The sequence below is a fragment of the Larimichthys crocea genome, chromosome X (assembly GCF_000972845.2).
Source record: "Larimichthys crocea isolate SSNF chromosome X, L_crocea_2.0, whole genome shotgun sequence".
Lineage (NCBI taxonomy): Eukaryota > Metazoa > Chordata > Actinopteri > Sciaenidae > Larimichthys > Larimichthys crocea.
The window spans coordinates 14,750,630-14,885,887 of NC_040020.1; the positions used below are offsets into that span (position 1 = coordinate 14,750,630).

A 135,258-nucleotide genomic window follows, 5' to 3' on the forward strand; every position below is an offset into this window, starting at 1 on the left:
TGACACTCTCATCGCGTCTGCAGGTATTTGGTCATAAACCATACATTTTCAAAGTGTGTTTCATTTCAAAGTGTGTACACCAAATTTAATGGCAAGTCATCCTATATATAATTCAAACACAATGTCAACGTCACGATGGCACAAGAGAAAAAGTCAGGGGATCACCAAAGTCATTAGGATTCATCCTCTGTGGACCATGCACGCTATATTTGTACCAACTTCCATCCAAGGCATTCCATCCAATAATTGTTAAGATATTTTCATCTGGACTAAAATGATGGATGACTTACATTGCTATTCCTAGAGCCATGCCGTTAGCAAAGTTAAAGACCAACATAGTCTTGGTAAGGTTTTGAGCCACAACTGCTTCTTTGTTGTAGATTCTCTGGAACTTATTTGGAGGAATGAATACCTCTCTTCACACAGATATTCCTTCATTTGGTGTTTTGATTGGTTTAGAGTGCTATCTTGCAGTTGTGTTCAATTGTAGATCTGGTGACTGTAAAGGTCAATGCATATGATTCATAATAGTACTACACCCATCAAACCATCAAATGACCCTGTGTGCCCTCTGCGGAAGCATCTGCCTCATTTATGCTTATTCAGGTGTTTGTTGTAAATCAATCGAGCGTTTTCTTATGATTTCTGCTTTCCCTGAAAACCTGGATTGATTTTTTTAATGCTACAGATGTATGCAAATCCATACTGTGGCCGAGGATAGAAAGTGGTTGTACTGAATATAGCCTGGAGCCAGTCACAACTTCTGAACCAGTAAATCAGTTCAGCTGGAGGCCACCGTGTCTAAAATGAAACACAATTAGTTTAGCCTTGTGTTGCTCAATTCATGTCTCTGTACTTCCCATCACTTCTGTGTGCTTGGCTGTCTCTCCTCATCTGTCATGCTACATCTTTCCCTTTTAGCCATTTTCCTTTACTTCTGCTCTTCACTCCTCATTCAGTTGCTGCTGTACTAATACAACCAAGAAAAACATAAATACTATGATGCTCTGTCATCAGCTTCTGTGTTATAATGTGTGAAGTTAAATTTAGTAAGGCTTGAAGCAGGTTTCTAATTTGTTATTTCCCCTCAAATCCATTATTCCCACTCTAATCGTGTTCATCTGAAGCCTGTATTCAGCACAGACTGTTCATAGTTAGTGATGACTCTTTGTTCAAAACACAAACTGAGCTGCCTCGCTGACCTTCTTGCTTTGCTTGTAAAGCACGCTTTATCAGCCACCCCCGAAGAAGAAATTTGGACAGGGATGTTGAGCTTGAGCGAGAAACTGCATGAAGGGGACAGATGGATGAAGGGATGAACAAACGTTTGTTCATTTGTTGGTCCATCTGTCCCTCACACACATTATCGCAGACACAGTTGATCAGGTTTTGACAAAAGTGGAAGTAATGATGCATCCCAGCACCGCACTCTGGAATTTCCAGTGTACGTAGATAATGTCACAACTAATACAATTAAAGCTTATCTGTGGAGCTAAGAGGAAATGCCAGATAGTTTTCATTCAAAGTACTCTTCTCAGGTGACTGACTGTTTTGAGGCACTTGTACTTAAGTGTTTTCATTTTATGCTTTATACTTCACTATATATCAGAGGGAAATGTTTTATTCATAACATTTAATTAATTGCTATAGTTAGTAGTTACTTTTAAGAATAATGTGTAACTTGTCTACCATAAAATAACAAATAATAAAATCATTTTAAACTGGTTTGATGCAACACTGACGTGTAATTTGGTGAATGGTGTCTCTGTCATTTCCTCTCTCACCCTGTACCTCTTTTTGCACTTTTAAAACTTTGTGCTCCAGGTACAATCAACTGCTAGTGAGTCACACCACCAACTATTTCTTTGATTCTGATGAAAATGGATCATATTTGATGGAGAAAATCTTTTCTGGTTTTCTCACCAGCTGCTCCGCCTCAACTCTTTCTGATTTGATGGACAATAAGTAAACTGATGTGAACTATGGCTGCTGTTAGTTCGTGTTAGTTCAGTTTGTTAGCCAGGCTCCCCTCAGAGCACCAGGGGAGTGTTAGTGTTTGTACCACAGGCGGACCACCAGGAAGTGGAGGTTTCCAGGGGCATGGGGGAATGCAGGCAATGTAACTAGGCTAAGCAGCCTCTATAGATATGACAGGGGCGAAGATGATGTTGATAGAGAAAACTAAGAAGGAGAGAGTGACAAAATAGAGGCCAACAGACTCAGACTAAATCTGGGACCGACTTTCAGTTTTTGGCCAGAGCTTCGTGAAACAATAGTCTGAAAGACAGACACCGAGCTGGGCTTCTTGTTGTTGGACTAACAAGTAAAATTATCTGGCTGCTATGCCTTTAGTTGTTGCACTTGCTTTATGTTTGGCTGTTAACAAAGTAGTCAACTTGCTAGGTTTTGATCATAAGTGATATAATCATGACAAATCCACATGTATAACTGTTTGTATTTATGGTAGTTGCACTGTGAAACTGGTGCGCTAAATTGCAAAAATGCCGATTTCTATCTAATGTCGCTTTAAACTATGAACTCCATGAAGTATGACATTAGTTCCTCCACTAGTTCCAGCAGTTGGACAGTGAATAATATAGTTTCTGAATTCAGATTTTTAGTTGCCCTAACTTCACTATGGCTTAACAAAGGCTTAACAAATTGTGTCAAAGTAAAAATCAGGTAATGTATGTGAGTCTAGACTTTCTAAATGCCTACATGTCTCAGGAGGCATCTCCCAGGGTGTTTTAAAGAACCTTTAGTTTAATCCGTCTTCCAAGTGATGTGGTTTGTTTTGTTCGGCATGGTCCGGTGGGATCAGTAGAGACTAAGTGAATTGATCCATGAAACCATCCATAACACCCTTAAAATTCAAAGGTAGACTCATGTTTGTGCATTCAGGGTTGAAGGATCAAGGCAAATTCTGCTGAGACACTGATGTAAAATCAATTATTTAGGAAATATTCCCAAATGTCAGTGCGTAGGAGGCCGAGTCATCTCTTTAACAGAGAATAAATAGCTTGTTTACTTACAGGGATAATTGGATTGTTTACTTGCGGTGCTCACTCTGGTCTGCTCTTTACCAAACCATTGCACTTTTTCCTCTGTACAACTCATATGTGTGTGTTGTTTATCCCTGCGGAAACAAACGGGCTCTCTTCTTCTGTCTGTGTGATGTGTGTGTCTGTGCCACATGCCCTCCAAGGTGAGTTGTCTTATCTGTGTCATGATGCATTCGTCGACTTGCTGATGTCACAGAGCGTTGCTTAAGTCTCTTGGGAGAAAGAGAGGTAGAGCTGGACCATTTAGCCTGAATCATCAGGCTTGTCAGTCACAGGAAGAACCTGATGAGCTCAGGAATTGCAGGTAATTCGGGACCCCGGGAGCGTCAACCATTATAAACATGAATAAAACATGGCATATGGTTGATTATCAAAATTAGTTTTTTTTACGTTTTGCGAAACTCTAGTCACTCCGAGTGTCTCTCTCAATTGCTGATTTTGTCTACCTTGTTCTTCCAGTTGTTGATAATTCTCGTCACCTCTAGATACCCTTTTGTCGATTACTTCTTCACTTTCTCATCATCTCTGCGCTGCTCCTGTCTCACCTCATTTGTAATTTCTCATATTGTTTCTTGCATTCTCTCCTCTCGACCCCGATATCACCTTCAGCGAATCTATTCTTTCATCTGGCCTTTCCCACTTCATCTACAATCCTATTTCATAGAATTGCCTTCATTTGTTTTTTTGGAATCCTTCTGCACCATCTTCCCTTTCCCCCCCATCTGCTCAACTATCCTCTCTAATCTCTAAATCTGTCTTTCAACCCAGGGATATCTTGTCTCCCCTGTTAGAGCCTCGCCTCTACCATGCCTGCCATAGTCAACCTCCTTTTCAACGTGGTCTCCACAAACACCACCATCGCCTTCACTGCAGTGCTGCCAATGGTCAGCCTGGTCTCTCTTGTGGTTGGGGTTGGAGGTCACCTCCTGCTGTGGTTGGTGCTGGTGAGGAATCCTCGCAGTCGCTCCAAGCCGAGCTCCATCCTGCTCCTCAACCTCAGCCTGGCTGATCTGGGCGCCCTGCTCACCTTGCCCTGTGTCCTTCTGGGTGCGACCTTCCAGAACTGGCAGCTCGGTGGTGGGATCTGCGTCCTCCTCGGGTTCATGACTTCACTGACAGTGGGAGTGGAAATCTTCAGCTTGGCAGCATTGTCGGTGCTGAGGTATCGTATTGTTGCACCGCGGATCAGTCCGCCTGCTAGCCTGACACAAGTGTAAGTATTATTTACTACACAAGTAAGGTTAAGAACGTCCAAAAAGTAATGCGGGCAATATTATTATTCTATAATTCCTTAAAAACCCTGAAAGAAACAATGAATTCACTCGCCAAGTGTAAGTAACAAGTGTTTACAGTGCTCAGCTGTTTTAGTCTTTTTCAAAATAAACACTATATTTTTGTGACACATTTTTAAAGTTTGGCGACAGCTTTGCACTTTAAAAGAGTATTTCACTGATTTAGCATTGTGCGCAGTTAAAAAAGAAAAAAGTATTGATGCAGCAGAATCAGAGGTCTTTTTTAGTCCCTGCCTTGTCAGAATCTAGCCTCAAGCCTGTAGCCTCTAGCGGAGATGACAAGCTATCTTCTTTCTAACTTCACAACCTCAGATTTCTTTTCATTTTCAGGTCTGACTAGTCTTAATCCTTAACCGTTCAAGTTGAATATCAGATTTCTCGCAGCTCTACTAGAAGATTAGGGAGACTGTGATGTTGAAAATTGTTCCCTTTTAAAACAACTGAATATTTCAATGGATGTAATTACTATGTATGAAGTGAAAGGGGCAGATCATGGTGATGAAGTGTCACTCGACTGCACTTTGCTTCAGCTCTGGAATTTTTTTTATCATCTTTCTGCTGATTGTTATATTTTTACTTCCCACAGCTTCACTTTTTTGGTTGAGTCTCACAGTCCTACAGGAGAATTTAGCAGCTTAAGAATCAAATGAATGCTAATATTTTTCCATGTCACCTGCTGGTTATGTAAAAAGGCAACTGTTGACATAACATGGTTTACCATTGTTGTGTTCATACTGCCTCAGGGTGGTGCCTAAAATCAATCAATGCCAGTTTTAAACTTTTTTCCACTACACTTCATTGCTTTAAAGATTTTACAGATGGAAATACGATTGCGACTCCACAAACAAGACAGCTATCTCAAAGATCTTCCTTCTCTTGTCTAATCTGATGGTGCCATGCACGTGAATAATGTCGGTCAATTTCTCAAGCTACAATCTAGAGGCTGTAAAGGTTAAATAAAATATGCCAATAAAAAGCGCCTCACACAGCGGAAAACTCCGGGGAAGCATTAGCATTCTCATATATCACTCGTCGATGCAGACATTATAGATTAATGTTTGAATTGTTGGGTAATAGCATCAAATCAAACTGTCACCATCAATCCCATCACATCCAGATCTGTATATTCTTGCAGGTGATCTACTTTCATTAGCAGAGATGTGATCCTCCTGCAATGCACTGTCCTCCCCTTCCACAGGTTATGTATTGTTGCAGCCATTTGGCTGGTCTCGGTAACCATGGCATTACCCAAGGTCACCTACATCGACTTTGACGGGAGTTGCACGTGGTCGGTGGGCCGAGACGAGTGGCTGCTCTTCCTGGTTCCTGCTTTCCTGGTGTATTACGTGGGTCCCCTCCTCTGTATTGCCGTCAACTGTGGCCTCATCATCTCTCACCTCCACGGCTGCAGGGGCACCCTGGCTGCAGACAGGCGCAACAAGAAGGCGACCGCCTTGCTGATTGGTTCGACGCTGGTTTTTGCCATTAGCTGGTTGCCGTACTACGCACTTGAGTTTGTCAATGTTATGTCCCCTCATGTTAGCTCAGCAGCTTCTCCCATTAACAGATTTAGTTTCATGTCTTCAACTTTGTCTCCATCGTCTGGGCCGAGTGAGGAGACAGAGACAAGGGTGTCTTTGCTGTGGGAGGTGGCGTCCCTGATGGCCATTTTGTTGGTGTGTCTGGCTCCATGCTGGAACCCGCCACTGTACTTCCTGTTATCACGTCCGGCCGTGCGTCAGCTCCGTGCTCTGCTGCCTTCCTTCCTCAATAAGCACTTGGGAAAAAAACGTGTGCAACGCTGGCGTATTGCTCCTGCTCCTCCTCCTCGCCTGCCACTCCCTCAACCGTCTGAACACCCAGTTACTCACCAAACTCTGGCGCGCACACTGACACAGTAGAGTTCACACACACACACATATGTGCTCACTCACATATCACCATGACAATTCATATTTACCATCCCAAGAAACACTGTTCAAATACACGAGTCATAAATGCGCATGTTATTTGTTTAGATGCTTATGTGGTCAAGGCTACATCCGCTTTGTCTTTGTAACATTACAGCAGAGGCATAAAAAAGCTCCAGGCAACAGTGAATGAGCCTCTCGGATAAATGACAGTGTATTATTATATTATATTACAGAACGCATTACGTGTCATAAAAACGCAATTCCACGTTCACTAAGCAACTCACTGTCCTGGCAGCTAGCAGAGGAGGAGAGCCTCCAAATCCAACATGATTTAAGAGAAGAATTTCTTTTTCTTTTCATCAAAGTTCACATCACAGTTTACAAATCCAGGTCACTGAACATAGAGAGACATCTTTAGTGCTCCCACATGGGACCTGAATAAATCTTAACAGGCTTTTTCAGAGACTGAAGGACGTCTGCCGTGCCCACAATGACTGACATGAACCATCCAAGCAAACATCAACCAAATTCCCCGTGGAGCTTTTCATCAACCATCCCTGCAACTGCAATAATAATAAAAAAAAAATAAAAAAAATGACATGTGCACAGTATGAAAAGAGCATTGCTCGTTTCAAGAAGCCTCCATAGGATGTCATTACATTGCATCCAATAGATTACGACAAGCAATACAATCTTGTAACCTTATTACTAAGCCGTCTGACAGAGCAAAAACACTGGGGACACAGTGCGCTATGCCTGCCTCTCTGTGGAGCTCTTGTTTGCAGCATTATCTAAATTCAATGTCATTTTAACCTGGTGAAAAGAGACATCTTTGACATACGAGTTGCAGTAATAAAAGCTTGTTTTGTTCTGGGTTTGAATGCAGGGAAGTGCTTATTAAATAGGGATTTGACACATCAGAAGATGACTGCATGGGAAAATTACTTTTTAACAAGTGGAACTCATCTGCATCCGAAGTGGTTTAATATCACAATGTAAAGGGTATGTCATGTACTCTCTGGTCAGGGGCATTGTTTGACAAATTGGCTGTGGATAAGTAATTGGATTTTTTGATGCGAGACTATTTAGAGAGATGTACCGCAGATTTTTCGGGAAGTTGGAATCACTTGAGCCTCAGTGAAATATTATACTATGGCTTTGTTTTGCAGCTAAAATGGAAATTGTTCACATTTTTTAATGTGAAGCACACACAAATACATTTAAAGTGATAGCTCCACATCTTGGGAAATACACGTATTCTCTATTCTTGCTGAGGGTTAGATAAAAAGATTAATATCACTGTCAAATCTGAACAGTAGATATGAAGCTATAGTATTCGCTAAGTATAACCACAGGGAAATAGGAAGCCTGGCTCTGTCTGAAGGTAACCAACCAGCACCTCTTCTATCCATCCATCCATCTATCCAGCCATTTTCCATAACTGCTTATCAGGGTCACGGGGGGGTTGGAGCCTATCTGAGCTGACACTGAGAGGTACATCCAATGTTGTCAGGCTATTCATACATGTTTAACCTATAATCCTGCATGTCTTTGGATTGTGGGGAGAACATGCAAACTCCACAGAAGGTCCCAGCTGAGGGGTTTCATGCTGTGATGCAACAGTGCTAACCACTGCACCACCTTGCCACCAGCCATCAGCGTCAATCAACACATTGTATCAGGTGAACAAAATTTAAAAAGGGTAAAAATGACTGTTTACGTGAATTTACGTGGGTTATGTGACACACTATTTCTGTGGCACAGAGGCACATAAACAAAATCTAACATTTCTGTTGGTTGCCTGCCTACAGGTGGATTTTGTTATTTTGTTATCATGCTTACATAAACTGGCTTCATATTTAAGTTAGTCTAATCTATCAATATAACACCCACTGTATGCAAATATCAGTTGTCCAATACAATAACATAATCCTAATCAATACACCAAAGTTTCATTTCACTGGATGGAAAAAAATGAATTACCATCCAGCTGCGTCACTATCGTGTGGTTGGATGGACGATAGTGGATGATGATAACTACATAAAGTAATCTCTGACCTTGGTGGTGTCATCCATAAATCCTACCTCTTGACCTTGTGACATCTCCCAGACTGCACTGCTGCACATTCTAACGACAGAGCGGAGTGTTTCCATTTGCAGGGGGCAGGCGGCTTTTTTGTCGATACCGTCTTGGTGGCTAATGAGAGCACTTATCTCTGTCATGTGTCTGCGCGGTGATCCTCTCACACAGTGCGAGGCACTAGCGAGCTCTGATGTCCTGATGAGACTTAATTAAGTCTTCAGATTAGTGAAAGCTTTAAATATAAGTCCTGCTCAGCAGGCCCATTGAGAGGGTCCTTCCCGTTTCCATTCAGTGTGTTTACTGAGCCCCTGAAGTGTCTAGAGGACTGTTATAGTTTTTGAAAACACTGTGAGCAAAATGGGCTTCAAAGTGAGATTAATATCCAAGGGGATTCAGGAGATGGTTATTATAACAGAAGGGACTTCTCATCGTCTGGATGGGCGTTTGGAGAGGTATTGATTCTCTGAGTGTGACACTTAATATTCTTTAAAGGGTGTCAGGTCATTCATTGTCATTGAACACTTTTTTAAATCCCACAGGGATGATCAGTTTAATACAAAGAGCAATAGACAAGTAGTGAGTCAAAATGAAGCTACCAGCTGAGCCAGCATGTTCACACAGCATGATTGACTCTCAGCAATAGGCCTGTATTAAATAGACAGGAGGAACACTGTTTGTTTATCTGCTACCTGTCCTAGATTTCTTAGAATGTTTAATTTGCATGAATGCATCTTTCATCTGACGACAATTTCTGTTTTTTACTTCAAAGAAAAAGAATAATTGTCATTGTATGTCTTCTTTTATTTTCTGCTTTTCAATTATGATTTGAATGTTGTTTGGTTAAAATTGGTCAAAACACATAATTAGGACTCATCTGTTTCCAACCTTGAGGCACAATGAACCATTCTTTATTTGTAAAAAACAACTCAATCAAAGATAAAATATATCTCCAATTCATTTCTCACCATTGACTTTTATTCAAACTCGACTACAGATCCAGAATTCATTTTTGACGTGTTGTAATTCTTTGTCAGTATATTCAGCTGCTGAATGCTGAATGCTGCACTATGTCGCTAGTTGATAACTTTGTCTTCCTGGTGTCCAATTTAGGGGCCTCTGTTGACACAATATGGCAGCATTAATATTATATAATATACATATCATATATTTTTATATGTGTATGTCATTTAAGATATCTACATTGTTGCATTTCCCATATACAGTATCTGATATATCATGAAATCATTATGGGTATGTTACCTACAAATGTTCATTTTGGATATGTTCGACCCTTAAGGTATTTACAATGATATTTTGACTCTTGGTATCTAAAATTCAATTCTGACTAAGTATAAACTGGTTACTGGTACTAATTTAGATATCTGAAATGTCCATTGTGCACAGTGACACTGTGGATATCTTGTTATCACCAGAAAACAAGCTTTGTTATCTCGAGAATAATTAACTCGTGATAACCTGAGATAATGGAATTAAAAATATAATTGCAAGCACCGCTGCATAGTAATGCAGCTCTAGATATCTGAAATTACATTCTTACATGTTACAATTCCAAGCTGATATTTTAATAGTTTTATTTTTGACTAGTCAGAAGTGAATTTTAAGCTTGTGACTGGAATGTTTAACATGGTAATGGACTAATTATCGATGAAGGATGGTCTTTTATTATGCCGGTGATTCAGAGCATCTCTCCCTCATGAGACCACATAGGGCACCTTTTGTCTCAGAACAGTGAGTAAATAAAACTGTGAAATATGACACACAGTAGTTACAGGTTCACTAAAAGTAGTTCTGAATTAATCTAACTCTTAATTTAATTAATTGATATATTGATTCATTGTACTGGCTATAAAACCCATTGCCCTGAAAAGACATTAAATATTCACTGCAACTCATTGAAAGTCGTCATAAATAACAAGTCTGAGCCAGAGAAATGAGCTCCTTAGCATTACTGACAAGTAGCATTTCACTGCCGCTGGCCTGTTGGTTCCAATCTTTTTCTAACTGTCAGGTGGAAGAAGTAGAGCAGGCTCATTCATGCTGGATTCATTTCATATTAAAGATGGTAGATATGAGCGTTCGACTTGCAAACATCAGTCAGGTCAGCTTGCAGGTGGTACTGTGATTGGACATCAAAGTCTATGAAATATTGTCCCTTTAACACAGCAGGTCAGTAAGTTATAACAGAGTTTGTAATGTGCATGGGAAGAGGCTAAGCCCTCTTAATGGGAGGAGAGCTGTTTGCAGAAGGCAACAGAAAACCTTAAAAATGGGATGTTAAATGGTAGTGTGTGCATAACTCTGGCTTCAAACCATATCTCCACTGACAAGGACATCACTAAAAGCAACAGTAGCAAACGTAAGAAAATGTTTCTTTTAATGCGTCTGAGAACCTTTTGCTTAAGTGCCAGACAGTCTATAATATACAGCATACAGCTGATTTCCAGAGTCAAGTCACGCAGTAAACTAAGAGTGAAACATGACCAAAGAAGGTTTAAACTCTGAGACAGAACGTGCTGGACGGACTTCATGTGTTATGGGAAGCTAATTTTACTTCTCACATTTTGACAGAAATGATCCAAGACTGAGATGTTGTCAGTGCGAGAGGGTTTTTGAAAATAAATTGAACCAATGAATTTTCCAGTGAGAGTGCCAGTTAGCTAATGCACACAGTCACAGAGGGGTTAGTATTCTGGTCTCTCAAAAACACAAAGTGCCTTCGTGATTTTTAGGAGAGACATTTTGCTAGATTACTGTGTAGATTTATGGAGAGAGAGATGGATAGATATGTCATGGAACAAAGTCCCCCGAGTAGAATCAAACTAGTGACACTCAGGTCGTGTACATTATAACCAAGCCTGAAAATGAACAAAAGAGATACCATACGCTAACTCTGAATAGAAGCACTGCTTAGTGTTTCATTTTAGTTTAACATTGCAATGCTGGAAGTATTCATCCGACACAAACTTAAATCTACAGAAAAACTTTCTGACTCATTTGATAACTTCTTGGAACATACCCAGCTCCAAGACAAGTAAATATCTTGTTCAGAAGATTGATTACTCTCTTTTGATGTGAATACACCATCAGCTGCATTATTATCCAGGTATACACAGACATTATTATGACAGAGAGAGACTGGAAGGAAATATTTAAAGGGCATGTTCTCTTCTGAGAGATGATCTTATTTCTTCTGATGTGTATTTATATAAACCTTCCATAAAAGATACTAGAGTAGGCTGCAACCCATTTGAAACTGATTATTTACTGAAATTAGTAGCACTCCAACAATTTGGCATTGCACCTGTTTTAAGTTGAGGGACTCACAAGAGACAGAATTTAAGAAGGAACTGTCAAAATTGCAACAACAGGGACTGAGATATCCTGGATCAAGTTACAAAAAAAATAATAGAAAAATGGATGGATGGATCCTATAATTACCATAATGCAACCCTATAGTGTCCTTTGTCAGTTTGGTAAACACTTAGGTCTTTCACAGTCCATGGCTCAGATTTGTAACACAGGGTTCTGTAAAAAATGTTCACACTGAAGCCCATTGCAATAAAACCTGAAATAATGGAAGCCCATCAAGAGCCACATAAAACAAATCAATTTTATTTCTATAGCGCCAAATCATAACAGATGTTATCTCACAAGAGCAGGTCTAGACTGTACTCTTTATAATATTATCTACAGACACTCAATAATTCCCACCATGAGCGAGCACTTGGTGACAGTGGCAAGGAAAAAAAGTAAGATACCTCATGGTGGGCGGCAATCTGCTGAGACGGGTTGAGTTAGACTTAATTAATTGTGTAGCTAATTGCAACTCCTTCCTAGTGTGAAGGAGAAACTACAGTGGCTGTGAAACATGCGAAAAACCCCAAAGAGCCAGAGCTAGAGTTTAGTATGTCCATTTAGGGCTATTGTAGAAACATTGTTGTGGCATGGTTCCACTCTGTGGAAGAGGACCCACAGTGTCTGTGGCTATAAAATGCATAAGGGATACATAAAGATTTTTACATTTTACATTTTATTTTAAATCAAAGTGCACATAATATTATTTTTTGCTATACTTTTTAAATAGAGCCGTACACACTGGACCTTTAAATCATTCTGAAAACCAGTTCAAATCAGTTATTCTATTCCATTATGAATGCTGTTTTATTTGTTTGTGGGTCAAAAATCACATCTTATTCGGGTTATCTGAGGTTGTTTGAGGAGTAAAACCTCATTCCTCTGTACAAACATCCATAACAGAATCATCTCCAAGAGATATCTCACTGCTTCCCTCTGGTGGCACCTTCACCTCACAGCCATAGAAAAAAAACAAAAAAAACAAAACAAAAGAAAAAAATTCTATGAAACCTGAAAGAAATTGACCTGGAAAAGCCCAAACAGATGTTTGACAGACACATATCAGAAAGAACCTGTGCTTCTGAGCTGATTTTTCAATCTGGAGGAAGGAAATGAGGGGCACTCACCCACAATCAATCACCATCCCTCCCTCCAACTACAAGCCAGCCCATATAGGAGGATCACTCCACACTCAGTGAAGGACGAGAGAGAGAGAGAGAGAGAGAGAGAGAGAGATGCAGGTATTAACTGGAGGTGGGAAGGGAAGCGCAATCGTTGTTGGCCGTCGGGACGCTAAACGGACAGGAGGGGATGCCAGCTGATGGCTTTCTTTCTTCTTCCTATGAGAACTCGCCTCTTCCTCATCACGGAGACGCAGGTGTAGCCTCTTTATCCTCCCTCCAGCTTACTCCTACCCGTTCCAAATTTCCATGCGCCGCGCCTCTCCTTTCAAGTCACCAAAAAAGGAAGGGTTTTACGCGCCGGAGTGGGAAGAATAACATCATGTTAAATGAAATGTGGCGGGTCTCTATTGTGCGCCGCCCGTTACCGCCGTTGTAAATGTGATGCCGGTGGTCTGCAGCCAGCACAGATGACTTGAACCGGGCGGCAGAGAAGAGGCGGTTGCAACTACAGCACTTGTTTCCATAAAGAGAAGACTTACAGATAACCATGGCTGACCAGGTAAGGCGACATATTCCATCACCGTGAAAGACACCTCGTGCGCTCTGCACAATAACCTACACACACGCACACACACACACACACACACACACACACAGCAGGTAGACTACACACACCCTCTGTGTTGGAGAATGGCACGAGATCTAATCATTGTTTTCATGCAGCAGACTTTGGTCTCTTCCTGCCACTCCATCTGTGTGTGCGTGAATCCAGTTCAGAATTTGGAGCCTTTTTACGCTCAGGATATGATTATTGAATATAATTACAGAGACTTCCAGTGTGTGTGTGTGTGTGCTACTCACTACTGTAGTGACTTTATAGTAAGCTTTGTGTTCCTTATAGTATTTCACGCCCTCTATATTAGTATAATCTGTCATGATCGTATGGATCAGTGATGTGCTGTGGTGTTCGGGCAGTATTTTGGTCATGTATTACTCAGGGCTGCAGTTCGTAACAGGGGTCGATCCATCGATCTGTCGGACCTTTTCATTCCTCATAGATCATTTCATAGATAGTCCAGATTGAGTCATAATGAGCCGCGCAGTGAGTGTGGTTTGGAAGAATCCAAAGTGCACTAGACATTACTGTGGTGCAGCTGGTAAAGGAGCAGCAGTCAGTGTAATTGGGGTGCAGCGACGGAAGAGTAAAAGCGTTGCCTGTAGTATTAATTTTGTATCGTGCTCTGTTGTTTGCCCCAGTTTCTGCACAGCCTGGCGAGAGAAGGAGATTAACCCCTGACACGCTGGCACAGCCCGCGGTCACACTCCTCTGTCTGCACGTATACTGTAACTCCCCTGAGTGCCGCTGACAATAAAGTCCATGCTTAATTGATTAGCTCGTTCAATTAGCCTAATTGAGCTACCTGAGTGAGCCTGTGCGGGGTGTGTGGGTGTGTGCGTGCCACAGGGAGCGTGTGCAAGCACATAACTGTCTACAGGAGCCACACCTCAGCTGCACGTCTGAAAACAATTATAATACTGTGCTGTACTATGTATAAAGTCCCACACTATACCACATTATACTATATACTATACTATACTATACTATACTATACTATACTATACTATACTATATGTTATTACACTGTAATAAACGCTACTCCTTCAACAACATATTACATAACACTGTTCTATACTGTTATACTATCTATACTATACTATACTATACTATACTATGTTTTATTTATTACACTGTAATAAATGGTACTGCTTCAACAATATATTACTGTTCTTATGCATTATATCTATACTTACTTTATTTATTACACTGTAAACGCTACTACTTAAACTATATATATATATATATATATATATATATACACACACACACACACACACACACACTACTACTACTACTACTATCACACTACTACTATCCCACTATCCCAGTATATCACACTTATTTACTGAACAATACTGTGCTGTGCAGAACATCACATTATGTAACATAATACTATGTGTTACGTTACTATACCTTACGTTTCTATACACATCATGGTACGTTACGTTACGTTACTATACACATCATGGTACGTTACGTTACGTTACGTTACTATACACATCATGGTACGTTACGTTATGTTACGTTACGTTATGTTACGTTGCGTTACTATACACATCATGGTACGTTACGTTATGTTACGTTACGTTATGTTACGTTGCGTTACTATACACATCATGGTACGTTACGTTACATTACGTTACTATACACATCATGGTACGTTACGTTACGTTACTATACCGTAAGTTACTATAGGTCACATCATTGTACGTTACATTACTATACGTTATATATCTATATGTTACTATACTATACTTTACGTTACGCTGCGTTACTAAGTGTACTATACTGGTCTGTAAGAAACAATGGTGTCTGCTGAAGATGTCTGTGCTTCAGCAGACCCCACTTGCCCAGGGATGTGGCTGGAGATAGATTAATTGCTGTATTAATATTGATGAGGGTTGTCTATGGTTGACCTGCTGTGTCTGCAAACACACAGACATACACACACACACTGGCACATGCAGACACTATTATGCAAATTCACACACTTTTCTCAGCCAAACTACTGTTCTGGAGAAAACCCCTGACAGCTTTTTCTTTTTTAAATAACAAGTGATGGAGTTAAAGACTTTATAAATCTGACCTATTTTTGTGTGAATTCATGCTGAAGTCACTATGCGCACACTGTACAGTGTAGAGCCACCTGACCACACTTATGCCCTTATTACGCACAGCTGCAGCCTATTTTCCTCTGTCCCTCCCTTGTGTTTCTCTCTCTATAAACCTCTTTCTCTTGTGTTCTTGTCTCACTTTGTGTCCTTATCATCCTGTTGTCTTTCAACCCTCTTATCTTCTGTCGTTTTTTTTTTTTTTCAGCAGCCCCACCTGACGGGGCTGCCCCCACCCTCCCCCTTAGGCCTCCCTCTGCCCTTTGCTCTGCATCTTCATCAGCATCTTTCCTTCACACTGCCACTTATCTGTCTCACCTCCACTGTTATCACCTCCTTTTCTCTTTATATACATAGGCACACACACAGTGGAAACACCCCTCCCCCACTCCTGACTCCTGTGATAACATTTACCAGAATAGACAGTGACACAGGTAGATATGCAGCCAGACCTCTTGGACTATTCTAAAGTATTGTAGACTACAACATGTGTTGCCCAGTGGATCTTTCCTAGACTTAGACATATGTCTCCTTCTTATATTTCTCAATTTCATTTCAGTACAGTATGTTTCTCACCACGGCGGCCCCCCTCCGACGTGGAAGCACACCCCTGCCTGTCAAACACCAGCTGCGGAGGGAAGAGGCAGTATCCGAGGACTGCGATTGGATCCCAGGCTTGGAGGAGCCTGCTACATTGCCTATCAGTGACACAGCGGTGCCTCGGGATGAGTCCTTCAGCCAATCGGCAGCTGCCCAGTCAGTTTACCACAGCCACGGCGGGGCACTGAGAATAGTGCTATTGGGACAGAATGGCGTGGGCAAGTCGTCGCTAGCCTTATCTCTGGCTGGGCAGTCGGACAGATCGCTCTCTATAGACTCTGAGACACAAGCATGTGGTAAAGACCTGGATGGAGATTGGTGGAGTGTGTTTTCAAGTGTACACCTGTGTTAGGACTGGAAAAACTTCTTTTTTTAAAAATCAGTCAAGAGTCCACTTTACAAAAGATTTATTGAGACATTGGTTAATAGCATAGTTAGATAAGAACACTAGCTCTAGTGAGCAACCAATTAGTTTAAGACTGGAAACAGCTAACCAACGTTAACTCAATCTACCTACCAGCACCTATTATTTTAATATTTAACACTTTATGTCTTGTTTGTCTAAAAAGTTGGAAACTTGGCTGTGGACAATGGTATCGATCTTCTCCTCTAACTCTCAGCAACAAAGCGAAAAAACGGTTTCCTCATTTCGGTATATTCACTTTTCTTTGGCACCTGTCACTCAGTAGTCCTGTCTGTCAAACAGCTCACTGCAACACTGAGGACAGATCAGTTCTGGTCTTCAACCGCCCAACCAGCCAATCGATAACTCACTGTCACTAAGAGGCGACTGCTCTCCTTCACTGACTTTCCCCTGACCATACAGTATTCATTACTGCCCACGTAGTACAGTTGGATTCATGCATCATAAATGGACAGAAAAAGCACTTCCATCCATAGAGCTTATACATGTTTCCATCATGACGCTCTTATCCTCATCGGCAATAAATTATTCCATGAGCTCCACGTTAAAATTGCAAAGTGTAAAAATACACTAATCAACACCTGTTTCTCTGATAGTTTTGAACAGATGTTCTAGAACCATAGTAGCTCTATAAGAGGGATCACGCCTCATTAATCAATATGTGTCCGCTAGAAGTTATTACCAGTAAGAGCTGACAAACACCAGGAGATCTGGTGTGCTCGTGCCTTAAGATAGATGTGTTATTCATCACTGTGGGTTTTCCCAACCTACTTCACACTGTTTTGGGTTGATGTGAATTTTAAAAGCTGCCATGCAGTTCTAGGGCTGTATTGATACGGTCAGCTCACAGTTTGGTACAACACACAATATAGGATTCATGGGCAACCATTTTATATTTTCCTAAAATAATAGGTCTGGTGGTATTCTATATTATTTTATTATTGTCAGTAAATCCAATGGAAAGAATTATGAATTATTAATACTTACAATTGGCAAGTATCTTGCGTATAGTCAGAGCCGAACGATATATAAATATATATGTATTATATATATATATATATATATATATATATATATATATGATATAATAATATATATATATATAATAATATATATATATATATATATATATATATATAATATATTTAAATTCCTCTCTGCTATAGAAAATCTTATAGAAAACATATAAGCACCAGGTTCATTTATTGCTATTTTACAACATAGGGCTGTACTGTATGGTGAAATGTAAGTTGTAGCCCCTTCATGAGGCACACATGGACATACAGTATATATAATATTATATTAAATATTTATATTAGAATAACATAAAATAAAATAATAAATTTTTTTATGCCTAACACATATTCACCAGAAAATATTTATATACTGGGTGTTCAGTATCATTATGAAGTTACATGTCATTTATTCATGGTGACATGCAGGGGATGGCAGTGTGCACTGGTTGACATTTTCCTTTATTATGACAAGCATTGGTATGTGGATTATTCTGCGTCAATCCTACATACACCGTATTTCTGACTACTGACTTAAAATGACTTGATATTACAGCAAGTATATATATTATTATATGTATATTAATCTGCCGCGTAAATGTCTCCAACAAATATAATATTTAATCTTTTTGAGTATCCTTTGCAGTGCCGCGGATTCAGTAAGTGATTGAGTATTACACATATTTATTATATTTTCCATCTTTAGCGGGAACAAACACCGTCTTTGCACCGAGTACCAAATATAAAGTAGAAATGTCAGTTTGTTGGTTTTGGTTTTCTTTTCTTGGCATTTGTTAATAATTAGAAAAAATAAAATTAAGAATAGAATATAAGAAAAATTAAGAATATCAGCAGACTCAGCCTTCAAACATGAGACTAAAAACAGATGAGAATATTCTCAAATAGATAAGGATGTCAGAAATTGGTTACATTGACTGATTGCGTGGTTATTTGCTTGCAGGTGAAGGCTATGAGTGCACAGTGACAGTCGACGACGAGGACAGCAAAGTCATAATTTTCGACAACTGGAAACAGGTGAGTTATTGTCTGTCAATTTCACAGCTCCGTTCTGTAGATTTCATACTCAGACCCACTTCCTGTCTTATTGACCTCTTCCTCTCTAAGCCATCTTTAACTTCTTTCGGTTTGGACACACTTTATTTCTGTGTTTATTCTGTGTATTCAAGTGTAAACAGTGTGTTCATACTTGTGCTTTTTATGTGTGTCTGTGTGCCACACCGTACAGGGAGTCCTGCAGGAGCAGCTGTGCTCACTGTACTTTATCTTTTTGAAGTTCTCTCATTGAGAAAAAGTGGAAATCACTCTCTTGTTAACCTGACTTGTTTCAATCCAAATCACAGTTAACAAGAACGAGGGCTAAAATTGCTGCGGTTATGCATCATCAACCTTTTGAGTTGAGCAGTGTGAATGAATTAATATGAGCCTGTGGCAATGATTATTGAGCTGGAAAAAACTTGAGCTGAAGCAGCAGAGAGCAGTAACAGTTTGTCAAAAAGCTCCTTGTGACATTATGCGAAATCAAAAAGCATGCAGCCATTAGTGGTCCACATGCAGCTACACAGTCTGACTCTTTCTGTGAGCTTCTTCCTGAAGCTGTCATCATCTCCAAATCTGCCTGTCTGCTCACTGTCTTTGTTGCTTTTTTTTTGCCTCTCTCCACTGGACCTTTTCTGACGTGGTTAAATCTCACTGAGAGTTAATTACATTTGTTATTCTGTGCATGTTAATAAAAGGCAGGGCATTAAGGCTGAAGCAACAGACGCAGGCCAGTGGGAAGCTTGGAATAAGTCCAGCGCCGTCAGCAGTGGGGGGAGGCAGAGAGGACTGGACATCATCCAAAATCAGCCGCCAATTTATGCTCATGTTTTTGTGCTTTTTTTGTGTTATTACCCATAGTCAAAAGATAACTAAACTTACACATAGAGCGTCAGGTGCAGAAGCTGTGGCCCTGAACAAAGTTAACGTTAACCTCCAGTCCCAAGAGGCAGGGCTTCTGGCCTTGTAGCAAGCTGCGAGTGTTCTCCATGGGGCACCCCAACCTACACCCAAGTTACCATAGCAACATGCAAAGACACACACACACACACACACACACACATGCACTCTCATGTATGCACATGCTGACTTAATCACTCACTCACGCATAAGATCGTGCTAGAACAGTCAGCATCCGATGATGTTTGCCGGTGCTCTCTAGGCCAGCACCTCATCATTCGTTTGCAATATCAGCTGCCAGAAAATATGAAAAACTGTTACAGTCACATTCTGTGATTGTTCCTTCAAGGGCTTTCTTGGCTTGATTCGCAGCAGATTGACACAAAGGCCTAGCTGGAACTGTCATTTTCTCAACTGTGCAGTGCAGGGTAAACAGCAAACCGCAGGTAGAGCTTACTGTAAATGCAGGAACGCGTAAATATGTATCGACTGTGCCGACAGACGCCAGTATGTGTACGTGCACGCGCTGCATCGGCGTGGTGAAATGTGTAAAACACACCGGCGTACACAGGCGCAGAAGGCTGAGAGTCTGCTCTGCCAGACGCTTCGACGTTGTAAGTGTTGTTAAAGTCATGAGGTTGGATGGTTTAAATAAGTCATCAATGTGCTCAAAATAGAAACACTGGCACACTTGGCCTTGACCTAGCCAGCCCATGCTGTCCTTCTCCTATAGACTGACAGTGGTTGCGTAATACATCACTTAGACAGTAAACTGGGTTCTGTATGTAGGAAACCAAGCTGGATATTGAGGTCATGAATACCGGAGGGCCCTCTCACCCTTTTCTTCAATGTGTGTTTATCCGTCTTTGTGTCTGTGTGTCCATGCGTGTTATTCCAGTACTGTGTCCATTACTATTTGATAGTTTGAAATTTAAATATTAAAGACAACCAAAAGGTGCAGACTAAGGCCTGGAAAAATGTAGGCCAGTTCTGTGTGTATTTATTGCCGTGCAGTGAGGAGAATTTGCCACTGCCCAGGAAGACAGGATCATTTATTATCGTAAACTAAATTAGAGTTAAAGTCCAGGATGTGATTTGGAAGAGGATAATTGCTGCTTGACCACATTCTTTGGCTCGATTAGGAGGGAAGAAAAACATCATTCCACCATCCAGTTTTTGGAACAGAGACAGACCTGGACATTTTCCACTTTCCTGTTTTGCTTATCTGCAGCCTCCTAAGCGTCGTTCTGGACCACAGATTCTCATTTGTGACCCTAATCATAAAGGCTATTATACCATAACACTATGTTTGCTTTAGTCTCCGCTGGGAGTTACCACTCAATTTGCTTGTGTAAAGTAGTCTGGGTGAACCAAAACGAAGACAATGAAATATTAACTGCTACTTTGTATTTAAGGGATAAATATGTACTATGAAAATCATATTATCATTTTAAATGTTGTTTTCTAATGGATTGCAGAGTCTAACACACAAACTGAGTGAACACAGTAGCCAGCATCACATCACTAAAATATATTGTGATGCTAACTCTGGTAGCTTTGTTTTTGCTTTAATTGACATTATCATAATATGCATAAAGTGCTATTTAAACAGACTTGGCAAATAAATCATGACATAAGTGTGACTTAAATGTTCACTGAAGCCTCCGCGCCACTGATCTGTTCATCAGCTGAATACATGAAACACACATGACATATGGCACATATGTCCATAGTTTTTGACATCGTTTTTGAAGTTTGACAATGGATGTATTATAGAAGATACTAACACTAAGACTGTGCCTCTTCAATCCAGTGAAGGAGCTCGTCTGGCACATACACAGACCATGGACATAAGTGCTCTGCCTAGTTCCCACTCAGCCCATAAACTTTACATTGTCATGACGTTATGGATCTTTAAATCTCTTTCATGAGCTGAAGGGAATTTTTACTGATATAAGACCTCAACCTACACTCAAGGCATTTCACCGGCAGTTTTACAGATGTCTCTTTTATATTAGTTATTATTCTTTTTGAGCTACTTGTGCAAAAAGCCACTGGATGAAATTGGAAGCAAGGCTGAGCAGTGGTCATATCCAGGTCTTATTATACATCAGTGAGTTTGATTAGCAGTCGTTTAATTCAGTCATCTTATTACACTCTCCTCCTCTACCATGGCATTACTTCACCCGACTGGAGAATTGGTACCACCCACTCCTTATCGTGATACATTTGAATGAGACCCTAGCTACTGTCATTAAGAATGGCTTCAATATACTTACACATTTTTGTGGCTTTAAAACATCTGATCGTACACTTTTTCATCATTGATGATGATATTGACATTGATCTTCCGACGTACATTTCAAAGCACTGACTGACCAAGTTAGAGAATAACTTTTTTTCAGATTATAAGGCCATCAATGCAAAAAGCTAAAAATAAAGTAAACCTACACAAAATGTTAAAAACTTCTCAAAGTACAAAAATACAACTTTATAATTAAGGTCATGAAATGTTTTTTTTTTTTACTAATGATGCAATATTTATGTCCTGGAGGGAAATCCTCATTTATCTTCCCCCCATAGAGAGGTCAGAGGTCAAGTACAGAACAGCATCCCTGAAACTGGTAGGGATTCAGGGATTTGCTAATGGACTTCAGCAGGGTGGAAGCTCCGCATGCTTGAATCTGGGTCATGCAAGGATACTCACTGCACCACCCTCCTGTGTGTGTGTGTGTGTGTGTGTGTGTGTGTGTGTGTGTGTGTATCTGAGGTTGTTGGTGGTCACTGCATACAATAGTCCGCTGCATTCGGTGATGATTCAATGGTCATTTGTGGTCATTGGTGCTCAGTTTACGCAGGTCTTACGTATGCGTGTGTGTGTTTGTGTGACTGAGCCACTGCAGGCCAGATGGCCTCCGTAATATATTTCCTTGGGGAAGTGTTGTCTTTGTGCAGTACGAACTAAATGAGAGAAAAAGAGCAAACCTACCAACTCAGCATTTCATCTGTACTAAGCTTTGTCATCCTATTATCAGATTTTGTCTTAGCTCCCAGAGCAAGAGGCTCTTCTGTCTCCTCTTCTTGTTCTGCTCCTTTCTCCTCTTCCTTCCTTTTTCCATCCTTCTTTCATCCTCTTCATCTGTCACCCCTGCATCTTTATTGATTGGCCTGCTCTTTTCATTTTGCCCTGACAGGCAGTCTGACAGAGAGGACGTAAGCCAAAGAATCCGATGTGTGTGCAAAGGACACGTGTTTGCTTCTGATAAAGCAAAATGGTAGCATGAGCGTCTATTTATCTCTGCATGTGTATGCACTCCTGATGGAGATGTGTTTGACCATTTTTTTCCTACTAAGTAAAGTCTGTAATCTGCTTTGCTCATAGCTAATAAATCTCAATAGTCCAGGTTCTTTGTTCAAGACAGTCGGGAGCACTTTGTATAATGAGGGATGCACAGAAGCACACACACATGCTTTCACACTCAAATGCTGTGTTTTAATAGGAATAATAGTTTGAGTGCTCGCAGATCCACAACATGTTATGCAAATTATGTCTGATAAGTGATCTGATCCTCACTGTTACCGGTTGCTGCAGCATAAGAGCACTAATACCTGTCTCTATCAAGTTGGTGTGTGAGTGCACGTTAATGTACATGTGTATCATGTCTGTGCATATACTAAGCTTGTGAGACAAGCCCCAGGTCAGTGATATGCTTTTCATTCACAACTCAGCTGCAGCTTCTCTCTGGACGCTGGGCCAGAACAGACTATGATAGATCACCTCTGCACAAAGAACTGTCATGTGTGTATGTTGCACTGATAAAAAAAAAAAAAAAAAACGGGGTTGGAAACCGTGCTTCCTGTCATATTTTATTGGATGTGCTTTTCTTATCTACATCGGCACCAGAAACAGGAAGTTGTGGAAACAATGAATTTCTCAAAAGCGTGGTTTGTGACCCTTTTTTATTGGAAGCAATATTTATCATACTGTTTGAAGGGCTGAATGATTGCCCCATTGGACTTGGTGTTTAAACAGTGTGAGAAGCTGCAGCAGAGTGTTATATCTGCATTTCATATTCTTTATATTATGTGTTTATGTTTATGGCCTCAGCACAAGATAGATAGTAATACATAGTCATAAATAATCAATTGGCAGAACCATTGCAGGATATAGCCCAAAGCAATAATCTCCCACCAAAAATAAGGCCATTATTTATTCATAATTTCAATATATAGTCAGCATAGTAAGTACAGCTTTGAATACAAATCAGATGTCATTATTACAGCAGTAATCTCGGTGGAAAAATCACATATACTGCAGCATTAGAGCACTAGATGGGCAAATGTATGTTGACACCTGAATACTACCATATGCTGAACATACTATTTCATATCAACAAGCGTTGCTGCTATGACAGCTTCCACTCTTCTGGGATGACTTTCTAACAGAATGTGGTACATCACTGCTGGGATTTTCTCCCATCCAGCCACACGAGTGTTTAGTGAGGTTGGACCCTGATGCTGGATGTCAGTTTGAATTCATTTAAATAGGTGTTGGGGTTGAGGTCAGGGCTCTCTGCAGGCCTGTCATACATTCTTTGTGTTGAAAACAGGCTGTGTGCTCTAGCATTAAGGGCCCTGAAAACATGGTTTCAGATCCAGTTTAGTATTTTTCATCGCCTGCACTCTTTTGCTGCATGACATCCCCTCTCTTTCTACCTCCTGCCAGTACTGTCCATACTATCAGTGCTGTTTTAGTGTGGTTCGATCAGATTTAATCAGTAGAGCTGCTAATATCATCAAACAAGTCTACACTGTCACTACACTTTGATTCAATCATTGCAAAATCTGAATCAGTGTATGGAAGTACATCACATCACAGCTTTTCCATTTCAGTTTCCAGTCCTGCCCATTTAAAACCATGTAAAAAAAATCTCAGGCAAAGCATCACTGAAACTGAAATATCTCATGTGAAATAAGAGAAACTGAACATGATGAAGATCACTTAATTAGATGTGAGGGGTCTAGATTAAACCTGAAAGCAAGCAAGCAAGAGAGCACAGCCGCAGACCAAATAAACACTATTACAGGCTATGTGTGTATAAGGGATTGTGTGTCTACATACTTTTGGCCATGTAGCATATCAAGGGATATTCAATCATGTCAGACCTCACAATCACTGCTTCCATATTTCAGTCAGCTGGATGAGGTCTTTGGTATTAAAGTTATTTTTCCTGAAAGCTCATTGATCTATGTTGAGTATGCGTTTGACCTGAATATTACTTGAACACGGCATGAGGGATTGGCTTTTGTATTTATGTTAGTCCATGTGAATGTGTGTGTGTGTGTGTGTGTGTGTATGGGGGGAGTAGGTATTGACAGATGGCCTGGTCTGTTGACAGAGAGGAGCTGCTTAATCTGGAGAAAGACAGAGAGAGAGAGAGAGAGAGAGAGAGAGAGAGAGAGTTGGCACTGTCCTGTGCCTCAGTTTGATGGAGGTGTATTTAGTTGGTCGCAGTTTTCCCTCTCTATTGCTCCATCAAACTCCTAATTGATGTCCACTCTGTGTTGCTCTCCTATGCTTACAGAAGATTTCTCTCTCTCTCTGTGGTTCTCTCACTCTGTCTTGTTGTTTCCATCGTTCCTCCTCATCCCTAAATCAGACTGTGACAGGTGGCGGAGCCGCCTTCCACGTCAATGCCTCCCCCACCACCTCCTCCTTTCTCTGCTCTCTGTCTTTTCCTGTGCTCCATCAAACAGACACAGTGCCAAGGGGCTCCCCATGAATTTCCTGCTCCGGGGTCTGATCCGATACCACTTGGCCGCTTGAGTTAATGTGAATTTTTCAGGCGTCTAGAACTCTCTGGAGGGCAGGAATTGTACCTTTGGGGCCGTGGATGTAGGGCAAGGCTATCCACATACTCACACATACACACAGACAATATGCAGTTCTGAGCTGGCAGGCAGATTGGGTTATCTGGTGAGAATAACATGTTTTCATATCGATTTAGACACCAGTGTTGGCTTCACAGTCCTATTTCCACTTGAAATACAACTTGATTGTGTTTGCTGTTATTTACGTCAGAAATAATATATTGGGAAGTTTTAGATTAAAGTTTAAACCAAATCTCAAATAAAAATTTTACCAATTCCCTCTTAACATGTTTACAGTTCAGTCAAGTAAAACGCCTTCTGAGCTCAAGACTGTAATCTAAACTTCATTTTCTGGTGTTGGCTCTTAAACACTGAGCAGAAATACTTTATTGACTCAGTCTTAATACTTCAGATTTCATTTGAAGACGGCCATCACAGTCTGTGCTCCACTAAGAAATCCATCTGGATACAAAATGATTATTCTTATATGTCTTCTATACATGGTCTCTGTTTCATCGACATAGAATGGGACTTTGACTGGCATAACACTCTGGAGTCTGGTCTCAGGTTTCTGAAAAAATTGTTTGTATTGATTTTTCTTGTTCAACTTAAGATAAAATGCCTTTTGTTTTAACCTCTTCAGCCCCTCAGGATTGGATTGACATGGTTAAATGCAAAGAACTTGGAAACATAGAGTTTAATAAAGATACCATGGCTTCCAAAAATGTCAAAATTGTTATGGTGGATTACGGAAAGGCAAACGTGACAGTGCACAAAATGTCTTCATTAGAAGAAGAGAAATAAAAATACAATCCCTGCTTTGGCAGGATCACTTAAACTCTGGATCAAGCAGATAAATGTGTGACGTCAACCAGAGTGAAAAAATAATTATGGATCTAAATTTGGAGAGGAGTACAACACAACATATTATCACTTTAGACTTCTTCTAACGAATGTGTTAGCAAATAGCTGCAGTTTAGTCAGTTTATCAGCTTTTCCCCACTGGAAACAGCAGCCTAGTGCAGGTGGATAAATGCTAGATAGATGCTAAAATGCTCCATGGAGCTGAGGTTACTTTAAAGTTGGGTGCTTATTCACAGCGGCTTTGTCATGAGCGACACCTTTACACATTCGAGTCATTTCACAGTGATTTGACCTGTTGTTCTTATCAATATATTAGTGCAGAAAGCACATGGTAAAAGGTTGATGTTTGGCCACATTCTGAGCAAAGACAGTGAATCATCTAAAAAGCTACAATGCTGCGTGACACAAATGGTGCATGCCTAATGTGCATGACCACAGGCTTCGGACTTAAACCCAAAATTGGATTGCATTTTACTCTGCAGTTCATGACCACAGGGAATTCAATTCAATAAACCCTGTACCATATGCCAAAGCCCCTGCATGTAATATCACTCATCAAATTAGCAGACTGATGCAATATTACTTGGGCACTGTGATAAAGGGATTTGGATATGAATTCTCCCTGCATATGATCACTTTAGTTGAGGTTTTCTTCAAGTTACAGCAGGAGAACCGCCATGACCTCCACCTTCAGTCTAATGTAAATGTGAGCGACAGAATCAAGGGGGAGAAAGTGAGAGAGGACAAATATGTTCCCAGGCAGGTCCAAGCTTCTGTTTCTGCTGGAGCCACTCGGGCTAATTGAGCCTCTGTGACAGGAAGCCCCGATGGGATGCTGGTGGTCATTGCTAAAAGGGTCAGGATTCATTCAAAGTGAAGCGTGACAAGCATGCAGTCAAGTTGTTTCCTCTCATGGGACTGTGATAAAGAAGAGTGCCGCCTGCCTGGCATTGGCACTGATGTCCTTTCAATAGCTAAGCTTCAGCCCAACAAAACAAAGACTTAAGGTGCAATTTAAGTTTAAAGATGTTGCCCGAAGACAAATTGTCACTTTGTATGAGGCAGGTAAAGGATCTTGTGTAACATGTCGTACCTCCCTGACATTCCACACCTATTCAGCTGTCATTGGATCTGTCCTATTCAGTATTAACCCGCTCTACTGAGGTGTTGTTTTATTAATGTGTGTGTGTGTGTGTGTGTGTGTGTGTGTGTGTGTGTGTCTCCCTAGGACCTGTCCACTCTGCAGTGTGATGTGTGCATCCTGGTCTTCTCAGTGACTGACAGGCGAAGTTTCCACCGTACCGCCCAACTCCGCCTCCTCCTCAGGGAGTCCCAGCCACAGACACCAATCATCCTTGTGGGCAACAAGAGCGACCTAGTCCGCTCGCGTGAAATCAGCTCAGAGGGTAGGTAGAGGGCTGTTAAACATTAGCTTGTCCGACTAATCTAACCCACTTTTACTTCCAAGGTTAGGGGTAATGCGATATGTGCGGCTAAAGTCATTGTCAGTGATAGCATGGTGTTCACCACATTAGTTAATCCTCTTTTAAATAAACAATAGAGCATATATCAAAACTCTGTCCTGCTAAGCCAAGTATATAAGCTAAGCAGCAGAGTTATATTTGAATCTTTCATTCTTGCCACCCCTGAGACCTAAAAAAATAGGGATTTCAGAACTAAAGAGGAGGTCTGTGGGTCCCCAGAGCACCCATTCTATATTTTATTACAAGCGCCTGCGAGTGCCCTTGACCCAGTATTAAAACATGGAAAATAAAGTCCTGAGCTTTGTATTTTAGTCTCGGTATTTCTTTCTCATAGTCCTATGCATTTCTCTCTCTGCCTCACTCATTGAGGAGGACACCAACTTTCTTTTCCAAGGGTAGCAAAGGAATGACCTGCCTTATTGTGCCTCTGATTGGGCTTGTACTTGTTGCCTTCAGTGCTTGTGTTAGTTAGGTTTAGGCATGGGGAGTGAGTTGGGGTTAGTGTAAGAAGCCAATCAGAGATGGTGTAAGGTGGGGTCATTCCTTCGCTATGTTTAGACACACTCACTAACATCAATGTGAACGTCATTTCACTAACGTTCTCTCATAATTAGTATTTTTTCTTATTTTGTAGTTGAAGATTTGTTGTAGAATCTTTTGCTAGAATCTGCGCTAACTGCGAGCCCTCGACTCGCCTCAACCCAACCTGTGAACATCTGGGCTTATGGGAAATGGTGTTGGCTAGAGGCTGCTATAAAATAGAAATATCAAATCAAGCACACTATTAATTATTACTTTTATAGACGCAAGCCTCACTTCACACTGTTAAGGAATGTTGGCTGGAAGTTCAAGATCAAGTTCAAATGGAAGTTCAATCTTGACTTCAGATCTCTGTGTAAGACTCCTTTAACCTGTTAACCAGTATCATTATAACCTGCATACTGCATGTGCTGTGTGAGAACGGAAAGCACCCAAAGGGAGGTGGACTTAGCAAGCGATTACTGTAGTTTGCAAGCAATGACTAATGCCAGGCTGCTGGGTGAATGATGCAAGACAAGAAACACATGAGAAAGATTTGAGACGGACTCTTATGGACTTCTTTTAAACGCCTTTCAAGCAGCTCTCCAAATGGAAATTGTGAAATGGAAAACCTCTTGTAATTACACTGATCTGGTAGATATTCATGCTTTTTTGAGCTGCTTATAACGGATAAGAGCGCCTAAAATGTTCAAAATGCAAATGTATCAGTTAATTGACACACACACGCGTACACGCACGTGTCTCTCTAGGGAACAGTGTTAGTGTGCTTTGTGCAGTTTCTCACTGATGTCTTCTATTTATCCTCTTTTCTGTCTTTCTGTGTCTTGGCTCGTCTGTCTCTCTATCCTTGTATTTTACCCTGAATCTTCCTCCAAGCCGACATCGTCTCCATTAGAAACATTCTCGGGGGGGATCTATGTTTGATCAGCAAAATCAATTTCTTCACTGTTTACAAAATCACGGGATAAATGGTCTGTTGGTAAAGCCCTTATGGGAAGAGAAGTCGGTCATCTGTTTCTGTTGTTAAAAAGAGTGAAAGAATTCACTGCCTACAAAAGCTGTTTACCTCCACGGCTTTATTTAGTTGTATCATTTTACCACATTGATTCACACCGGGTGTTTTTAGGCTCTTTGACAATGATGTAGAGAAACTCTCTTTAATGTAGGTCTTTAGCTATCGATTCTTTTCGAAGTCAAGTATTCTACCGAATATTTCAGTGATTTATTGAGTAACCTGATTTTTTTTTTTTTGCATTTTTAAACAACAATACTATTGCATAATGTGTGACAGAAGTGACAGGCCTGTTAAAACCGAACAATCTTTTACGGACGGTCTCTTCGCTCTCTTCCATAGCGCCAACTTTTTGACTCTGAGTCGCGTTTACAGTCCGTGGGCCGGAACGCAAGTGACTACTACTAACAAAATAAAAAAATGATTTGAGGATTTTTTGTACTCGAATTACTCAAGTACTCATTGCAGCTCTACTTTATTGTTAGAAAATAAATTAACAAATTGACCAAAATGTAGCACAAATGTAAAACACAAAGTAATTGATGACTCTAGTTTTAGTTCTTTGAGGAGTCATCCACCTATTTTAAAAACAAATAGAAAATAATAACTGTATCCAATTATTTTCTAGTTACCTGTTGCAGTGATGTAGTTAGCTAATTGCACCAAAACAGGACAGTATTTGTTCCCATGCCAGCAGTGGAGCTGCAGGGTCAGTCAGACAGTTGGTCCACCAGTTTGGTTCAGACTGAAATACCTTGATAAATATTGTATGGTGTTTTGCTGAGCGGAATCTTAATTACTGGTGATCTTTGATCCACACCAGTGAGCTGATATAGCATAGTGTACTGTATGGTTTGGAGTGAAATGTCTCAACATACATTGCCTGGATTGCCATGTTCCCCAACAAGATGAACTGCAATCTCTTTGGTGATCCACTGACTTGTGCAATCATCAGATCAAAATGCTAATTGGTCCAAGCATTCACCATAACTAAATAATCACAAAATAATATTCCCATCAGCCTCATGAAAATAAATAAATGTTAACAAGCTATCTCAGTAAACAGTGTGACTTCATTCACTAAAAACAGTCAGACAGTGTCAGCATTAGCATTTAGCTGTTTCAGCTGCAACTTTCTGGATCTAGGGTAACTATGGCAGACATAAAGCATCCATCATATAATAAATTAGCTGAAGTGCGTAATCCAGGTGTGCCAAATAATTTCATGTTACACTAACACTCTATTTTAAAACACTGCAATACTAGCACTACAATCTGCAATAACATGAAATATCTCAACATAAACAAGAGAGTTTGAAAAGTGGGTACAAGATGATCCAGATTCAGTATACTCAAAGCTGCAACTGCTGCCAAAGTTTCCCCAATTAAGTATTGATGAGGATGAATACTTGTGCTTTATATTCATATTTAATCTAAATTTGTGTGCGAGATTTGTCTTTGTGTGAGGTTTGTCTTTTGGTTATGGAAGAAATTCTATATTCCATGAAGAAGAAAATAATAAAACATCAATGGTGGTGAATATTTATAGGCATGTGTAAGTGCTCGCACCAACTCACAATGCAAAATTAATTAATCCTGTGAATCTAAGCACTCAGTGTACTCTGGTACATATTGTTTCCTTACGGACAGTCAGTCTTGGCAAAACTAATTCAGTGAAGTAGAAACACACAGTTCTGCACAATTTAGTGACGCTTGAAAATCCACTGATCTATCCACACAGGCAGTTTATAATTTTGCTGAACTTTATGAGTGATTTTGTTTATGCAGCACTGGCAGTCCATTCCATCAATGTCATCGAAGTTTGAAATGACCGCAGAGTGGCTGTAGTTGAAAGCGAGGAATGACAAGGTCAGCAGCCTGACCTTGATTTGAACTTGCATTCATGGTTTATACGGTACACAAATTCCCAACTTTACTATCACAGCTGCAATTTCACAGTGCTTGCAGTATACATTTAGATTGTAAACGTATTCACTGTCACATGCATCACATATAAAGACATATTTAGACCTTATCCTCCCCTATCTAATCCGTTGGAGGGACTCCATCTCTTTGTATTCCTGCTCCTCTGTTTTTTTGTTTTGTTTTCTTTCCAGATGGCACGTCTCTGTTTGGATTATCTCCCTCTTACAGGACGCCACTGCTCCTACTATCTTTATGTATGTTTGCCATACGTGTACAACTGCCTTTACGTACACACACACACACACACACACACACAGTGAACGCACAAACAAGCCCACGTGCAGCCTCATCTCTCTCCATCTTCTCGCCGCCTGATGTCAGCGAGGCTGTTTCAAAGCGAGGGCTGCGAAAAGAGGGAGAAGAGGAGTGACGGAGGGAAGGGTGAATGCATGAGAATGGTGTGTGTACAAGCGGGAGCCTCAGCAGTGAAGTGTTTGAACGCTTTGTGTGAGTGTGTGAGAGAGAGAGTGATAGAGAGAGAGAGAGAGAGAGAGAGAAAGAGAGAGAGAGAGAGAGAGAGAGAGAGAGAGAGCGAGAGAGAGAGATGCTTGTGTTGTTGTCCTGAAAGCACCACTTTGAGTTTTCAGACCTTCACATTGAGGACATTTTTCAAAAGGAGGCTATGTAGCTCGATGCATTGTTTCTATACATCAGTGAGGTTCTGCTTACCTCTTCTTGGAATATATGTCTCTATACCTTTCCTGTAGGTTTTTTTATGAAAGGTGACTCTGCCCCTTAGTAGCTAGAAAACACCTCAAAATTACTGCTGCTGCTCCTGAGAGGCATAAAAGTAAATAAATTGTCTCATCTATAATCAGTGACCAGAGGTGACCTGCCCTCGGGTACAATAGTAATAGTAATTTGCTAAAACTGTGACTCTGTGCAGATATGAATATAATGTTAGCCTTCACTTGGCTCAGCTTTAATGTTTTAATGTTACCCCTCAGTAAAATGACTCACTCTCTGTCATGTGAAAAGATTGCTAGTCAAGTCAAACTCACTGAGAAACCCTCAATCTATCTTTTACTTTGAGTTATTTGAAACATTTGGCTAAGTGCAGACAGACAGGCTGTGTGAGAGAGACTCACTGCTCTCACTAAACACCCATAAAACCACAGCAATGAAGCAAGGCGAGTTAAGTGTACCAGCATTACCAAACAACAGATGGGAAGTCATCTAGAAATCATCCTGGTATTTTTCTCAGAAGTTGGTGCGGGCTGAAGGAGAACTAAAAGGAACATGATTCAGACATTATAGAAATGCATCACGTGTGTAGTAGTTTTCTAACACATTAGCAATGACAATGTAGAATTAGTGGACAGATGGTCACCTCATGGTATGTGAGGTGAAGCTAACGTGGAATTGTCTATTGCACCTTAACCTCTAACTAAAACATTGTGTTTAATGGCCAGCAGGGGGCAACAGCAATGTCTTGGGTTTATTGACCCTACTTCTCTCCATTATGATGGTCTAAATTGCTAGTTTCAACTCTTTTTCCCTGCAGCATGATGTTCATTTTTTAAATTATGGTCCATTTTACAGTAAAACATATGATAAGTAGGGTATGCTTTAGGGCGTGGCTTATGATCGACAAGTAATTTATCTGTGAGTCAACACACACAAGGCTTACCAAACTCAGATAAAACTGTAAAAGGCAGTGCTGATCAGATATGAATCAAGATTCTGTTACTGCGTCGCTTATTGCTCGCCTCACATCTCCTCAGAAACATATTTCAGTGTACTGTACTCAACTGTAATATAAGAACCTTTGTGACTAAGCTTTTTTCCTGCTTGAAAACTGAGCCAAATCCAAGTGCAGCTCGAGTTGCAATAGGTCACCAACCAGCTCCATGCTGTCCGAATATAGTCTCCAAAAAACAAAGATGACAATGGCCAAAATACTAAACTCAAGTTTTCAGGTTTGTTGTCCACAAACCCATGGGTGACATCATGGTGGGTTTAAACTCACGTTAGCCACAACAACTTATGATACTGAAGCATCAAAGCCTGAAGCATAAAAAACACACACTATAAAAAATACCTAAATCAGGAGTCAGGTAGTAAATTTAGAATTTAGGATTATTATTAGAGTTGTAACAAGATTAAGGTTTCAAGACAGTCGTTGAGGGTGAGTTAGGCCATGCATTTGTGGTTAATTACAGATTGTAATGGTGAGGGCTGAGACTGAGAAAGAATACAGTCAGTGGAAAGTGTCTGTGTTTATCATGTAGAAGTGTAGAAACCAAAGTTCGAGGTCAAATCGTGTTCGGTTTGCTTTGTTTTGCAAGTTAAACAGAGGCAGCAAGTGTAAAATCTGTGCACATCGGCGCCTGCACATTGCTGTCGACTCAAGTTCGGTCGCTGCTTTGGTGTATCCTTAATGACACAAGTGGAGGAGAGGAAGGGGAGGGAGGCAAGGAATGAATAATGAGAGATGCCTATACTCAGCATATTCTGTCTTCATAAAAAAACAGAACAGCGATGTGGTCAGCGATATGGAAATGTCCCGTCTCTGTTCCTGAGGCGCCTGACAAGGATGTTCTTATGTTTTCTTTGGGCAGACCACATGTATTCTTGTTGATATGTGAGCCTGGAGGAGGAAGCCGACTGGCCCTTCTAGCTAACAACCTCCTTAAAGGACCTGGAAACTGAGAGCGCTGAAGTCATAAAGTCTATTTATGGCATGCATGGTGACACTTTTATTCTGCTATCTCTCACCTTCCCCCCTTTGCCACATCGCTCTCCCCATCCTTAACACACACAGTGATACACACACTGTCATACTCGGAACATATTTATCATTTGCTCAATATGGCTGTGGTGTGGCCCTGCTGCTCTGGGCTTTGATTAATATGCACTCTGTCTCAGTTTGTTTCGTTGACATTATTTTGTCCGTCTCCTCCTTCTGTCCGTCTGTCTCTTTCTGTCTCCTTCCTCTCCTCCTGCTTTTTCATTTCATCTGCCATCTCCTTTTCTGTCTTTGTCACTCATGTTTGTTCTTGTCCATGCCTCTCTCACCCTGTCTGTCACTTTCTCCATCACATGTTTCCTTTCTCTTTGTGAGCACACAGGTAGGGTCCTTGATTCCTTTCCTTTCATCTTGTCTCCTCTCCCATTTTCGTCTCAGCTCCTTCCATGTCCTCTCTTGTCCTCTTGTTTCATCTAATCTCGTCTTCTCACTTATTTCCTTGTTTGCTCTCCTTATTTCTCATTATTTTCTCTCCACCCATGTTTCTTTCTCTTCTCATATTCTTTCATTGTTTTCTGTTCTCTCCTGTTTTCCCCTTTCATTTTGCCATCTCATTGTTTCATCTCCTCTTCTCTCATTTTTGTCTCCTCTCCTCTCCTCTCCTCTCCTCTCCTCTCCTCTCCTCTCTCCTTCTTTTTCCTTATCTCTTCTACTCACTGATTTAATTTTCCAAACACTGTTTTAACAGGTCATAAAGACTCAGTTCAATCCAATCAGCTGTCACAGGTCTTAGGATAAGCCCTGTTGATCTGGTTTGGGATTTGTTTTTTTCCTCCCACTCCTACCTCACCCACTATTAGGTGGCACTGCTGTGAGTCAACAGCTGCTGTGCGGCTGGATTATCACAGCCAGATCAAATCTACTTTCTTTTTTTTTATACCTGCGTAACACTGGTGCATTCGGTATATGTTAGATTACATATCAGTGACTATAGTCCAGAATATTAACAAGGTTTTAACAGGATGTAATGAGGCATGAATATTTAGTAAATCATATACAGCTTATGAATGAACTGGGTTTTCTTTCTGTAGCTTTCAAACGTACCACATGGTCTAAAACAGCAGATGGAATTTGCTCAGTCAAAGACGTCAACAGATGTATCTCCATGACAACTGAGCAAACTCAATTGATTAATAAAGAGTGTATGGTTGAAAGCTCCAGTTAGTAAGAAGACCTTGAGTTTTCATATCTAACCATACAGTAAATGTTCTTATCTCCATGAAAATTTCAATTTGACAAGATCACTTTTTTTTCCAGAGCTTTAAACTGAATCACATTCATAGATGAGCTCATTATAACACTGAAGTCAAGTTTAAATGTTGACATATCAGGATGTGCTTGACATTTCTTTATGATAAAGCCAAAGGGCAACTAATCAACTAAATATGCACATACTTGAACTATCCATAGTAATCATGCTATGCATGAAACACAGTAAGGGCAACTGGTGCAAAATGGAACACACATTTACATCTTTACATAAGTTTGGGTAATTATTTGAATCATCTTTGCCTCAAAGAAAGAAAGTCTTTGTTTGGCATTTCTAATTTGCCAGCAGAAATAAGAATTAATGGTGACAGCTGAGTCTCCTCAGCAGGCTCCATTTAAAATCCCATTTTGGGCAGAAGCCAGTTGTTTTTTTTATCGAAGGTTTAAGTGCTCATCTCATTTCATTTGCTTTACTTTTGTTCTGTTTTTATCTTCTTGCACGTAGATGTTTTGAGTGTTCTTATCAGTACTTACAGGGCATTATTGTGCACCTGAAATTATTTTTCTAGATAGTTACATAATCAAGGTCATTGTTAAAAAAAAAAAATCATCTATCATCTATGACAGCGACCTTTTCCTCCTGCCAACACTTTGCAGTCATTTGAATTCATACGGTGGAACTTTGATACAGTTATTATGAATACCAATAATGAACTTTAAAAGCCTCACAGGCTCTTAGACACCAGCTCGGAGCAGTGCAGTGGCAATCAAAAAAGCTGAAGTAGAGTTGAACAAAAAAATGCTATTTGAGCTCACAATGAGGCCCCCTTTTTTACCAGAATGATCTATATCTGTCAGCCTTTCTTATCATCCAGGCTTGTTTGACCAGGAACAAACAGCCGCTTTTAGCTGAGATACCGAGCCCTGTCAATAACACGTTTAGTCACCTGTCCTTATCCAGCAGAGTCACACCATAGAATAGACACCATTTTCCCATTTGAGCCACAGCCAGGAGATTTAAGCTCAAACAACTCAGCTAATGGCAGCATTAACCCCAACCTGCCGACTCTGTCTGTCTTCCTGGCTCGTTTTATCCATTTATCAACTGTTGATGAAACAGATTTGCAAAAGGGAATACGCACATTTTACTTTTAGAAACATTACAATGCAAAAGAAAGGTATTTTTAATGTGATATTAAAAAGCAGATGGAAATTTGTATGAAAACAATCTACAGTGCAAAAATATAAAATGAATATAGTGACTTCTGCAAATGTATATTACCTGAATACCACGTCTGAGCAGTGCTCTTTGTTTGAGGACATCTGAACTACAGTGGCCGGTGTGCTTTTAAATGAAATTAAATCATAGTGGATTAAGTGTCAGTTGTCACAGACATGGATATGTTTGGGTGCAAGCTCAGTTACTATTATTATTTAATGCACAGCACTTTTCTTGAAGTTGTAGTTTGACAAAACAATCCAAACTCAAGATCCACTTACTTACTTTTCCGTCGCTTTCAACTACAAGTGTCGTGATATGAAAGTTTCATACCCTGTTAATAATACACATACAGAGACATCATAATCCAGTGCCTCTTAAGTCATTTCTGTCTTTTTGTTCTTGCTTTGTGGTTCAGTGTAATCATACATTCTACAGACTCTCTCCCTAAAATCATATTTTGAGTGTTATTCATTTGCCAAAAAAATAAAAAAAAAACACAAAAAAAAGTTAAAGATATAATTGTCGTATAGCATTTTTTCCCGTAGGATTTCCTTTTTCCCTTTAGGATATTCTATAGATGCCATGATGATATCGTTATCATGAATTCTTTTGACCATGATTTTTTGACTCTGATATTGTGACAGCGCTACTTTTAACTGTATCACACAGTTCGTATCGGTGGATGGACGCTGCCTGCTCGCATGCAAACAGATCTATCTATGACAACTGGACAAACTCAGTTGAATATGGTTGAAAAAAAGAGTTGGGATTTGTTTTGTACTACTCTAAAAAAATTAAGTTTATTCATGTTATCATAGTAATGAAATTATATATACCATATATATATATATATATAGAGAGAGAGAGCATTTTACTACTATTTCTTACTGCCTCACTGTCCAGCTCCAAACTAAACAGTGGAGTTTTTCCCACAAAGTGAGATGCTGCAGCCTAACTCTATTTGTCACTATTTAGTGCAAGAGAAGTGACAAATTAACACTTAACAGAGTCTCCCAAACAGCAGTGTGGGAGCTGTCGATCCAGAGGTGTTATCTTGAGCAAGTGCTTGCCCGTGGTGAGAATTGTTGGGTCTCTGTAAATTGAATTGAAAATGGGTGATACACATCACACAGCAGCTGGGTCGTAAACAGACTGTGGATAGTGGTTTCATGATCTAATGTCTTAAAGTTTCAAACTGCTGACTCTAATTGCTATTTGCAGCTGCCAGTGTGTGAAGCCTCAATTATTTAAAATATGCACCAATGCAAACATTTTTCTTTCTCTCACCAGAGGCCCAATCCAGCGCCATGATGTTTGACTGCGTCTACATGGAGCTGTCAGCATCCCTGGACCACGGCACCAACGAGCTGTTGGAGGCCGCAGTTCGGACCGCAAGAGGTGACTGCGTGGGCCCAGGCTGGACTGACGGTGACCCCGGGGCGGGCCGCAGGGAGAGCCTGACCAGCCGGGCGAAGCGTTTCCTTGCGGGGCTGGTACCACGCTCATACGGTCGAGATCGGGACCGGGATCGGGGTCGCTACAGGGAGATGAGCCGCCATCGGGGCAGCAAGATCCTCCGCCAGAAGTCCCGTTCCTGCCACGACCTCAGTGCACTGTGACACAAACACAAGCATGCATACACACAGTCAAAGAGACACACTCCGACACATGTACACACACACACACACACACACACACCAGACTGAAGGATATGGGGAAGGGGGAGGTGCAAAGGATGGAGGAGAAGAGAGTAAAATGGAAATAAAAGAAAGAGGAGCAGATGTCTAAATGGAAAAGCAAGTAGAAAGACAATTAATGCGGGTGGAAGGAGAGAAACTTTGCAATGGCGGATAAAGGTCAAGGGAGGAAAAAAGGGAGAGAAAGTGTGTGTGGGGGGTGGGGATCAGCCCGGATCACAGCGCTGAACTTTCATCTTCTCCCTATTAGTGAATCCAATTTTGAGAGAGTTAGAAGCCGTGTTGGAGAGAAGAAAAAAAGAAAACGAGAACGAGATAAGGAGGTGAGCAGCACGGGTGAATCAGCGAGCACTCATTACCTGATGAGAGCAGGAGAGGGAAAATTAGTGACAGTGGGTAGAGTCACATCAAGATGCTAATTGGATGTGTGGTGAAATGAGAGGGTGGAGCGGGGTGGGTGGGGGCGTTCACGAATAAATACACAAGCAAGTAGCACGCACTGATTATGTAGAGACTGATAGCAATCTAATGTATACCTATTGTAAACCCTGTTTTCTAGCATGCCGAGTAGACGATCTAAGACATGACCCTGTAGGTTTTACAGTTATATGATACTGGTTTGACTGTACCTCAGTGGCCAATAGCTACTGCACAATCTAGCAATGCCATCTCAAAGGCAAGACCCTTTATTTATAAAAAAATAAATAAAAATAAACCCTCTGCGCATTTTGTAAATCACACTCTCCACTTCACACTGCACCCACCACCACCACCATCATGTGTGTCCCGTACTGATTTGAAGAAGACACACCACCATACGTTCATCTGTGATTTTTATACAAGGTTAAAACATCAGTGCCCAAGCCATATTTACGCTGAGTGCGTCATGAGCGATCAGCGCAAAGAACCCTTTACCGCAGGATGTGGAGTGAAAGAAAAAAGGTCAAAACGGCTATGAGGACGTTAGCACGGATGACCGGACTGAACTTTTTCTTTCAATAGAATCTGAGTCACAGAACACTGGGATGTTCTCGAAGCACAGGAGGACAAACAAGAGAAAACCTAATCTACCTGTGGCTGTTTGATGTTTTCATTTTTTTCCTCTTTTTACCCGCTGGCATTAATATGTATGTTGAGACTGAATTCTGTGGGGGCTGGCCACACAGGTGACCCAAATATAGAACGTTCTGGAAACGTTGTTCGGATATCTCGTCAAAGCGTGGTGCCGTCACTGACACATGCTCACTCGTTTGTCACATCTACCAAGCACTCTCATCTTTCCACTGATAATAAATTCATTTTCTTTGTTTGACATCCTAAATGAGTGTCTTCTTGTCCTTTTTAATAACACCTTTGTGAAGTCAATGTCTTATTACAGCAGTTACTCGTGAGGGATGGCTTGGCAGGTCGTTGGATGACTCACACATCCTCGAGACTGCGAGACGGGCTCTTAGGACAGTTGTTCCATTTAGGACTAAGCAGTAAAAAGATGCATTGTCAGCACTTTGGGGCTATAACAATACCTCAGGTTGAAAATAGATCGCATCAGGAGGGAATATGAACCAAGACAAAGCAATATATAACTGTCCTGATATATATAGATGTATACAGAACACATGCTTTCTGGAAGATCTGTCAGGTTACCTGCTTAATGACGAGAAAATAAAAAACAAAGTGACTCACTTTAGTGCTCCATGGCAGAAGTTCCCATGCTTTCCTTCCTGGCAAACCTCCCACATCAAGTTTCCATGAACTGACATCCCCGGTCATGTTCCAAAGCGTATATTGTTACAATAATCTTCAAACCACTGTATGTTTAGGTCGGTTTGGTCTAGTTTGACATGTACTTTTTAATAACGCATATCAGTGACGATGTGAAAACAATGGGGCAAGACTGGGGTCGCTTGTAGCGATTAAACACAGAATTATAACCTGGATCTGGAGCTTCCCGGCAGTTTGAGGAGCTTTACAGCAAATCTGAGCTCATTGTTTAGCTGTCCGGCCCACAGCCTCACTGCTTTGTTTCATTGTCGTTGCTCTCATAGCCTGACAACAGAGACAATTAGTTACTTGCTGGCGAACATAGTGGAGCATTTAGCAGCTAAAGAGATAATTCTCTAAGGAGACCAAAATCTGAACTCTAGAGAGAGAGAGAGAATAAATATTGGATTTACATTCATCAGATGGTTAGAAACTTGATTGCAAATGAATGATAATGTTGCTCTGTAACTTCTGGAACTGCTGTTTGCTCACAAGGTGGCCATATCAACTTGAAAGATAATGATAGTCACTGTTCATAACTCATTCCTGCTGCCCATAAGTGGCTCTGTTATTGCAGGTTTAAGCTCTCACACCATCTATCCATTACAATAGCTCTTTATGCTTCTTACCCATTACTATTGTTACTAAGTGTTCATTCAATTTAGCTGATTATTTAGACCAGCTTCATTACCTTAGCATTTCATTTCAAGCATATATTTATTCTTTTTAACTTATTATATCCACACATTCACTCACAGTGGTATTCAGGTGTTAGTTAGTTAGATGTGGATATACTGTATATTTTTTAAAATCATATTTCATATCATCAAATTTCCATTACCATACTTTGCAGCGTCAGCATGGGCTTGAAGCCAACCCCAATGGACAGGTCGCCATTTCATCACATCAATGTTGACACAGACTTATCATTCACACTCATGATGAAAATGATACAAATACACATGGCCAGTCTAGATTCACCAATTAACCTGAAGGTCTTTGGACTGTGTGAGGAAGTTGGAGAACCTGGAGAGAACCTGCATAGATATTGGGAGAACATACAAAACCAACAGTCAATTGGTGGGTTCAAACCCAGAACATTTTTGCTGCACCACTGACCACTAACCACCACAGGCTAACCACTGTACCACTAACTATACTTGTCGTGGATCACTGCTTCGTTGAATATTCCTTTTTCACAACAGATCTTCTGACTTGTCTTTAACAGGTTCTACTAATTATTATTAATTTCAATATTACATGGAAATAAGTGCAGGAATTGTGTTAGTCCCACTTATGTTTTCTTACATTAAGAAATTAAAATGTCTGATAAAAGAACCATATGATGTGCTGCAAGGGTATTTTATATTCAGGTTGTGAAGATTTACTCAGAAATCCACATGGCAGGTAATGTATGAGATGGACAGGCTTGCTCAAAAAAGCAGGTCTCCTATTGTGTCTTTTGTGTGTAAAAATGAGGTTAAAATCCAGTTCCTTTTGTTACTGGTTTCCCCACTATTGTTATCAGTTCAGAAGAAGACATCAATGCATGCATCGGGGAGCAAGAAATGGGAGCATAATAGGAAGAATTTAGGAGTCAATGCTCTGGATAATCCACTGAGGATGATGTGAATAGGTGCCCTTAAATTTAAATGTAATTTCAATTTGTTTACAGCTCCCAGTGATGGAAGCTGTACAACCTTAGCTCAACTGTATTGACGTTTAAAGTGTATCTGAAAACTTCAAACCAAAACTATCTGCAGGGCTTAATATCACTAAGGGTTGGAGAGAAAATAGATATCTTTGCTATTTGAGTGAAATGACCTTATAACATAATCTGTCTAGCACTTTTAAAGGTAAATGGAAGCGAACATGGTCTTAAATGCTGCAATTTTACTCCATACTTGATAAAATTCTCGTATTTTCCAGGCAGTCTGGTCTAAAAAGAAAACACTCTTTTGCAGGTATTATTTTCCCTCCCTCTGGAGTAAGTTAAGAGGGGGCTGTGGGGCTGTCTACAGCTAAAAATAACTCTGCACTGGCTGGTTACCTGAAATAGTTCCAAAAATAAGTTAGCTACATCTGTTACATGGATGATTTGTGAATCGATGGTCCATTAAAAACATTTTGGATGAAGCAGGATTCAAAAACACTAAAGGCTGATTGTTTTGGATACACTTGTCTACTTTTAATTAACATAATATATCATATTTTAGCTTTGAGTACCACAGCTAATGATCTATTAGTGGTTTGATTGCCCATCGCATAACAGCTAGGGTTAGGGTTATTGGTTAGGGATGCCAACACTTGCACACCTAAGGTGCTTTTTTTTGTTCACTGACCGGAGTCTCCCCAAAAAATAATGGCACAAACATCTCTGCCACCCTAGTTTTTTAGCAGGTGTAGGAAAGTTCCTCAGACTAAAAAAAAGCAAGAGTACTGTTCCCTACAGACAGTCGCAATAGATCACATCAGATAGCTTTCAGCTTATGATTCTGGTACAGTAACTATCTGGAGTGGATAAATGGGAGGGCTCTTGAGAGGAAGGCAAACTGGCAAAGAGACAGAGGGGTTGAGGAGAGAGTCGGAGAGAGAGAGATAGAGAGAGAGACGGGGTTGGAGAAATGCTTTGAGGAGTAATGGTTGCTTGGAGACTGTTGTCAAGGAGACGATGAGTCCTAGAGTCCTTTGGCATCTCAAATGTCCTATATTTATGTTGATTTTCAGAAAGAGGAGGTTTTTTGTTTGTTTTGCTTTTTTTTTTCACCCCCAGTAGGTGAATAGGAGACAGGCAGCGATAAGCGCACAGTTAAGATGAACTCCTCACGCAGAGGCAACATGAATTTTATCTAATGTGGGAATGGGAAATGACACATAAAGGATTTTTATCACACTTTAACAGGTCAGATAACTGTTAGATAATAGCATACATTTGACAGCCGCACAGAAGACCGCAGGAAAGAGAAAAATAAAATAAAGATAATATGATTCCGTTTCTTTTTGTGACACCCTATCAGTCTCTCAAATCGTGACAGAAATCCTCCCTCTCTGTCTTTCTGTCTCTGACTCATTCTGTGGGCATTTACTGTGATTTTCGGGCAAAGAATACTTCTCAAGAGCAGGGTAGACAGAGGGAGCTTTAAAGACGAAAAACCACCTACTGTGTGCCAGTGAAAGCCCGTCGAACTTACTCCTCACTTTGCACCAAAGAAAGACTATTTTCAGTGAGCACTGTGCATAACTAATGAGATGCATATTTTCCAGAAGTGTGGGTGTAGGCATGTTAGCTAGGAGTTAATATTGGAAATGGTCTGTGCAGTGTATCTGGGGATAGACCAGGGCACGTGGAGGCAGCAGTGATGGCTAGACACTGGTGGGGACAGACATTGAGTAGCACTGAAGGAATCATTGCTGAAATCCCCGGGGAATGCATGTGATTTGTTTTCAAGGAGCAATGGCTCATTGTACCCCAAAGGTCATTGTTCCTCTTCTTTGTCTCCGGAGTGCATAGAGCTGATTATACATGCACAAAGCTATAATAACCAAACAACAAAAGAGAACAGTAATGAGCCAGACCAGTCTTGCTTCAATATCATGCTCAGAATGAGGCATGTGTAATTAAAACTGGTTTGGTCAAAGCAGGAAGCCCACAGTGAAACGTCAAGCCCAGTGATTGTAATAGAGGGTTGAAGAAGAAGGCACCAATCAACCTCATTATGGGCTGAATGCCTTGTGCAGTGCTCCCCACGTTTTCCAGTAATGGAGATTAATCACAGGTCAAAAGGTGAAAGGAAACCATGTGCTCTGAAAATACAGCAAACTATAACGAGATGCCGTCATGAGACTTGTATTGATCTTGACATGGATGTAATGAGGGATGTGTGGGATGCTGTACAGTGCATCAAGTAAAACTAGTGTCTAACAAATGGAAAAACATGACTGCACCCAGCAGATTCAGATCCTTTAAGTAACAGTACAAATATCATGCTGTAAATCCTCCGTTACAAGTAAAAGTGACTTAGTTTTTATAGCATATCTAATGTATTATTGTATTATTACTCATTATTACACATGAACGATTAAGTAGCATTTTCTGATTTAATTGCTTTAATTATGGATTCATCAACAGTTTATCTTCTTGATCAGTTATTTGTTTCTTTGGTTGTAAAATGTAAGAAAAGAGTCAAAAATCCTCACAATTGTCCAGAGCTCCAAGAGACACTTTTGTCCAGCCAAGCAACCGACAGTCTAAACCTCATCATAACTGTTTACTGTAATTCAAGACAAGCCAAAGCAACTGACATGTGATAACTGACAAATCAACTATTTACCTGATTGTATATAATGAATCATCAGTGAATCACATTTAAAGGTTTATTAAATCTTAACTCAGCTGACTCAGAAGTACAATATTTCTCTTTTAAATGTAGACAGGACTAATCAAGTAAAGCCCTGATAACTTAAAATGTGTGCTTGAGGTCAGTAGCCCCTCAGAGAAATGGACTTGTTACATTCCACGACTGCATTCTTTAAAGGAATAGTTTGACAGCTTGGGAAATGTTTGAAGGAAACACTGAAATTTCACTCCGTTTACTATACAGTATCGTGCACGACATTTACTGTCATTACCCAAATCCCGAGTGTGAAAGTTGTGGACTATAGTAGGTGGTAGCTGTCTCTTTCAGTAGGGCCAGGATAGCTGTTTCACTCTACTGTAAGTCTCAGTGCTAAGCTAAGCTAACTGCCCCCTGGCTCCAGCTTAATCTTTACAAAGATCTATGAGTATATTATCCTAAAATGTCAATTATATAACGACACAACATAGCACATGCAGATTTAAGTGCCAAAGCTTCAATAATAATAGCTAATAAAGTTACAGAACTATTAATTCATGTTTTTTGCCAAATCATATATGACCCGGTAGCAAAAATATTCTGTACACCTATTGAGGTTTAAATAATTAATGCAAAAATGTTTGATAGAATGGACTGATTTAGCATTTTACCAGTAGAGGGGACAACAAATGTATGAATACTGTGTATAGAAGAAGGACCAGTACTCCAGTCAACACAGATTTTGAGCCAAATAGTTTAGATTTTTAATATAAGACCCAACGGTCTTGAGACTGTGAGGTGCAATATCATGTAGTGATGTAAGGTTGCCAACTCATTTAATCCAGGACTGGTATGCAGTGCAATGGTACAGTTAAAGAATATATCATAACTGTGTCAATAGGTGTGTCTTTATGAGCATGAGTATGCTCTGTAATTTTCAATACAATCTGCACCTTGAGCTATACAATATTGTATATCTGGTAGCATTTTATAATAAGCATATAAATCACACTTCACTTAAGTAATGCATAAATTGTGTATCACTCATGATGATTTCGTCCATGACTGAATTAATTATGCATCATGTATCATGAATTAAGAAATGATCATGTCAATGTGAGTTTATGTGATTGGCTCCATGGATCATAAATTAATGATTCACTCACAGTTACTTCATACATTCATTTACATGCCACCAAATTAAAAACAAATCAGCGGGGAACGGACAGATGTTTAAACATACATCAACAGTTTTCACTGTAATTAAGTGAAAAAAACTGTGTACCATAAATCTAATTCATGATCTGCAAACTGTCAGCATTGCTCGAGAAGGTTTCTGTTGACCGTCGAGTCAATAATTGGGTCACTGCATGTTTGCTTGTTACTACTAGTCTAATTACAAAAAGCCTCCAAACAGGCTGATCCCATGCAGGGCTCTGAAACTGGATTCAAACTAGTTTAGTGAAATAATTGTGCATGAATTAATAATCATTATTTAGTGACCCATTAAGCATGAACTAATAAATCAATCAGACTTGATAAATCCTGCATGAAAACACCATGAATCATTCTTTATGCATTCATTACATATGAGATTTGAACCCATATTTTTAATTTAACCAAATATTTTTTAATGACTGACAATTTGGCTTTATATTTTGCAAATGGAAAGACACAGGGGTTACAAGAAAACCCAAAATAATATCATCTACAGGTTATCCTGGGAAAACTTCAGGGTTTCACGACACTTTGATGTTGAGTTTTCAGAGGTAATATTTCTGACTTGCTTTGATCACTGCAAACCAAATTCCATTCAGCTGAATCGTATTTGGGTGTTCAAAGCCTCACTGAACCATCTCCACAGTTCAATAATACTTATAAAGTGGGACAGTGTTGTTATGTTTACAGATCTGAGTAAATGAATCCACGAAGTATTCTGTATAATGACAGATGCTGTTACAAAATTAGTCTCTAGGTTCTGTCATGCTTTTGTGGTGAGCAGACATCAGTGTGCACTCAGTGACCAGAAAGACACTTAATTAATATGATGTAAGCCAATGCAGTGTGGAACCTGCATCAAATAACTTCCTTATTAATTGTTCATATGTTTTGAGCCTATAGCTTGGTGTAAATGTGTGATACTATACTGAAGTTCACATATGTGGAAGAACTTGTAGTATAATACAATAAAACAACTCAAACAAACTCAGCCTTAGGCCTCAAAATGACCATACAGCTGAATCAGCATCTTATTTATGAAGCAACACAGTGCCAGTATTAAAGGAATTGTTTTAAAGAAAAGCAGTTATGCATTATTCTCAGTCAGCCGTGACCACTTTGCCTTAAAAACTGTCTTTGTTAGGCCCCGGAATTAGAGGTTTTCTATAAGATGACCTAGACCTGATATATGGGTTTATATATGTGTCCACTATGGAAATCTGTATGGCCAAATGAAACTGTAAAGGAATTGCCAGAGGATAAAGAGGTATGGTCATCGTTGCTGTTTTCATGCTGATAACACGTGCTGTCTTGCAGCGCGGCTTCTTAGCCCCGTGCTTCTTTCTCTTCTGAGGAGCATCTGTCAAGATAAAGGCTTTCTTCCTTCAATGTGTAATCAATGTTCTCCTCTGTGGCTGCGCTGCGTGTCTCCAACAGGTCTGCGATAAAAAAAAGAGGCTCACTGCTGAGGCACAGAACGATTTCTAACCGAATGACTTTGTTTGTGTCTGTCAGAAAATCACAAGGAAACATGAAATTCACGGGGGAACTAAATATTCAGTTATATCTTTAAAGATTTTCTTGGTATTTTCACATCTACTGCAGTCAGACATTTTCCACCCAAATGTCTAAAATGTACTAAAACCACTTGTACATATTCAATGTATGTACACACTACTTTGTAATCATCAGTGTTTTCATCAGAAACAACCTGAAGAAAAAAGTTAAGAATCAGGTGTAGAGCCAGCTTTGTCTTTTAGGTCATGTTTCTTTTGCAGTTTTCTGAGTGACTTTATGTTCACACATTTGAGCTGGTGTTGCACTCTACACTTTAAGACGTGTACTACTGGGCACACAAGACTCGTGAGATTAAATGTTACACTACCACCACCTAGTGGCCAGGTTTGTCCCTACATCAAACCTAAGTCCAAACCTAATCAGAGTTACTTTAAGATGACTTTTTATCACTTCTGCTTTATTTAGACAGCCACAGCTGCAGAGACAGGAAAGGCTGTAAGGACTCTGTTTTGATATACGGTACACACTGAATGGTAGGCACCCTGGATCTGTACTCTTTTTGATGAGTTAAAAAAAAAAATCCTCAAACAAATAAGTAGAATATTTTGTTCTTTATTTTTGTTTTTTTTTATCCAAACACACTAACAGATTAATTAAATATCTATTTTTATTCAAGGATGTCACTGAAGAGCTTCCTCTTCTTAGACTCGCCGGTCTGGATTTCCTGCCAGTGGGATCTTCTGTGGATGAAGTGGGAGAGAGCAAATTTGGCCCACACGTGGCGCGCAAACTGATCTGACCTCAGCTGACTTTCACTCCCCACTGGAAGGGAAGGGCAGATGGGAGAGGAAGTCATTAACAGGGATGTAAACACTCAGAAATATGTAAAACCAAATACTGGTAAGGGAAAAAAAACTCAGCAAAGCCAAAGTCAGAATTCATGCGATAAAGTTACATTACCTAGCTCCTGTGCGATGCTTTGTCTGTGATTGACCGAAGCACTGTTCCAAATGGCTTCCAGCACTCGACTACCCAACCTGGAGCAGGCCATTTGAACATACTGACCCTGGGAGGACAAAAATAGAGAGAGTGATGACCTAACTAAAAATATGACCTATTTATCCATCCATATATCTGATACACTGATATTGAACTATTGTAGACATATCTTGTCAGCATACTTATCTGATATGCTCCAATATAAAAAAAGAAGAGAAACGTTTTTTAGTACACGGTGTAGAAAAAATGTTTGTGGTAATACATTGGTGTCACAAAAAGTTCATCCAGCAGAGGGAATAGATTTACAACACAAGTAAGACAGAGGAAGCAGCTCTAGACAATGTACATGTAAAGTTATTCAACATTTTAAAGAATATTTAACTTCAGTATTCTTTATTGAAGTAATTTGAGTATCTTTACAGTCATATTGGTGCAAAATCCACATCAAAAGTTCACAAAATCGGTTGCCATACTGGTACATGGAGGTTTCTTCCTGATCTAAAACTGCTATTAGTCTGAAAGTCAGTCTGGTTAAATAGTTAAAACTAAATGTTCACTTACAAATATTTTAGATATTCTTCATATATTTGATGCAATATTGTCTTTGTACTACTTTGAGATGTTAATCACCCTGGTTGTTCATTGAAGGCATAAAAAAAACATAAATATTGAATAAATTATATTAGATTGACAATATTTGTTATTCAAAAAACTAATGTCATTATCTGAAGACATGACAAGAGACACACAACATACTGTTGAGAAATGTTCTGTAACAACAACACTGCACTCTGGGTGCAAAGGGGTGCTGTGACAAGACTACAAACCAGTTTACACAAACTTTGTATCTGGCTTTCTTTTCCCATCTGGAGCCCTGAACCATCCAGGCTTTATATTTGGGACTGTCAAACCAGCCTGCAGGAAACTGGAATACGAATCATGGCAGGTTATTTCACACTCCTGTTCCACTGTCAAACAAGGAAGTAAACTAACCAGTCCTACTTATACTTGTATTACTTTCCCATAACAAACTAAATGACTAACATCAGTTTATTGTTATTTTATAAATAAGAACCAAAAATTAATTGGCTGTTTATTTTATTTTCGGATTGTCGAAAATAAAATAAAGATTGTCTGTGTCATCGTGTTTATTCTCAGTGTTCATGGAAACAATTATGAACACAGCCATAAAGGTATGGAGTTCCTACACAGAAGATAGTCTGTTTACTTTTCTGAAATACATCACTGCATAACTTTGTTCAGACAGGCTTGTTATTTGGTTATGCGTGATGCTCATGTTTTATGCAATTCAAAGATATTGCGGCATTTTCTGTCAAACTAATTTGGTCACAGTGGATTTGGTACAGTCTCAGGCACTCAGGGCAGAGACGTTTTGCTTGCTGCTTTGTCTCCAAGTCTTTCCAACCTCCCCAGCCTGTCTGCCTCTCAACCCCAGGTCAATGAACACACTGTCACTAAAGTTTTTAGTTTTTAAACAGTAATTAGTGCAATTTCTTGAGGATTGTACACGTACCTCCAGCCTCTTAAGGATCTTGCCTCTTCCCTTGTCACTGGATGTGGTGATGAGGGCCTGAAGGACGTGGCTGCCTGCAGGATCTGAAGCCAGCGTCAGGAGGTCGGCAGGGGTCAGGGTCCGCAGGCTGCTGAGGAGGAGCGAGCGCTCTTTGAACTTGGCGAGCGCCTGGACCAGCCGGGAGCCGTTGTAACAGATCGAGGTCAGCGGGACCTAGAAATGATCAAGAGAACCAAACGAGAACTGACCTTGCTGCTTCTGCAACATTTTTTCTCCAACATGGTCAACATGGCGAACAATTGGACTTTCAGTGTTTCAGTGATTTTGTCGTTTACCTCCGTCTGTGTGCCGCCCTCTGCTGTGTCAGAGTGGTAATACACCTCGTAGGTGAGCAGGGACATGAAGAGAGGGAGGCAGTTGACGTGCCGAGAGCCGGGCTCAGCACAGTGAAACGCCTGCGAGGCAACACATAAAAAAGGTTTCATTACCCACAAATCAACCGTTAAGCAGTTTCTTTGTGTTGTTTTGCGCTTCTGATCTTAGTCATAAAGAAGAAGAAATACACAGAAGCAGGGGTAGTGTTCTATTGATTTAAGACCCATGTGGGCCGTTACAACAAACTCTTTGGTGGTTACATTGAGGAGGCACTGCATCAACTCCTCCTGTTTCTCTCCGCTTTCTGCACAGCTCTCTGCCAGTTGGACGATCACGCCCATGTGACCTGAAGCCAGGATGGCCTCCACGCCTTGGATCAGCTCGTCAAACAACCTCTGGAACTACGCAAAGAGAGAAAGAGACAGAGAATGAAGTAATCCAAATCCTGACTTTTACCCTGCACCATGTGACATGGAGACATTATGAACCAACCAGCTTGTATTTGGCCGAGGCTGCAGTTAGCCTCTGTATGGGGAAGTTGGCGATGGGGTGGAGGGCCAAGTCGACCAGCTGACCCTTGAGGTGATTCTTGTAGAGGTCACTAAGAAGGGACTTGTGGGACAGCTGGATGATTGTCTCAATGAGGCGGCTGGAGGCCTGGTCCTTGAGAAAGACCAGCAGCGGACTAAAAAGGCAAACGCAAAAAAAACAAAGGCAGCGGTTATGTAATGTTTCACAGCACAGTGACTCATTCCTGAACAAAAGAGTGAAAAAAAAAAAAAACAGGACAAAAGTTGTCTCTGACCTGACTCCTGGAGCGGCGCTGCGAGTCGTCAAGTATTCCGTGATGCGTTTGAGGAGCTGTTTGCAGAGTTTGGGCCGTTTTCTGTGACACACACTGAGCATGGTCTGGAACACTGCACTGGCAACAGCATCCGTCACACTCACTAGAAAGGAAGGAGACACAATGGGAGTGAAAAATACCTCTGAGAACTTTCTGCCCATTTAGAAGCGACAAACAAAAGTTGGTCAAGAACTTAAACCTGGACCATAAAACCACTCAGTCATTCAAGTTATTTGGACCTGAAGTGAGACATAGATGCACTCAGATACAGAACAGATGATTCTTTTCAGATAATTACTAACCAAAAGCAGAAAACTCTATATTCTATATACAACCATGATTTACCCCCATACTCAAAATGCCTTTAGTCTCTCAGTCGAACAGACTTTACTTCATGATGCTTGTAAAAGTGATATTTAAATGCTCCTGGTGTGCCAGCCTCCATCGCTTCCAAGGCCGTTTGGAAGAGTTGCCACTCCGCTGCATATGTGATCGCTCTCCAGAGTTACTCAGACACTTCTTCTGTTCACTGCTCTGTTTTGTGTGTGATATAACAGAGTTTCCCTTTATTCCCGTGGAGCAGAGCTCTGTTAAAAGCCACTTAGCGTGTGCACTCGCCCCCAAGGTTATTTATTGACTATTTTATTTTGTTTTGATATTAAACCTGCAAGGTTGGATTTATGGTATCAATTTTAAACACAATCTAAGCAGAGCTCTATTCAGAGGAGCTGCCCTTGAGCACTTCCACTAGGACTCTCCAAACAGTCCTCACTTGCATTTAATAAGCTTAATGTTTTTCTGAACCCAAGAAAAATGTCACAGCAGCCCACGGAGCACAAGAAGAAGGAGGCTGCATGGTTGCATACGAACTTGACCCGAGGTTGAATATATGCGATGCACACTTTCAGCTAAAACTAAACAGGAAGGTTTCTAAGAATTAAAACAATAATTAAAATAAATCATGGAATAAATGAAACAGAAATGATAATAAAACTAAATACTTCTTTTTTCTACCAGACTTTGAGCAGTTGTGGTGGTTTTGGTGAACAGAGAATGTATCAGCAAAAGTCCCGTAAGAGATAACGACACTTACAAACTGTTGAGTTATGACTCGTTTAAAACAAAAAGCAGAGTACGTGAGGAGGAAACAGTGCCAGGTGGAAATTAAACTTCACTTTTCATTTTTACATCAGTGCACCGCTTCAGAGAAAGAAAAACAAAATGTTGGAAAGACTGATGATCACAAGAAATCATTTCCAAAGACCAAGACCTTGAGCCAACATCTGCAATGTTCTGTTTGAAAAAAAATCTAAGTCATAAGTCATAACTTTTTAAAACTCCAACAAAAAGTATGGCAATTTATGTAAGACAGAAAGCTTTATTACATGTATACAATACAGGCATTTCTAAGTTAGTATGTGTGATAACTGGTGCAATGATACGTGTGTGTGTGTTTGATGAAAGATGACTCACGATTAACGTTGTCCATCAAGGTCTCGGTGAGGCTTTTGAGCTCGTACCAAAATGATGTGGGAATGTCAAAGTCGGTCAGCTGGGGAACAATGTTACGTTCTTTTGCACCTGGAAAAAAAAAAAAAAAAAGATGACATGAATCAAAGGCTTAAAGCGACAGGCTTTCGTGTGTGTCACAGCCCTGACACACAGTCCTGGATTGGCCTCAAAGAACTCGCACTGGCAGGAAGAAAATGAAGCTTTTGATCTGTTGGCTGTGTTGTAGTGAACAAAAGTGGAGACCGAGGTGAAAAAGCACACGGAATAGCTCACAGCAGACAGCTCTCTCTCTGTCTAAGGCTCGACTAGTGCCAATGTTGCTAAACAGTGCTGCCAGTGTAGCCAATGTTGCCAACAACAACAACAGTAAGGCATGCCTTTAAATTGGGTGGGGGGGCGAAGAAAAATTAAATGGGAGACATGGAGGGAGACCCATGAGGCAAAGATACTGCTTTAGCCTTTTCCCATTCATTTCAATGGAGGTACAGTGTTTTGGGAGTGCGAGAAAAAAACCGAAATGACCAGCAGTGGAGAAGTTTAGGTATATTCAACCATGGACAAAGGTAGGATACTTTCTCTGTTTGATTATTTTAAAGGTCCCAATAAAATAAAAAATCTAATTTTCAAGGGAGTCCTGGCCGAGACAGGCCTGCTGCCTAAGTGAAATAAAACAGGTAAAAAAACAAAACGGTATTAAAACAGTAATAACGTCCCCAAAAATTAAAAGTGCGGTACAAGCCGTGAATCCAACATCAGTTAAAGCAATGACACTCCAACGACTCTGTCTCCAAGTCTTATAAAATAGTCTTTAAAAATGGATTCAAAAGCGTTGAAGGAATTCACATCATGGAGTTTTATCTTTTAACTTTTACTGCATTCCAGTCTGAAGATGAAGAGTATCCAAACGCCCTCTTCCAAATTTGTGTACGAGCATTTAGTACAAACATATAAAAGCCCATTGACTGCAACGAGTACTGAGAAATATGAGCACAAATATAAGAACACAGACAGGAAGAGAGCAACCCGAGAACTGTCTCGTATATGACAAGATGCCAGTGTGTGTGCCTGCAGTTTGCTGGACCTGACCGTCCTACCCGAGCGTCAGGCTCACAGTGGTGGGTCAAAGCTTTACAGTTCGTGATGACTTTAAAAAGAAGCATGGTAAGCTGTGTCAATCATAGTCATAGTCTCCATAAACAAACACCCACACCCACACACACACACTGCTGCAATGCCTGGTTTGGTCAGAATAGATAGCCCTGGGTAAAAGGAAATTAGTTATTATAGTTTGGCTGCTGTTTTAATGCTGAGGCTGCAGCAACTGTGACACACAGATGATGGAGGATAATAAGGTACTTCAGAACTCTTAGTGCCTGATTTCCTCAGTTTGCCCGAAACTCGTGATCCACATATTTTTATATTTGGTGTGACTCAATAAATCCACTCAGAACTTTTGAAGTTCTCTTCATTATCAAAGTGATCCAGTGATAGTTGTCTGTACATCCATATGTGTACAAACTAAAAGCCAATTCATCAGACATTTAATGATGCCAATTTGTTGTTGCCAATATAATAGAGGCTACAAAAAACAGGTTGCAGCCCCCAGCGAGCAAACGACGACAACATGAGACATTCTGTTTACATCCCTCAAAGCGCTGAATTTATTGGACTGGAGTTCCAGGAGTAGGAGTGTGATTAACTACTAAACAGAAGCGAGACAAACAGTATTAATATGAATAATAAATGACAATTTGTTTTATGGTTTTCGTGTGTCACTGTAAATATTTTCTGGCATTACTGAAAGTTCCCATAAACATCGTGGGGGGTTTGTTTGCGTGCGTACCTGGACGGGCCTCAGTGCGTGGGGGTCCAAGACAGCCTGCCAGCACGTGTAAAAGTGTGCGGACCACGTATGAGCCGTGAACATGTTTGATGAACTCTGCGCCGTTGTCTCTCACCACCTGACTTAAAGACAACACCTGGGCCTCCAGCGCGCCACACACCTCCTCTTCTTCTTCTTCTTCTGTGGTAGACGGCTCCTTCTCTGATGACGAAAATGAACAAATACAGCAGAGGCACACAGAACTGAGTGAGTGCTGATGGTTATGTGTGATTTCGCCAGTTTGCTACAAAGCATTTCATACAGCGCTGAGTGTTCGATCGCTCAGAAATCAAACATGTAATCTTACCCGTCAATCTGGAGATCTGTCGGACTGCACTCTCCACTACGTGACCGCCGCACCGGTCACAAGAAACCGCCTTAAACTCAGACCCAGATTCTCCTCCCAGTTCAGCCAGTAGCTCTCCCACCTGGTCAGGACTGGACAGCGGGAGCAGCCGCTGCAGAGTGATGCTTCCTGTCCGGTCCATTGCCACCAGAATCGCTTTACCTTTCACTTCTGTGAGGACGTTTTCAACAAACATCTCTGTGCAAGAAACAGAAAAAAAAGACACAGTAAGAAGTGACACACAGTTACAGACTTTGCATTTCAATTTTAATGGTAATTATTAACAATTAGAAAAACTAGAGATGATTTTACTATAACTATAACTACAATCTAACTGGGCAGATAGAAGCAGCACAACCTGCTTTTTTTATTTCTGAGGTCGAATGATGTAATGATGCTGCAAAAAGCATAATAATGTTAAACACAGTGCACATGCATAAAATGGAAAAAATCAGCATTCCCCAGGAGTCCTTAATTTGCTCAATAAAGAAAGATTCAAGGTGACTTATTTAAATGGGTTTTTAAAGCACTCCTGTCAGTCAGATTGCTTTTTGAAAGCACTGAAGGTTCTGAATCAATGATGACTAAAACTTGCTTATCTTTATTAAACATTTGACCAAACCATGTGTTCAGTAACAAGCAGAGCACTGTGTAGTGTTTCTAATAGAACTGAAACAATTAGTCAGTTTATTTCTTTGTTCTCCCATTTTCTGGTTCCAGATTGTAAAATGTTTTGCTTTGTCGTGATTGGTCGGCTGGTGAAAAGGAGCTGTCCGAAGGCCATACTGACATTTTTAGACAAAATGATTGTTTACATGAAAAAAATAATCAGCCATTGAATATACAATGAAAGTGTTCTAATCGTCAGCTGCAGCTCTGGTTTAAGTTGGAGAGTTTTTGTACAAAAGTGTTGCGTTTCACTTTCTTTCTCTCAACCTTCTCAAAGGTTAAAGTCTGGACAGCAGCTGTGCCTGAATAAAATATATCGGTATGTATTGATAGTTGCCTTGTAATTACATCATAGATTTTTATAAAATATGAATGACTCCTGGTACAGTGTTTGGTTAAATAACTCTAAAAAGCAAATGTGACTACGGAATAATTATCATATTTTTAGAATAACTTTGTACTTAAATGATATATATTTTTTTGTATTACACAATGTTAGAAAATAGTGACCGTCCATCACAGTTAGTCATTTGTCCCATTTCAGAAACAATCACCCTCACCTCTCTCCTCGTTATCTTCAAAGCCTTCACTTAGTCTTTCTCCAACTCGGCGGAAATAGCCCACACTCAGGGCGTCCAGACACTTCCTGCCGCCGTCTCCCTGACCTTTTTCTCCTTCTTCACCTCCCCTCCGCTTCCTCTCTCCTCCATCTCCATCTCCATCTCCACCAAGGTGTCTCCTCTTCTTGCCTCCGCCTTTCTGTGGCTTCCTTTCTTCTGTTTTTGCCAGCATGGCTTGGCCCCTTCAGTGCAGGTTACACGCGAGATGTCTTGTTCTTGTTAGAGAGGAGGCTCAGTTTGATGTTCAGGCTGAAGAAAGGGAACAAACGAGGGGAAACACGAGGTCACCATTAGGAACTGATGAAACAGAATGTAAACAGTGTAAAGCAGGTTTATCAATGGAGCTTTACGCTGTGTTGATGTTACTGAAATGTTGAAACTGACACAGATACAAGTATGTTATGTAATAACACGTTACTGATTGTTGTTTTCGATCTGCCTTCATATTCTTGTGATCAATCATGAGAAGGAAATTCAATGTAAACAACTGATACTGATTTGTTGGCTAACAGCAGTGTATACAGAATCTACCTCTGGTTCCTACTGATTCATATCATGTCATAAATCACGTTGTGTGAGGTCAATGTAGCTGCCATAAGCGGTGAAGAGTTACATGAACATAACATGAACACAAGTCTGGCTACAAGACTTCGGCTAAGAGCTGCCCATGCTAACTCCCTGCACGAGAGCTGCAACACGAAATATTTTAACAAATTATTAAATAATATTAGCTGACACCTTCAGCTTAATCCGCACAAACTACAAAGGGACAGAAGTATATTTTATTAAAAGTTATAACATTCAGTTTAACTCACGTGTGAGACCTGAGAGAGGCGGTGTGTTGTGTGGACGCGCAGTGATGACGTAGGGGGGCGGCGACTTTGGAGTTTTTTTGGAGGCTGAACTGAAAACTGTCTGCTCCTGTCTAACACATGTTTATTAGCTTTTTCCAGAACACATTACAAGAAAGAAAACACAAAACACAGAATGCATACAGAATGAAACAGTAACAGGCAGTTGTACAAAGTGTATTTGCTTGTGATGTGCTATGAGGACAGAGATGTATTCAGGATAATAAATACGAAGAACCAGACTTCAGTGTTAGCAAAGGAACACATGTTGTTTAATTCCAGTGAGATTCTTGTTGTTCTCTCCTGTTACACCAAAACATGTCTATCATAGGATCTGTCTCAATTACCATTTTGAAAACATCCGATCATGTTCCAAAAATAGTTTCGGACAGTTTAGGACAGAGGTCAGGAACCTTTTTGGCTGAGAGAGCCATGAAAGCCACATATTTAAAAATGTATTTCTATGAGAGCCATGTAATATTTCTTTTAAACACTGAATACAAATAAATGTTTGCATTTTTAAGTAAGACCAACAATTTTAGAGCCAAGCGAGCCAAAGGTTGCCAACCCCTGGTTCAAGACAATGCCAAAATGAGTGAGCATAGAGAAGCAGGTGATACTCTGCATCTGTCACAGATAGAGTCTACCCCTGGGAACATTTGAGAGTTTAAGTTTAGAGAAATGAAGGCAGCACCCTGAACTGAATAAGACCATGCCGAGCACAGATTGAGGCTGCACAGACTCCCTCTAAGGCCTTTCTCCATTGCTACGCAGCCACAGCCATCCCCAGATCCCCCTCCCATGCAGAGTCTCCAAAGAAGGATTACAATCCATTCTGTAAACTCTCCTTACCCACGCTCTGTCTGTGCAAATCATTTCTGTTCATCAACATAAAATGTTGCTCAGAGAAAACTTTTATTAACTGGAACCACTGAACTCTGACAGAGCACACTGGAACACATGGTTCTAGCACATTTCAGCTGCTTTTAATTGATAGAGAGTGTTGATGTTGGTGTATGTATCCTGGCCCAAGTGTTGTTTAGTGATCAAAACAAATAGTGTACATGACATTTGCATCATTGCTGGACAGTACAGTAGTACACTATGTTAATGATACTGTTAAAAAGAGCACAAAAGATAGTTATTATAAATTGTAACCACCAGAGGGCAGCATGGTTACTCCAGCAAAGTAAGCTCTGAAATGATTCAATGACCAAAAAAAAACTCTTGATTATGTTGTAATATTCAGATGTGTGGCCCCAACCCAAGAATATGACTCAATCCAAAAAAAGAAAAGAGTGACTCGTGACTTCATCAGTGATTTCAACATGAAAGACCTTCCCGAAACACAAAGCAGATGTACAGTATAAAATCAACATTTTTCTTCCCTTCTGGTTTTTTCTAAACATTTTAATAATGCTTAGAACATTATGGTGGGATTTCAATAAAATAACAGAATAAGGTTATAGGATAAGATTCTGTTTTAGTATGCTAACTGTATGAAATGATTTCATTTCATAGTGAATATACTCAGCATGTAGGCCTACAGGAAGAGTTAAGTTACTGTTCAGTTAAAATAGTTACATGCATTCCATCTTATAAAACCTTTGTCCTGTAGTGTCATTTAACCTATGCCTTACTTTTGACTAATGACACTATGATACCTCTGTGATAATAATGAGAGCATTACATTTCCCCTAAAAAGTGACGTACCCCTGACTACAGTCAGTGGTTGTGTGTGTGTGTGGTTAAATGAATCAGAGGTGAGGCGGGTTGGGATGTTGTCATTTCTGATTCCAGTTGAAATCATTTACCATCATTTATTTTCCATGACCGTTTCAGGGTCATAGGGGAGGACCCAGCTGACATTGGGCAAGAGACTGGCAGGTTGCCAGTTCATCACAGGGCTGACAATGACAAACAACCATTCACACTCTCTGTGAGTCTGTTTGTTGAAGTCTACTAGTGTACTATGTCTACTATGAGGTGTGTCTAGGTAAAAATGACAAGATCTTCATTAATTACAAAGATGGAGATGGAGATAAATGGATGCTTTTGAGATTTGAGATTTTTTTTGCCATGCTTGCTTTAATGGCTCCTGGGTCAGAAATGTCAGTCTGTCAGTCGGTCAGTCCACCATTTTGGTCTAGACTTGACACTGATGGATTTACACTGACTTTGGTATAGATATTCATGTCTCCCTCAGGATGAGCGCCGACTTTGTGGCAGCCTCGTCACTTTGACATCTACCCAGATGTCAGTCTTTCCCCAAGAGGGATTAATAATGTACATCATCAGCAGATCAAAATGTCAGTTTGTCCAGTATTTTGTTTTTTGACTAAATCCTTAAAGCTAATTACATTCCCATCAGCATGAACCGTATTTTGTGTTTAGTACTAAAGAACAAAAAGTAAGCGAGTCATAAAAAGATGGTACTTTGGACAGAGAACGTAGAGTATATGGAGAGAGCAAAAAGATTGGAATAGAAGGTACAGTGGGAAAGGAAAGTGTGGATAGTGAATAAATGAATAGATTTTGGTCTGGTCTTAGTAAATTATTCAATACTTTTCAGGAAAGTGCGTATTTCCTATCTAAAAAAGTGCCGAAAACACATGGCTTTGCCTTTGATAGACAGAGGAGAAACTGCATCTTACATGCTGAAAATGTTTTTGAATAGCGAGGACAGAGAGACAGAGGCAGAGCAACAGATAAATCATTTGTTCAACAGCAGCGCTCCTGTTGGCTTTGTTTGTGTTCGTCTCCAGAGCAACTGCAGCCTATGAATCAGCCCCCGCAGCAAACTGTGAATGAACACTGCGATTGATTAGAACTCTACTTAAGACTCACACAGATTTGTGCAGATGTATTTCATCACACCGTTGCAAAACACACATCTCTTGATGTCACAGGCTGAACCATGTAATGTGTCATACAATTCAGAGAACACCAGTAATAAAATAAATAAACCATTCTTTAGAATTCATTTGTTTCCATTGATACAAACATGGAAGTTGTCTAACTCTTCTCTCTGTCTGTCTCTGATTTGACTGCCTGTGGAGAGGCAATCTTTTTGTTTTTGTGAAACTGAGTGAGAGGTTACATTAGTCATAATAGTAATGGGGAAAAAAAGACACTGCAAATGCTTTTATCTTTGATATTTCAGTTGCTGAACTTTATAACTTACACTTCCAAGTAGATTATAGACTGCAAATTTGGTGTTGGAACTACAATTAAACTTGAGAACCACTCTCAAGTTTGTCCATTAAATATGAATACATATACACAGAGCCAGGAGACTGTTAATTTAAAGCCTGGAAGCAGGGGGATATAGCTAATTAATATTTTGTATCATGTGTGTTTAATTCATATAAAACCTTTTTTTTAAACTTTGGTTTTATGGCAGTTATGTGCTGGACTGTTTTAGGTTGTTTCTAGCTGTTTCCCCCTGCTGCCATGTTGAGCTCGCCAAAGACATAGACTCGCTGTTCATTAAATATAAAGCTAAAGCCCAGGAGACCATTAGCTCACCGTAAAGACAGAAAACCATAAAACAAAAATGCAGTAAAACAAAAAAAAAAGTTGCACAGACTGAACAAACAATGTGTTTATTAGTGAGCTTCAACAGTGCTGATAGGGAGACGTGTTTGTTAGAGCCGGGGCAGCTGTTTCACCCTGCTGCCAGTCCTGCATGTCAAGCTAAGCTAATTGGCTTCTGGCTGTAGCTTCATATTAAGTGTACAGATACGAGTGCTATTGATCCTCTCATCCAACTATTGTCAAGAAAGTGAATAAACACATTTTGCAAAATGTCAAACTATCCCTTTAAAACCATATGGATATGGAGTTTGTGCTATCCATTGCATTCTTTTTTAATATGGCTAATTTGAATGTAAAACAAGTCATTTAGCTGTGTATGTTGTTCTGCGTGCCTTTTTGATTCGCATGAGTAACAGAAAAGGTCAGAGGAATTTAGTTATTATTTAACAGAGACATGTCAATACAGTGCATACCAAAGATATTCTCACTGACACTCCTTGACACAGGGTCAATCCTGCTGTACTGTATGTTTGCAAAAAGATTGGTGCTCCTCTTTTGTCCACATTCAATGAACAACTGTAATTAATTCTTTTGAATTTGTTGTATTCTTCACTTGTCCTGCAGTGAAAGTGTATGTAATAGAAAGAGCACATGTCTCCATAATCCTAATACGTCTCCCAAAGTCAGGAAGTTTCCTTTGGCCTGCTGCGGGCTGTTTGGTTTCCCACGTACACTGTGAGAGCCAGGACCCAGTCCCATCTGTTATGCTCAGATATTCAGTGAACCCAAGTCACCTTTATGTTTCCTCTCACACCCACTGCTCTGCAGAACCCGCAAACGTTGTGTCTGTGTCATTTATCACACTGGTGTCAAGCTAGCTGGATGAACAATGAGACCAGTAAATTGTCTCTATTTTTCAAAATATAAATAGTCACAACAAAAAATGTAACATACGACTCTAAACTATGTAAAAAAAACATTTTTACAAATAATATGGTAGAAAATTCATCAATAAATTCCTTCAGGTTATCTTATTACTCTTCTCTTATAAAGGGGTTCATTTTGTAAAAGGGTTGTAGTCCTTTTAAGTCCCCCAATAAGCCATTTTAGAGAGCCAGCCACACACAATACCCTGGAACTGGCATGTCTGAAAAGAATTTAGCCATTGCTTTTCCTGTCCCACCATGTCAAGGATAGACTGCGGAACCGGGGGGGCCAGGGGGGCCACGGCCCAAGTAACTTTTGTACTCTGAGAAACTATTTTATATGAATTAAAGTTGTATCTGTGTTTTTACGAGCTAAACAACACCACACACCTTCACTGCTGCTGATAAAAAACTCCCACTGACTGCTGCATTTTGATTTGAAATTAGTGTGCATTGTTAATCAACTACGTTACATGTGACATGACGTGAGCTAACAGCGGACACCTGCCAAATCGCTGGCCGCTGACCACTAACATGAGTCAGTTTTTTTTTAACATATTCTACATGTAATTTTCTGTGGTATGGCTGCACTGTTGCTTACTTTTCATTAGACTGTGCGGCTGCTCGTTTTTTTGTTGTTGCAAGCATGTGTGCGTGTTCATCATGCGTGTACTGTAGATGTAACTGTTAATGTCGGAATAAAAAAAAAGTGCTCTGCAACGTTATTTAATACATCAGTAATATTGTCTGTTTCAATGCATATGCCTCCACCCCCTCCATGTGACTTTAAATTATGACTCCCCCTTGTTTAGATGCATTCCACGGTTCATGGTCAATACAGTTCTATTTCAAAACCTCACAGCTACACTTGGGTCTACTCATTTAAACAAACTGATTCAGTTTACAGTCTAAAATTACACTGACAACATGATCAAATTATTGTAGCTAAGGTTCAGGAAAAAAAAGACCTGGCTTCACACACTGTCATTATTTCAATCACCTGTGCATACCTATACGTTTGTCTAACCCTTCTCTCCTGCAAGAAGGTCCAAGGTTGTAACCTCTGTCATCCCAGGACTCCCTTACATGTTGAGTTTAAATCCTCCCAGTATTCATTGGTTCCTCTATCCATCAAAGTCATGCATGTCAGGGTTAATATTTCTACCTTTTCTTCTTATAGGAACTACAGGAATGATAAAACATTTAAGACGTGCCCCAATCCTGAGATACATCTTATCACAATGCCCTTATGTTGTAATGACATGTTGTATCCCTTTTCCTTTTCCTTTTTCCTTTGTGTATTTGCATTTCGTTGCCTTGTGTTTATACATGTGTAATGACAATAAATTGAATCTAATCTAATCTAATCTTAATAATCCACCATACAGAGCCTCATCCTACAGTATCCCTCCCCTGATCTTGCTGAATCTGAATAAACTATCTTTATATAAACTACTTTTATAAACACAATTGTTCTTTGTCATTTAACTTGCCACCAAGTTTTTTGCTTGAGAACTACTGGATGGATTGCCATGAAATTTGGTAACTTGAAACTTTGTGATCCTCTAACTTTTGCTACCAACTTTCATTGTCAGTGAAATATCAATTTCAACACATATACAATCCACCTAGAAGATAAGCTTTAAAGACTTTACAGTTTGTCCACTAAATACCTGATTAAAACTGCCATAACTGTCCCTTGTGTTTAGTGCAGCCTAGTAAATTTTACCATGCTAACACGCCACACTAAAATTCTTAACATAGTACACAATGGTAGTAAACATGAGCATGTTAGTATGCTGGTTTTAGCATTTAGTTTGAAGTACAGCTGTACTTTTTAGTACAGCATCACGAGGCAGTTAGCATTGTTGCTTACTCTTATCAAGGAATGACAAATTTTGTTTCTGCAGTGACGTAACCATTCAACACTGACTGGCCGTAAAAGACAAGTTGAAATTTGCACAGAAGATCACATTTTCTGGATATCATCCACACCAATTATATATGACTTCAGTTTGATTTCATGCCAAACCACAAAGTCACTGGCACTCTTTCAGTCATTCACACTGTCTGCTCTGATTGTTTGCTGGCTTTTTGAAAAACCCTGAACCTATGAAACAAATTTTTCTTTCAACGTTTCATTACATTGTGTTTTTTTGCTGAGTAGATGTTTTGGACTGAAATCAAAACTATGCAACAGCCAATACTTCCTCTGGGCATCTGAAATGTGTCCCTGATATTTTGTGAAGTTTTGAGGAGGGAAGAAAAAAAGGCACATTTTTTTTTCAAGCTTTTTTGGACTTGTGATCTTGTGTGAGATGGTTTAAATTTAAAATGGGGCGTTATGGAATGGGAGGTCAGATTGGGTTTGTCCTCTGGGGTTTTCCTGTAAACAAAAGAGAACTGGGAGTGCTCAGGGGAAGTTATATGTTTTAAAAAAAAACCAAGAACATTAACAGAGGGATGTTTCCTATCGAGGAGGTTCGACCAAACTGTGGTTTTGGTTTATTTTGGTTGTTACAACTATGATAGTATACTTTAACCACACTTCTACACAGACTGGCTGATATTATGAGTGTTGGCTTTATGGTTCAGGGCACAGGATTTTATACCAAAGCATTGTGTACATGTCTTGGTTTCTTTTGGTTGATCACATTTGGATACACATATACTCATTAAACTGTTTCCCTGCCCTCTGCTTCCACTCCCTTACCACAAAATAGTGAACATTGTGTGATAAACCTTATCTCCTCAGCATTCCCTCTGTGTGCGTGTCTGTCTGTGTATGCGCGCTTTTGGGACGCGCACAAATCGTGCTCAGCGGTACGGAACCTACTTGTGTGAAACACATAAGGGGTGGTTGGGTGGAGGCCTGGGTGGGCTGAGCTGTGAGGAAAAAGGGGTGTGTGTGTGTGTGTGTCACTGTGTATCAGCTTAAAGTACCGTGCACTTCAGGGCAGGCGTAGAAGTATTCTGATCCAAGAAACGGGGCGAGTGAAGACGAGAACTTTCCAAAAGTTTGACACGGTGGGATAATACAGGACGAAGCAGAGGATTCATCGCTGATCCGGATAAGAATCCACACAGATAAAGTAAGATTTTCAGTCACTCCTACCCCGAGTTACTTTAATCTTTAAAGTAAAGTTGAGTGAAGCGTAAACTTAGCGGGACGCGCATGACCTAACGGTTTCTTCTGTCAGAGCAGAGAAAGTCTCGGGTATTATTAGTTCAAAGTTTTCGATGATCCTCAGAGAGGGAGGATCGAATCCCACAAAGAAGAAGAGACATTTAATCACGTTTTCATGCTCTCTAAGGAGAGACCACATCAAGATATATCACAGTATAACATAATTCTGTATGTTTATGTATGTTCTATATATGTTTTATATATGTTCTATAGGTCTCTCAGGTGTGGTTGAACTTCTTGAACTTGCTGGAGTCTTCTTGCAACAAAAATCAGTATAATCAATAAAGATTTGCTCCAAGAAGTTTGCTATTATACTATTTTTTTGTTTGTTTTTTGTATTTTCCATGTTCCATTATAAACACTCATTCTTATTGGTTGGTGGCCAGCTGTGCCCATCAAACACCTTAAAGGTTGTATATTTCATAGCATTTCTTGATATTTTTCCTGTATTTGATTGCTTTTATGCTGTGACATTTTTTTATTTTTTTTAATTTAATTCATTTATTAATTCATTTTGCATTGGACCAATCTCAAACAACAGAACACAGGCCTGTAGCTCAAAGCTTGCGTTGTTCTTTGGGAACAGTGACTTGAATTTGAAGCGCTTATCTTCAGGGGCCAGTGGGCATGTCAGCCTGGCCGGCATGCCAACACAAACAGACTGAAGAAGAAGTGCAAGGCTGCAGAGGGAGCGGGCACGGCCGAAAGGAAGTAGTGATACATGTGATAGTGATTGGCAAAGAGGTGGGAGAAGAAAAGATGAAGTAACGCTTGTTTTCAGGCTCGGCTGATGGTTCTATTAGAAATCCATTTAGGTTTGTGCATTAAAGTGTGAGGGGAGAGCAGGGCTGCCAAAAATTAGTCTTGTGGAATGGCTTTTCAAGGTTTAAGGGGGTCGAGTGGATGACTCTAATTGGGCAATTTTAGGCCACATAAGGTGCAGCTGAGAGATAACTTGCCTTTTTTCAGAGCCTGTGAAGACACAAATTACCAACAAAACAGCCTAAGAAGCTTCTGTTCAGTTGCTACATTTCAAAAGAATCTACATTCCCAGTATTACTTTTGGCCAATTATAACTGCAGCATATCTCTCATTTTATCACCTCAAATATGTGAGTCAGTAGAAAAAGGCACGGAAGCTTCATTTTCTTTGCTCTTTAACAAAAATGTGTAATGGCAATCTACATCACGTTGCTTCCTCTTTTCTAAAATTTGAGGTGGTGCAAAGGCAGCACAGAGGCTTTAGTTTTGGGTGGAGATAATGTTGCAACATTGCAATACACACAGATGACCTAAACCATTGTGTCTTTCAGAATGATTAGGAATGTCTTTGCCAAATATTTAGAGGATTTGGAAACAGTTCAAGGGAGGGGAAGGTTTCTGACCAGCAGATGAACTCAGGAAGAGTTAAAAAAGCAGAATTGAACACACACACACACACACACACACACACACACACACACACACACACACACACACACACACACGCACACACACACACACACACACACACACACACACTTCGCACTCACCCATGAATTTTTGACACGCATTTCCCCTGACTTATGCAGCTGATTACAGTTCATGGGTGTTTTACAAGAGCTACACAACTCCAGCTTTAACATTTTGGTAATGTAGATTTATTTTTTTGTGTGCAGCATGTAGAATAAATCTGTGATGTTAAGATGGAGAAGTTGCAGATGTTGAGAAAAAAGAAAGAGAAGGGGATGTGAAGTTTAGTGCCCTCCACCCTGTGTATTTCACTCCAGTAAACACTTTTTGTTTTCACTTTCCTAATGTTGACATTCAGCGTGTGACATCTGACCCTGGATCTGAGCGTGGGCAGGAAGGATCAACTCATCTTCACTGTGACGAATGATCTAATTCTGCTGTGATTATACGTGCACCGTATGAGGGTGTGGATGTGAGACTGTGATAAATGTCCACATGATCAATAGGACTGGACACACACATGCTGTACATTATTTCGCAACAGCTGGGGCGAGGCAGATAGAATCCAGCTGTTCGTAAGAGGTATGTTAGATTTCTTAGGGAGTGTAGCCAAAGAAAGGACAAAGGGCTAAATACCCCAGAATGCTTTGAGAAAGCCTGCCGGCCGAAGAGAGTGTGTTTATGGAACGTGGTAATTGTGGGAAAAAAGTAAAAGAAAATGTGCATTGGTTGTTTCATGATGGGGAGATTAAAAGAAGAACTGGAGGCCTGTTTTGTTAAACAGATTGTTATGAATACAGTCTCAGTGTAGCATGCTGCCATTTGGTCCACCGCTCGCATCTGTTTCTGTTTACAATACCCGCAATGAATGTTGGACTGTTTGGGCTTCAACATTTTCTCACTTACATCTAGCTGTTGCAGAAAGGTTTGTGTTTATTTGTCCCTCTCTGAGATTTCTGTTCTCACACCCATGCTTATCGTTATTGAATTAGTCATTTACCGACTCATCTTAACCTCGAGAAAAGCAGGATGATTCAGACATCATATCCGTGTAACATAAATAAGTAATGATTTAATATGATGTTTATTATCTGCAATTTTACTCTGTGTCTCGTAGGATGCCAGGTGAGCGTTTAACGGTAAGAGGAACGTCGGATGTGGGGCGTTTCCCTGGAGCAGCCCCACCAACCAGAGTGGAGCTGACCATTCAGAAAGATGAAAAAAAACAGGAAGAGGGAGGCTGTCGCCGCTGGTTCAGGAAGATGTGCCCGTGCTGCTGTAAGCGCCAGAACAGCTCCTCCTATGATATCACAGATAAGGTGGAATTGGTCAAACCACCAACTCCGGCTGTCATACCGGTACCGGAACCAGTCAAGCCTAAACCTGAGAATGGAGAAGCAAGAGAGATGGAAGGTAAGATTGAAAGTGTTTAGTTCAGCTTTCTGGACTATTTTGCATATTGCACATAATCCACAGCAGGAGTCATACACACATGCTTCAATTTTATGTTCAACTTTGTTTCTCAGAAATTAAGTTGTCTGTGGTTTCTGTGGACCTGCTGAGCTCCAAGACGGACCAGAACAGACTGGAGCACCGCACCGACTTATATCACGGAGAGGACCTGATCATCCGCAGAGGACAGCCCTTCCACATGGAGATGGAGCTCAACAGGCCCTTCAGTGCTGAGAATGACAAGCTGCATCTGGACCTGAAAACAGGTAAGGAACAGGTGGAGTGAATCTGTGCATGTGTCATAACCAAACCTATAACTTATGCATAAATGGTAAAGCAATATCAATCAGTATGATCAAGAAACATCTCACAGTTACAATCAGTGCAGTGACCTATTGACTGATAAATCTGTGAAATGCATTGATAGGAAGACAAGAATTCAAGCTGAAACAATAAGAAAAGAAAAACAATAAAGAAAAAGAAGAAAACATATATTGTATATTGATAAAACTTAACGCTCTCAAGCGATTCAACACTTCACTTTTTGGGAAATTTCACTTTTTGAAATTTGGGAGAATCACAAGAGACCAAGATTTAAAAAGAATGAACAAAAAAATGTTCTGTCTTTCTGTCAGAAATTTGATGGACCAGGCCCTATTGAGATATTGTTATTTCTGAGTCTTAAGAAAGTTTCTCTAGACCAGTGATTCCCAAACAGAGGTGCTTTGTACCTGAAGTACTTCAGCTGTCATACCTTAACAAATTTGAAGAAAAAAAAACATAAAACAGAAATGATGTTTTTATTTGAACAAATATCCACATTTTGAGTCAGTAAATATGCATAGATTTCTAAATCATGCTGAAACTAACAGATAAACATGTTCCAGTGTTCCACATTTGGAACATGATGGGTGGTGAAGGGATACTTAACTTCATCTGACACGGTTGCAGGGGTATGTTGTACAGATAAAGGTTGGGAACCACTTATCTTGAGCCACAGACGGCATTAAAAAATGTCTTTACAGGTTAAATAGTAGTATCCATGAGGAATGAACTGATCTTCATGTGTGCACCTTCAACCAGTATTTGCTGCAGGCCCCCAACAAAGCATGGGAAATGTGGTCAAAATGCCATGCATAGCTAGCACGTTTAAATCGAGCAGCAGTTAAATCATAGCCACACCGCAAGTTTTGGATTCCTCCCACCACCCCACAGTGTTAACAGTTTCCAGACATCAGGACACCGGACACCATGCTCTGGTATTTACAGGCCTCATACTACAACAATCCACTACCCACTTGGGAATAATTGGACATTACATCACTGCAGAGAACACAACAAATGGTTACATGGGAAGCGTTAATGAGAAAAGGAATGGACACAAAAAGACGATCTGAGCTGTCCTCATTTGACAGGTCCTCATTAACTTTGCTTTCACAGTCACATTTACTGTGAAAAGGTTTTTATCTCGCGCACAAAAAGTGCAGCTTTGTGTGGTTGTGGCAGCCTAAGCTGTTATTTTGTTCAACCAGGAAGCTGGATAGAGGTTCCGAGTCAATCTTCAATAAAGTCGTTCCGGCAGAAAAGAGTTTTACATTGATTTCCTTTCGAACGGGTACTCAGACGTGAGAGAGGAAGTCCTGGCAGCGGTTGGATAGAGAACAATGGTTCCTTGACAAACTCCATATTCACTCCAGCAAATTGCAGATAAAGGCCAGCAGGGTGCCGCAGAGCAAATAGTTTAGAGGAACGCATCCGGTAAGTCTTAATAATGCTAGTAGGTTAGAATTAAAGTTGCTAGCTTTAATTTGTTAGCCTTCAGCAAAACATTGAGTTAAGTAAAAGGAAATACTGAAGCTAGTGGCATAAGATAAAACCTTCTCCAATGTGCTCGGCTCTCTGCAGAGATGTGTGTTTTTTGTGCAGTGTGGGAAGTTTAACAGCCCTGAAATTTTGTTTACTCAGAGAAACCATGCCGCACAGCTGGGTGATGCATGTGCGGTCATATGGTTGTGTGAACTGACAATTACTGTGACGTGAAAAATGGAGTTTACTCCATTCCCAGCTACATGTTGCAATGAAGTCCTTCCACTGCCGCGTCTGCTGTCCAACTTTATTTAATTCAAATTTCAAGGTTAGAATCAGAAAAAGGAGAGAATCGAAAAAGCGTGTTGGCAAGCTGCACTGCCTGACTTTTCATTCAAACAATAAAAAGGTTTGACACAAACACAAAATGTACAACTTCACTGTATATACATATACATTCACTCTCTTTGGTGCAGTGTGTTTCATCTTTCGTTCACACTAAGGGCATCACTTGTGTTGCTGTGTCCTGAAAGGTCTTTCCTCTCAAACAGGAATCTGTACCTGAATTGCAGACAAAGTTTAGGCTTTGCGTTATCATTGGAAAACACTTGCATGCAGTTAAATATCAACATTTTCTTGCCAAGCGTTACATTAGAAGATCGATACCACTTGCATATCTGCATGCATTACATTTTCTTAGCATAAAGACTAGAAGCTGGGGTACATAGAAAGACAATCTGAGTTTTATGCAGATTAAACAAACATACAGCTTATTCATTACTGAGTTTTTATTAAACTTGTACACTTGCCAGGCTAGCTGTTTCCCCTGTACAGTCCTCATGCTAAGCTAAGCAACAGCATCAAGGCTGTAATTTCATATTTAAGACACAGATATGAGAAGGGGATCAATAAGATAACCAATCAAGAAAGTAAATAAGCATATTTCACAAAAAGTCATGCTGCTCCTTTAATCAAGTAAAAATGTGCACATAAATTCTTCATAGACTTCATATTATGCAGCACTGCCTAAAAGCACAAGATGAAATGCATTGTATCATAACAGGCTTTTGTTTATGAAAATTCTATTACAATGTTTCCTTTTCATTTTCTTCTTCATTGGAGCATTCCGGTACAGCTCGACTCAAATATAACCTGTGTGGTCTTGTAGGTCCCCTCCCCATGGTTTCCAAAGGCACCCATGTCATCATTCCACTGGTGGATAACCCAGAGGATAAACACTGGAAAGGCAAGATTGTAGAGCAGAACGGCAACAAGATCAAGCTGTCCATCAGTTCGCCAGCCACTGCTGTGTGTGGCCTGTACGGGCTCACGGTGACAAGTAGCTCCTCAAAGGATGAGCCAGCAACTACTCACGACTGCAGCAAGAACATCGTCATTCTCTTTAACCCTTGGTGTGAAGGTAAGACTGGAATGTGTTAAAAGGGGAACAAAGAGAAGATGAGTCGCAGGTGATAAAAGAAAAATGATGAAATATAGACTGTGTTGCATAACATGTCTGGAATGAATTACATACTCCTTGGCTCACTAGTGAGATTTGAGGCAGAATATCTTCACAAAATCAGTATTGTTCTTGCAGGAGAACTGTCTGATACATCCAAAAGCCAGAGAAAGTGTTCCCAGAACATAGCTGCTGTGTTACGAACAGCTTCACAATTCGGATAGCAAACGCTGGTACAAAGCCATTTAATCTCAGAGAGGAATCCTGATATAATATTACACATGAGCGAGAAAGTCCAACTCAATCCGTGAGCGTGTTGCTGTCCATCAAACAGCTATGGGAGTTATGTAACTCCTCTGGGTTTGATTCAAGACTGCTGGCACACTTGTTTATGTCATTTGTGCATCACGTTGAACTATGTTCAAAACAGAAAAAACAACACATGATTTTTTTTGTCTTTGCACAAAAAAAAAAAAGTTCTTATTTTCAAAAAAGAAAAAAGTCTTTTATTTATTCTGCTCAGTTTCTTTCAGTTTGCTACGCTCACAGAATATTTAACAAAAATAAGTGTATTTCTAACACAGAAAGAAAAAAAAACTGTGGACCTGGATTTGATAAAAAGAAATTCTGTCTTTCATCACGGGGTTGCTGCTTTGGCAGCAAGCCCAATCTTCCCTTCCCTCTTTCAATCTCTTCTTCCCCGAGACCAATCTCTCCCTCACGCACATAAAAGTCAAAATCCCACAATTACTGCATAAAAACGCTATGGGGCGAGCTCGGAGTAATCCTGCAGCTGGTGACAACCTGTCCTCTCCCTCGCTTTTACTACCTCCATATGTATTTCCTGCCTTTACATGCCTTTTCCACCCAACCTTGCTTCCTACTTGATATCTGTACTCCATAACCCTGTTGCTCTGTTTTTTTTTTTTCTGGCCCCCTCCTCCTCCTCCTCTTTGCATGCCTGCTTCTTCCTACATTGCAGAAATATTCAGCAAGTATAAAAAATCACAATTATCACAGCTGCCAGATGCTGTCAGCACACCTCCCTCTACTTTCTCCTATAAAATCTCAAGACTCTTTGTCACGCTCCACTCTCTCCCCACCCTTTCCCTGCCAAGAATAACTTCCCGTCTTTCTCTAGTTCGTCCCAGATGACTTTGTTAAACCTCTTCCTTCCACTAGTCTCTTTCTCATGTCTATCTTAAACACTCTCAAACTTTTACCGCTGTCACTTTCTTTCTTTCTTTCTTTCTTGCATGTTACTTTGCCCCACCTCCAGTAATCACGGTGGCAACAGTGAGCGATAAAAGAGATGGAAAAACAGACACAGATTTGTGGTGCTAATGTCAAAGGTGCACGCCCAAGTCTGCACTGCTGATGTCACTCAAAACAGACTGCTTCCCATAAATGAATGTGGGCCCCACTGCAAGGTCCTTGGACTCATTGTGTTCTTCAACCATTTCCTGGCCTTAGGGAGTCTTTCACATCATTTGTGAAAAGAAATCACATTCTTCAGTGATTTGGTCACTGAAGAGTTAAATCAGCCATGGGTGGGTCACTTTTAGACAAAATCCTGTATACCTTCATTAAAATAAATCCCACAGTTAAGGGTTGGTTTAATAGCATCAACATGTGTGTACAATTATACACACAAAGTACAATAAAACGCTGCACTCTCACTGCTTAATTGTCAGGATTACAACACCAGATTACTGCACACAAATATAATGTTGTTATATCTTTCCAGAGGACACAGTGTTCCTGGATGACGAGGAGGAGAGGAATGAGTACGTTCTGAATGACATCGGGAGAATTTACTATGGCACAGAGAAACAAATAGGCGCCCGCACATGGAACTTTGGGCAGGTACGGATCATCAAGACAAGACATGAATCCAAAGCGCTGATCGCTTATGATTTCGAATGGTCATTGCATCACTGTCTCCGGCACACAGCCTCTTTGTTCATACTGAGGGGCTAAATCACAAAGTTTTGTTTTAAAAAAATAGCTGCTAAATGTTATTCAAACAGGGGTACATTTGTAGGGGACTATTTTCAGCCGTGGATTAACATACATTTGGTGCATTAGTAAGTATTTCCAGTAGCAGGACTGCGTATGACAGGATTGACCCAAATAAACTACATTGCTGCTGCAACATGTGTGTGTTGGACAATAAAACATTATTGTATGACACAGAGAAATTAGATTAATTAGGCTTTGGCAACACACACAATACTTAGAATCAAAAGGGTCAGTGCATTGCTATTGTTTTGGGGTTTGTCCACAAAAAGAAAAATATTGTATATTACCAGAAATCCTATTGAATCTTACTGTACTTACTAACTAAAAACAAATGACACAACGGCCAACTACAGATGCCTTCCAGCGTCATGTTCCTGCTATAATGGAAAGGCCTAGCTTCTTTGAGCTATTTTCTTTCTTTCTTAATAATAATGGTACATGCTTTAAGTTTAAATTTTAAGTTTCAGTAGTCTTAAAGGTCTTTCTGTTTTGTGCACACAGCACATGCTGTAAAGGCTAGAGGCTGGTAAAAGCTGCAAATCAGTGTTTACAGTAATTGCCCAATAATTGTAGTTAATGTTTCAGTTGTAAGATGTGTCTTTAAATCCACCAATATTTGTTTAACCCCTAGATATGATCAAAATTCCTCTTTGAATGATTGTTTCCCTTGGCTTCTTTCACCGCAGTTTCACGAGGGAATCCTGGAAGCTTGTCTGTTTATCCTGGAGAAGAGCGACATGCCTGCGTCTGGTCGAGGAGATCCTATTAATATGGTCAGAGTCATATCTGCCATGGTGAGTTTAAATTGATACTAACATCCCACTATCTCTTTGGGGTTAGCCAGGGTTTTAGAATATACTGTCCAATAATGTCCAGGTCAAACTCATATTAAAATACTGAATGAAGTTCTGCTCTAAAAGTAGACAAATTTAAATATATTGACTCTAAAAATATGGGCAAAGGCCAATAAAGTACAATCCATGTGTTTTTAATTGTACATTGTAACCTCAGGTTACAAGTAATGTCTCCAAACTTTTAAGGAGAAATGATTTGACTTCAGTGTCTTCATTAATAGCTAAAGCTTAATCTCATATTTTCCTTGAAAAAATTATCCTTTGATTTTGTAAATGAGAGCAGTCACGTGTAATTGACTGCGTCATCATCTTCTTTTCAGATAAACGCTCAGGATGACTATGGAGTCCTGGTAGGGAACTGGTCTGGGGATTACTCTGATGGAGTCTCTCCTTCTGCGTGGAGCAGCAGCGTGGAGATCTTGAGGAAATATCACTCCACCAATGGAATACCTGTGTCATATGGACAATGTTGGGTCTTCTCGGGGGTCACTACGACAGGTGAATATGAGAAAAAATAAAACTGAGTGAGCTTGCGATGAGCCATACTGAAAGCTATACTGTACACTGTTGCGTGCGAAAGGATACCCAATAGTATGTGTGTGCTTCCCACTGTTCCCAGTTTTCATGTTAATTTGATTACCAGTCCACCAATGTCATGATCATGGCTTCAAGTCAGACCCTTTTTATTAGCTCTCACTGCTCTGTAACAGAATACTTCATTCATTGTGCGTGCATGCAGGAGGTCACATGACAGCTGGCTGACCTTAGCACATAGAGTTGCCCCTGATAGCAGGCCGTAGCTCATACTATATACACCCTAAATACCTCGCATTGGCATTCCTGTCATACCTCCTACTTTTGTCAGCAATAGAGCCACATGTGTTGCTTTCATTCAGCCACGATAATAAAGTCTCATGCTCCCATATAAATTACATCCTGGGAGAAGTGTCTGAAGTGTCATTACGCACAAGTCTTACTGTAGCATCTGGGAACATAATTCAGTTACTTGATGACCTCGTAAATTCAGTTTTAATTAATCCATCTTTGTCTGTCTTTGTTTACAGTGCTGAGGTGTCTTGGCATACCTGCCCGCAGTGTGACCAACTTCCAGTCTGCTCATGATACTGATGTATCCCTCACTACAGACGTCTATTTTGATGAGAATCTGGACCCGATCGACTACCTCAATAGTGATTCTGTCTGGTAAGATGTTTAACTGCTGCTAAATCCATGCACCGTATATAAAGATCTGCACGGAAAGCAGTTACCTCTAACTTGAAACCCGTCGTGCTTCAATTATTTCAACTATTTGCAACTCCTCAGAGACTGCGGAGGCTAATCTGGTATCTGTCTGCTGGTAGTATATATCTGGAAGTGCAGTGAAGTGTTATTAAAAATCACCTTTCCTCCAAAACTAAAAAGCAAAAGAACACAATGCACTTGCTGCAATTTAGTTCCACAAATGTTTTATACCGCTTTTTCCCAGCCTGCACACATGGTCATAAAACCTCAGCAACACAAATTCAAAAATGTAAAAGATGCTTCTGAAAACTTTGAATTAAGAATAAAGAATAGTGATATTTATACATGCGTATTAGCTTTCTTGATGAGAATTGCATCAGAATATTGAATATATAATTGAATATTGATACCACTCTAATGTGTTGAAGCCATGAATCTAAGGCAGGAGAGGGTTATTGCATAGTTTATTACCTTATTTTGCGTGGAAAAAGGTTGACAGCACTAAGTTGTTTCGCTCCTATTTCAAGTTTTTAAGTTAAACTAAACTAAACTTTTATGGTATGCTAAACTATCTAACTATCCGCAAAGAAAGAAAACTATTGCTTTTAAAAGCGACCTCAAATTAACATGGTTGATTCCCATTTAGGAACTTCCACGTGTGGAATGACTGCTGGATGGCCAGACCAGACCTGCCCCCTGGTAATGGAGGCTGGCAGGCTGTTGACTCCACTCCCCAGGAAACAAGCCAGGGCACCTTCCGCTGTGGCCCCGCCTCTCTCAACGCTATCCGCTCAGGCGAAGTCTACCTCAAACATGACTCGCCATTTGTCTTTGCTGAGGTAGGTGCCAGAAATTGTCAGGTGCTTGAACAGAGATCTTTGTTATTTAGTTCTCTGTATGTTCATTTCGATGATATACAATCGTGTACTGTGATATTTCAGTTGATTGTGTTTATTGGTACTTTCCTTTCAGGTCAACAGTGATAAGATCTACTGGCAGAGGAACCTGGATGGTACTTTCAGCCAGTTTCACAGTGAGAAGAAAGCTGTCGGCCACTGCATCAGCACTAAAGCAGTGGGCTCTGATGAGCGGGCAGACATCACACATCTGTACAAACACCAAGAAGGTACTGGCAAGCTTATTGTACTTTGCTAATTGTATTTATATTTCAGATAGATGTTCCAGAACCAGACCACCTGGAACTATCTTAAAATGTGTTGAGTTAATGTTAATGTTCTTGGTGCATAGACTATTTCACTCTACATAGACCTGTCAGCTGTTCGCCTGCTCTTCACAGTTAATGAAAATATGCGTCTCTGTTTGTTTTGTTTGGAGGACTCAGGACTGTGTGAATATCTCTCGTGTCTGTCAATAAATCTTAAAACACAAGACAGGATGAGGTGCACTCACCTTCTCCTCCCTCTTTACCAGGTTCAGAAGAGGAACGTATTGCTGTGGAGACTGCCAGTCGTCATGGCAGCAAGCCAGATGTATACTCCAAACCCATGGCAGAGGATGTGATTGTGGAAGTGAAGCTGGAGGGCGAGGGGCCCAGGATGGGTACTGACGCCAAGCTGAGCATCCTGGTAAAGAATCAGAGCTCGTCGCCTCGTCGGACCACTCTGCACAGCCAAGTGGCTGTCATGTACTACACTGGTGTGCTCAAGGGCACCATCAAGAAGGAGGAGATGCCTGTGGAGCTTCTGCCCAATGAAGGTAGGCTTTCCACTAAGATTTAAAGCTGCTACAATCTGGATTTATATACCAATGATGGATAAATAAATAAATAAATAAATAAATGGGTCGCTCATAAAGGCAATCCCACAGAGAATTATCACCTGACTTTGCAGTTCCACTTAGCTCAGCTCAGTTTCAGTGTTTCCAGCCCACCTAACGGACGGTGTATGTCAGAATATGCGAAATTAGAGACTAAAATCATTTTTTTCTTATTCTACCAAGTATAAACATGTTTATTTCTGCTTTGAAGTTGGACATTGTTCTAGAGTAGCCAATCGGGGAATTGCAGTTTTGTGACGTGGTAGGTTGCCACTTGGTAGAGAGCTAAATGGAGAGTGATGAACAGTAATGTTGCTCTGTATCTACTGAGAAACTATTTTTTAACTGCCATATCAGTATATAGCAAAGCTTGCATAGGTCAAAATGCTGATCACTGAGCTGATCCCCTTTTCTGTACCTCTCCACACAGAAAAGACCATTGAGTGGGTGCTGCCCTACCAGCAGTACCAAAACGAGCTGGTGGATCAGGCAGCTCTGATGCTGACCCTGTCTGGAAGAGTCAGTGAGACCCAGCAAGTATTAGCCAACCAGACCACCTTCAGGCTCCGTACACCTGACCTCATCATCGCGGTAAGATTTTGATTTACTGTACATTAGCATCTTTAGAATTTACTCTAGTGAAGAGGAACCTAATGTGCACGCATACAGGCAAAAATATCTTTTTTTAAATAAAAAAGGTTTTGCTTGAGGGGGATCTCACAGATCAAAACGTTCTGAATATTTATTCTGTCATTCCTGTCACTGTCAGTTACTAGAAGTAACATGATTCAGTCTGAATCATAGGGAAATTAAGGGAAAAGTTCACCCCTCCTGACTCATTTTGAATTACCTTCTGTCAGCCTTTGGGAGATGCTGTGGTTGGTAAAGAGATGGCAGCCAAGATCACCTTCACCAACCCCCTGCCACGTATGCTGAAGGGAGTGGTGTTCAGAGTGGAGGGCCTGGGTCTGCAGAAGGGCCATGAAGTGGTCGTTGGGTAAGTACATGAGACATCATCCACTCTTTTGCCTCCTGCTCTCATTCACACTCAGACTAATATCCCTCTCTTCTTTTCCCTCTCAGTGACGTCGCCGCTCACTCCACAGTGACATTGACGGAGCACTTTGTCCCCACCCAGCCCGGACCCAGGAAGCTGGTGGCGTCTCTTGACTGTAAACAGCTCACACAAGTGCATGGAGTGGCTAACATCGTCGTTCTTGAGCAGTGAGAGGAAGCTCCTGCTTCTCTCACATCACCTTTTATAAAGTAGAACCTGAGAGCCTCTAATTATATGAAGTGTTCTTGTATCTTAATGAAATAATTTTTATTTTGTACTACAGATATTTCTAAAATTATGAATAGACAATTAACAACTGTATCAGTATTTTTTTTTAACTTGAAATAATATAAAGTCACACTTCTATCTTGCATTTAAAGGTCCAGTGCGTCAGATTTAGGTGGCTCTATTTATAGAATATAAACATGCTTAACTATGTTTTCATTAGCATAGAATGAAATAATGAAAATAAGAATGAGCCTTTTAAATCTTAAAGACACTGCAAGTCACAAGGCAGAGTCCGTCCATGTTGAACCCCCCTGTCTCTACAGTATCACAGAATGAACAAACTAAACACTGGCCCTGCATATTGCCCATCACATGTTTGACAACCACTGTAGTCTCTTCTGCATGCTTGGAAGGGGAGGGTGAAGCGTGGGGGTTGCAATCAGCAACTATACTGCTAGATGACTCTTAATTCTACACACTGGCCCTTTAAATGTGAAAACATGTGGTCAGATATGTAGCAGGGTTTAAATGCATGGACAGCAAATGAAGTTCTGAGTTATGAAACTAGAGTAGACTGTTCTAACACTGGTGCATTTCGAGAAACTGAACAATCATTTGGTGATCGTGTAAATACTGTATGTGTGTGATTCATGAGATGAAATATATGTGAAAAGTATTATCAGACAAAATGAACCTCACATGGCTTACATGAAGGAAGGGTACTGTGAGATGTTTTTAAAGGGAATGATATTGGAATTGGCATTGACATTTTAGCAAAGGGCACATTACAATTCTCCATGTTACATTTGACTGAAAAATCTGCAATTATTCTTTTCCGGAGCAATTGGCAAAGACATAAAAGGTTGTTTTAATCGTCAGATGAAGTACAGATTTATAATGCCTCCAACAAGACACTATTCATAAAGCTGAAATGTCTCCTTTTGCAGATGCAAACCATAATTATTCCCTTAGGGAGAACTCTTCCAGATGTTATTCTATATGTCTTGTGTGTGTTTTTTCTATCATGTGTGCATAATTATGCTGGAGTCAGCTTTATAGTTTATAGCAACTTACCTATAAAATTGGACTTTTCATTGCTGGGAGTTCCAGCAAACCATATCAGGATAGAGACCACCTGGTTCTCATCTGTTTAACTTCAGCACTAGAAGTACAATGTGAAGGAACCTATTTTAATAACATTAAACTATTTATCTACCTTTACCTACCTTTTTTTTTTGTTGTTGATTGCGTTGGCAATAAAACTGACACTGACATGATGAACTGACTCCTGAGATATTTCTTTTTATACAGCATTAGACAAGTCTTTACAGGATAGAGGAGATGGAGAGGGTGAAATTATGAGCAAGTGCTTACTTGTATTTTTCCATTTCGACATTCTGCGTTGGTTTTTTTCTGGGGAAAAAAGGTGTTGCATGAGTGATCATCTACTGTATAGTGACATATTTCGGCAGTGCAAGCATTGAAGATATTAATAACTGAAATATTCACATGTACTTCAGTATGTGATAGTGACATTTTATCTTTGACCTTTTGTCTTGTCTGACATTCAGTGGTCAACACTGCTGGATAGTTACGGCCAATATACTGTATGGCACATGTTATATGTTAGACAAGGCTGGGTGTTTCCACCTTTTCCACCGATTCTTTTTGTTTTATCTGTTGCACAGTGTAGTGCTAAAACTCTCTTTAAGTGACTGTACAATATCTGCAGTCTGTTTAGACATGAGTGAGATGAAGGCCAGCGTAACTAAGTATGTTCACTCAAGTATTGTAGTACAATTTTTTAGGTGCATTGCACAGCATTCGTTCGACAAAAATAATTGCGAAGTACACTACATTTAAGATTTTACATCCAAAACCTATGATGACTTCGACACATCAATAAATGATTACTAGTAATCAAATAACAAAATAATCTAACACTGACAGGGGCTATTCTGCTGCCTAAAAAAGTACCTTAAGTACTTACATTCAGGTATCACTACTAAAATTTGAATATTTCTTATAACTACTGATCGGGTGATACATTCAAACAAAATGAACTGGAGCACAGGTAGCAGTGGTGGTGGAGTGTATTAAGCTGTAATGTCGATATACTTGTGCTTTGCATGAGTACTTTCTTCTTATGTCGCCTTTTCAGAAATATTGTACCTTGTAATCCACTATGTTTATCTGACATGTGACCATCTTATAAAATATGACGTTATTTAAGTTTAAAGTAACCGAAAATGGCAGATTGTTTAGCTACACATCGACCACTTGCAACAATAAAATGCAGTTTAAACGTTTGCCATTGTAATAATAGCACAATCATATGATAAATATAACACTGACAAGGAGATTTTTACATTCATGAGTGGTTTTATTGGAGATTTTGCTGATAATATTTGTGCTTTTACTTCAACTATCTCCTTCCACTGCAGAACCATATTGCACATTGTAAACTTAATAGAAATGACACCCGTTACTGACCTCTACTGGTTGGGTCACAAAGTGGATCACAGTTGCAGACGTGAAGGAAATATTTTGTCAAATAAGCTTTTATTATCTTAAAAGGTATAAAATACAAACAGCAGTTTCATACTGTGGGAAAGATGGAGGAAGAAAGCATGGATCAAAGACAATACCATATTTCATACAGTACTTAATGCTCATGTCAGGCACATGTATAAAAGTGTGAAGCAGTAGTGGCAGTAGTGGCTCCTCACACACACACTCAATCTCACACACACACATCAGTGCATCAAGAGTGGAGTTTACTTTCTGTTAAAAAATGTAACAACATAATTTAACTCTGAATATAGTGGTTTAATTATTATTCCGTATGAACACATGGATAAATAAATTCAATCATGTTATAAATAAATAATTTACCAGTGATACTAAATTGAAAAAAAGCTTATATGAGCTAACAAATAATACGAAAACTTTACTACAATGATATCAATAATAACAAATTACATTCAAACTCATGTTGAGCTACATGATGTCTAGAACACAAAACCATCCAGCAGGCTTTACGTGCAAAGCTTTCAGTGCTAAAAAGCAGCATGAAATGTCTGGATACCTTAAGTCCTTTTACAAGCATGCCCGGCGCTCAGTTTACAGAGTTACATATTTTTTCCACCACTCTGTTGAACTCCTCTGGTTGATCAGCGTATACGTGGTGAGAGGCGTTGTTTATCAGCTGCACGGTGAGAGAGACGAGGGAATAAAGATAAGAAAGCAGTCAGCAGTTATACACAACCACGTGAAGCTTCTCTACTGACGACAAAAACAAACAAATATGAATTGAATTACAATGACACTAATTGAAAGCTGACCTGCACATTTTAGACTCATAATTAGATAACATCTCCCTCGTGACTCTGCCTTTACCCTGCATCTCTACTCACCAGCACTTTGGTGTGGGCCTTGCTCCTGATCTGGACGACTTTGTCCCCAGACGAGCTGTCCACCCAGGAACGCGCTCCGTACAGCATGGTGAGGGGCATGGAAGGGGGCAGGAGGTGAACCCGATGAAGCATGGGCCTCTTGGCCCAGCCCAGAGACTCTGACATGGCCCGGAAACCCACCTCACCACTGTGAGGAGGAGAGGAAATGGAAAAGATGGTCAGCATTTGGCAGGCGTTTTGTTCTGTTACGAAAAATGTCCAAATGATGAGCGTGTTGGCGTACCTTGGGGTTTGTGCGTTACAGTGATAGATGTACTGTGTCATTGTGTCATCATCAAACAGATCTTCGAATTTCCTTTTGAAATCAGGACGGAATCTGTTCACCAAGCCCGGACCTGATGCAGTGACATTCTGTTAGATGAGAGCAACGAGTATAACTCAGTACTTTCAGATAAACAGTAACACATCTTACCCCATGGGCCTGCTGCTCTGATGACAGCCAGTGGATTAAAGAGGGAAACCACTGCTGCGATAGCTTTCACCCAGCGTGGAAGGGGCGGCCTCTTCACTATCTCTGTCTCCTGACCTTGATCCTCTTGGTTCTGTGCCTGGGTTCGCTCAGGGAAACCCCAGGGGTCCACCAGGATAAGATGTGACACTCTGCAAGAACGGAGCTTAACACGTTATAAACAACTTCAACTAGCTTTTTTTCCCTCATCAGCTTCTGCACAAGGTGGATTATACCAAAGTTTCCAAAGTTGATTCTGAATATTCTGCCTGCCAGGTTTTTTCAATTCTGAAAACAAATGATAGAAGTTACATTTCAGGCACTAAAACAAAACAAGACTGAAGAGCTTGGGGAATTTCAGAGTTAGACAGTGGTCTCTCTAAACTTGCGAGGCAGCCGGACTCTCGAGATGACAAAATCCATCTTGCTAGGCTTTCAAGCTATGCTCTTGTCTCCTAACACAGTTTTCTTTCTTTCTTTTTTTTTTTTTACAGACAAATCAGTTTCCTACGGAGAACTACTGCCTGCTCCCACGCAATCTGTGGATGTGGTTTAGCACTTGAGAAGTGACTATTCGCTGCGGCAAATTACCAGAGTTGTATAGCAGTGTGAGTATCGGGTGGTGCTGGGGGTTGTTTGTTTGGGATGAATGTTACTGCTGCTAACGCCACCAGTGTTATGGTAGCAGCTATCTCTATTCACTGTCTATGTCACTTGACCACAGCTGCCTGTCTCTCAAACAAACAGGCAGACAGAGACCAAAGGAAACTTTTTGGTGTCACTATTTTGCAGCATAGACTGCATGCCAGACACAGACATGGAAGCTAGTAATGAAATGAACCAATGAACCAGCACTTCAATAATTAAAACTTCATCTAGTTTGTTTAATTTATTTAAAAATGAATTATAAAGACACAGACATGGTCCACACAAGTGTGCATACGTGGTGTCAGGTTCTGTGTCACTGATAAAATCCTAAGGCAACATTAATCCAAACTGTGGTCTGAGTGATGCATCTAGGGAGAACTACAGCATGGAACAACGGTTTGATGATGCTTCGTTAACATGCGCATATTTAAGACACTCTGTCACCTCTTCATTCAGACAGAAATACAACTGAATACGCTTGAAACTCTTTTTCCTCTGCTACACAGATGCCATGTTTTTATTGCTACTGTGGTCGTGGGAACGCTGTGATTTAGGTCTACATCCCCCCTTTGTTCGTTACTTCCACCAGTGCGTTAAAGTGCACACTGAGTAAGTTCACTGGGGTCATATGTGTGTTGCTGGCTGGGCCAGGCGTTGTTGTCTACGTTCACATACTCCGAGGACCATGTCTGTGCCCTTATTAATGACAAGCTGTAATTTTATGGAGGGTTGTGTTCCAGACTATTTCTTTGTCACTTGTAGTCACCTTGAGGTTGCCAGGGAACATTTTAATTAGAGGGTTAACCCTAACCCTAACCCTTCTCAACATTATTTTAGTCTTTGTATTTCTAATTTACTTAAATAAAAAGTCCACCGAAATAAATAAAATAGTCATTTGAAAACCTTTTGAAAAAATATTTATGCATATATTAATTTTAATAAATTTATTTAATAAATATGCTCCCTTACTTCCAGAAAACATGATTTTTAGGCCAGGGAATCGCTGTTACACCACAGAGCTTCATTTATAATGGTATGCTGGGACCAATTTTCCCGCACTGCACGCACATTCTCAGCACACAAGAAAATCTATACAGCGCATAAAATAAAATCCAACATAAACTGTAAATAAATTAGACCAATAACATTTTTTCTGTACCATTTTGCAGTGTAACTCAGTGAGTGACAGGTGTCCAGCCAATGATACGATACGACTCACTTAACGCTATGTAGCCAATCATGGCATTGAAGTCAGATTTGTGCATGTTCTAGTGACATTTATTATTTTTTATTTATGGATATTAATCATTACATTCCATTACTACTAGATAATTTATGGGTAGTAGAAATGCTAATAAAAAACTGTGTAATTAGATATTTTACAGACAAAGAGCTACAGGAATTTACATTGTATCACAGGCTGCAGCACACATGTCATGGTGCAAAATGTGAATGTATTAAAGTGAAGAGCAGGACCCTCACCCAGGCCACAACTGGACCTCACCCAGGCCAAAGCAGGACTCTCACATATAACATACCACACATCTCACGAACAACAAGATTTTGGTCTTTTTCATTTTAAGTGGGCCAAATCACTTATATTAAAAGTAAACTAATGGAAATTGCTGCTGTAATTTGATTCTTTTAATAAGGTTTTCAACAGATGTGATACTGGTGTGTGGCCACAGCGTGCACATCTGATGTTGCTCACAGTGGTCCTCAGTTGTGTGCATGCCCAGACACATGAAAAATTAGAGGGAACATTGGCTGGGACACATTTTTTCTTTATCAAAAAATGGCAGCTCCTCTTATTTGGATATTGCACTTGGACAAATTGCAATTTCAACAATGTTCTGATGAACTGTTCAGCCCTATATTCAAAGTGTGCTATTCAAAAACCACAAGCACTCTGTTCTGTAGCCTCCCCTGATTATTTGATGTTTTTAATGCTATCCTATTAATATTATTACCTTGATGGGTACTGGATGGCATATGAGGTAGCCAGGTACCCGCCCAGACTGTGTCCCAGCAGAATCATGTTCTCCAGGCCTACGGATTGTCTCCACTGCTCAATAGAGTCGACAAACTGCTCCTCTGCCTTGGCAGCATCTGAGGGGAAGGGAGGCCTGGAGCTCCTGCCAAAGCCCAGGAGGTCAAAGGCGTAAACAGGCCGTGACCGACTCAGCGCCTCAAGGTTTCTAATCCACAGGCCTACCCCTCCTCCAAAACCGTGGACCATCACCAGGGGAGTCTTTGGTACTAAAGGAAAAAGAGGGTAACAGAAAGGACAAAGGGAAGTTACTGTATATCATGAGTGTCGCCTCCCCATAAACAAACATAGACTGAGAAGAAGTGATACCTTGTTCTATTCGTTTGCGCACAACCTTGTTGGTGAGTGTCAGAGTCCATATTCGATCCTGGTTTGGGAGGGTCACAAATCTAGCCCATAGGTCATTCTGAATACCTGTCAAAGAGGAGTAATGAGGTGCTGTGTTAGTTTATAGCTAGTGCCAACAATCATAGAGTGTTAAGCCTACAGAAAAAAAGGTCAACAGCTTTTGTATATCATTACAACTACTTATCTACTCTTCTGTTTGTTCCTAGCAGTCATATAGTCCGCCTGTAATCAATCAAAACCTACTTACAAGCGAGAATCTTGGACTCTGTAGTCTTCAAAAGGGACATGGAAGTTGGACGCCAGGAAGGCCACCAGCTCCAGACTGAACCTGACCTGACGAGAGAGAAACAAAACATGAAAAGAATGAGGAGATAGTGGATAGCACAGGAAATATTAAGCGCATGCTGAATGTACAATGATGCAATACCGCTCCTGGTGTAAGTCCAAGGTTAAAGTCTGTGTTTATCATTGTTTGCCTAGAGGACTGGAGCTACACACCCGGGAGCCTGTCACATTTCACAACTATCAGGTTGGCAGACACACAGCAGTGATGTAGTGGTTAATATTTATCACGATTACCTCTTGCCCTAGAGGAATCATGATTTACATTTCAGGCGGTGTAACACACACCTTCCTATCTTTTTAGTGTAGAAACTGAAAAGGGGTGATGTGGCTTTACCCACCGCTTCCTCTCTAACTGGAGGTAGAAATAGGCCAGTCTCACATTTCTACCCTCACCATCAACACACCAGGTAAACCACCAGGCCCTTCTACCTGCTCTGCAATTAATGGGCAATTCAAATTTGCTGAGTCACCCTTACAGCTGGCTCACCATGACGTGTCACTCACAGCTTTTTTTTGTCTCATTTAATGACCATTATACACAGTATTCTGCTGCTGTGCGCTCCAGGTTAGTAATAATAACATTTGTGTTCATACAATATTGATACAGGTAGTTAGTGAGACAGTGGTAGATTATTATTTTTCATTTTCTTCTCATTTCTCTCACATAAGGCTTACTAGCTCTAATAGTATAAGGTTAGTTGTCTTCACTTGTAAAATATCAGAAAATAAATGCTAGGAGTGATTTAGGAACAATGACACAGCACTACAGTAAAGTACAGAGAGTCGGTAAATGTCCTAAAGAAGGACAGAGGACACTAAGTCCACATCCAGCTCTTTAAACTGGAGCTCGCATGTGGTTTGAGCAGACAGGCTCGGTTGTCCTCGGCTACGTGTTTATCTCAGTCACTTACTCTGTCTCACAGTCGTTCTGCATCGGAGGTGTTGCTGTGACAGGATCCATTGGTTGACATATTCAAATTAAATACCATTAAAGCAAATTATGAAGTTGACAACACGCTCCTCTGTGTCTGTGGGAGACTTTCTAATGTTTTGTAACGCGAACGTTCCTCGGTCACCTGACCGAGCGCAGAGATCGTCTATTTGTGAGATACGTCACTCCCGTCTACTGTAAATGCACCTTGACAGACGATGGGAAGAGAACGTGACAACGCCGCAACCAAGCCAACATACGGGCTTAGTAATGTAATAGTTATGTGTGAACTAATTATTGTTTTGCAAAAATCACCTTTATGGGATTTGCAGACTGTTTTATCACAAGAAAATTGTGAAAATCACTAATGTAGTTGGCATAGCTCAAAAAGCCGTCAGAGTAGATCATCCTCACAAGGTGTAACACCTCTCTGTTCAACAAACGGCCCCTTGATTTTTTCTCTCCCCGCGACTCGGAAGATATATTCTGTAACACCGACGCCGCTTCCGGCTAATGAGGACACGTCACTCATTGGACTGAGGAAGAGGACCCGTGCAGACTGCAGAGCTAGCTCGTTGCTAAATTAGACGACACAAATCATGTCCAACTCGGTCATATCGGTGATCTCCCGGTTCCTGGAGGAGTACACCACCACCACCCCCAACAAGCTCAAGGTGGTGGACGCGTATCTGCTGTACATCCTGTTGACGGGAGCGCTGCAGTTCCTCTACTGTCTGCTCGTCGGCACCTTCCCCTTCAACAGCTTTCTGTCAGGCTTCATCTCGTGTGTGGGCGCCTTCATCCTCGCAGGTACACACTTTATTTAGTTAGTTAAGTGTCAGATCAGGTGTTGATGTTTATGAATTATAATGTGCGTCACTTCAGAGGAGGGGTGCTCAACTCCTGGCCCCCAAAAGTCAACGTCCGTGCAGACACAAGCTGGCTAACGAAGCTCATGGCTCGAGTTATAATTGTATAAAATGTATATGATAAACAAACGTTCATGGAAATGTTCATAGACTCACTGCTTGAATTAAAAAAGTACACTCAGCCACGCCGAGCTTAAGATAATAGTCGTCCAGCCAGTCCTGCAACCAGTGCTTCCTTCATGAAGGCTGTAACACTCAGAGCTTGTATAAACAGGTGTTAGTTTCTGCTTAATCAAGTGTATTTATGTTATACTGAGTATTTTGTCCAAGTTTTTCAAAATAACAATTTATACTTTATGATCAGACTCAATTAAACAGCATCCAAACTACTGCAGGATCACTGTGAAGATGATTCAACATCTCTCCACCACAGGTTCAATAAATTAGATTAGATTAGATATACTTTATTCATTCCACCATGGGGAAATGTACTTGTTACAGCAGCAGAGGAAAGTGTAGCATACACTACAGAATTAGAAAAAAAGTCGAAAAGGCAACAAAGCACAATAAACAGACAGAAATACCCATAACCTACACAATAAACAAAAAATAATCAACCTTCGGCACCTTGTATAACCTGAAAGTGTTGCATCCGTCGTATCTGGGTATACCTTAGTGCTTCATTTCAGAGTACACTGTAGATCATTTAAGAAAAGGGACCAAAACGAACGTCCCAGTTCAAATCCAGGTGGAGTTAGGTTCGGCCTTTACCTCTCTGTGCTGCACAGACTGTAGAGGTTAGCCTCCAGTGAAGAAAAGTCACATCCACATTCACTTCAGTTCAAGGACGTCATCATTTGGCTGCAAAAATAGAAATGGCAGCCAACTTGGCCCGTGAACAGGTCATTTAGTTCCTGTAAGAATGAATGTGTTGGATAATACTTTCACATTTGAATTGGACCGCCACAGAAAACAAGTGCAAATTAAGCATGGATTGAGCGATATGTGTCTCTGTGAACTTTGAATGTTCTCTGCAGTTGCACAGCACCACAATTTTTCCTATAAAAAATGAGTACTGAATACGTTGAAGAAATCCTGACGTCCAAATCGAGTACTCATGCCCATCCCTAATCCTCATAGTGGAGGACAGTGAAAACCCTGTTACTCAGAGCTCATATTGACACAAATAGATGACTGGAGAACTTAATATTATGTTTGGCTGACATGGTGATAATAATGTTCCTTGTATTGAACGTTTAGCTCTAAATGTCAGACAATAATGAGAAATAGCCCCAGTTCAGTTCACAGTGATGGAAAACAGAAATACAGAAACTCCCCACAGTGTAGGAACTGCTGCCTGACAATGTTGGCTTGATAAATCATTTAGAAGTATTAGCATTCATTTTGACAATCATCAGAATAGTCAAATTTACAGTTCAAGTAATATTTCTTGAAATGTTCAGTAATTGTTTTAGTAGTATGTAGTGATCAGTCTGGTGCAGTATTAATGTTATTCAGTCTAATTTGGAGAAGCTTTAATATTAAAATCCAACACAGCTCCAGGGAGAATGAATCAGACACCTCACAAGTCTTATTTCTCTTTCCAGGTTTTGTCACATTGAACAGATGTACCATAATTCTTAAATGAAGAGCCACCTGTCTATGCAAATGTAACCATAGCAACAGTAGTAGACCTTTATTCTTCCTTCAAAAAACAAACTGAAGATTGTTTTTTCAAAAAAAATAAATTATATGCTAGACTAACATTTGAAGGCGATAATGAAAACGTTTGGTATTAAGAGTTAGTATGCTTTTAGGTGATATTTACAGGCATAAATATTCTGTACAAAACTAATCCTCCATGTCTTTTTATTTTTTCTTAGTGTGTCTTCGTATCCAGATCAACCCACAGAACAAAGGAGAGTTCCTGTCCATCTCCCCAGAGAGGGCTTTCGCTGACTTCCTATTCGCTCACACCGTCCTCCATCTGGTCGTGATGAACTTCATTGGTTGAAACAGATGTGTATCTGGCTCACAGCGTCCCCCTCTCAGAAGGTGCATATAACACACTTCTTTATTTCACACCTTTTAAAGTTGGATTCTTTAAAATGACATTTTTGCTTAGAATCCATCCATCACAGTGTAGTTCAAACCACAGTGGAGATTCTTTGCAGTTTTGTACTGTCTGTATCTCCAGAATATGAGAAAATCTCTCTTGGGATGTGTGATGTGTATCAGAGTTGATAGTGTAGATTCTCTCAATGGACAATAAATGGGAAATCTGAACTCAAAGGATGTTTAAATGGATTTTTATACAGATATATGTTTACGGTATTGGTTTATGCTCATCCTTTGGGTGCTCTCAGTCACATTAACCATTCTTGCCAGTTCATCACTTCATTCTCAGTGGTATAGCTCCAGATATATAAAATCGGAAGAAGTCTAACTTCCATGGGAACATCCACATAATACCACATATTGCTTTTGCTTTGCTAGAAAAAACTATTATTGAATTTTTAGACTTGCAGGCAGGTGGAAAGGCCATACTGCGTCCTCTTGTTTCTCTGTTGCTTTGAAATAACAACACCCATAATCTGAAAGTGACCAACTATACTGCCTCTGTTTTTTTTTTTTTTGTTTGTTTTTTTTTTCCATAGATCGCAACAAGAAAAGTCATCAAAACTCCCCTTCAAGACACAATGCTACTTCTGCTGTCGTGCCACTGATTTGGAGAGTCCCATCAGGTCATCAACACTGACTGAGTCTCATCTGGTCACACATGATGCAGTGCAGTTTTCTTACCGATAAAGGTTGATTTCGTACATTTTGTTTGTTTTGTTTTTTAATGTTGAAATTTGTAAAGCATTCCCTTTTGCACTGAGAAGATGAAATAAAACAGTGAAATGGTGACCTTGTGAATGATCATGCTGTTCTTGAATGAAACGTACACCATACAAACTTCCATTTCGTGTTCTACAGCAGTACACTTGTTTTCAATAGCACACTATGTAAGGCAAGAACGATACAGAAGGGTAATTGTTTGAATTTGGATATATTGTCTCAAAAGAGACATCTAAATATTTTGAATACATTATCTAATCTCTAATTCTTTATCCTACATTTGGACGTTACAGGCAGAAAAGAACATGCTGGTCATATTTCTCATATTTGAACACTATTTGTTATTAAATTAGAAGTACCTTACAAGGAACAATTCTGCAAACATCAGACAGTGCTGTATAGAGTACCCCACAAACTGACCTCTGCAGGCTGCATGCTACAGCAGGAGCAGAAGTTCTCTTTAAAGGCTGCCAGGACAAAAAAATATAACTTTGTGAAAATTTCCAGGAATGGGCTCCATCCCTTGAAGAACTTATTTTGAATTTCACAGATTGCATTATTTATTAAAAGTTGAACTGAGACTACAATATATTCTTGAGCCAACGAAATTGCTTCACGTTGAGCAACAGGCCTCCTGCCTATCATGAGTGGAAAGAAAGAACATTACACCCCTGAGCAATGAGAGGGTTTGCTTCTATTACTTGTTCTGGAATAACTGATAGAGTCAAACACATTCTACCTCAATTGCTTTAAACTGCAAAGAGCCGCAGGCTGTGAATGTGTGGGCCAGTTTGAACTGGATATGAAACTGCCTTGCATATAGAGATGAAAAACTGACTGAGTCATGTTCGCATCCCAGGTCTCTCTCCTGTAAAGGTCAGATCTAAATCTCTTCCTACGCTGATTTAATAGCAGACAGAGTGCTAGTTTATCTACCTTCCTCTATATTAAAGGGAAAACATTAGCATCAGTCCTTTGGAAAAGAGGTTAGAATAAAGTAGAAAGAGTGGTGATTCTGGAGGATACAATATTTCAAAATTTTCTAGGAGGGGAATGAGCCCTCACTCTTATTATGCTGTCTAGATGAAAATCCTGAGTGAAAGTCTTTCTTTTAAAACAGTTCTTAAATAAAAGTGTGCAAGTGACCACAACATTTACTTTTAAGGTAAAAAGTACCCATTGTTTAGGCAAAGTCACAGTTATTTATTATATGTACAAATAAGAAAACATTATTGATCCATCAGGGGAGTGCAATATGATTATTTCTATCATTATTTTTGCCATTCTGCATGATAGTACTTCTACTAGTATATTTTGATGTGGTTATTACTTTTGTACTTTCACATTCCAATTTCATTCACTTTCAAATTTTGAAAATGTAAAACTTGTAACAGAGTTACACAATGGTATGTTTAGTTTTACTCAAGTAAATGACTTCTTCCACCACTGAAGAACACATTTACATGTAAGCCACATTTTAATGTTGACATTGTTTGAAGTATCAAAGTTAAGGGGAAATGTAAAAGGACATTTAAGTGTAAAGTACCATGCAATTAGAATACTTAAATTCAGTCCTTGAGTAAATGTACATTCCACCACTGCTTATTGTACTTGGTATATAAAGGAATCATGTCACTTTCCACACATCTATTAAAAATATTTAGAAGGGTTAATTTATTCAATAGATTTACAATTTGATTGCGATTTATGTTTTTGAATAAACTGCTCCTCCTTGCAAGAAACATAATCTCCATTTAGAACCACCAAGAAATGTATATTATTATTGCATCTTAGCAATAAGTTATGTGAAGGAATTTTCTATTCTAGCAGGCTACATATGGGGGTTACAAAGGGTCAAGCATATGTCTTGAGGACTGCAGAAATGGTGTTAAATCTTGGATTGTTATGAGGACTAACTGAGGCTGACTTTTTCTTCTTGAGATAAAGAACAACTGCATGTTTGTATCATTCTGATTATTACTGTGGTAACCAAGGTCAGAGGATAGGGAGTCTCATTCTCTCTAGACACAACAGATATCTACATAACATAGACGCCTTTACTGAGAGTAAGCTACTGACAGTATAAAGAATAAATGGCATATGCGTGATGTTACCCAAATGTTTCTGAAGAGCCGTTGTGAAGCCTAAAATCTCTGGCTCTGGCCGCCGCCACCATGTTGGTAATCCAGCCTGTTCCACCTCCTGGCTAAACAAAAAATTGGCAAAGACACAGACCATTGGTGGACTTGAGTCAAATGACGCCTGGGTGCTCAAACCAAGCCATCTTACTTGTCAGTCAAACCAGCCATGCTGTTTTTGCTGTTTATGCATAACTTTAAGCCTTAATATCATTTGAATGGATAAGTACAAAAAATAAAAAATAAAAAATCAGACTCACTACATTTGTCATGAACCGGGAAAATAAGCTATAGAGACCAAAACTGTTTTTTGTCCCAGGCTGTAAACATGTTTATTTCTGCAAGTTGCCACTTGGGGTGAACGTATAGTGTTTCCTTCCTTTCCTTTTTGACTAATGACCATTTAGGGACAGGGAGTAGTTGTGTCACCATTCAGAGGGTGTTTAGATGAGGCACAGTGGACAGCTTCTTGAGAGTTTAGGTGGCATCATGTCATGACAAGTGTGTTGATAAATCCTCCATTCTCCTTGGCCAAGCTTCAATACACCTTTCACCATCTTGAACACTTGTGCACTTTCTCTCAACTGACTAAAGTGACCACTGATGAATAAAAATCTTCAGAACAATACGTACTGTATGCAAGGTATCTTACAAATCTGACATTTCATTGACAGAGCTGTCAGTGCAGGGAGTGATGACAGAGAAAATAACAGAAGATCTGTTTTCCCTGTCAGGTTAATCAGGTTTACATACCCAATGAGACAGGAAGGAAAGCTGTGACTATCTAGTTAAACTTGCTTAGTTTGATGGAGCAAAGTCCAACAGACACAAATACGTAAACAGGCTTTCCAAAAAGCTGAAAGAAATGTCAGGATATTGTCGTGGGAGTTGTCCAGCTGGAAATAATTAGTTTGGAGAAAGTTAAGTTTCGTTTCTCGAGTCTGCCTGAATGTTAAGTTTCAATTCTGGGTTCTGCCTACATTTTTCCAGGAAATGGATGACTATAAGAGGCTTTGTAGCCAAAGCATGAAGCGAGGGATCCTTGACACTCTTCACAGAGCAAATTGAGAGACTTGGAATAATTGTTTGTTAATTCAGTGACTGTGGGGGCTGTGTGTAGAAGCTTAATCCATCAAATGAAAACTGGGCCAAATCCAAAGTTTCCAGGCATCAAAATCAAATCATTTCATTGTAGCCTGCCAAATGAAATCTCTGCATTAATGGAGGAAAGGGATTCTGTATTTTGGTTGCTTGGGAGAATGTGTTCTTAAAAGATTAATAACACTGAAATAATAAAAGAATGAAAACAAATGTTTAAACATGTTCTACATTTTCAGAAATAAGCTAAATTACTTTCTTATCCAGTGTTAGATGAGAATATTCTTACCATGCATTCCAAGCATAGTTCCTGGAATGTTAAATAAATCCTCTGCTAATGTTGCATTGCACATATTTTGCATTAGTTGGTAGTAAATTCAACTTTATTCCACTTTTCCCCTGCCTTTAAAAATATTTCATGGTGTGGGAACAAAAAATAAACTTTAGATTTTATGAAAGTGAGCTTACTTTATTTAAAGAACAGCATAGACATATTATGGCATATTACATCTGGCACCTACATGGTTAATCTGGAACATCTGGATCCAGCTTTTTGGTCACGTGACAAAGGGGAAATAGTCACTGCAGAGCCTGGAGTCTGTGTTTACACAAAAAGTGAGAATTCACTCGGTAAACCTCAAACTGACGGTGAAACATGCCGAAGCTCTTCATACTTACCCTCAGCCTGTTACCATGGATCCCAGGTAATAACTACTGAGGTTATACGCTTGTGAAAGTTGTAAAATAATTAATGAAAGAAAGAGTTCCTGGGATGATTAATTATTCTGCAGCACCCTCACTTTATTACCGTACTTCTGGCAAATACTTGCAATACAATTATGCTTCACTCCTCTTTACTGTTCTATTACTTTTGTGTTAATTAATCATTTGTTGAAGACGGACTTGAAAGGTTGTAAAAGGTTGTTTTCTGTGGGAGCCAGAGAGAGCTTCTGTGTTTTTCTTCTGTCGCTTCTGTGCTGTGTGCCCTTTGGCAAGACTATGTTTGATGTTTATTTGTCAAGTCTCCAAAGGCCTGTTATATTTGTCCCCCCAAATCTCCATTATAGAGGAATGATCCAATTTTGAAGTGTGGAGAGGGATGTTAAAGTAGAAAAAGTGTTTTGTTATAAAGGGATCGGAAAACATAAATGTGGCACAAGTATTGCTTAAGGCCACTCCCCCCTGTGTCCACTCTGAGGAAATGTTCTGTTCTGACTGCTTAAGTTTAAGCTAGTGTTCAACATTAAATCTCCACTCTCCATCAGCTTTCCTCTGCAAGATAAGAACTGACGGAGAACATGAAGTCCTGGAGGGTGAATCCCTCATGATCCCGTGTCATTATGAGCCTCAGTATGCCGGCTATGTAAAGTACTGGTGTCGGGGGAACATGAGGGACTTCTGCACCAGCTTAGTTCGATCAGATGACACCCACCCGCCCAATCCAGATGAGGACAAAGTGAGCTTTTCTGACGACCCGGTCCAACAGGTGTTCACTGTGAGCATGAAGAACCTGAAAGAAGCGGACTCTGGTTGGTACATGTGTGGCGTGGAGATAGGCAGTGTGTGGAGCCGTGACGTTATCACTTCCATTCACATCAAGGTCGTTCATGGTGAGTAATGAGAGTGATTTTAAACTGATAAAACTTTAGTGACACCTGAAGAAAAAGACATTTTTTAGATGCTTGGAATGTAAATGCAGCATAAATTCAATCCTTCCCTGCAGGTATATCAGTGGTGAACAGCCATGTGAGTGGGGAAGAAGGGAGTAGTGTCACAGTTGAATGCCTCTACAGTGAGAGATACAGGTATTTAATTGTCCCATTTTTCATACCACAACTGTACCAGTTTTATTTACCACCAGACCATGTTTATACAGCAATAAACCTGAGAAACATGGTTACATGTCTGGGACCTTCAATCCAAACCAAACTCTGATGGACAGTGAGCCTTCACTGACTCCCCTGTGACTGCTTGTCAACAGAGAAAGTGAGAAGAAGTGGTGTCGGAGTGGGAATTGGACCTGTTTGCTGACAGGTACTGAAGGGAGCTACGAAGACACTTCAGTGACCATCAGTGATGACAGAACCAGGACTTTCACTGTAACCATAAAGAAGCTGCAGTTGAAAGATGCCGGCTGGTACTGGTGTTCTTCAGGACACCAGAAGACATCTGTGTATGTGCAGGTCACACCCCGACCCTCGACAAGTAGGTTGCCCTAAGAATAAAGAAAATACATTACAATGTTTTTTCATTGCATTCACTGGGGATCTAGACAATCTTTGTTGCTGAGCCAATTCACTCATTGCTCAAGCTGCACGAGGCATGATTTTTTTTAATTTAAAGCAATATTAATTGATTTTTTGGCGCTTGGAGGCAAACACAAACATTGACATATTATCAACTTATAAATATGTTTAGCAAACAGAAAATATTCCAACATCAATCTACAGAGCAACATTAGCATTCATTTAAAAGTACATCTCTGCCCCCTTTGGCAAATATAAATCCAATATTCGTTTTCCTGTTAGCTTTGTTTTGGTTTCTGCTGACCCCTGATACAAAATGAACAGCTAAATCTTCCACTATAATCGCCAGCTAGTTGCTAACTTGCAGGTAGCATACAGTAGATTTGTGTGAGCTTTTTCATTGAAAACAGCTGCTGTGGTTTGAAATGAGTAAAAGTTGTAGGCCGTAAAACCAAAACGATGAGCTGCAAGAGGTTAAAATGCTTACAGCCAAGGTAGTGGCTCTATGAGGCTGTTCTTAGTCACAGCCGTGCTCACATAAATTCTAACATGCTCACGATTACAATGCTAACAATACTGATTATAGAAAAGGTTCACCGTCTTAGTTCAGCATGTTAGCATTTGCTAACTGCCATGATTAAACACAATTTGAATATGAATGAAAGATGTAGGACGAGTATCAGTAGTTTTTCAGGTAGTAGGCCATAAACGAGTATTAGACGAAATATAATTTTGACCTGATTATAGTACCAGATGAAAAGCCAACGGATCAACAACGTGATTACAATTTAAGCTGAGAAAGAATATATTAAATTGAATGTAAATCAATCTAATATTTGAGATTTAACAGTTTAGCAGTTTAGCTGCTAGCTTGACTAAAAAATATTGAGAGGTACACCTTTATGTTTTGTGCATTTCGGTCTAGAAAAACATCTGTTAGAAATCTGTTGATCCTAGCAGGTGGAATCCAGACCAATTGGTGCATTCCTGAATATTAGACTATTTTAAGCAGGCATTGTGGGTATAAAAAGAGGGACATTTTTTTTCGACTGTGGCCTTTTCTCCACGTCAGTCTGTGGCTGCTGAAATGAGAAATGCAGCTTTAAAGATCAATATGTGTTTGTGACAGATGGCAGGGGCCTTGAGGTCTCTACAAGGTATCGATTATTATGAGTCACTTATCAAGAATATTAATGTTACGAACTCTGTGTGTGCTGCTACAAACACTCTTTTTTGCTTATAGATGTACGTACATCATTTCTCAGCTCTGTGTTTAACATCTTTATCCTCAGCAACAGTGTCTATGACATCTCCACTAACACCAAGTCAGTCTGTTGAACACCTACCTCCACCCAAATCCATCACCAAGGAATCTTGGAACAGTCACAGGTAAGAGTTCAATGCTTATCTATACCTACATGTAGGAGTTCAGCTCAGTCAAGCACAGATCATGATCATACCATTCTTGCCCAGGAATATCATCAGGAATGTCATCATCCTGGCCATCATGTTACTATGTAAAAATAGATGTAGCCCGGGCTTCTCCTGAAAATGAATCATCTGTGTGTTTGTGTCTTGGTTTTAGTCACATCTTGGAGTCTTTGCTGGTGTGTGCTTCTTTAATGCTTCTCGTGGGGATGGTCATATTGGCGATAAAGTTGTGGAAACAGCGCAGTAAGGCAACTTCTCATTTCTTTAAGTATTATATAATATCTCTGATGAATCATGCCACTGGCCTTCTCTAAAGGTCTATGAAATATTTTACATACATTAAATATACTTGGTTTGCATTATTATTTGTGCCTTACAGGTCCGCGATACCCATTTCTGGAGCAGGATCCTGTGCTGAGACAAGTAAGGGAGGAGAATGCACGGATCAGCGTAAGCCCTTATTAAAATATCTGTCACTATTCCATTACACACTATTTAAAAAACCATTATCAAGGACGTGCTTCAGCAATTACCATACTCATTTTTTCTCTGTCTTCCACAACAGTACTCGGGGGATATAGAGGACCTGGAAAACGTTGCTGTCATTTTTCCAAACAAGGGTTCCCAGGGCGTACGTTTGCACTGAGCTTAATCATTGCAGTGTTTTTTGTTTTCTGCTTGCTGCTTTCCATATTCAGCCAGTATAGGCTGAAGATCTTAAAGAGTATACCCCTGTTAGACGAATTTACCAAATTATAATCATGTGGTCTTCTTTTTAATTTGGCCAGAAGCAGCGCTGTAACCACTAAAGTACACTGAGGTTGTCTTTAACATGTCCTCTATATTGCTTGCAGGAATTTGGGGGATTTTAGTGACCTGGCAGAGTTTATATTCATTTAAGAACTTACTCATAGCATTTTAAATTAAGAATTAAAATTTATTAATATTTTCAATTTTATTCTATTTATTTTCTAAATAAAATCATATTTGATTTTATTATTTTTTATTATAGCTTTTTATTGAAATGAGAAAATAAAATTGTATCCCTTTATTTTACAGGTCCTTTATCAACTGATCATTTTCAATGATCATTGAAGTAAAAAACTAATTTGTACCAATCCAGTTTGCTTTTGTTGTTTGAGTTAAACTTGCAATAACATTATTTTTTTGGTCACTTGGGGGGGGCAGCAGAAACAAGCAGACAAGTAACCCATCACCTTTTTAGGTAATATAGAATCAGATATAGAGTAACATTAGCATTCATTCGTGTGTTCATTAGTCGTGTTTGTGCCCCCCTGATGAATGTAAGTCTGATATTGTCCACTTAGGGAAATATTGGCCTCTTAACTTGATAAATGCACTAAGACATTTATTAACAAGTTGTTAACTGTGTTGGTCTGTTGTTTGATTCTGATTCTGGTAGCTTGGAGTTTTTTTTTAGTTTTTATTTGGAGCTTCTCTGCAGTGAGCAGCTGTCTGTTGTAGCCAGAACCAAAGTCAAGAGAGCAGTAAGGGTCAACCAACGCAATAAGTAAAAAGACACTATCAGTATCATGTACTTTTTTTCAGATATTTTTTTGAAAGAAAATTTTCCATTTTAATACAATAAGCAGAAAATATAATATGTGAGGAATCTGTGGGGGTGTTGGGGGCATAGACTCATGATCTCAGTATCTGAAATCCTGGCTACGGCCCTGCTCAGAACTCCACAGAATGTAATGAATGTATTTTAATTATACAGTTAGCACCAGTCATACTACTCAGACTGCTGTTGGTTGCATCTAACAACAAAGAAACAAATCTGGTGTGAATGAATAAGAAGATGGTAAATAGTACATGGAAAGCCCATGGGACTGACAGAAGCACATTTTCAGTTTTTGCTGCTATTTTAGCAGAACTTGCCTGCAGTGTTTATTTCATAATAAGATAACAAGATGGCTAATTAAGGACATTTAGGCATGGATATAATACGTTTGACCCAAAACCTGTGGAAACAAAATTAAACACGAACACTGTTATGAGTCATATACTTACTTTAAGAAAGAAGTGAGCAAATGAAGACAGAAACCATTAGAAGGAGTTCATAAATGAAGCCTGAAAGAGAACAGCTCTACGTTTCATGCCTGAACTGTCTGCTCTCATGCTGAATCTCAAACAACGTGTTAGAATTGTAAATTGAACAAGCTAATGAAACGACCAAAGCAGCTGTGGAACCAACTAGAGCTTGGAACTCCGAGTAATAACTTTGCCATACCTTCATGTGACGGAAAGTCATTTTCTTGTTTGTGAATTTGGAAAAAAAATAAAATTCAGCGTTGCTTTGTGGCACCATGAAGCTTTTTTGTGCCTGTTAATTATTGTCTTTCATGAAAACAGTGCTGACATTTTATCATTCCTGTGTAACATTTCTCTTTGTAATACCAAATTACATGACATTTAATTAAAAAAAAAAACATTATGACAAGAACAAGCCTACATGAGCAACACATGTTTATAGTGCTGTCAGCAATGCAGACTTTGTGCACAGTGACAAAGCAGGTGGACAGAAGAGCTTTTATTTAATGATGGGTTCAAAGGAACAGAACAGCTTTAACCCTCCATTGTGACCACGGTAGAATCCTATTCTGCATTCAGTTACTTATTGTCACAGAGTCATCTGTGTACATGTATTTATAACACCGTTCTGGGCAAGCTGCCATCGTCTCTCTACCTGTGACAGGGAGCTCATCTAGCAAACATTTTCTCAGAACACAAGACCTACAACTGCTGTCGGTTCCCAGTGCAGAGATGGGAAAGAAAGGCTTCATGTTTTCTCTTTTCTCCAGCCACTTTGAGTAGTCTGCAAAAGAAATTCAGACTGAGGAACCTGATGTCTGATAGATTTCTATTGACTATTGTAGATGCCATAGTAAACGATGGATTCCTTTTCACAGCTTACTTATAAGCCTCATTTTAATATCGTCAAATATTTTTAGTATTGTTTTAACCTGTATGTTTTTTCTACAACATTTTAATGTTGCAGTCTTGGTCTTCCTTGCAAAAGAGGTTTCCAATCTCAACCTGGTGAAACTAATGTTAAATTAAAGCAACACTGTAAGGGTTCTTAAAGCTACCACTACCATGCTACATGAATTCTATGGATATAATTACTGTTTACACTGTCCATTTAGAAAAATGTCGTGTTCACTCTTTCGTCTTCACTGATGCTTAAATCCTTGGATATTTTTTTAATCCTTGGAGAGGATATTTGTTTTTAATGAAATAAATATTTGCAGCAATACATATATGTGTGACCAGTACGGTGCTGCAGTGGTTAGCCAGTTGCCTTGCAGCAAGAAGGTTCCTGGTTTGAACCTCAGCTTCGTTTGCATGTTCTTCCCATGTCTGCATGGGTTCTCTCCAGGTACTCCAGCTTCCTTCCAAAAGACATTCACTTAATAGGTTAACAGGTTACTCTGCATTCCCTGTAGGAGTGAGTGTCAGTGTCAATGGTTGATGTGCCTTGTGATGAACTGGCGAATTATCCAGGGTGTACCCCCTTTGCCCCCGTAACTCTAGTGAGGATAAGAGGTTACTGAAAATGTATGGACATGTATGCCTATGTGGTAAAAATTTCAAGTTTATGCCAGTTTTATTATGTTGAATGCTAATTAAAGGTGGCATAAAAATATTCTTTAAAAATGTTCTTTAATTCGATCACGCTACTGTATATCTGCAGCATCGCCAAGGTTTTTAAACACATTATGAGTTCTAGTGGAATTTTTTAATCATCTTTGAACCTCTCTACACTGTTATGGTCCTCTACTATACTATTATATTCTGTTCTGTTCTGTCCTATTCAAGTCTCTGTAGGCCACTCTAGTCTAGTTTAGTCTCACCTCTGTCTCGATGTTACAGGGACTCAGTCATTAATCTAAATGCGTTTCAAACGGAATCAGTCCTGCCACTAGATGGAGGTCAACCCTGTATGAAATATGTTCTTCCTGTTATGTATTGCTTGTGTGTGAGTGTGTGTCTATTCATGGACAAAAAAATCCTCCCCACACACACACACTCTGTAGAAAACAGTGAAGAAAAGTACAAGGCTGTTGCTTATCATCGCAAAGCTCTTGAAGAATAGAAGAAAAATACAGGCTTTAAACGTCTGAACATTCTGTGTGTTTTTTTCCTATTCAAAATGAAAACATTCCCATTCTTGCTGTTGTCTATGTGCATTAGAAATGACATTTTTTTTAATAACAGTTCCCTTGAGTCTTGCCATTTGAAGGCATCAGCAATCAATACTCTTGTACTCACTGTGTGCACAGCTGCAGCAGATAATAGGGCATCATTGGGAAACATGGAGGGCCAGGATGAAGGACAAGCGACTCTTCTAGCCCTGTGACGAGTGTTATGAAGACCAAGTGTTGCACAAACATGCATAGTCCTCATTAAAAACTGCACCGTTCTTTTTCACCCAGACCCAAGTGGACAGGAGGATTAGGATGCCTCTTAATTAGGATAAAAATAAATTAATATTCATAAAAGCTACCTAAAAGCTTGACTAACAGAATTGCTGTTCTGGGTTGATGGTGGCATGGTAATATTGTTCACATTGTTTGACTAAAATACTCATGCGATCTAAGCATGCTGTAAAGCATGATTTCATAATTTTGTACTCTGTCTTGCTTCAGTTATTCATCACAGGTCCATAAGCTGCGTGGAGAAAGAGGCATAATTTCCCTCAGTGTTTCTATAGTAACGGTAGATTAAAAACAAAACAAAAACAAAATGAAAAGGTACCTACTTGCCAGATCCTGTTCAACCATAAGATCCACTGTGACTTACCAGAGTACCTCCCACCCGCTCAGAGAGCATGACAAGGCTGCAAATGAAGGGTACAGACAGGTCCTGCTCTGGTTCTGCAGATCCTGTGTATGCACAGGACCATTCTAAGTACATCTCATGAAACCTACTGTAGAAATTCTCCCTGTACTCCTAAACATCTAATTTAACTGTTATTAAGTTATTTAATTTTCACAGTTGCTACCATGGGAATAGAAACAACGGCTCACAAAATGAGACAATTATATTATTTAATTTCTCTTTTCAACCAATTGTGTTTAGATGCTCACATAAGAACAAACATCTATTACAGCTAATAGCTTCAACAGGAAACCAATATACAACCCTTTCACTATGTCAAAAGCAGTATTCAGTGTAGTCTTTTTTAGAGCTAAGAGCAAGAGCATGTGCTGCTTTGTAAAGGACAAAAACATCATATGAGTGGTACTTAGTATGGCTTTTTTTTTTGTTTGTTTGGTTTTTTTTTTAAAAAAGACCATCCTCGCTATGTTACTAAAGAAGGATAAAATAAAATCAATGTTTTCAGTGAAATCTTTTGAATTTATGGTTGTAGCTTTTGAAGATTTTATCTGTGCTCTTAGATGGTATCTAGTTATATTTTTTTTATAGTTTGGCTGAGTACATCTGTTAGAAATCAAAGAGGACCGTTGATGAAACCCAGAGGAACACCACAATGCAAATGCTTAAATGAGAGCAAAGCAGTAATATTCTGCTAAAATACCACAGCATATAAGATGTGTTTTGCAGCTCAAGGTACGCCAAGATTACAGTGCCAATTATTTATAAATGCTGCATGAACATGGACATTTTAATGTCAGTTTGAGGTATTTTAGTGCTGCAGACTGAAGCCAACAAGTAGAAAGGAAAAGCCATATATTTTGTTTGAGTAAAACACTTTCTATAAAGCCTATCATAACTCAAAATAAGTAACAATACAACTGTCATAAATTTCACTATTTTGATGCATTATGTCATAATAACTATTAAAATATAGGTAATGTAACATTGTTGGTGTCCACACGCATCTGGGTTGTGATACTTATGGTTGATGTCTGGCATCAATGAGGTAATTTAATTACAAAGTTACTGTACAAACACTTGAAATGACTAAATGAGAAGCATTAAGGATGCTATACACAAGACATTTTGTGTCTTCTTCATTACATAAACATTTAAAAGTGTTGTAGACATCTGATCATTATCAAAAAAGAAAATAGTTAAGCACATATTTGCCCTGATTGTATTACAATGTTATAACTATGATTATAATGTGTTACACATTCATCTTAGGTTCTTCTGCCATTAATTCCTTTAATAGTAGCACAACGGCTGCTGGAAAATGCCAGAGGAAAAAAAAATGTTTTGACCATTTACTGATGGGGCTACATCAGGGTTCAGCTCCTTCAACAATGAGGATTGTGATTTTAAATGTCATTGCCAGCGTGAAGCAGCAAAGTGGTCCAACTGGGTCAAGAAGCATTGTGCTCTCATCGTCTGGAGAAAATGCATAACACTAACAATGGGCACTGAGCGTAGCATGAATATGAAGTTGACCATCTCTACTTTCCTAAAAGAAAGAACACAAAAATATTCACCATCTATATTCCAACATGCGGCAGTTTCTTTCCACATCATCAAATGTAAACATCTGAAAAATCACACACACACAATGCACAAAGTGGAAATGAATTGAATAAAACATAAACTTTTGAAATAAGCTACTTCTTCTTTGAAGAAAAACTGCTTTCCAAAACAAGACTCTGAACATTGGTACACAACTGACCTCCAGAAAACCCCCAGAAGTATGATTCAGCCACAGATGGGCATAAATCAATTATCTGTGAGCGTTTATTGAACTTGAGAGATTACTGTTGTTTCTGTCAGCCTTAGCTTTGACAAGTTTAATGTAACAGTGCACTCTAATGTTGGATTTCAGAATCCTATCAAATATATATGAATCCCAGATACTGCTTATTTGCATATAAAAACCTTTTTTGCTCCAGCAAGAAGATTCACTTTGCTGAAGACAGATGCTTCATCTAAGTGCTATCAAATTCCTAAAATATTATGCATGGTGGAATAAATTAGTGGATTAAAAGAGCAAATTATTCAGAACAAGAAAATAGAACATGATACTCATTTTTTTTTTTATTTAAGCTGTCTTTTTATGTATGTAATGCATTCATCATTTTATCTTATGTTTTTTACATGTATTATCAAGTGGGCTTTATTCACATCTTTTTTGATTTTCATTACATCATTGTATTTCATATGACGCATGGCATTTCTTTGTTGTAGATCACTTGTCAAGTCTCTTTTATGACTTAATGTGTGAATGTTTTTTTTGTTTTTTTACCTCATGCCTGTGTATGTAGTGTTCTGTGTTACTGTGTTACTTGTTATGCTGCTGCAATGAAAGAATTTCCCTTCGGGGATCAATAAAGTACTATCTATCTAAAATCAAAGTAAATATAAGTGGAGTGTTGTGGGAGAATTACCCTAGGCTACATTAAAACATCTCCAACCGCTGCTAGAGAGAAACGTTAAAGAAAATAGAAGCGCATGATGGGATCAATATCCATTTCATGCTTCTGTACTACCACTGTAAAATGTATCAGTGCAACAACTCAATTTTGACCTGCTCTGAGTAGAAGTAGATAATAAGGTGAATTTGGTAATTTAGAGTCTGATGATTCCCATGTTTTTTTGTTTTTTTTTGTTAGTCATTTTATCATGAGTACAGCTCCCACTCAGCAGGAGCCTAATGTTTTCAGAGATAGTAAACTTGTAGTGCTCTTGTTTCACTTTCTCCTCAAAAAGCTAAGTGCAACATTATATATCAATATCTGATATCACTTGATAAACTTGATCTAATGAAAGGGCTGGCAAACATCCAGCAGTCATGGACCTATGTTAGAAGTCTTGACATCTGACAATGTAAGCTCAAACACACTCATCTCCTTTTAGCTTTGTTTTGGTCTCCACTAACTCCCAAGGGTATTGCAAAGTGGGTTCATGTAGCTTTCTTTGCTGAAAACTGAAAACTGCTGCTGAGAGCAGCAAGGCTGATCTCAAACAGTGAAATAAAATATATAAAACCAAAACAATGAACTTAAAGACACTAAAAACCTTTGTCAAGCTGAAGAAAACTGCAGTCAAGAGATCATTCTCTTCTTCTCAAATGGACATTTGAACCATTATTAATATAAACATGTTTATATATTGCAGCTTTAAACATATGGTGCCTCCCTAACAATGGTCAGTAGTCGATTCACTGTATTTTAGGTGACCTACTCAACAAGTGGAGCGGGTGTTAAAGGGTTAAAGACATTATGCTATTTGCCATTTATATAGAAGGGATTGTTGTATTTGCTCTGTCAGTGCTCATGCTGTTGTTGAAGGATTACACGGTGCTCTGCGAAATGAGACAGTTCTCCTCTTGTTCTTATGAAACCTTTTCAAATCCCATTAAAATTAGATAAACTGAAGAATGTGTATGATCCATCAAAAAGGCTGTTATTCCTCCTAGAAAACAGTTTGTTTTTTAAAAGATTTTCTAACTACTAATAATAGTATACTTGTTCTATGATGATGTGCCCCCTCAACAATGATAAAACCTTTGACTTTAACCTCTCTTAACATATGGATTATGTTTATGGTCTATGGCCCCATTTGTATCAGTGCTCAGAATGAGACTGAATGGAGCAGAGCAAGACGGTATCACTGTTCAGTGTTCAGTGGCTTGATACTTAGCAGCTATCAGAAGTGTTGCCAAGGTCTCCAATTCCACACAGTCGTTCACATTTCACTATATGACATTCGCCTGCTGAGGGATGATGGGAAGAAAGCAGCCACCGTGACGGTGAGGGATGAAGGACACGCGCTGGTGCAAGAATATCATTTCTATGGGTGTCACAAAGACAGCTACAGGTTTTACCTCCACTGTATTTACAGTCTGCCGACTACACTGAAGTGGACTAGGAAATCATTTAATTGCAGCCAGCCTTATTATTAACCATGCAATACTCTGCATAATACTGTATCACAGTGAATATAATGTAAACTGTGATGTGCAACAATAAACTGTAATGTTAATGTACTCACAGTACATTGTTGTTATCTCTTATTATCTAAATTTCAATATATAATAATATAACATCAAATTATAAGCACTAACATTAAAGTGTTAATGATTTATTACCTCAGTAAACAGTTTCCTCATGAGTTTTTTCTCTCTACTGATCTGCTAGTATTAAGTATTCTTCTATACAGCGTGATGATTATTTATTTATTTTTTTTTAAGATTATTTTTTTGGCCTTTTCAAGCTTTATTTGATAGAGACAGTTGAAGAGCGGGGAAGAGCCACAGGTCGGATTCAAACCCTGGGCTTCCGCAGCAAGGACTGAGCCTTTGCACATGGGGCAGCTGCTCTACCAACTGAGCTAAGCGCGCCCCATGATGATCATTTTAATAAATGATGAAACAGGGTATGTTTTAGGGTGTGCTACATCAAATATGCATGGAGATTCAGTTACTGCATTGCATGTTTCATACCACAATATAGTCTGGGATAGTCTTTAGTTAACTCTGATGCATTTAACTACATGTATCCATTACCACTTTATGCATTCAATGTAGCTAGTCCAAGTCTACAACCTACAATCAACTAACATTCTCCTCCTACATACTGATGAATGTGTGAAATGCAGAATGACATCTACTCACTATTAAAGACTCATGGTTTATACAAACAAAACCATAAAATGTGTAAAATGAGTCTGTGGGGACTATAAACAAACCAAATGGGCTGCTAAATTAAGATTACATGCACACGGCATTGCAGAAATTCATTAATAGATGTTTTTGCAGTTAGTGTCAGACACTCCTTTCCACAGGTGACCAATTACTGTGATGTTTGTGTCTGTGCAGAACTCAGATCTATTAGAAGACAGAGCACATGGCAAAAGATTAAAAAAAAAATGCTCTGCAGATATCAAGCAAGATGCTCAAGTTCAACACGATTCATTGATGTTTCTTCTCTCCACAGGAATCTGCCAACCCTATAGACTTTCTGTGTTGGGGAAGAAAAATCGAGACGTTGCTTATATTTTTATGTCTGTTGTACATTTGACAGATTTATGGTTGGCTAAAAAAAAAAAAAAAAATACAGTTTTGACCTGAATTGATTTTCTGCCTTTCAATCATGTAATCCTGGGTGAGAAATCACATGCTGTTCATTCATGCCCTGAATAAAAATGACCAGGCATAACACTCAACCAAAACTATGCCTTGTATCTAGAAGTGTAATCAAAAAGAACCTTGAATAACAAATGGACATAGGACTTGAATCAACACACACGGGGGTTGATTGCAGCTTCAACTCTGACTATACTTTTGCTCCATTTTCTCTGCAGGTGCACACAGAAATTTGACTGTTTAGATGCTCTGATTTATATTTTACAAATATATATAATCATAATTTCAGCGTATAAATCAAAGCTGGACAACATCTGTGCACAAAGCTAGTGATGTCAAACAATTTGTACTAACCAGTCTTCTAAGAAAAGCCATTGTAGGGGTGTGCACAAATGCATCAATAATTCAGTCCCAGATATCTCATATTTGACCTCATACAAAAATGCATTCCCTTGTGTTGAAGTTCGTAGAGAGATGAGAACAGATCCTTGAAAGTGGATGGGTAAGAGAGAAAAAAGAAAGAGAAAGAAAAAACAGCATCAGTATAAGAATCATGAGGTCTCACTCTCATCTGTGCTGCATCCTCACTCCACTTTGATTGATGGAATCAGAGGCAACCTTCAGTATAAAAAGAGAATCTGAAATCTCATTGGTGAAACACTCCAGCAAAAAAGAGTGGTATGCATCCATTTTCTATCATATGTGAATGTGTATTGTGATTGTACAATGTTATGTTTTTTCCCCCTTGCGTCTTTTTTTTTTAATAAGAAAATAATTGGAATATTAAAGTTGGCAGCTGTCCTTGGCTGTCCTTGAAAGGTTTTAATACCCAAAATAAAAATCTATCCCACTAGCATATAAAACATATTCTAATTTTATAAACAGCTCTACAATGCACTTTCCTCTATCTCAAATGATAAATATTCAGCCATAGACATTTTCCTGCATCAAAAACAATTAATTTTTCGAATTGTTTGTCACATCATAGCATTACAACGTACGAGCACATTTTAGTAAATGGAAGTAAATTAAAACCTGTGTTTCTCAGTAGGTGTCATCTAAACAGCAGCAGAACTTTAAAACCTAGATTTTCACATTACGGCCATCATTAGTATTATTTTTGCATAATTTTCCGGCTGTTAAATCAATAATGGAGGTCTCTAATCAACAGCACACGCCTGGAGGTACACTGGTGGGATCTCTGAAAATAATACAGAGTGATTAGAGGAGGTGCACGTTGTATAGAAATGATCCAACAGTTTAGTACACAAAGCATGTGATAGAGGGGTGTACAAAATATGCCTCGAAATCACAATCAAGCTCTTAGTCTCACCAAAAACCGGACATTTTGAGCTTTTTCCAGTGTGCCCATGACAACCATTGTCATAAACCAAGGCTTTGTTGGATATGTAATGACACAGCTGGAGAATTGTGTCACAGCAGTCACAAAGGAAATCCATTTGCTTCATAGGACAACTGGAATAAGAGTATTTCACATTTCATTGTGTGCGATAGGCTGCATCTTCAGCTGTGATAAGGAGCTGTTGTGATTGGCTTTGGTCAGGTCAAATTTTTTTTCCAGCGTTTGGGAAATGTTCTAATTTTGTCCCTGGTATTAGCTCAGCTGCTGCTCTTGTTGCATTTGTACATACTGTGTCATCTGAAATTCACTGCCAGGTTTTTGCAGAAATGTCAGTCAAAAACATCTCTCTGTCCGTCAAGCTAAACTCTGGTAGGGGCTGCAGGATGCCTCTGGCTACAAACACCGTCATTTGTTCCACAGACAATTTCTTGGACTATTAATACTGTCAGTGTTGTTGTTGTTGTTGTTGTGGATTGTGTGTTTCAATGTTTCAGTGAAATGCCAGATAGACCAAGACAATTTTCTACTGGACCTTTGTTTTCTACCAAGTATTGTATTGTATTGTATTTGAATTTGTTACTATTATCAATACCTACATGATGGTGTATTTGTGTTGAAATATACTGTATGTGACAAAAGCTTTAGTTCCTGTGTGAAAGTATGTTTGTAATTATTCATCAGTTTGACAATGAATATCTGGTGGAAACCACAACAGATATATTGTTGTTCCTGAAGTCCACTGGAGGATGTCCAGAAAAATATAAAGGGTTTCCAGATGTGGAGTTACATATTATATACTATCATACAACATATTAAGGTTGTATCTTTCTATGTTAAAAAATATGATATTAAAACATCAACCGAAGATCAACTGTGTATTCAACTTCTTGCCTCTTGGTCCAGAAGATCCTACCTATTAACTTATTATTTAGGAAATATGCTTATCCTCTTGATGACGAGAGTCACATGAGGAGATCGATCGATGCTACTTTCACTTGGAGCCAGGAGGCAGTTAGCCTCACTTGGCGTAAAGACAGAGGGAAAGTCAGAGGAAAACAGTCAGTTTGGCTCTTAAAAAAATCCCTAACCAGCTCACTAAATGTTAATAGTTAACAGGTTTAATCCTGTTTGCCGAAACAGAAATACAAAAAAAGCTATTTGTAGTCTGGGGGGTAGTTAAATGTTGTTTTACCTAATGAACAGCTGCTTATCTTTACGGTTATATTTACATGTATGTAACAAAATTCCAGCTTAATTCTCAGAAAAACAGAAAATGGCCGTGTTACCCAAAATTTTGAACAATTAGATAAAAACTAGATAAATTACATTTTTCGATAAAAAGCTATAACTATAGTTAGTATAATAATAACCAATTATTTCAGTACCTTATTTCTGTATTAATAGGTCTGTCAAATTTACAGCAATGCACCGTTGAAACAGGTTAAAGATGCGTTGCCTAATTAACTGTTTTATTCCACTGTTTTACTGCCATCTTAATGGCAGTAATGTGCCGGTGATCCAATACAGTATCTATAAAAGGCAGTATTATAAATAAAATAATATTTTTTAATGGAGAATATGCTTTTGAGTTGTGTTTCTTGTTTACTTCAATACACAAAGTGAAATAGGAAAAATATTGACATGCTTTTGAATTAGAATCAATATGTCTCTCTGTCTGAAATAAAGCACAGATCCTTGTTGTTTCAAAACACTTTTCCAATATCACTCTCTCCGGTATTAGTCCACAAGTAGCTCTGAAAGCACACCTGATGCCACAGTGCTTAGCAGAAAAGAACCATGGACGGCTTACAGACTAACCTCTGCACAGTGGCTTAAAGCCTCAGTCTCTATAAAAATACATCTTCCACATGCATCCGCTGTATCTCCTGGGTTGAAAGGATTTTACAGTCCAGTTTGAATTAGCAGAACAGCTGTGTTAAAGTGACCATGAGTGACCTTGTAAGAAAAGAAACACTGAATCTTTTAAAATACATTTTATTATGTAGAAACCGAAGACAAAATGTACAATATTCACATTAGAATGGTTGTTACAGACTCGTGTTAATGGAATTAATTCTGCCAAAGATTCAGTTTCAGACAAAAGAAATGTTAATTCCTTGTTCTAGTGTTGCAACAAATAAGTAGAAAAAACATGACGTAACATCAAGGAATACAATTGCAGCTTCAAAATGAACCTCTTTAAACAAACCCGCCACCCATGCCCACTCATACATATGAGTAATGACAATGCAGTTTCAGTAAGAGTCATCGGATTATTCTAAGTCTAATGAGAACTGCAACAGCGTCCACAAAACAACTGTACTCCACAGTGAGAATTAGCTTTGTTATATTTACACAAAACACTGACAAAATACACATAACAAATCCTAAAGAGTACAAAGTACAAAATAGGAATAACTGTTTTAATCCATGTTGTTAGTTACCACTATTTTATGCCTTACAAAGTCGCAGCCTCCTCTGTAAGGATTTAGATTAACTGTCATACTAACCATTTCTGATAGTGTTAGCCACTTATAATTATCTTTAAAGGGGTGACTTGGAGATAGAAAGGTATGGTTCAGTTGTTGTTTTCCCTTTAATTATCACTGTTTATCCCTCTGACCCATCTTAATGTCATGCCATCAATCAGATGAGGATTTCTGAGAAGATGATTGGAATCCAAGGTTCCCCCAACAACCACTAACTGACGTTCTTGCCCTCTTGAAGACTGCATGATAATCTGATGCGTCACATCATTGCACCAAGGTGATTTCCTTTAATGTCTTTAATTAAGTCCATCCACGCATTGTTTAATGTTAGAGCACATTTAAAACCCCTTAGCAGTGGATCTCATAAGCAACCTGTGATCCAAAGAGGAGACTCTGACTGAGGAAGAGCTCCTCTGGGTCTGTTGTTAGGGGGCCCTCTCCTCCATCTGTGGGGTTTCTACGAAGTCCCATTCCCCCTGATCTGGTCAGTGTCTGCACCATTTCGTGGTCCAGGAGAGCCTCCTTCATAGCTTTCTGCTGGACAAATCCGCTCATCATGGGACATCTGGATGAAGTGGAGCCCAGGACAGGTTTGGTTCTGTTGAGTACATACATCTCGTGGCCGTGGTCGTCACGATATTCTTCCAGCTGCGCAAAGGTGGTGGGTCCGTCAGAGTAGTCGTTCACGTAGAGGATGCTCTCTTCCTTGCTGGTGCAGTAGGAACCACCTTCTTCTTTGCGGTACTGTTGGTGACGAGAGTAGATCATAATCAGGAGGAGAATAGCAGTGAGTGCCAGCAAGGAGATACCAACAGCAATGGCAGTCTGTGTAGCAGGGCCCAGAGCACTGAAGTCCATGCTGTCCTGTTCATACAGTGGCTCCTGGCTAATGTCCAGAACCTCTGGCTGATAGAAGGAGTTAGATGAAGAGGAAACAAAGGAGTGCATGTTCAAACGGGGCCAGAACTGGGAGGAATATGAAGAAGAAGACATGTTGACAGCCAGATGAAAGGTAACTCTAGCTACACCACCGGGGTTCCAGGCTTCACACTCGTAGCGGCCGGCATGTGCTACCGTCACGTTGCTGAGAAACAGCATGCCGCTGCCCATGTCCGGATCAAAGCTGTCCCTCTCACCACCCTCTTCAGCCCCACGCACAAGCCCCTGGATTCCTCCAACACCTCCGACCTTGATCCCTCCACTGCTGGGCAGGGCTGTCACCACTCCTCCAGCCCCAGGTCTGAAAAGCTCACCGTTGGGTCCCAGCTCTTGAACCAGGCCTCGGGGTGATAATTGCGGTTTGCCATGGGAGGCTTTTTTCCAGGTCACCTGAGGCTGAGGGTATCCTGAGGCCTGACAGGAGACACGAAGGCTCTCTCCTAATCGCACAGTCAGGTGGCTGGGCTCAAGCTGCACCACTGGGGGGATGCAAACCAGGCTGTTGGGAGCCACCTCCACCAGGCTGAGGTGGGAGAGGCGAGGTGGTTCAGAGCACATTAGCCGACGCTGTTCAGCGGAGCTCAGCAGACGCTGTCCGTCCTCTCTGATCCAGGTTCTAAGCCAGCCCAGAGCACAATCACAGCGCCATGGGTTCTCTGGAGGTGAGGAATGGAAACAAAGAAGAAAACCAAACTATGAACCTCAACTTTGGTACCAGCATAAATAAATAGGACTGAAAGATCCAGAAAAGCTGCTAAATATTCTAAACTTATTGTCCTGAATAAGACGTCCCATTTTTAGAGGCCGTTCCAATTTATTCTTTAAAACTGTGTCTTTGGGGGATTATATCTCATTAAAGGTTTATGGTTTGATTAATTTTTTTTGATATGTAAAATATAATATAGGGCACTCAATTTTAAGACATGAGACTTTTGGCAGTGCACTCTCAGGCAGTGTCACTTCTTTAAATTTGCCATACTGAAGCATTTTTCAAGGCCCTCTGACTTCAGTTCAGACTTGGAAGATTATGAAATGTTACAGTAAGACATAAAATGTTCAGGAATCCTCACTCTGCCTACCTGTGACACGGAGCACCTGCAGGCTGACAAGCGGTTTGAGGGACGAAGCTCCCAGGGTACGGAGATGATTTTTGCTGAGGTCCAGAAGGGCCAGAGATGACAAGCCAGACAGAGCTTGCTCCGCTAGCAGCTCTATGCTGTTTTCCTGCAAGTGGAGTTCCTGCAGACGCTGCAGACAGCAAAAAGACATCAAGCAGGGGAAGCAAAATGTGAAAGGTTTAAGTTAAAGAGGGAGGGAAAGAAATGTCAAATACAGGATGACTCAGTTCCACCTCAGCTTAGTATATATTGTGTTACTGTGTGTCACAGATTAGTCAGACACATTGTTATTCTACATAATCCATAAAAAGACATCCCATTTTGGACCGCTTTAGGTTTGCTGACAAAAGCTTTTTCTCACTTTATCAAAAAGAATTACAGTGCAGGTTCTTGGAACCTTTAAAACAAAACAAGCATTAAACATTACTGTCCATCCATCCATTAAGTCATTCTTTTATGTCAGCTCGCCAACCTGCAGTCCCCTGAAGGTGTTGTCCTGAATTCGAGTAATCTGGTTCCCAGCGAGGTACAAGATCCGAAGGTGCTCGAGACCCCGAAATATGTCTGGGGTGACCAGGTGGATGAGGTTGCCATTTAGGGCCAGCTCCAGCAGCTGTCCCTGGCTGAGAAACGCCCCAGGCTCCAGGGCAGAGATGCTATTATTCTGAAGGTAGAGGTAATGGAGGCTGCCGAGTCGTGTCAGGTCATGAAGACGGATCTGCACTATAGCATTGTCCTGGAGGAAGATGGTCTGCAGGGGAGACGGCAAATGAAATTAGCAGAGTGGTCACATATTGATTGCATTAGTGGCGCAGAGCAGAGGATGTGATGTTTAAATTGGTGTTTTGTTTTGTAGGAGAAAGCGAGCGTGGCCTGTTGCTGTGCTCACTGGGTAGAAAATGTATTAACGCGATGAGAGATTACATTAACGATGAGGCCACCTTTAGAGCTTTGGATACATTTTAATGTAGGCATTACAAACAATGTAGAATGAGCTAGTTCAGGATCATGAAAATGACTCTGACAATGTGGGTTGTGCAGCATTTCTCTCTTTTTTAAGTGGTTCACTTATTTTGCCAAATGCTGCAGAAATCACTGACCTTTTTAAGCAAACACCTTTGAATGTTTGAGTGTTTGGGGCTGCACTGCGTACGTGCGTTTGATCCATAATGCATGTATGTTTACTTGATTGGCAATGAGTGACTTTTCAAAGAAGCAAACACAGGCCGTGAGGTAAAGCATGATCGACGAGATAGGCCTGCTGATTGAGGTTAATGGAACAATTTATCCAGGACATGCTTTTCATCAATATTCATGAGCTGCAGTAATATTGGGGGGGCCCGAACCCGAGAGGAAAAGATGTAATGTTAAACATCTTCTCAACAGATGATCAGAGGGTGTGCAAGAGTCACTCTCTGAGCAAGAATGAATAATTACACAGCCAACAGCAAAGCCCCTCCCTCAGGCTTACATCAAAGAGGGTCATGGCGAATTGATTAACCACTATCATTTCAGGGTAATAAGAATGGATCAGAGAGGGAGTGAACTGATACAAAATCAGTGATGCGAGAAGGGGGGTGGAAGGGTGCCGCTCCAATGCACTGGCAGCTAGTGCCCTGACTTAATGTTGAATGGCCAACTCACCTCAGTGACGGAAGGGACACCATGTGGGATTTCATTTAGCCCAAGAGATCCGCACTCTACTGTCAGACTGTAGCAGCGACAGCCGGAGGGACATCCCAGAGACAGGTGAGGGATGCAGGCCAGGATGATTAGGACGAGTTTGGTTAACCACAAGAGGATCATGGTAGTTTTACAGTAGATCTTTAGAGACGAAACCTGGAGAGAGAAGAGGAAGGAAGAGATGATTACAACAGCAAACCTTTTTCTTTGACAGTATATTTCATTGTCAGTGCAAAGATTTACACTAGCTGTAGATGTGTTGAATTAAACAGATGACTGTAAAATGGCAAGGAAGGGTTCATAAAGAACCAAGTGAACATCCCCTTTCTGTTTTCCATTCAATTATGTGTCTATTCAGAGGAATTGCAGCAGCTTCTATTATGGGCTTCAATTAATTAAAGATGTGATAAAAGATGTGCAGGTTGCCTCAAGGACCTCTCTCTTGTCTTTTTAATGCATGCGCAAACACTCTCCCTCTATTTCAGTCTCTCTCTTTGTCTTAGTGTGAGTGAATCTGAGAAACCACATTTACCCCCTCCAAAGCAAACCTCAAGTGGTAGCCAGCTCTAATCATCTGATCGAAAAACATCAGCATTGGCTGCTTGCTGCACCTTGTAGCAATATCTCCCTTTGATATAAACCCATCACTGAGCAACTCATCCATGCCCTTTTTTTATTTCTATACAGCCCGGAAGGGATTTATTGTTTCACTTCACTGTTCACATTAAAACGGCCTCAGACTGTCTGTCCAACATCATGTAGCCCAGCGGTCTCCACAATAGCTCATCGACAGCGGATCTCATGAAGATACTGCAGGGTTGGAGATATAATACATGTTGAAATGTCACACTGAGCCTGTCATTCTGCTCCAGTGACAGCAGGTAGATTTATTGTGCTTTGCCGAGCCTCCCTGCCTCATTCTACAGAGTCTCCATCCGATAGAGAAGCAGACATCTCATTGATCCAATCTAAAGTCTCACATTGTTATAAAACATTCATGTGTACCCTGGACGCGTCTCTGTATCTTATTAAGCTTGTCTGTCTGGTGAAATTTCTGGTTTTCTTAAGATTGCAGAATCACCCAGACAGATAATTGATAGCGTTCGCGTCTCACTCTGAATGATTTGGAGATCATCTAGTTTATTAATTATTAGAATGCACACAGATCTCATTACAGCACGGTGATGAAAGGGTCCTGTGTCTGAAATAAACTGTGACTGATAAGTATTCAGTTTGCGGGGTGTTCTGATGAACTGTTCCGTCAGATTGATATCAGGCATGTCTCATTTGTAGTGTTATAATCCAAACCAATAATTTAAAGTGTGAAAGCACTAGGATCACTATTTCAGTGGCTGAGAAGTCATTCTCAGTGCAGCCACACTGCATTATTAAGCAAATGAGCAATGAACTGGATTTTAATATGGCATGTTTGATTTAGAACACATTTAGGAGGTTAGCCAGCGAGATTAATACAATGTGACCTACATAAGCTGTTCAATCATCTTCTCTCAGCAAAAACAGAGAGACACTTATTAACAAAAGCATGCCATTTCCTCTCTCGAGCACGCCAAACAAGCGTGAAGTGAAATTATGTGTTCTATTGTTGGTTAGAGAAAGCACAAAAATTGAATTTTGAATAAGGCCTTGGTCTGTCATTGAGCTTTTGTTACTTCTCACAGTGAGATGACTTTTAAATAGCTTTGACTTGCTTGAAAAGTGTCAGAAGGGAACGGCAGAGGAAGACACTCGCCTGCCCTCGGCTAAGAATACACGGCGAACAGGGCGCACAGTCTTTTATTTGTTGTTGGAATATGAGACCAACATCAATGCAAATGACATCCTGCCAGGTAGAGAAAATAGCTTATGCATTTCTTGTGCTCATTTCAGCGTTACTCTCTTTAAAAAAGCCTGAGAGGCAACCTTGCCACACATTCAGTGTTAGTACAAGGCGGATGAGATGTAGAGACAAGCTGCGGAGTTATCATCGGTCTGCAAACAGAAAGGAGATGATGACGAAAATAAAACAACATTTGGGGAGCGGTTGCTTTAAATAATGCTGCTGACTGCGACTTGTCTTACAGTATATGCTCTGCTATTTCAGATTCAGTTTGCCTTCAGTGTGCTTCACTCATCTTTTGTCATGCTGATGTGGGATTTCACCAGTAAGAGGTCAATTTGTTCATTTCAGTCTCAGTAATCCTCTGCGGAACACACATAATCTGCACAATCAGATGCTTGTTAGCTAAGCTGCTCTGGGCACTGTCGACATTTTTCATACAGGGGTCTGTTTTGTTAGTTTTTTAAAAAACGAGGTCAGCAATATCATCAGCTGTGTGAAAATGTGTAAAAAGGATGATTGGACCTTTAATGTTGTGTACAAAGATTTGAGTGTTAAAGGAGAGAGACCTGCCAGGGCAGATGTCAGTCAACAAATGCCAAAGGAAATCCACTAAACTGCACATCACACAAAGCCTGTTCAGCATTCAGCATCAGTATCTACTTCTTAACATGTATCCACACGCTGTGCCTCTGCAAACATCATTTTGCACTGGACTTTCGGAGCAGCTTTGAGTTTGTTTATTCGGGTATTTCTCAAATTACAAACGTCTCTCGATTCTTGACATAGCGCTTTGTTTTCACGCCCCCCCCACACAAATCAGTCTGTGCTGAGCAATCACAGCCAGGCTCGCCCCCAAATATTCAGAGCAGAGAAAATTCTCCGCATAGTGCACTTGTGATTTTCCTTTATTTTTCCAAGGAGGCTAGGTGTTGATGTATCGGAGGTGCAGCAGACAGCCAGAGTGCTGGAGGCAAGAAGCAAAGTTCACATCCCTGTGCTGCCACCGGAGCAGGTCGGCCTCATCCGTTGTTATGGTAACTCTTGTTATGAGGGAAGGTCTGTGCCCAAAGGCCAGGCACAGTTCCTGTGAGCTGGTGTTAGGCAAACAACTCCACAGAAATAGAAGCTGTCATTTCCCAAAGAAGATTGCTCACAGGAACATGAGCTATGTGATGACCCAGAGCTAAATCGTAAATTCTTTTTTGGTCCGACTCTCTCTTTTTCTCCCCAATTGAACTTTTTCCTTTAATTTACCCTTTCTCCCTCTCTTTTTTTTTATTTAACTTTCCCGCTCCCTTCACGGTTTGTCTGAAAGCCTCCATCATTTTCCCCTTCCCCATCTCTGACCTCTTTCTTTTCTCATCTCTCGTCCTTCTGCTCTGACTGACAGGTGCTAAATCATTTGTCTCAGAGCATCCTTTTGTCCACAAATAGACTGAGGCCAAGGCAAAGGGAGAACGCTGTGGCATTAACCCAAGAGTAACGCACTGACTTTGAGCGATAGCCTCCGCCATGCACACAAAAGCACACACACACACACAAATGTACACACACACTTATGAAACATGCAGAGCACGGCTACAAAGTAGCACTTGTACACATGCATTATAGCCACCAACATTCAGGGACACACACTCTGAATGGCAGACACACACACACACACATGCTTATGCACTCGCACATCCTTCTTACAACCAGCAGCAGCCATCATCATTCAGAGACACACACCAAGTCAGACACAAACTGGCAGCCATGTACGCACTCTCACACACATATTTTTGTGTCAGCGGTAAAGGAAGCTCTGCTCAGTTAATAAGCCTGCATTGATTTCTTTATTTTTCCACTACTACTTTGTCCAGCTGGGCTCCACAGTCATTGATTTTCACTATGAAAGCACATGCATGGAGGTGTTGGGGGGGTATTGCATTTGTAAATGTCTGTGTTGAAGAGAAACAAAGTAAATGAGTGCTGTTTATAACCAAGACGTTTATGTGTGTTTGTCTGCATGTGAGTGTGTATGTGTGTGTGTAGTTCACTGTCAGGCTACCCTAAAGCAGAATCACCCTCTGTGCAGCAGCAGCAGCAGCAGCACTCTGCCAACTCTCCCAGCGGAGCATTTAGTCTAAAAACCCTCACTCGGTCTCCCTGTGCTTAGACAAACTCAATAAATCTTCACATCTTCACATGATAAACTGCTGTGACAGGTCTGTCTGCAATGTAGAGACTGTTGTTGGTAATGTAAGCTGGCACGCAGAAAAGCTCAAAGGTTATTGATATAAACTGCACGGAGGCTCAGAGCAATCCAGAGACTCTTATTTTGGCTGTCTGGGGCAATGTGATGCTTCACAGTCTTGTAGCTACAGTCACACGTTTTACTCCGTGCACAGTGGCCAGCAGTGCTGTGATTCCAAATGTACATTAAGCGAAATGAACATATATTGTCCATTAAGGTTCAACAAGTCTTTGTGTTGGAATACTTTCCATCCAATTTGATTTGTGACTGATAATTGAGAAGTAAAAGCACAATGGCGACTGTATGACTGCACAATCGATATCCATTTTCCACACAAGATTTACTTTTATGTGCTTACTGTCCATGAAGGGTGATTGTAAAGTCACATCATTACTCAAAGCTTAAATAGAGATTTTAAACCTCGCCTGGTGACTTTTGTTATTCTGTTATTATTCTCTCTTTTCCTAAATCCTCCGAACGACAAAACAGAGACAGCGCTGCAGAAGCTGTGTACAAAATGTGGACTTCATGCACAGAACTGAAACAATTCATGAAACTGCTGCCAGACTCAATGCCCGAATACAATGAGATGATCAGACACACACAAAGTCTCATCCACCTTTATTGGCTCTCTAACAATCTGCATGTGCATCACTTTGACATAGTAGTTTGAGGCTATCATAAATTGTTTATAACACAGAGAGGATTACTCTTTAGATTCTGGCTGCCATGATGCCGTTGATTTGAATGATTTATGAATAGACCCTAACAGCTTTATTAATGGTTAATAAGTCATTAACTAGAGCACTATATATCACTTATAAGCCTTAAACAGCTCCTTCAGCAACAGACATTCCAACCAGACAACCTTCATCCCAAAAGCTTTCAGACTCTTTAACACCAACATGACTTCATGACTTTCTTCTATATATTTCATATTTATTAGTGGTTTCTTATCCACCTTGTGTATGTGAGTTGCTGTGAAAAGTGAATTTCCCTGGTGTGGGATCATTAGAGTCTGTCTTATCTTATCTTAATCCTTATTCCTCAGTCTCATTCCTCTGACTGATTGGACTTCTTGACATCTATCCTCCAGAAGATCTGGACCATTAGTCTTATTACGCTTGTTTTATATCCTGTTAACATCAACCACCCAGGATCATTGAAGGGTTATTACTGATCTAAAAAAGGAGAAGGTAATAATGGAGAGGAAATATACATAAGAGTGAGACCAAGCTACAACCATTAGCTTAGTTAGCATATATACTGGAAACAGACTCTGCTCAAGGGTAACAAAATCCTCCTACTAGCACCTTTAAAGCTCACTGATTCACACGACATATCTTGTATCTTGTCTGATCCGTAAAAATGAAACTCAAAGTGTAAAAGTGATAAGTTGTGGATTGACAGGGGCTTATATTCCACACTCGCCAAATTCCCGGTGTCTTGTTGTGTCCGTGTGGTTGCCAGGCAACCAGTGGAATCTCATATCCAGAGAGTGGAATTTTAGGTGTTTTTTATTTCCTTTATACAGCGTGGTGTTCGTTACTTTCCCTCACTTCCAGTCTTCATTCTTAGCTTTGGTGAACCATCTTCTGGCTGCAGCTTCATATTTACCTTATAGAAACAAGAATGAATGCTATAGCAATATTAATAAATGTACTCTCGAAAATATTCCTTTATCGTGAATTTGAATGCAAACTAACAAAAGAGAATGAGACATGAGCCATGTCTTTGTCCTTCATTGTGTCCTAACACAAACATACTGGCAGCAGTTTCATAAACTCTCTCACCTTTTGAGATATAACTGTCAGTGTTTCCTGCACTTCACATTTCAAAAGAATGTCTGTGTCAATATCAGCCCTCTGACATTTACTGTTTTCTCATGATTTCTTGTGTCGCTCCTTTTCAATGTCAATTTTGTCTAGGCTGTCTCTCTCAAACATGTACACATGCACACTGTCCATTCTAATTGTCAAGGTTGGTTGATGCAATCGATCAGAGCAATTTCATTCACGCTACCTCCATCTGACAGGCTGCACAATTTATGAGTCAGTGGATTATGCCTAGGCAGAATGAGTGGTTTGATTTTTTCTATATTTCTTTTGCTCCGTTTTCATCAATCCAGTTATACCCTAACTCTGTCTGGCCAAAATTCTTATGTCACTGACTGGGCAAGTGGGAGTGTGGGGGAATGAGGGATCCAAAAGTGGGCACACACATGCAAACACATACACACACACACACACACACACACACACACACACACGCACACACACCAATTACATTTGACAGTTGCCCAGTAGTTTTGCTTCACATTGTAATGGATGGATGAGATCAGACAGGTTGGAAGATGGATGAAGGGTAGACACATGCATCCTCCTCTATTGAGAAACAGAGCAATCCCTTCCATTTGAATATTTTCCTCCAGTTTTAATATTCACATGAATGAATTTGTATTTGATTCTGTTTGCTTTTAAGCCGTTGCATTATTGTGTTTTCCCCCCAGTGTTCCAGATGGGTGAATCTGAATTGTAAATATCACTCCCTTTTCATGGCAGTTCAGTTAAAAGTGCAGGTATTACTCAAGAGCGCGTGGGACAGTGCGCGTGTGTTTGTGTGTGTTCGGAAATGAAATGAATGCTTTGCAATGCTTCAGTAACAATTGCTTATCATACAGCTATATTGCGTTTCAGTAATATGGGTGTGCAGTGGTGTCTGCAGAAGGAGTCACTGAATCCTAATAAATTATGCTTCTTTGTTGCCATGGAAGTGACAGCATCTGCTGACTGCAAGTGATGGATGTCAGATGTATGTCAAATTACACTGGCTTGTAGCTTATATTGTGGTTATCTGTAAGGTCTGTTATATAGACTGGAAATAATGAAATTGTAAAAGCAATCATTTTTTCTTGTGCATTTCTTATTTCAGCTGATTTTTACTATTTTGCCTATATCGTTCTCAGGCCAGGACAGCATTGTGGGTTTCTATACAATTACAGCCAAGAGAGATTTCACTCATCATTGTCTGGCAGACAGTAACCAATGAAAAATTCAAGATCTCTACAGGCATAAAAAGTCAACTTGTCCGTATGGATCTGTCCACACAAGACAGATACCTACCCCACCCTCAGAGTTGAACAAACGAGGTCCTATCCAGGGGCCCGCTGTTGTAGCTCCACACTGCTGCATGGGCAGAATAGCAATTAAGCAGATGGATGTGCGTTAAAACTCTGACATTAAGGACGAAACTGTGACTCTTAGAAGTCAGACTGAGAAAACAAGACGGTTTAACTATAGGAACAAACAGCTAGCGACCTAATCAAACTATATGCTTCCTGGCATCTCCCATAGTGTCATTGTAATACACCTGCCAGATTCCCCCAGGGTGTGTGCTGCTCTCAGCAGTGATCTTATTAGACTAAATTTTTTCCCAACAACAACAACAACAACAGAATCACTTTAATATGCCCATGTGATCTGACCATACAGGGGCTCTGCAGTGAAAATGGTAGAGTTTGTCTCTAAACTGTAGTACTGCAGCATGATGGGATGAACTATAGACAATAACCACTGCTGTGACACTTTGTTATGAAGTAACGAATCACCTTTTTAATTGAGAATTACAGCGTGATTAGTTACTTCATATCAGAGGATATGAAATAGAAATAGACTCACCAGTGTTATTAGTTACCCAATGCAGTCTAAACAGCCCTGCAATCAATCCAGCATCCGAGGTGGTTATAATGATTCAATTGATTCAACTTGATGTCCCCTGTGTAGAAGGAAGGACAAAAACATACCTCTGAGTATATTGCAGAGCAGTACAACATCATCTTCAACTATGACCTCAGTATTAATTAATCAAGTTTGATTATATTATATTATATATGGTGGCAAATCATCACACATGCTGACACTTTTCATATAGAGCAGGTGCACTCCTTAACTTACACATTAACCCAACAAATGTTAAATGTATATAAAAATCGATTGTTATATTGCATTATACTAAAAGGTGCTTTTAATATGTTGTTTGTCCCATTCATATCAGTAAGGGAAGATTAAAGTTTGGATTTAAACTAGCCACAGACCCAAATTAAATATGTATGTTATCGATTTGTTCTATCTGTTTAACTGTTAACAGAAATAATGAGGGCATGTGCTGCTGGGGCAGTGATTCTCCCTCTGGGTTTGGATATCTTCGGGTTTATCTGAGTGCTAAAAAAAATTATGTTTCCTTTCAGTTTAACTTCTTTCTTCATGATAAAATCATCACTTAAAAATAAAAAAAAAACAGACAAATAGAAATCATATCTTTTGTTCCACTCTTATACAATAATATCACAAAGTAGATTGCAGATACTTCTAAAAAAATCTTCCTTTAGATGTTTTTTTGGGGATTAAATAAGATCAAATATGGGTATGTGATTTTAAATGGTGTCTACAGGACTGAAGTCCCTGACAAACAACATCTGAGAACCTCTGTGCTACTATCCCAAGCGCACACTGTCTGTCCCCTTTCTCCCCCTGTTATACTCAGCAGCAACCTACCATTTCCAGGCGTGTTGGACTTGATCTTGGCAGTAGTCTCCTCACTTGCTCGGGAGACTTGGAAGCCAAAAAAAAAGAAAAAGAAAAAGAAAAAAAAAAGAGCGAGAGAGAGAGAAGAGGAATCCCGCTTTCAAATCACTGCAGATAGATGATGAGCCAGAGCATTGTTATCCTTCCCTCCGCTCCGTTCGCTTGTTCCACTCGCTCCTGACTGGGCAGCGGTTTAGAGTCCACACAGGCTCAGCTCGTCCATTGTAATTGGATGCTGAGAGCAGAGAGGAAACTGCTCGCATCTGCCCATCGCCGGACGTCAGCGCTGATGGTGGTCGACTTACACTCTTCTGATCTCTCTCCTCTGATATTCTTCTTTTTTTTCTCCCCTCTTTCTTGTTCCCCCTCTACACACGGATGTTATCTCTCAATAATGACCCGCTCCAATTATCTCTGCTTCAACTATCTCCCTCCCCCTTTTCTTTCTCTGTGCATGAGTGAGAGAGAGAAGGAGAGATAGAAAGAGAGAGAGGGGGGGGGGGCTCTTTATTCTCATTCGTTCACTTTCAAAAACATAAATGAGTTTTCACACTGCTGCCTCGGACTGATTGTTATATTAAACTTTAGTTGTGATTTCCGCCGCTAAATGAACAGGATAAACAGCGGCACTTTATTTTGAAAAGATTCGGCGGAGGAGGCGGCAGAGGGATTTCAGCACCACGGACAGCGGCCTTGTCTTTTATTATGAAAGGTTATGGGCGTAAAGATTTGATCCTCCGCGCTCTGTCGCTGACACGCTGACGCTCATCCTTATATTTCCTGCAGCGGTAAACGGCGCGGAAGGACTGGAGTTAGAAAGGGATAAAAAAAAAAGTGCTATTTCTGTCTAGCCAAGGGCAAGTGAAATCAAGCCGAACTGCTGAACCCTTCAATATCCCACCAAACTATATTGCTCAGTCATAGCATGCGGCCACAGTTCATTACTGGTTGTGAGGGAGAAGGCTGAATTTGAGCAGAGGTTGCATTCTATTTCCCAGCATATTGATGGTCCAGCATTTGTAACAGAAATGTTTTGTGGAATAGATTTTTTAGATTGGGGCTCAATTCCCTGTGTTGCCCAGAGCATTAGTTTGGCCCAGAATAATAACCCTCATACACACACACACACACACACACACACACACACACACACACACACACACACACACACACACACACTGCCCTCCAGCAGTGGTTCCCAATCTTTTTTTGACTTACCCCCACAACCCTGTCAAACTCAAGTACCCCTTCGTGACACCACATAAACTGTACAAATGCTCGGTCAGTTCGGTCAAGTTTACATTCATAAAAGTTATTACCACTCACAACTGTTTAACTATTTACTACAATCTAATGCTTTAAGTTAACTATTTAGTTTCATCAACTATTTATCTGTTCAATTTAGCTGCTAGCTAATTATCTTAAAGGATACGACTAAAAGGTTTTAACTATGTAGGTTTCAGTTTTTTAGCTGCTATTTCCTACTACTTAGCTACTTCCCTGGTTGGTGGCTGGGAAATGAAGCCAATGCGGAAGTGCCAAAAACTGTAATTCCTCGGGTGGCTGATTAAGGCAGGATGTAGAAGTGAGTCAACCTCTATAATGTCCAACTTCACAGCCGAAATAAACATGTTCACACCCTGGTATAGTGGGTTTTAGCCTCTGTAATAATTTCCGGAAGAAGCAGTACATCCAACATGGTGGCTATTTGAACCATTTATTACTTTCATCTTATTTCAACAGTTCAGCCTTTACCTTTAGCTATGAATTTGATGTGTTTATCCATTATGTTAGCTGCTAACTTTTGGCATTCTGATTAAGCTTTACCAGCTCACCTAACTAATCAAGCAGCTGACTGATTGCTTCATTGCTAACTAAATGAAATCTACTGTTACAGCATGTGGTTAATGATAAACACGTCATTTTTATTTTTTTCCAATTAGTTGAACAACTATCCCCGGGAAACTACTAAAATATCACAAAGTTCTGTCTCTGATGATGACAAGATCACACACTAATCACACACCACAGTGGTTAATACCGCTCTGACCCACATTCCGCTTGATTAACGCTGTCGTGCGTGTGTATGCGCGCTCATGCGTGGCTACGTGTGAAAAGGTTCCCATGCCTGAGCAGGTACATTAGTTTGTGTCTAATTGCGTGTCTTTGTGATGTTGAAGGCACAGCAGTGTGTGTGTGTTTGAGCTCGGATTTTAATGATCTCCTCCTACCCCCTCTGGGCCAGCACGAGCCTATTTCAACCCACATCAGGATAATTAACATCACACTCAAATGTCTGTAAGAGCAAAGGGCTCCTCTCGCCATCTTTCCTCTCACCCTGCTGCTTCTGACTTTCCTTTTTTTTTGGCTCCCAAGAAAAGCAACAAATGTTAAATTACAACGCGAAGGTTATTTGTATGCACGCAGCCCCATCCACATTTTATTTGCACATAAATTGGTCCATAAACTTTGCTAACAAGTTGTGTTTTTTCGCCCATAAAAAAACAAAAGCACCTTATTAACAGCCTTTGAGTTGGATAGTTGGGTGTATAATGTCACGGTTGCCAGTTTGAATCCCTGGATCTGCTGGGAAGTCAGTCCTCTGCACCCACTCACTCCGCTGTCCAACTGTCTAAGTGCACTTGAACAAGTCACAGTTCCATTAGTGCTGCTCTGTGGCCAACCTGTACTGAGACTGAGGTTCTCTGGGCTTTTTCCAGGTGTATGTGTGTGTGTGTGTGTGTGTGTGTGTGTGTGTGTGTGTGTGTGTGTGTGTGTGTGTGTGTGTGTGCTCGTGGGCGAGCATGCTTGAGTAAAAACCCTTCATCCCTTTGCAGCTGCTCCCACAGGAATTGGCTGTAATTAGGAATGTTCTCTTTCTCAACTTGCCTGTGTAAATGAAAACACCCCTGTATCAAAGAGGGAACACACTGGCTGCAGCCTTGCTATGGATTTCTACCTCTAATATTGAAATGATGCATCCTTGTTGTTATGTTGTTCCTTTGTTGCCCAGGTGCTTGAAGTAGAAATTTATTTTTCTTGAATCACAAGAAGAATTAAGAGGCACAAACTGGTGCTGCAGTAGAATGGAAACACAAGCTACTTGTCATTGTGAGAAATATATCTGTGACAAGAGTCATCCGTCTCTTTGTTACAAAAATTGACAGATTTCAGCTATTTTCAAAATGGCAGACAAAGATAAACTTTGACGACTTGATTCACAGTCAGACAGACAGATGGAGATTGAGCGGTATAGACTACACCAAATTACCAACCAGGCAATATAATTGCCATTTGCATATTTTACAGACCAATATAAATGAACACAATCTCCATAGAAATATGAAAATAAAAAGAACCCAAGTGAGGAAATCGCCTTGTTTGTTGTTCATGATGTGGACTACATGAGTTAGAATCAATAACATGCAGAGACAGATGTTGGAAAGATAACAGTGATTTAAAGCAAATCCACACACACACACACACACACACACACACACACACACACACACACACACACACACACACACACACACACACAGGCTGTGTAATGTGATGATCACCCAATAAAAAGCATGCAGGACATGAAAGCTTTACAAATGGCCGCCAAAACAACAGCTGTAATGCGACAGGCAGACATTTGTTCCACTAATCACTGAGGGGATTGTCAAATGCAGCTGAATGGAGGCTAAGAGAGTCTTAAGTTATTAGGCCCTGCTACCGTGACTCCACACACACACACACACACGTGCAAATACACATACACACACACACACACACATACAGTGTGTAATGGGTCAGTTGTCTATCATCCCTTCTCTTGGCCCTCACACCTCGACAGCTGTCAGTGATTTTGTCACGAGATCACAGAATAAAGGGATTACACTGATCGGTGGAGAAAAGGCATATTCCCTGCAGATATTTCAGCGGGTGAATGCATAGAGTAAATAACACTCAAATTTCTGCTTCCTCTCTGATACCATGGAGATGAACTGAATTTCATCTGTGCTCACATTTATAAAATTCAACAAAACAATGTCTTTTGACCTTACTGTCAGCAGTTTTCAATGGTGCTACTTTCTACAAAAGAAAACTGTTGACAGCATATTCTATAGATTATCCAGGTAATACTGGAGAGAGAGGGATTGCTTTTCTTTCTTTTCTTTTTTTTAAGCTGAGCTAATCAATATTTGTATAGTAACGATGGCTATCATGGCAATGTGTAACATGAAGGGGTCTGCTCGTGACAAATCCACACATAATTGCGATCCAATCACCTGACAAGAACATCAATAACGGACAATTCTGCACAGTATGTTCAATCTCTGTGGCTTTATCACTGTGACCTCTTTCACATTGTCACATCATTTGATAGAGTGTTATTATAAAACATGGTTTGCTCTGTGTCTGCTAAATGTGTAAATGTGCTATGTCAACTTTATAAAATGATGACACACATATATAATATGCCTGATGTAGTATATTTTTTTCACTGCTGTGAGCAGCAAAAACAATGTGAGTGATGAAGAAAAATTGTGACGTGGCGAACCGATCCTTTAATAGTGTATTTGCACTTTTATTCCTCTATCTGGACATATTAATGGACAAAAAAGTGCAGACACACACACACACACACATACACACACAACACACGTCCAAATGGACAACAAGGTGCTAACAATCTGCGCAGAGGTGTCTCCCTCTTCCTGGATATCCCCTGATGCCTTTTCATCTGTGATTTCTCGGGAAGTCCATTACTATTGCAGACGGGTATCGTGCTTCTGCACCACAATCAATACTCTTCCATTAAAGTGATGAACGGTCCGTTTCCCCAACCCTCTGCAGTCAAGACAAATTCTCAGGACCCACTGATCCAAATCAGTCAATGTGGGCATGACAGCACTACACCCAGGCAATGTGAAGGTTAAAGAGAGTTGCTGATCATGGAAGTCTGACCAACTCTTCCATTCCTACTGATCTCCTGTGCATTGCATGCTGTTCTTTGATATAACAGGAGTCAAGTCATACAGTAACAATATGATCAAATGTAGAATTTAAAAATCTTATCTTGGCGGTAATGTTAAACTAAATTTAAATTGACATGTTTCCCATAAACAATTGAGTTTAATATTGGGTGTTTTTCTTTGTGAGAGTTGAGCTATGCTCAAACTTTGTTTCTGGTGCAAGTTAACATTTTATGGAACCAATGCTTATATAAAAAAGAAAAACCATAATGTGACATAATTAAAAAAAACTAAAAAAATTATAAACATTGGAGGAGGGTCTTTTTTCTCTCTTTTTTTTACCCCATTCTGGCATCAACACAGTGACATGCTAACTGGCTTGGCACCTGTAGAAATTAAAAACAAGTTAAGTGCCAAGAGAACATATTTCCCCACTGTGTGCTCAGTAAATATTGGTATCCTTTCTTACCAGCTGACAAAAACACTCACTGTTATTAAATTTACACAAGCAATGCAAAGTCACCCTTCAGGAAACAGGAATTAGCTTACTAATTTTTACAGAGATGGACATGCTGTGAAAACCTTGGCAAAGACGGCAGCATGTTAAATTAACAAAATCAGTGCATTTAGCTCGCTCCAGAGACTGTTTTCCTTCAATTTAACAGCTGACATGTTCTACCATCCTTTAGTAATGTGAAGAAAAATGCAGAGTGGCAAAGCAATTACTGGGTGACTGACAAGCTCACAGAAGAACATTTAGCTAAGCCAACAAAGCACATTCTGCATAATGTTGAAACAAAGTTCACATTTTCTCTGTGAAATGGAAAGAATGGTGCCGTGCAGTGATGATGAATGGAGTTTATTGTTGCAAAACACTGCATCACAGAATGAATCAAAGTAATGCCATGTCTTAATTTAAAGCATTTGGGTGTTCAACATATGGTTATATTTTTTGACGTTTGATTGACCAAATGATTAATCAGTGACTAAAATAATTGTTAGTTGCAGCCCTATTTTAGTCGATAACGTGGGTCAAGCTATGAGCTCATAGACAGTATGAAACATGGAAGTCGTATCTGTCTCCCACAGGTTTCTGAAGCGTGGTGGGTGTGATGGAGGGTAGAGCTGTGCGGGCTGAATGAAGCCTGAGTGCTCAAACAAGCCACCCGTAACGACACCCACTTGTCAATCAAAGCATCCACACTCTTAATTATGCATCACTTTAAGCCTTAATATAATTTGAGCAGGTGAGTTATATATAGATTCACCCTGAGTACAGTTGTTGTGAACGAGGATATTAGCTATAGGGACCAAAAACGTTTTTTGTGCCAGGCTGTAAACATGTTTATTTCTGTTGTGAATTTGGACATTTAAACATAGAGGCTTATGGAGACTGACTGGTTCTGTAGCCAGCCTCAAGTGGAGATTGCTGCTGAATAAGAGAAGATAATGTCCCCTTGGAAATCCTTGCATCCCTACAATCAAACACTTATATATATTCAAAAAGCCAAAGTTTATAGAACCAGTAAAATAAACAATAAAATCGATACTACTGATGAAGCCGGTAAGGCTGGAATATTGCACTGGTATTACACTTTGCATCAGAATATTGCATGTTCAACAGTAAAACTGACAACTAGATTGCATATGCAATAGTAGACCCAACTAAAACGGCAAAGATTGCTGCTTTTTAGAGAGTAGAGGAATAAATTAGTATGTTTTGAAAAGTCTAAACCGCCAGCCAGAAGGGAAACACTGGTATTTAAGGTGAAGGATGTGTAATTTATCACTGAATACTTTCTTTGCCTCTCGAAGCAAAGGCTTTGTATTAAACTGAAGAGAAGTGTTAAAGTGTATCATGTTTTTTATACTGTAGTACAAATGAGTGTGTTTTACGTTTAAAGTGCAGTTTAGGCGTATAGGAATCTCATTTGTGTTAATAGTAATCAAGTCTTTAGCGTTCCCCCTCTGGGCACCATGATTGTCTGTGTGAAATTGACCTACTAACAGCTCATCGACACCGCCACGCCTGGAGCCATGTCCAGTCTAAGTTCCCAAAGCCCAGGGTAACGACTAGAAATGAATTGTTCTGTTAGACCCAAACCTAAAAAAAAAAATACATTTACAACAATAAAACACAGAAGCACAGCAGTGCAACTGTCCCCTAATGGTTGCCTCACATGGTTGAACCAGCTGACAAGTTGAGATCTCTGTATGTTCTTTTGTGTCTGCGAGGGATGCTACAGTTTCCTCCCACAGTTACTTTTAATTGGTGACTCTTTAGACCCTTGTAGGTGTGAAAGTAAGTCTGTAAGGCCTGTGATTGAATGGTGACCTGGCAACTTGGTGACTTGTTTCACCCAATGTCAACTGGAATTGGCTTCAGACTCTGCATGATCCTTTAGGGCAAGTATAGCTGCTGATAGAAGAGAAACTCGCTTTGGAGTAACTGGAACAAGCAAGTGTTTCCTGCTTTCGCTTGATAAATGACTTAATCGATCACCAGTGCTGCAGATTAATTATCTGTCAATCAAATAATCGTTCCAGCACTAGACCATTCCAATTCTGGTCTTTTGCAAGTTTCAGAACTCTATAGATACTCAATACTAATTTGCTAACATACTCCCTTACAGTAACTCCCCTTGAACTGACACTTAAACTTGAACGTATGATGGCAAACCTTTAAAATAATGTGTTATGCTCGTGCTGTTTCGCATTTTGTATGACCACATGCAACAAACAGATTGATCAATCACAGGCTGACACCAGGATGAGGGATTGTTGAGTTTATTCATTAATCTCCGGCTAGTGTTGGTTGATCTGAATAGCAATAACCACCACTCTCACTCTTCCCGCAACCTTGGTAATGGAAGTACAACATGGTGTCACACTGCAGATTTATTATATATATTATAGGTGACAAAAGTGGAGGACCAACAGTTTGCCTGCCGTGACCCTGACTGGTGGCTGTTTTTCAGTTCCGGTAAGGAGAACGGTTGGACTCCCAAAACTGGAGTCACCTTTCAAACAAAATACAACAGTGGTGCTACAAGCAGGAAAATTGCTTTCCGTGAAAAAAAAAAAAACATAAAAAAAACTCTGGTCTAGGAAATGTCCTTCAGCCATCCCTGACAAACAAGCTGTACCACTTCACTAGAGAGTTATCTGAGGACAATATGAACTGCATACAAGGATTATAATCAACAGTAGAACTTCACAACTGTCCTCTGTCTGTCATTGTTTGGACCAGTACTCATAATTCAACGTTTCATCTATTTTAAGCGGTGATTCTCTGCGTCTTGTTATTTCCTATCTTCCACAAACAGGAGTGTGATAGCTGATGGGATGCCTGATATCAGACTTATGTAACTGGAAAAACAGAAAGCCAACACTGAGAATACGAAGTGTTGTGTGCGTTGTGCTCACACTTAACAAGCCTTTGACAAATAGCTGTGTTCATTATGTTGCTTAATCCTGTAACCTGGTGGCACCCGTGATGGATGTTATGACCTGGTGATAAAATGGCTTGGCAGGAGTAGCTGTGCCTATAAAATAGTCTGGTGGTCTTTATATCCACAGTCATGCTGCCCTCTTCTGATTCCACTTGATAGTGCATCAAGGACCATACTGTCAGGTCTTGACTGACCTTCCTGTCTTTCACGATCATCAGGTTGAACTTCTTCCCTGACTTGACTTTAGTTTTCAAAGTATTCTGAAAACCAACTAAAGCCAGATTATATATGAAATCTGCTGTGATGATTTATGGTTCCTAGATGATAAATAATGGTTTTGGTGACACCTGGAACCTTTAATTGAGCACCACTCAGCACCCACTGCACACATGTGTTTAATAGTCAGCCCAAATTAAGGACACTGAGTAATGCATTGAGGTTAGAGTTTGGGTAAGTCACAGCTGCTACACCTGATAATTTTCCTTATTGTAAAAACAGTTTATCAAACAGTCCCTAACAGAGACAGAAGGCTCTAAGAATAACTAAACCATCCGTACGTTTCCTTCCACACTGTTGTATTATGGGTTAGAATAAATATTTGCACCTTCTAGTCAAGTCAAGTCAACTTTACTATCAGTGCTGCCATATGTACAGGACATACAGAGAATTGAGATTGTGTTTCCCTCTTATCCCTGGTGCAAACAGCGATATAAATATAGTACAATATTAAAAGTGCTGGGAGGGAGTTCAGCATCCTGATGGCCTGGTGGATCAAACTGTCTCTCAGTCTGCTGGCTCTTGCCTGCCGGAAGGCAGAAGGCTGAAGAAACGGTGGTTGGAATGGGTGGGGTCGCCCGCAATGCTGAGTGCTTTGCGGGCCAGACGTGTCCTGTAAATGTCCTGGAGGGAGGCGAGGTAGTGTGTGTAGTGTATGTGCACACTATTATACCGTTACCTTTTTGCTGCCTTTATTCCCACCAAGCTTTTGGTTCCAATTTGAAATATGACAAGGTGTCAAACAGCTTTCTTTAGAGTTTTCTTTTGTTGTGTCTTTGTGTTCAGTCTTTCTGAGCATTTAATACCTGATTTTTGTACAGTTTATTGTGAACACATATAGGCAGTCTTCATTGGGCGTGCTTCACAATGATTTCTTATTGATCTCCTTTGTGTGATATCTGTGCCTTTCTTTTGGCACATTTGTCTTTGTATCATGTCTTGATGCTGATGAATGCTTCCAGCTGAATGCGTGGGTGTCAGCTCTGCAATATTAAAGGATTTTTATTTCACCCAGTCGGTGCTTTGAACCATTTCTTTTAAAGATCACTTTAAACTTAGACTATGCAACTGTTGCTGAACAGTGGACACTGAGACCAGATACTGGTTAACGTGGTAGTTTCCCTCCATTTAGCAAGAAGTCAGTTGCTTTCGAATCATTGGATCACCAGAATGAGAGTGGCTCAAACAGCACCACAAGAAAGAAATAATTAATATCCCTCAGGGGGAAGTGTGCATGTTCACATCTTAGTTAAACAATCAGCAAACTGACTCAGTGATCAGTTACACAGCTACAGTGTGTCAAAAGTGTGCTAACTTAGTTATCATTAGCTACTATAAACGAGTTGTCATACCAGACCAGGCTGAATAGCGCTGTGTGTGTATTATTTCTGATTAATTCAACTTTTAATTTGTAGGAACAAGATTGTGTTTTTCCTCCTTTCACTGGTGCAGTCTCACTTTAAGTGGGCACAAAAGGTCTGAAATCACTTGTACATAATAGAGAATTATGGACAATGTTGGTTATGTCATTCCCATACTTTGTCCATGTTGTTTGACATGTTTTTCATAGTCTTTTTCCATACTAACACTATACATATACAAACACCAACATCTCTATACTGTTGGTATGTAGGAAGTTTTTCCTTGCCACTGTCACCAAGTGTTTGCTCATGGTGGGAATTGTTGGGTCTCTGTAAATAATATTATAACAAGCAAGGTCTAGACTTGCTCTATATGAAAAGTGTAATGAGATGCCATCTGGTATGATTTGGCGCTATATAAATAAAATAAAATTGAATAGTAAGAAGTTCTTACACAAGTTATTTAATGCCTTTAATAATCCAAAAATTAAGGATAACTTAACTAGTAAAGAAAGCATACACTTGAGTTACATGTAAAATACTAAATATCTATCAAATGTATAATCTAAAATGATAATAATTATGTATTTTGAGTGGCATTAAGGCATATGAATATTAATAACCATCATTAAAGATCAAAAGAACACGGCATCGCAGTGATCTTTAAAATAGATTTTATTTACCATTTTGTAATTCAACAGTTTTACGATATACAGCTGACAGGACTAAGACATTTCAATGAATTTTGGCCCTAAAGGTTGAAGAACAAGAAGTACAGACATGGTTAGATAGATAGACAGATAGATATGATAGAGAATACCAGAAGAACTGTGTTCTCTTTTCTCACTTGTGCTTTTCCTCTCCACTCCTCCCATGAAACAATTTACATTGGCATAGCAACAACACATCATCTGTCCACTGACACTTGGGACAGTTTCTTTCAGCCAGACAACTTGAGAAAAAAAACAAAACAACAATTTTATTTTCACTGCACTTGTTTCCTTTTTTTCAAAATGGAAGTGTAGGTTATTATTCTAATTATAGATTTTTTTTCCTGTTGCTTGTAAAAAAAATGAATGATTTCTTTAAAGTGCTGAAACATGAGATTATGCTTATATGAGCAGTAGTAGGAAATTCAAGAGGTAATGTTCTGTAATTTACAGAGAACCACAGAAAGAAGGTAAAATCACAGTTTTGTTTCCAGTACAGTAGAGAAGTTGTGCTGTTAATTTGTGTATAAAAATGGTCTGAACCGTCACGTAGTTCACGTTCTTCAACATCAGTGACTTTCTGCACAGCCACCTTAGTGTATGATGATAGTAGGCAATACTATATTAGTATTTGAATACATGGGTCAATTATCAACTATTTTAATTGTCTGAGTTTTTTTTATCATTCCTGGAGGACCAAATGGATCTTTCTCTTTTTTTGGTAACCAGAAAATTGAAGGTTTACTTGACTAAGAAAAGAAATAAATCAAAATAGAATAGTAACTGCACCCTTGTCTGATACTTATATATCATATAATTGCCTAAAATGTCTACATAACACAGAATCTTTATGTGTTTGTTATGCATCTGAGCCTGCGCAAGAATGGAGATGTGAGTCAAAGGGTCCTGATGCTAATTCAATCTTGGTTGAAGGTTTTGGTGTTTTGATTTTGCTGATTTTCTTCGTATCAACTACACAAAAAGTCATACTGTTTGGGTTAGAGGGAATATTGAAGGTAAACAGCGATGTACGACTGTTGACACTGCACTGTGTAAAATATAACTTTAAGTTCATGCGATACCGTTTTTAATAAAAAAGCATCGTCATGTAGCTGCAGCCGCCATCCACCACAAACTAACCATTCTTTTGTAGTTCAAGTTTCAATCCAAAGCTTTTTGTTTGGAAATGCTTTTAATATTAACTGGCTTTATCTTATTTTTTTTTTTCTTTATGAATACAACATGAAAAAAAAAATGTCATTGAACATGGATAAACAATGATTAAAATCTGAAGATAAAATATGTAGTTCTCTTTCTCTTCTTTTAGTACAAAATGTATTTTTTTTTCTTAAAAGATAGACTGTATATTATTAGCAGAATAGGACTTGGCTAGTTCCGATAGGTTAGAGGTACATTGACATCAAAACTGACACTACGCCTGCTCTACATGCAGGCTCAGCAGTAAGCGCTAATCCACTACACACAGTACACAGTACACCTGACACTGTCTACATTACTCTACAAGTAAAATGACAAATCAAAAACAGAATCAAACAATACCCTCCCTCGTCCCCCCAAAAACATACGCACCCACCCCAGGAATAAAATCAAAGGTAAACACACACATACACACAGTCCGATTATATATTTTTTACATTACTGTACAAAGG

At 39.9% G+C, this 135,258-nt stretch overlaps 7 protein-coding genes across 9 annotated transcripts; 4 read left to right on the top strand and 3 right to left on the bottom strand.

Annotated features, from left to right (window-relative positions):
* The first annotated feature begins 12,896 nt into the window (after positions 1–12,896).
* Positions 12,897–39,527, top strand: rem2 (RAS (RAD and GEM)-like GTP binding 2). The gene is made up of 5 exons (XM_010746962.3): positions 12,897–13,408; positions 16,139–16,475; positions 18,578–18,651; positions 27,536–27,713; positions 37,800–39,527. Exons 1-5 carry the CDS (start codon positions 13,397–13,399, stop codon positions 38,126–38,128), a joined length of 930 nt encoding a protein of 309 aa, XP_010745264.1. The 5' UTR covers positions 12,897–13,396; the 3' UTR covers positions 38,129–39,527.
* Positions 39,528–47,641: 8,114 nt separating this feature from the next.
* On the bottom strand, positions 47,642–56,711 carry nop9 (NOP9 nucleolar protein). Its single transcript, XM_010746961.3, has 12 exons — positions 56,634–56,711; positions 55,759–56,067; positions 54,491–54,727; positions 54,145–54,345; positions 52,263–52,370; positions 50,751–50,892; positions 50,438–50,630; positions 50,206–50,346; positions 49,906–50,025; positions 49,571–49,783; positions 47,998–48,103; positions 47,642–47,859 (listed from the first exon to the last, which is right to left on the bottom strand). Exons 2-12 carry the CDS (start codon positions 55,988–55,990, stop codon positions 47,705–47,707), a joined length of 1,848 nt encoding a protein of 615 aa, XP_010745263.3. The 5' UTR covers positions 55,991–56,067; positions 56,634–56,711; the 3' UTR covers positions 47,642–47,704.
* Positions 56,712–64,009: 7,298 nt separating this feature from the next.
* Positions 64,010–78,943, top strand: tgm1l1 (transglutaminase 1 like 1). Its single transcript, XM_010746960.3, has 14 exons — positions 64,010–64,224; positions 66,888–67,183; positions 67,297–67,488; positions 70,197–70,448; positions 72,235–72,353; positions 73,196–73,303; positions 73,684–73,861; positions 74,428–74,566; positions 75,252–75,444; positions 75,578–75,731; positions 76,037–76,321; positions 76,812–76,972; positions 77,242–77,378; positions 77,465–78,943. Exons 2-14 carry the CDS (start codon positions 66,889–66,891, stop codon positions 77,607–77,609), a joined length of 2,358 nt encoding a protein of 785 aa, XP_010745262.3. The 5' UTR covers positions 64,010–64,224; position 66,888; the 3' UTR covers positions 77,610–78,943.
* Positions 78,944–80,209: 1,266 nt separating this feature from the next.
* On the bottom strand, positions 80,210–86,145 carry abhd4 (abhydrolase domain containing 4, N-acyl phospholipase B). The gene is made up of 8 exons (XM_010746959.3): positions 85,893–86,145; positions 84,884–84,969; positions 84,598–84,702; positions 84,209–84,497; positions 81,555–81,742; positions 81,366–81,477; positions 81,083–81,269; positions 80,210–80,874 (listed from the first exon to the last, which is right to left on the bottom strand). Exons 1-8 carry the CDS (start codon positions 85,940–85,942, stop codon positions 80,785–80,787), a joined length of 1,107 nt encoding a protein of 368 aa, XP_010745261.2. The 5' UTR covers positions 85,943–86,145; the 3' UTR covers positions 80,210–80,784.
* A 256-nt stretch (positions 86,146–86,401) lies between these two features.
* dad1 (defender against cell death 1) lies at positions 86,402–89,696 on the top strand. Its single transcript, XM_019257763.2, has 3 exons — positions 86,402–86,722; positions 88,665–88,836; positions 89,439–89,696. Exons 1-2 carry the CDS (start codon positions 86,512–86,514, stop codon positions 88,793–88,795), a joined length of 342 nt encoding a protein of 113 aa, XP_019113308.1. The 5' UTR covers positions 86,402–86,511; the 3' UTR covers positions 88,796–88,836; positions 89,439–89,696.
* A 3,719-nt stretch (positions 89,697–93,415) lies between these two features.
* Positions 93,416–98,875, top strand: pigr (polymeric immunoglobulin receptor). The gene is made up of 8 exons (XM_010735327.3): positions 93,416–93,562; positions 94,124–94,468; positions 94,582–94,663; positions 94,840–95,063; positions 96,397–96,493; positions 96,690–96,778; positions 96,915–96,985; positions 97,101–98,875. Exons 1-8 carry the CDS (start codon positions 93,514–93,516, stop codon positions 97,179–97,181), a joined length of 1,038 nt encoding a protein of 345 aa, XP_010733629.3. The 5' UTR covers positions 93,416–93,513; the 3' UTR covers positions 97,182–98,875.
* Positions 98,876–109,982: 11,107 nt separating this feature from the next.
* lrrc24 (leucine rich repeat containing 24) lies at positions 109,983–123,261 on the bottom strand. Of its 3 annotated transcripts, XM_019257760.2 has the most exons (7): positions 122,796–123,261; positions 121,920–122,016; positions 121,365–121,427; positions 114,131–114,325; positions 112,959–113,237; positions 112,448–112,616; positions 109,983–112,024 (listed from the first exon to the last, which is right to left on the bottom strand). In XM_019257760.2, the coding sequence occupies exons 4-7, from the start codon at positions 114,290–114,292 to the stop codon at positions 110,778–110,780; spliced, it is 1,857 nt and encodes a 618-aa protein (XP_019113305.2). In that variant the 5' UTR covers positions 114,293–114,325; positions 121,365–121,427; positions 121,920–122,016; positions 122,796–123,261; the 3' UTR covers positions 109,983–110,777. The 3 variants fall into 3 exon arrangements, with proteins under 3 accessions (XP_019113305.2, XP_019113304.2, XP_019113303.2); XM_019257759.2 differs by lacking the exon at positions 121,365–121,427; XM_019257758.2 differs by lacking the exons at positions 121,365–121,427; positions 121,920–122,016.
* Between the last annotated feature and the right edge of the window lie 11,997 nt (positions 123,262–135,258).

Coding starts and splice junctions, on each gene's coding strand:
- rem2 (XM_010746962.3), top strand. Junction 16,476..18,577: donor CTCTGAGACACAAGCATGTG/GTAAAGACCTGG, acceptor ATTTGCTTGCAG/GTGAAGGCTATGAGTGCACA. Junction 18,652..27,535: donor TTTTCGACAACTGGAAACAG/GTGAGTTATTGT, acceptor GTGTCTCCCTAG/GACCTGTCCACTCTGCAGTG.
- nop9 (XM_010746961.3), bottom strand. CDS start 55,990: ATGCTGGCAAAAACAGAAGAAAGGAAGCCACAGAAAGGCGGAGGCAAG. Junction 54,346..54,490: donor ACAGATCTCCAGATTGACGG/GTAAGATTACAT, acceptor TTTCGTCATCAG/AGAAGGAGCCGTCTACCACA. Junction 50,347..50,437: donor CCTCGGCCAAATACAAGCTG/GTTGGTTCATAA, acceptor CTCTTTGCGTAG/TTCCAGAGGTTGTTTGACGA.
- tgm1l1 (XM_010746960.3), top strand. CDS start 66,889: ATGCCAGGTGAGCGTTTAACGGTAAGAGGAACGTCGGATGTGGGGCGT. Junction 70,449..72,234: donor CTTTAACCCTTGGTGTGAAG/GTAAGACTGGAA, acceptor ATATCTTTCCAG/AGGACACAGTGTTCCTGGAT. Junction 76,973..77,241: donor CACCTGACCTCATCATCGCG/GTAAGATTTTGA, acceptor ACCTTCTGTCAG/CCTTTGGGAGATGCTGTGGT.
- abhd4 (XM_010746959.3), bottom strand. CDS start 85,942: ATGGATCCTGTCACAGCAACACCTCCGATGCAGAACGACTGTGAGACA. Junction 84,703..84,883: donor AGAGTCCAAGATTCTCGCTT/GTAAGTAGGTTT, acceptor CCTCTTTGACAG/GTATTCAGAATGACCTATGG. Junction 84,498..84,597: donor GCGCAAACGAATAGAACAAG/GTATCACTTCTT, acceptor TTTTTCCTTTAG/TACCAAAGACTCCCCTGGTG.
- dad1 (XM_019257763.2), top strand. CDS start 86,512: ATGTCCAACTCGGTCATATCGGTGATCTCCCGGTTCCTGGAGGAGTAC. Junction 86,723..88,664: donor GGGCGCCTTCATCCTCGCAG/GTACACACTTTA, acceptor ATTTTTTCTTAG/TGTGTCTTCGTATCCAGATC.
- pigr (XM_010735327.3), top strand. CDS start 93,514: ATGCCGAAGCTCTTCATACTTACCCTCAGCCTGTTACCATGGATCCCA. Junction 96,494..96,689: donor GAATCTTGGAACAGTCACAG/GTAAGAGTTCAA, acceptor TCTTGGTTTTAG/TCACATCTTGGAGTCTTTGC. Junction 96,986..97,100: donor AGGAGAATGCACGGATCAGC/GTAAGCCCTTAT, acceptor CTTCCACAACAG/TACTCGGGGGATATAGAGGA.
- lrrc24 (XM_019257758.2), bottom strand. Junction 113,238..114,130: donor GTGTCCCTTCCGTCACTGAG/GTGAGTTGGCCA, acceptor TCTCCCCTGCAG/ACCATCTTCCTCCAGGACAA. Junction 112,025..112,447: donor GCAGGTGCTCCGTGTCACAG/GTAGGCAGAGTG, acceptor CCTCACCTCCAG/AGAACCCATGGCGCTGTGAT.